Source organism: Mytilus edulis, chromosome 9 (genome assembly GCF_963676685.1).
Source record: "Mytilus edulis chromosome 9, xbMytEdul2.2, whole genome shotgun sequence".
NCBI classification, from domain to species: Eukaryota; Metazoa; Mollusca; class Bivalvia; order Mytilida; family Mytilidae; genus Mytilus; species Mytilus edulis.
The window spans coordinates 38885733-38994831 of record NC_092352.1 but is presented as its reverse complement, the minus strand read 5'-3'; the positions used below and the strand labels follow the sequence as shown (position 1 = coordinate 38994831).

General features: G+C 31.9%; 3 protein-coding genes and 1 long non-coding RNA gene across 4 annotated transcripts; 2 read left to right on the top strand and 2 right to left on the bottom strand.

Moving 5' to 3' along the window:
* Positions 1-1693: 1693 nt before the first annotated feature.
* LOC139490312 (uncharacterized) lies at positions 1694-38826 on the bottom strand. Its single transcript, XM_071277143.1, has 5 exons — positions 38712-38826; positions 6083-6132; positions 5428-5633; positions 2545-2685; positions 1694-2180 (listed from the first exon to the last, which is right to left on the bottom strand). The coding sequence occupies exons 1-5, from the start codon at positions 38786-38788 to the stop codon at positions 2034-2036; spliced, it is 621 nt and encodes a 206-aa protein (XP_071133244.1). The 5' UTR covers positions 38789-38826; the 3' UTR covers positions 1694-2033.
* Positions 38827-48444: 9618 nt separating this feature from the next.
* On the bottom strand, positions 48445-50734 carry LOC139488292 (uncharacterized). The gene is made up of 4 exons (XM_071273788.1): positions 50691-50734; positions 49624-49829; positions 49127-49267; positions 48445-48682 (listed from the first exon to the last, which is right to left on the bottom strand). Exons 1-4 carry the CDS (start codon positions 50722-50724, stop codon positions 48536-48538), a joined length of 528 nt encoding a protein of 175 aa, XP_071129889.1. The 5' UTR covers positions 50725-50734; the 3' UTR covers positions 48445-48535.
* A 7062-nt stretch (positions 50735-57796) lies between these two features.
* On the top strand, positions 57797-105735 carry LOC139488288 (putative ferric-chelate reductase 1). The gene is made up of 6 exons (XM_071273786.1): positions 57797-57902; positions 59724-59813; positions 93332-93514; positions 99616-99723; positions 100742-100892; positions 105086-105735. Exons 2-6 carry the CDS (start codon positions 59736-59738, stop codon positions 105238-105240), a joined length of 675 nt encoding a protein of 224 aa, XP_071129887.1. The 5' UTR covers positions 57797-57902; positions 59724-59735; the 3' UTR covers positions 105241-105735.
* LOC139488291 (uncharacterized) lies at positions 60533-66816 on the top strand. The gene is made up of 4 exons (XR_011655980.1): positions 60533-60715; positions 61393-61495; positions 63028-63178; positions 66150-66816. It is a non-coding gene; the product is annotated as an uncharacterized lncRNA (long non-coding RNA).
* Positions 105736-109099: the final 3364 nt, after the last annotated feature.

Genomic DNA, 109099 nt, shown 5'->3' with positions numbered 1-109099 from the left:
TCAATTTTAATACATTGTGACTTGAATTGAAAGTTGTCTCATTAGCATTCATACTGCACCTTCTTATGTATATAGTGATGAATGATAAATAAAGATCTTACTAAAAACGTTCAGACAAATGTGACCATTCTATTTGTGTCTCTTAATAATATATCTCCTATGTGTCTACGTATACATGCATAATTTACTAAATTTTATCATCGGTATAAGGACATCATTCGTAAATATAGCTCAACATGCAGTCTTCTTATACGTTCAGGTATTTCACATCCAATCTTTTATGAAAATATTCATTATAAAGCACAAAAATGTCAGTATTTACATCAGAAGCTAACAAAACCTTTCAATAGACTTATTAAGAAGGGATATAGTTACGATACTGTTGTCAGGTTATTAAAGATTGCATATTTTGGCGTAAATATTGATTCACTTGTGGGGTCTTTGCATCTGAACTAAACACATTTATTTAAAAACCAGTTGTTGGTATGACACGGGTTATGTTCTTCTCATATATGTTATGCTGGTATGATACTAAACCCCTTACGGAAAGGATTGTGCCTGTTATTAATATGATGAAGACATAATCTTTCAATCAGTTTAATTGAAGTCTAGAGCTGGCACGTCAGTTATGTATTATTGTCATTTTGTTCTTTTGTTACATCTTCGGACATCAGACTCGGACTTCTTTTGAACTGAATTTTAATATGCGTATTGTTATGCGTTTACTTTTCTACATTGGCTAGAGGTATAAGGGGAGGGTTGAGATCTCATAAACATGTTTAAGTCTTGTATTATTTCAAATTTTAGTTTCTTGTGTATAATTTGGAGTTTAGTATGGCGTTCATTATCACTGAACTAGTATAAATATTTGTTATCGGGCCAGCTGAAGAACGCCTCCGGGTGCACGAATTTCTCTCTTCATTGAAGACCTGTTGGTGTCTGTTCTATGGCTGGGTTGTTATCTCTTTGACACATTCCCCATTTCAATTCTGAATTTTATCACTGGTTCTCAAACATTCCTAATGTGGGTACAGAAAAGCACGTCGGATGCAACAAATTTATAAATTGTAATTTTCATTTAAGAGAAATCATGTTTTTATGATATACTTTTATCACATAAGCTATTTCGTTACCAATACACTCCAGATCAGATAATTAAAGTTCAATTTGATCTTTAAACAGATGAAGAATTTAAAGAGGGGTTTCTATGGACAAACTTGTATAGTTACGTAAGTCTCCAGGCATGATACCATAGTATTTATTTTGCAGAAAACATATACATGTTTGTAATTTTTGCAATCAAATGAAAAATTATATTTATAATTCATCATCTTAACAAGGAATGACAGCACGAATAACTGTTTATTTGGTGAAACTCAAATTATTAATTATTATTTTTATTGCATATATATTGTGTGTGGTTTGTATAGAATAATTACAAAAACATCGAAACAAGGTAATAAAACCAAGAACAAACAATCAGAAAAAAAATATTCTTGTAATCAATCAACTAATGAAATAGAATATATGTAACCTCTAACAATTTGTACCAAAAGATATAAAGACAATACTGATTCAGAAGTCAAATGATTATGTAAAGACGCATGAGTTTTATAAACGATGGTTTTTATTTATTTTAACATTTTGCTATTGGATTACACATCTATGTAACATGAATATTTATTTCCAGTTCAAGATTCTGTAGTTAGTTTTAAGTATCCTTCTTGAACCAAATACTGCTTATTCCCGAAACAACCTTTATGAAAATGCTTTCAAAAAAGTAATCATATTAAATGTTTGTCGCCAGGTTATATTACTTTGTCTTTATGATATAATTCATAAGATTTTTACGCGTCAATCAAAAATCTATCCATTATACCCTCACACTAAGCATTGTCCTTTTCTCATACAGCAATTAACAAGGAAACCAGTTCGGTTGAAGTTTCATTCATCAGTTTATTTTGTTTAAAGCTATACTTCATTTCCCGAATCATAAATGTTAATTGATATTTAGTGTCTATTTAGTGATATTTTCAACAACTTCTATGTTTTCTGCTACAGTGGTGACTTGGATTCAAATTTCCATGGTCTGTAAGTATAACACTAAATCGATGGTAATATGAACTTAATGACGAATACTCAGCCAACCTCGCACTAAATTCACAAGCCTGTTCCATGACCTACAAAAAAGGAAACTGTTGAAGAGGACTAAACGATATTTTAAAAAATAAAGATATGTAAGTCGTTTTTTTTTAGGAACATTACAAAAATTGTCCGTTTATGTAACACGTGGATACAAATATCTTTGTGGTGTTTTTTTGACTTGTTGTTGGTCTTATTTAGTTTAATATCTACACGAATATACATCAAATGTTTGTTTTGGAAATAACGATCATTTCCAAACTATACGAATACATCAACGTGGATACATATAGAAATATTGCAAATTAACGGTATGTCATTTTATTTGTTAATGTTGCAACTATTTGTTTTTATTTGCTATTAAAAAGAAAAAAATCAATGCTGCATCTATAAGTAACATACTTGAAATTTGCCATGTCCGCTGCATCTCAGGAATACCGCCGTATGATCTGTCCACCTGTTATGGTATGTACCATGTTCAAATGTTGCTATAGCAGTCCCCGCTGACACATGTCCTGTACCATGCTGACAGTATGCGGCCACCTTTTAATAAGTCAGATTAAATTGGTATTGTTATACAATGTTATATGCTGGTAGAGGAAATACTATTCGTTAACATCTATTAGGTTCAAGTATGAAGAAAGAAATGCGTGTAAAATTGAATTGTTTTGATGCTATATTCCTTTGATTACAGGACAACAAAGTGTATATATAAAAAAATGTGATCGGAAAGACAATACCATGATTATGACAAAGCTTTTAAAAAATATGAAAGCTTCAGAAAACAATGAATTTAATGAGGAGCATCACTGACCACACAAACTGAACACGAGTTGAATAGTTTCTTCAATATAATATTAATGATAAATACTTTTCTGTTTCAAAAATAAATATTTGATCGCTAGCATCTATAATACTTAACACCCCAAGGTTGACTGAGGTATAGAAATATGGTCACTTGGTCTTCTCCCGACCGGCAGTAAAACGCTTGCCGAAGTGGGGCGTCCGTTTGGCTGTGCGGGATGTATCAAGTTCGCAGTCACGTCCGATCAGAAGTGGGACGTTAAATCCGATGCCTCGTGTAAAGAGAGTGCCACGCTCTTTGCACGTTAAGAAACCTTGCAACAACTCTTTGAGGGGTCCGTAGGTGGCCTGTTGCAAGGCAAAATTTCTGTCTCTATCCAATATACCCTCATTTTCCAGTGGCAGTCAAAATTTCCCAGACCATCATTCTCTATTATAACAACCTACCTATTGTATTTATTGTTAACTTGTTCTCGTCCTGAATATGCATGAAATATTTGCCAATGGACGTTGAGCAACCAACAATCAATCAATATATACTACTTAAATAACGAGGTCCAATTTTTCAGCCGTCATCGGGTAAAAACGACAAATCAAAGAATTCAATTTTATATATAGCCAATATAGGACAATGGTGTTGATTAAAAATTACTCCAGACCCCTTTGTTTTCCACATTATTAATAATGCCAAAAATTAACAAGTTCCGGTTCGAATCCGATACCAATATCAATAGCATATTCACCTAGCTGTTATACCTCTTACATTATCTGTACGTTCCGCATCTGACATGCGCACCACCAAACGGTGTATTTCGGATTTTGCTATATACACGGGTTATAATAACAGGGTTGACACTTCTAAATTCAATCATTGTCAAATTGTTCCTTAATGTAGTTTTGTCGTAAAGTTTTGTTTTCAAACGACCCTCATTGTCAATTTCTAGATGTAATTCAAGATATGAGACAGACTGTATTTGTAGTATTATTTATCTCTAGTTCGATGGGATAGATTCGTTCCACAATGACATAGACACCAAATTTTGAATTATTTAGTGAAAGAACATCATCTTTATAGCGGAAAATAGAGTAAACGTATATCGCTAACTTCTAATCTTTCTTCCTAAGAAGTTCATGTATGAAGTCAGCCTCATAATAATAAAGAAACAAGTCGACAAGAAGAGGGGCATAATTTGTTCCCATAAGAATGGCAACAGTCTGTTGAAAAACACGTTCTCTGAACGTAACAAATATGTTGTCAATCAAGAAATCAAGCATCTTGATAATGTCAGTTTCAGAGAATTTTTTGTTTGAATCAGAGTGATCCTTTACACAGTAGGATTTATCCTTCCCTTAGACAAGATACTTGTATCTACGTTGGCCATTCTTTTTTATGAAAGAAAGAAATACAAACTTTTTCAATTAGTCCTTTAGTTTGGAATGTGGAATACTTGTGTAAAGTGTTGAAAAGTCAAATGTTTTAATACTGTTACAAGATGAAAGACAGTTAGATTGTATGTACTCTAAAAGATCTTTGGAATTTTTAAGTATCCACATCTGATTCACGCCACCTCTATAATAAGTAGTTTCACCATAACTTTGCAGCCCATCTTTGTTTGCTGATAAAATAGATGTTAATAAATGAAAAAGAGATTTCGTGGAGCACTTTGAAGACCCAGCAATATACCGTTATTTGTAAGGACACTTATGTAGTTTAGGTATCCAATACATTCATGACAGATTCAGTTCTTCATCTTTGGATGAAATTCCAAAGGAACATAGAACAGACCTATGATTATCCAGGACTTCCTCTTTGGTAAGTGTCGTGAGGGTATATGTTGAGTTTTTAAGTGAATTGTCAATACCTAATTCGTTTATCAAGCAGTAAATGTAATGAGTTTTACACACAAAAACGATGTTGTTTGGGGCTTTATCTGCAGGGACAACAACATATTTGTCATGGAGGTAGGATAAGTGGTCTGGACAATTGAGCCTTTAAAGATTGACGTAGCATGGGCATTGATAGACCCTTTCAGTTTCTTAATTCTGATTTGTATCAACGACCTCACTGCCTTAATCCATTCTGAAAGAGTGTCTACGTCTTCCTTCTCGCGCTTAGCCCATTGCTTGGCATAATCCTCCATTGAATCCATCAAAATTTTGAAGTTGTATTTCCAATTGATGGATTTTGGCTTACGATATTTCGGATATTTCTTAGGGAAGTGTTATCAACAATGTTGAGATCACCGGTAATAACGTGGCCAGCCAGATTATACGTGAATTTGGGAACGAACACAAGTGCAATCAGGAGGTTTAGACTTGAAGTCGTCAATATTGAGATCCTGCAAAAAAGAAGATAGATTTCTCCATTGAATATGAAGCTATTGCATTTGAAAGCCAAAAGTAGACACTGGACGAAAGAGTTGGTTAGAGGGTGTAAAAACTACCTGTTATATTTAATGCTAATCAAAACTCAATATTTACGTTATTTCCAGGAGACCACAATCCTGTATACGGAGCTCCACATGCGCATTTTACTAGTGCAACACACTGGCCTCCACAGGAAGAAGCAGAACAGTCGTATTTAGAGACTTCATCAAATCTGTGATGCACATCTCCATGCCATGCGGTGTACGTTTTTTTGTGGCAGACAACTGGTACTTTCGCGTCAGTTTCTATTGTTAAAAGAACTGCAAAAAATGTAGAACGTAGTGATTGAATATTTTGTTTATTAACCAGGATTTTTTTTCTATTTCATCATTAACAAATCACACTACAGAATTAATTGTTGTGTGCTCGTATCGTTCGAAAGGAATAAACAACCAATAGACAATGCCTGGCAAAAATGAAGTAACTAGCAAATCATTAAGTGAATAAAGCTCGTCCGGCGAAAATTAATAACACGCTATATGTCGATTTAGATAAGTACAATCCATTTTTCGCTGATCTTGTATACCTTATTGTTTATTTGCTAACTAAAGACTGCCTCCGGATGCAGAATTTTCTCGCTGTGTTGAAGACCCATTGGTTGACGTAAGCTTGGACTGTTATCTGCTCTTTGATCGGGTTGTTCTCTAAACACATTTCCCGTTTACATTCTCATCTCAATGTGTACATATTGTGTAAATCGTATACTTACCAACGCTACAGAATATGAATGCCAAATGCTGCATATTGGATGTAAATAAACTAGTTAAAGAAAAAAGAAAACAAAAAAGATTAATATACTGTGAAAGTATTTTGATTCGTAAGTATCAATTTTCGTGGATAGAGCAAAGTTACATGATCTAGGGTTATTAGATTCGTGGATTGTAGTTAACTACAAAAAACAAATCGGATAAAGATTCGTCTATGCTTACAAATTGTTTCGATTGAAGTAAATTGCAAAATAAACATTTGAATTGTTGCACACGCGTTATCAGAAGTGATGATATAATTAACTAGAGATCGAGTGATCAACATATTAAAGACCATCAAAGGTGTTGATTATGAAAATTAAAAGATGAAAAGTCGTAAAGTGTAGCTTTGTAAAATATTAAATGGATATAATCATACCTGCATTTGTAGTTCATAGTGCATTTCCCGATATTCGATGTATTATTTAGATTATATGGCATGCCTGTATCCATGTACTAAAACCTACATAGGGATCTTTCCATGTATTATATTTCGTTGGACACTTAAATTCGTGGATAAAGTCATTAACAAAAACCACGAAATTGGTTCACCATGAATAAAATTAATTTCACAGTAACATATTTTTCATTCTTAATTAAAAGGATAAACTATTTGAGAACATGCTTCTGTTGAAAAATATAGCTATATATCCTTTTAGACAAAGATACATACAAACGATATGTTTACATTATATTATGAAAGGTAACAATTTGAGTATGTTCTAAAAGACAAAAAGAAATGTTTTCAGTCAAGGGAAAGGTCAACATGGTAAAATATGAATAAAAACCAAACGTTCAACTTTTTGGAAAACATAAAAATGAATCCCGGCATTTTTTTATTCAAAACGTTTTACCAAATGTTGTGTATGTAGTGATAATTAAAATTCAAACATAGCGAATTTTTCTCGAAAGCTTGTTAAGACAAAAAAAAACTAAATATATTATATGTTTAACATTAACAAAAAAGTCTTAATTTTTAACCTGATGATGAAAATCTACTTAATATATATTAGTTTTTCAGAAATAATGTATATCATTCCTACCTCAATTATTTTCAAAATGATTTCAGATTAGACTGCAATATTCTATGATGTATCATATATGTATTTATAAGCTTTTCTTATCTCCCACAAGGAAGTTGGACAAAATGATTTAAGGATACGTGATGTTAATTGGGCTTTTCTTATCTTCTACAAGGAAATGGACAATCAATTCATACCTGTAACAATATCTGCTCTAGTTCTAGTTGGAAGTTTAACTATACCAAATTCGGGAAGAACTCAATGCCATTGTTAGAGTAACAAAAATACAGCGAGTTCTGAATTTGCACCGATTGTGCATAAAAAGCGAGGAAAACCTTTAAAAAATTTATGACACTAAACAATCTGTCTTTTTATCATTTATCTTTTTGCATGTCTTTCAACATTGCTAAATATTCTTAAATGTACAAAACAAAATCTCAATTATTCAAAAAGATGAAGTTTCAAGTTTACGTAAAGTTAAATTCAGAAGTCAACAAATTAGAATACTGGTAAGTCACAGATATCCATAACTTACCACCCTCCCCCAAAAAATTAAATAATAGGATTTTTAAACAAGTTTCACAACTATGGGATTATTAACTGAACTCATCCCCTTTGAGATGTCACTCTCATTTGACCATGGTTAATATTTCGCGTTATACATTATGGAACAGACACTTTTATACAGCTTCAAAATAATATTTTTTTAACCAAAAATACTTTTGATTTACATAATATTAAATTATTCTCAAAAGTAGGTGTCAAAGATAAATAGTAAATGATGTATACAATGTATTCTTTTTAAAAATATAGACTATTAAATTGAGTATGAAGAAGAAAATGCATACACGAATTTTATTCTTTTAAATAGATGTTATTGCCATTTGATAACAGTCAGTGATTTAGGATTACTTCAATATATTTCCCCTTATATTGCCAATTAGCAGTATTTTAAAAGTAATGTAAAAGAAGAATAAGCAAAATAAATTAATTTTAGTTACTTGACATTTTTTACGTTTCATAAAGTTTAAAGGAATATGAAAAGGCAAGTTTTGTGAAAGTGAGGAATACGTATTAGGTTATCTCCCCCTGGAAACAACAGCTTGATATGCCATGTATATTTTACTGGATATGACACGTTTTAATGCAAACTTATGTCTGATTCTTATAAATATAGGATATTTTAAAAAGAAATACATGAAACAGATTGGTTTGAAAATCTTAATAGTTAACGACGCCTACCTTTCAAATTAATAACAATATACGGAAAAACTAATACTTTAATATATCACTTTTGGGAGTTTTTATGTTTAAACTTAGATCTCATCTAAAGGATCGTTAATCGGTTTTTGTTACAAATGTTTTGAAACTGAATATGAATGGTTTACAGGGCTATTTTCATTTTCAAAATCTTGGCTAATATTCAATGCTCAAGGATGGAAAATATCTCTACATCGATGCAAATTATTTTTGAAATTTCAATTTTAGGAAAGTACACACATCTTTACAATTTCTTTTTTATAAACAATTTCTTTATAATAATTTTGATATTGATGGATAGAAGACTTTTAATAAGAAGTATAATCATCTACTCTTTCAAGTGTTCTGTTTTAGAACTCAAATTGAATTGTAATGTTAATGTAACCTATAAGAAAGACTGACTGAATACCTTTGAGCAGCAGGTAAGTCAAACATAGATAAACCACTTTATGTTAGAACATTTGAAATACTAATAAAGCAATTTGAATTAAGATATTAAGAAAAAGGGAAATCTCGCTTCTAATCCACGACATCTATTTGACAGCCCAAGAATGTTTTATTCTTTTTGTTCTGAATTTATTAGCAGATGAAACAGTGATGAACTCTCAGTTGATTGAGCTATTGGTTGATCAATACATTAGATAAGTACTGTAGCCACCTTTCACTAATAACATAGTTGTATTAATCAACATAGTAATTTTAAGTTCGTCAATATAATATATAGGGAGGTAATGAAATAACGTCTGCCTCTCGCCCATAAGCCAATAACTAGATACTTATCGACACATTTATCTTTTTAGCTCAGCTGGCCCGAAGGGCCAAGTGAGCTTTTCTCATCACCTGGCGTCCGTCGTCCGTCGTCCCTCGTCTGTCGTCGTTAACTTTTACAAAAAATCTTCTTCTCTGAGACTACTTAGCCAAATTTAACATTTAGAGCAGGTCTGACATGGAGTAAAATTGTTTATTAGGTCAAGATCTATCTGCCCTGCAATTTCCAGACATGTTAGACAACCCGTTGTTGGGTTCCTGCCCCCGAATTAGTAATTTTAAGGAAATTTTGCAGTTTTTGGTTATTATCTTGAATATTATTATAGAAAGAGATAAACTGTAAACAGCAATAATGTTCAGCAAAGTAAGATCTACAAATAAGTCAACATGATCAAAATTGTCAGTTGACCCCTGAAGGAGAAATTTTTAACCGTTTTTCTAAAATTCTAGTTATCTTTACAAAAATCTTCTTCTCTAAAACTACAAGGCCAATTTTAACCAAACTTGGCCACACTCATCATTGGGGTGTCTTGTTTAAAAACTGTGTCCAATGACCCTGCCAACCAATAAAGATGGCCGCCATGGCTAAAAATAGAACGTAGGGGTAAAATGTAGATTTTGGCTTATATCTCTGAACCGAAGCATTTAGAGCAAATCTGACAGGGTTAAATTGTTATCAGGTGAAGATCTATTGAACAACCTGTTGTTGGTTTGCGGGCCCCGAATTAGCAATTTTAAGGAAATTTTGCAGTTTTTGGTTATTATCCTGAATATTATTATAGATAGAGATAAACTGTAAACAGCAATAATGTTCAGCAAAGTAAGATCTACAAATAAGTCAACATAACCAAAATTGTCAAATGACCCCTTAAGGAGTTATTACCCTTTATAGTCAATTTTTAACTATTTTTCTAAAATTTTAGTAATCCTGTAACTGGCAACAATTATCATTGGGGTATCTTGTTTGAAAAATGTGGCCGATGACCCTGCCAACCGACCATGATGGCCGCCATGGCTAAAAATAGTACATAGGGGTAAAATGTAGATTTTGGCTTATATCTCTGAAACAAAAGCAATAAGAGCAAATCTGGTGGGAGTTAAATTGTTTATCAAGTCAAGATCTATCTGCCCTGAAATTTTCAGACAAACCGGACAACCTGTTGTTGGGTTGCTGCCCCCGAATTGGAACTAAGGAAATTCTGCCGTTTTTGGTTATTATCTTGTATTTTATTATAAATAAATAAATAAATAAATAAATAATCTTTATTTCAAGAGGATGATCCCATCAGTTAAAACTAATCCTCCTCAGAGTCCTCAAATAATAATAAAATTTAATGATCTAATAATTAAATTGATTTATTGCATTAAAATTACATTAAGTTGTTTATTGTGTTTTAAATGTACGTCAGTCCATTATTTACGTTTTGCCATTTAAAGAATTAAAACTATATATTTAAACATACGAAAGACTATGCTTTGAACGCCTCGTGGACTTTGGTCATATAAAAACACGTGCTCCCGCTAAATTTTCATTCCACGAGTATTTATCAACAAGATTGCACAACCCACCCTCCCTCCCTTTAATAAACAAAATTGCTGCTGTTTTTAGTTTATTTTTCAGATTACATGGTGAACAGGTCCAAATGTGTTGAATGTTCCTGTTAGATTGTCATGTATCATCAAAAGTGTCAGACGTTTCAATATTCATCGGAAGATCCAATGAAACCTGAATATTCAAGGAATTTGCAGGAATAATAATAAAAAAAGTGTCTATCGTCATGGCATTCCGTTCAATATGGAAAGTGCGTTGGATGTCATCATCAACGAGGGGGGGGCAAGGGGGGTCCCAATAACAGCAAAACATCAAATTGATTTGGCTCATAACAGATAACAAGGAATTAAAATGGACAAAAACAGATAACAGTAAATGAAATATTAAAACAATATGGTCTTTGACAAATCAGTATTTCTTATTACGGATATAATCCTTTGTAATGCATTCCATTTTCTATGACTATGTTTTTAGTATTAATTTATGTATCTAGAATGTGTTTAAATTACAACTCAATATATTATAATATTTTTTATACGCTCGTTAACGGTAAGTATTATGGTATACTGTTGTCCGTCTGTTCTCAACATGTCGGACATTAACTCAAAAACTTTTTAACCAATTTGCATTAAACTTTGGAAAATTGTTTATATCTATTGACATAAGCTCCTTTTTTTTTTTTTTTTTTTTTTTTTATAAATTTTAGATTTTAAGTTTCTGGGTAATGGGTTTTTATTCAATAAAATCGGTGTTTTCTGATAATATTTCAAAAATGCTTTCACAAAGCAAGGAATTTTGGTGAATTGTTTATATCTTTTAACATGAGGTCACTTTCAATTTTAATAAATTTTAGATTTTACGTTTCCGAGTTAACAGGTTTTATTAATTAAAAAGGGGGGATTTTCCAGTTTTCAGACATTAACACAAAAATATTGTTGTAAACTCCCTTTCGATTTTTATTAATTTTAGATTTTATGTTATTGAGTTCAGGGATTTTATTCATTAGAAAAGGGTGGTATTTTCTAGTTTTCAAAAATAACTCAAAAATCCTTTCAACAGTTCTCATGAAACGTTGGTGTATTGTTTATATATATTGACTGAAGCTCCCTTTGTTGCTAATAAAAAAAAATGACCTAAAAGAGTTTGAATATTCTGACTTTTTCTAAATGACTATCTAATGAGGTGTGTGAATTTTTCTTAATAAGACTATGAGGCAAAGTGGTATATAGGGTAGAAAAATCAAAAGCACCAATTATAAGCATGCAATTTATCAAGTACTTCGAACGAATTTTGACACTCCAAAAGCAATTTATTCTACTTTACCAAAGGCCTTATTTGAACATTTTGTTATCAGGTTTTTGATTGTACATGTACCAAATGTACTAGTTTTTATGGAAATATTCTTTATAAAGCACAAAGGTGTCAGTATTCACCTCAAAAACTAACAAAACCTTTGAATAGACTTATTAAGAAGGGATATAGTTACGATACTGTTGTCAGGTCATTAAAGATTGCATATTTTGGCGTTAATATTGATTCACTTATAGGGTCTTTGCATCGGAACTAAACACATTTATTCAAAAACCAGTTGTTGGCATGACACGGGTTATGTTCTTCTCATATATGTTATGATGGTATGATACTAAACACCTAACGGGAAGGATTGTGCCTGATGTTCATATGATGAAATCATAATCTTTTAGTCAGTTTAATTGAAGTCTGGAGCTGGCATGTCAGTTAACTGCTAGTAGTCTGTTGTTATTTATGTATTATTGTCATTTTGTTTATTTTCTTTGGTTACATCTTCTGACATCAGACTCGGACTTCTCTTGAACTGAATTTTAATGTGCGTATTGTTATGCGTTTACTTTTCTACATTGGCTAGAGGTATAGGGGGAGGGTTGAGATCTCACAAACATGTTTAACCCCGCCGCATTTTTGCGCCTGTCCCAAGTCAGGAGCCTCTGGCCTTTGTTAGTCTTGTATTATTTTAATTTTAGTTTCTTGTGTACAATTTGGAATTAGTATGGCGTTCATTATCACTGAACTAGTATATATTTGTTTAGGGGCCAGTTGAAGGACGCCTCCGGGTGCGGGAATTTCTCGCTACATTGAAGACCTGTTGGTGACCTTCCTGCTGTTGTTTTTTTCTATGGTCAGGTTGTTGTCTCTTGGGCACATTCCCCATTTCCATTCTCAATTTTAGTAAATAGAATACATAGTTTAGTAGGGAAACAATGGCTTGAAACGAAATAAATCTTTGTTTGTAATGAGTTGTGTGCAGCTTCGGACGCAAGTACATGGTTGGAACTTTCATTGTACAATGCATTTGGTTCTGCTTTGAATAGAATCACAGAGCTGAGTCTACGGTACCATATTATATAAAAGGTTAAGTGGTTGTTAGGACCTATAGTCCTTAATTGAGATCCTTGTCAGATATTCCTGGCCACTATGTTTTACTTTTTGTCATATAAAAAATTGTTTTAATTTAATATGTTCGTAGGGAAAACAAGGAACATTATTCTCATACAAAAAATTAAGATAATTCTAAATACACATTCAGAAAAAAAATGGAATTTATCACAAAGGATAATCATAAGATATACTTGAATTGTCCTGGACCTCACTTCTGTGATGGGTATATGTCAATGGAATCCTTCTCTGAATACGGGACAAACATATTAGTAGTGGTAGACCCCAATGTCCAATGATTTTCAATTTATACCGAATATTGACTATAAAAAAAATGCTAACATTCCAATTTTCAATAACAGTTAACAGAAAATACATTATCGCAATAACGGATAACAAAAAAACTAAAAGCCCAATAACAGCTAACAAAGAATAAGACAATAACAGCTAACAGCAAATATATTTTCAAAATAACAGATAACAAAGAATTAAATTGACCCATAACAGCATAACAGTTAAACCCCTTGCCCCCCCCTCATCAACATGATTCAACTGGCAGTGATTTATTCAAATATCGTTCATTAAGCTGTTATGGATCTGCCCAGCAGCTAGAAATTATTATGCATTTACTGTTGGTTTCCCTTCAGTGACCAATTGTCATCAAGTTTTAACTTGTTGGCCAGTTTGTTGATGTTGGTTGTTTGTTGGTTTATATTGTTGAATATTGTCAGGGCCGTAACTACGGTTCGAATTCAGGGGAGGCAGGGGTTTAGGGGCCGCCGATTGAGGAAGGGGGTTTGGGGCACAGCCCCCCCCCCCTCCCGGCCGATTATTTCTTCTCGGTAAAATGGCTAAAAATAACCCGTATTCCTTCGATTTCCTTACTTTTAGTAACATCAGTATTGCTTGAACCTGAAAGCAATTTTTATGCAAAAACAAGCTGTCTGAGCCTGAGATTGCTGTTCGGGGTAAACCAAGGCCTCGTCTTGATGACCTATAATTATTAACATTAAATACATTGTGACCGCCGATTTTTCTCTCTCAGTGAAATGACTTCGATTTCCTTACTTTAAGAAACACATCAGTTTTGCTGGATCCTGGAAGCAATTTTTATGAAAACAATTATTATCTGTATTTAAAGATAATTTTGTTAGAAATCAAACTGGTAAGTTTTAAAAAACATATAAATCAAGATCATATGGAACGCAAGATTTTTTTTTTATCGAGGACCTTGAATTTCAATATCGTTGTAAGCTGAACAGACATGTATATAACTACAACCAGGGACTTTCTATTCTAAGTATATACTTAGTATAGAAAGTCCCTGCTACAAAGAATGGGAGTGTTTAACTACTAAGGCATTGACCATAATGTTCTCGTACGATCGGGTGACGTTAAAAAAAAGGCAGTGGCTATTTGACCGGCACCGGCTAAATAGCAAATTTGCTATTTAGCCGGCACTGAATAAAACTGTTTATTGAATGATTGATGTGATTAATAGAGAATAAAAAGCTTAATAATATTTTCAAATCATTTTATCACAATCATGACAATATCGAGCATTAAAAATACAGCACATTAAATCTGCATCATGTGTGCATATGTAGATAGGGTTCTTTTTCTTCTCTTTATATACATGTACGCTCTTAATAGCTTCCCATACATCTTTTGACAATACTTTTTGATTAAACCAATGTTTTCAATTGAGGCAAAACAAGAGGCAGTTTAAAGTATGCTTCTTCTGTAGGCTTATACTCAAACTAAGAAAAGTTAATCACGAAAATTTGTTTGTCGCTGGAGCAGTGTCAGATCGTTGGGAGATTAACACAGTAAATTTAAGGACATCACATAGATTATTTGATGATACTGGTATATCAGAAACCCAGTCATCATATGTACACCAAAAAGAGTGAGGAAAATTTCTCAAAGCACAAAATACAGGGAGACACAAATTCTGTTACAGCAAATGGCTAAGTTCATCTGAAGCTTCTGGTGGCGCATATTACTGAACAGAGAGTTGGATGTTATTCAGAGCATTACAAATTTTGGAGTCCTGGGAAGAAGTGTATGGTTCTTGAAGTTATAGATTCTGATTCTGTGGAAAGTACAAGTTCAAGTGGCAATGAACATGAACAAACACACATACATGTTAATGAGGATATTGAAGACATCAATGATGATATAAATGTAACAGACAACACTGAGTGGCGGATCCAGAAATTTTCATAAGTGGGGGCCCACTGACTGACCTAAGAGGGGGCCCGCTCCAGTCATGCTTCAATAAGTCCCTATAAAAGCAACCAATTTTTTTCCCAAAAAGGGGGGGCCCGGGCCCCCTGGCCCCCCTCTAAATCCGCCTCTGGACAATAAAGAAAATGATACTGATAATGTTCATATATTCGAAAATTCATGAAAACAAGTTTTGCAAGTTTCGCAAAAAGAAAAACGAGATACCGCTCAACAAGAATAATACTAACTAAATTCCAGTTGTTGTGGATCGCGTGTTTCACATATATTACTTCAACCAAATATGAAGAAATGTGGAAGGCCAAAAGATTTGACCCAAACTGTCATTTGTTTTTATTTTTGATTGTACTGTAATTTTAATGCTTGATATTGTGATAAAATTATTTTAATTTATTATTAAGCTTTTTTATTCTCTACTAATCACATCAATGAACAGTTTTATTCAGTGCCGGCTAAATAGCAAATTTGCTATTTTGCCGGTGCCGGTCAAATAGCAAATTTGCTATTTAGCCGGTGCCGGTCAAATAGCCACTGCCTAAAAAAAACGATCCAACAGCTGATTCAGCCGATAACGAATTTCCGATATCATAAAAGATTCACAATACGAAGGGAACTTCCTCTGCTTAATTGAGCCCCTAAATGAATGTGAATAGTTAAAAAAATTATGCAAAATTGTCGAAAGCAAAGTTTCATATATATGTGTTCTCGTACGAATATATACTGAATAACAGACAGACGGCCACACGAAAAAATAAATAAAACTATACTGAAACCAAGGATTTGTATCCTTGGTATTATACAAATCCTTGCTGACACGGTTAACTTTCGATCAAAAATCCGGAAGATGATTCAGACAGATATATCACGTATCATGATAACACTGTTAAAACTAAACTTGTGTTGTTTATAATATAAATTCAAGTTATTCTGGTACATATTTCATTTTATTACTTACAAAAAAAAATGGTGTAGAAATTTCAGGGGAGGCAGTTGCCTCTCCTGCCTCATAGGTAGTTACGGCCCTGATTGTTGAATAAATGCCATGACAAATAATCAGCCAAATTTCAAATTTCAATTGTTTGTTTGTTGTTTATATTTTTCTGGCGAAAGAATTAAACAAAACAATTCTGCAGTTGTATATTCATTGCGCACATTGAATATGCAATAATAACATATTTAAAATAAGTACATAGAGTATTATAAAGTTATATTATACACAATATACAATTGTATTTAAATAATAATGAAAAAGCATATTAATTTGCACAATTGATGAACAATTTGTAACATTTTGTTTTAAAAGATACAAGTGTATTACTCATATTTATTTCATTTGGTAAATTATTCCATATTTGAGAACCTGAATATGTAAATGTTTTCTTTAAAAAATTAGTTTTTGGTTTTGGAAGATTTAATAGTTTTTCATCAGCTGAACGTAAGTTATAATTTTGATTATCAGTAAAATGAAAATTTTCTTGTAAATAGTTAGGAACCATACCATTTAATGATTTAAATACAAGTATTGCCTTTTGGTATTGAATGCGTTTTTCCACATTTAACCAGTGTAAACTATTAAACAATAAACTGGATTATGTCATTATGTCAGCTTCTACTATAACCCTAGCAGATTTCTTTAATAACTTATTAAGTTTATTTATTCCAATTTCACAACAGCTTCCCCATATATTGCAACAATAATCAAATAATGGCAGAATATAAGCATTAAAATAGATAATACGTATATGCATAGGTAAATATTTTCTTATCTTTTGTAATAAATTGATTTTGTTTGATATAGTACATGATATTTTATCTATCTGCTGATTCCAATTTAGGTTTTTGTCAATGTATAAACCAAGAAGTTTTTCACATTCTACATTTTCTATTTGTTCATTTGAAATATTGATATCTAAACTGTTTCCATTTGAACAAAGCATTTGTTTTGAACCAATAATTATTGATTTACACTTTTTGGCATTTAATTTCATACAATTTTGCGAACACCAGTTTTAATTACATGAATATCATTTTGAAGGTTAGAAGTTAACTGAAGTAAATTATTACCTTTACAATGTAATGGAGAATCATCTGCATATAAATCTATTAATGAATGTTCTATATTAAGTGGTAAATCATTGATATATAAAATAAATAACAGAGGGCCCAGGATAGAACCTTGTGGTACCCCAGTTTTTATGCATTTAGTATTAGACATGACGTTATTGACCTTAACTTGTTGGCTTCGTTAAAACAAGAATGACTTAAAACATTATAATATTCAATTTTTTTCAATAAAATTATATGATTAACAAGATCAAAAGTTTTCTTTAAATCTAAAAATATAACTCCGTTTATCTCTCCATTATCTATATTTGCTAACCATTCATCTACTGATTTAGTAAGTGCAGTAGTACACAAATGTTTAGGTCTGAAACCTGACTGTGTAGTATTAAGAAGGTCATTACTATTTAAAAATATATACAAACTATTAGCTATATGTCGTTCTATGATTTTTGAGAGACAAGGCAAAACTTATAGATAGAGATCAACTGTAAAAAGAACTAATGTTCAGCAAAGTAAGATTTACAAATTAGTCAGCATGACCAAGATTGTCAATTAACCCCTTTAGGAGTTATTTCCCTTTATAGTCAATTTTCATAAATTTTTGTAAATTTTTGTAAATTTTTGTAAATTTTTACAAAACATTTCCTACTGTAATTACTGGGCCAAGTTCATTATAGATAGAGATAATTGTAGGAACAAGAATGTTCAGTAAAGTAAGATCTACAAACACATCACCACCACCAAAACACAATTAGTCATGAATTTATCTGTGGCCATTGTTTAATATGCACATAGATCAAGGTGAGCGACAAACGCTCTTAAGAGCCTCTAGTTTTATACATTGCCTTTCTGCTTTATTATCGAATGAAGTCCTCGCATGGAGAGTGCCTGAAGAAAATCTTGCGTATATGTATATATATATATATATCGCATTTCTGCGTCCAATGCCAATTTCTGCATTTCTTCCAGTCTATGAAACTATATCTACAGAAGAGACTGTCAAATATATCATAGATAATAGTTATTTTTTATGTAAATTATTCAGGAATGAAATATTAGGTATACCAAGAAGCACTTCAAAGATATTCCTTTGAACAAGTACAAAATAATTAAGGTAATTATAACGGAAAAATTAATCGCATGTCAAGGAGAAAAGGGGAATAGGTTGTAATGTAAAAAATAACAGCTATAACAATGCAGGCTAAATATGAAAAAAATATATATGATTACATTTTTATAGAAGATATCTTCTTTATATATTTGGAGATCGACTTTTCCAACAAATTTTCAGCATTCCTATGGGAACACAATGTGTGCCTCTCCTAGCCGACATCTTATTTTCATATGAGTAGGAGTTCCTTCAGACAATTGTTAAACAAGTACATAAAAAACCAGATCATTCATTTTCATATTCAAATATATTGATGATATTTTTTCTATTGTCAATCCAAACTTTTCTTATTGGGTTCCATTAATATCTTCTCCTGAACTAGCAATTAAAGAAACAAAAGACACGACATTCTCCACATCATATTTAGACTTGTACATCGAATTGTCCATAAGCGATCATCTAAGTACCAGAAACCATGATAAACGAGACGATCTGACTATTAAAATTATCCATTTTCCTCACCGTAGTATCAATACACCAACTACATCTACATATGGGCTATTCATTTACTCAATTATTCGTTACGCAAAAGCTTGCAGCTGCTACTGAGACTTTATAAAATGTCAACAGTGTTTGAGATGAATCATGGCTATGTCAGAGCACGTCTCATTCTTTTTCTAAAAAGTTCATCGAATCAGATGATACCAAGACCATGTTGATTTTTATTCTGTATCAACTTCAAAAATAATACAGATAAGCCAGTTTGTTTTTCTTTGTAGACAAAGTGATTGTTTTTATAGTGTTTATGATTATAACTCAATGTTGACTGCTGTACACGTATTATGGTACATGTTTCCTTATTATATCTGTTCGGTTTCTTAACATATTGTTTTCAATATAATGGACTTGTATGCAATTTTCATACATATGAGGGGTTTAGATAGCCATAAAATAGGTTGAATCCACCATTTTCTACATATGAACATGCCTGTACCAAGTTAGGAATATGACTGTTGTTTTGCCTTCTTTTGGTGTGTTTGCGCTTTTCATAAGGGAATTTCCGTTTTTGTTTTTTTTCAGTAGTTTTGTTATTGATTCTTTTTTCAATTACTTTTGAAATTATTGGAATAAGAATAGATAAGAATCGTAGTTGTACTGATTTTTTTAATTGGCAATTGCATTTATTGCAATGTTGAAACTGACATCTATTTGATCTGGGTGAAGAGATCATCATGCTAAACCTATAAATAAAATTGATCTTATTCTTCTATGATAAATATCCTATAAGGTCTTAGTTTAATTATTTAGAAAAAAAACTGTTTAAAACAACGCTATATTTAAAAAAAAATAGTTAGAGGTTCTAAAGAGTCTTTTTCGCTCACCTACATCTTCAACAATGGCCACTTTTATTAAAGTTCACCGGAATTGCGTTATCAAAGAGGCACTACCCACGAGATATATAAAAAATATAATTTTTTTTTTTTTTTGTTCAATCATTAATAAAAGTGAAATAATGAAATAATAGTTTGTTTTTAGCAGCCAGTGTGGTTCTATTTTGCCAAAATAAGCTAAGAAACATTGATGATGAATTATTCACTTTCAAGTGTTGAGGTTTTTTTTTAAAGAAAATAATGTCAACATTGAAAATTAAACAAAGGTAAATCATTTGATTGACTGATTCGATCCACAAAACTATCATTCTTATATGGATAAAAACGACGATTAACAATTATTTTTAATCTATAATATGAATTGAAACAGATCTAGAAAAATCCAAATGCATGAGTTCGTTTCTATTTATATCTATATTTTAAGTCTTTATCGCTAATATGACCATCGGAGGTTAATTATATGGCGTCTAAACTAAAATAATAACAAAATGAAGCCACATATCATCAAGCCCATGCCCTGTAAATTGTTTATTTTAGACTTTTCATAATATTAATTAATGTTTTACATAGTTATAGATTAAATGTGAGAGTTTGAGTCGAATCAGTGAGCATGAATTTGACAGTAAGAGCCCATTTAAGAGGTTACGTACAATTTCAGTTGTACTAAGGTATTTTTAGATCTCATCTTACGGATCATTTTCTTAGTTTTCAAGATAATATGGAAAAATGTGTAAAAATGGTAAAAATAATTATTAAAAAACAATAACACCAATATCGAGTGGACTGATGGTTTCGACCTTATGACTTTTATGTAGATCTTGTCTTGCAGTTCGGTTTTGCTTTTTAAAGTTTCTATCCATCTTTTATACTTGAAAGATAAAATGCTAAAACGGCAAATTCGGAAAGATCGTCACTAAAGGTCAAAACTAAAATAACTTCTGCTGTCGTCTGAGTTTTTTGTTGATATTGTCATGCTGGTAAATTTTGTTAGATATTTTTTTATCTATCTTTTATCATTTCCAAGCTAATAGGCAAAAGTCCTAAAAAGATAAATCCTCATTAAAGCAAAATAATTCATTGAGGAATCGACTAACGATTTCAGCTATATTTACATAGTTGTAACTCTTGTGTTGCTGATTACTTTTGTTATTGTTTAAAAAGTTTTCATTTATTTATTACAATTTGGAGATAATGGGAAAAATAAAACAGGTAAAATTCGTCGTTTATAGGTAATAATTCCCATAAGAAGTAGTTTTACATGTTATATATTGAGAGAGACCCTAGGTAGATCTCAACATTCGGAACATGATTGTCCCGTCAAATTTTCTCTATCTTTATTGGTTTAACAGTGATAATAGCCAAACATAGATGTTTACCCTATGTTCCATTTTATCCATAGTGGCCATGTTGGTAGGCGGCATTGTCGGTCATATTTTTAAAACTAGATATTTTAATGAGAATATGATCAAGTTTGGTTCAAAATATCACAGTAGTTTCAGAGGACGGACGGACGAAGATGACGATAAACGTTGAGAAAAGCTCAAACTGGCAAGGTGAGCTAAAGGCAGTAAATAGTATTTATACGAAATGTAAATTTCCAACAAAGAAGAATGAATACCAATTCAAATAAATATGAGTTATTTAATACTTTATTGTTTTCATTAAGTGTAAAGGAATATAATACAGCAAGTTTTATCAAAGTGAGGAATATGCATTAGTTTATCTCCCCATAGATACTTATCAGTAACAACGTTTTGTTATGATTTACAGTCATGTATATTGTACTGGATATAACACGTTTTAATTCCAACTGATGTATATAAATATAGGCGATTTAAATAAGAAAAAACAAGTTTATACATTTTTATATTAATTCAGAAATAGCTACTCCTCTCACCTTTGCAATGACTATTTCCAATAACAATATATGCAGTATTCTTAACAACACTTTTAATGTAGCCATTCACTGGAATTATAATCTAATTGTTTTGTAATTATGATTTATCTTATAACCTTGAATTTTGCTAACCATGTTGGTTCAACCCTATTTTTTTCATCAGTTTGTTAAAAGCCTACCAATTGAACAAATTAATTCGATGAAACAAATTACAAGTGGGTCAGAATTTTTAATGGACTGCAATAGTAAGATAAAAACATATCACCATATTATAATAAAATTAATAAAAAATGTAATACACAGCTACTCTTGCATGTGTACTATTGTTTTGGTATAAATTTGAAGAGTTGAAAACGTACCTAAATAATTCATATCAATTTTATAAGTTGCACTTAAAGGTCAAGCTATATAAATATATAGAGATATGTGGTATGATTGCCAGTGTGACAACAATTTCATAAAAGATCTAAGGGCAATGATGTAAACAAATATTGTCAAGGACGCGATAAACTCAATAGTTTACAGGTTTGGTTGGGAAAAAGTACACAACTTAACCTGTTTTTTTTTTAATGTGTTATCAAATGCAAAGTTTTAATTTTAAAACTGATTCGACGATAGCCTTTTCTGAATTTGATTAATATACCATCGCGATCTGGTTTTTGACATAAAAATGTGGACATTCGCTGTGCAGATGAGACCTGCTGTAAGAATTAAACACAAATGGCTTTACTACCCTTGTATTTATATTTACTTAATTTTCTACTTTATTCAGAACGTGTATTATAGGTGTAACATTCTAAACAATAATAATAAAAACAAATATTGACATTCATAACCTAAGTTCTTTTCATTCACCAATTTTCAGAGTGTTCCTTTTAGTCCTTGACATGATTAAATGTCAACGCAATCTTCCGTTGTTTAACAACTAAGCTTTCGAACACATTGATCTATGAACCATCACAGGAACTTTAAATTAAAAAAAACATTGTCTGGTATGACACATAGATTTAAGAGTTATATGTATCAGGATTTAAAATGAAAAGAAACTATATTTTCAGAAAATAATAAGTTACACTTTATTGATCTTTTGCAAGTTTTCAATGACTGTTGCTAAACATGTTAAACCCGCCACACCACATTTATTTTATCCTCGTGTGCAGGACAGTAACCTGTAATCTATTAGTTGTTGTTAGTTGGTTTTGGCTTTATTTGATCGTTCATTGTTGTAATATGAATCGACTGTCAGTTTTCTCTCATCAAACTGCCTTACTTTTGCGTGGTTTGGTATTTATACGTTCTTGGTCTAAAAATACTTGGCTTTTAGCTTCCTTGGTAGAGATAAACCCATAAAAGCCGTTTTGACGTAAACGATTTATTAACTTTGATGAAAATTTCACCATTTTAATTGGTATTGTTTGACGAGTATGCATGCATAGCAGAAAATGCTTGTCCTACCCACGTACTATTACCAGCTATCAGTACTTTAAATGCAACCAGTAACATAGACCACTGCTGCACATTCCAAGTTCATCATATTGCAAGGCAATCAGACTGACAGACACAACTCTGTTGTAGAAGATAGAAAAAACTATTTGTCTTAATGGCAATCGAATTAAAGATTCTATTGTAGTTTCTGTCGTCATAGACGGTGACGGAACGTATCTAGTCTAAATCTGTTCCAATTATATTTAATCAATGTTATGTCTGTTTATAACTATGACTTAATATCGGTATATTTATATCCAACCACTCACTGCAATGTGATAAGGACTAATACAAAGTCGACTTGGGGTATATCTCTAGAATACCATTTTGTATATCATACATGTAATGTGAAATGTTTTGTTGATCTATTCTACACAACAAAATGTCTTCACACAGTAGCAGTTATATATATACACCTGAAACGTTTGATTTACCATATATATCGATACCTGATAGATTGAAGGAATTAGCAGAAGAACATCCTGACAGAGAGGCAATAATATGCTGGTCAATGGACGGACAAAGGAGATTGATAACATATTCAGAACTTTACACCAGATCTGAATTGTTTGCAAAAGGCTTAGCAACATTTGGATTTAAGAGAAATAGCGTTATTGCTGTGACCAATACCAACTCTACAGAATGGCTTATTTGCACCTTTGGGTCACAAATGGCAGGACTTATACCCTTACATTTCTCACTGGCTAATTTTAGTGCTCGAGATATTGTCAGTCTCTTAAACGGAATTGGTAGATGCACTGCAATAGTCATGGAGCCTTCAAACATTGAGGTCTGTAATGCATTTATTGAAACATTCAATAAAAGGACTGAATCCTTGATTAGTACTCAAGTCCCAACATTACGACACATATTCTTTATGAATTCTACCGATGAAAAGTTTATGACGACGCAAGAAATCTGCAACATCGGAAAAATATCAGGGTTACCTTTGCCTCAAATTTCCCCTGATGACATATGTGGCATTTTTCTTACTTCTGGTAGTACTGGGATGGCGAAAGCAGTTCCACATACACATTTAAAAATGATCCATGCTGGGTATGGCTGGGGTAAAAATCTTGAAATTCAGTCAGGGGAGAAGTTTTACAACAACATGCCATTTAGTTGGCAAGGTAGTTATCCATCAGTCTTTCTGGCAATGAAAGCTACACGTGTCACCGTTACTGACATAATGGCTATACAATCTCTCACTGCAATAACAGACTTTACAGTGCGTGTGTTGAAAGAGGAATACTGTACATCTGCTTTCTTTATTTCGCCAGTTATATCTGAATTGATAAAAAGAGAAACGCAGAATCTGGACATTTTCCCTCTGAGGGTTATTAGTACAGCAGGTCTTCCAGTGGACGCTCAGTGCGCCAATGTAATAGGAAAAGTTGCAAATAAATTCGGCGTGGTATACGGATGCACGGAGATTGGGATGATCTCTGAGTTATTGGTTGATAAAACTGAGGATTATGACAATTATTCATGCGGATACCCGGTTGGTGGCACAGAAATCAAAGTCGTCAATGATAATGGCAGTGTTGTTCCGTTAGGAATTGTAGGGGAAATATATATCCGTCAAAGAGACCGCTTCCTCGGTTTTTGGAATGCTAGGGAGAAAAATGACCTTTACTGTGGACAGACTGGTTGGTACAAATCAGATGATATCGGATTTATAAAGCAGGATCATACTCTTGTTGTTACTGGCCGGAAATCAGACGTTATGATTCTTGGAGGCGAATTGGTGTCACCTTCCTATCTTGAAGGTCTATTGAAAAAACACTTATGTATAGCTAATGCGTATATCTATCCTATGCGTGACGCCCAAATGTTTCAGCAAGCATGTGCCGCGATACTTGTTAGACAGGACAAATCTGTGAGAGAAGATGAATTGAAGGACTTTTTAATTAAACAGAAAGGGACAAATGGAGACAGTTTTTTGGCTAATCGGTTTATTCCTGAAGTATTCATGTTTTTCGAGTCATTTCCAAGTACACACAGTGGGAAATTAGATAGAAAACGATTAGGCGAAGAAATCAAAAGAAGAATAATGTCTACTCTTTGATTGGATTGTTAAATAATTACATTGATCAGATACGAAAATTTACGTAAACCAAAGTTATGTCAGATACTTCACAAAGAAAGACAATTAACATTCGAATTGAAATTGACCTATGTGGAAAAAATAGTTACGGTGTAATATTGATTTAATATTGAAACATATTATGCTGAGTATTACAACCTAGTACCTACATGGCTTAATTGTATACCTATACTTTTATTCTATAAAATAACATGAGCTCTATATTTACTTGTCTATAAGAATTCAGTGACCATTAAAGACAACTTACCTTGTTCCTACATTAATTTGGGGTGTCGTAAAAACGTTGATAGTTTAATATTTATGTTAGCTTAAATATAATTTAGACGTGGTTTATTCGTGTAAAGAAGCTCGTGTCTGCAAGTGCTACTCTTATTGGTTGTTCCTTATTTAGAAGAGATACACGTGGCAGAACTCATCTGTGTTATTCTGTATGGATAGAAGGACGCCATTTTATATTGTGAAGCAAATATTTTCTTTATACATGTATATTGATTTTTTGATAGAAACAGCATGCATGGGTTTTTGCCTTTTTAAGATGCGTAGAATTTACCGTCACAAATGTTGTAAGCTTGACTCTCTAACTAGCTTGTGCATATCTGATATTATTTTAAAGATTGATTATGCTATTCTGAGACTTAAATAATCTAAAACTGATCCATTCCGAAAGGGAATAGATATTAAACTTTTTAAAATAAATAACTCTATCTGCCCTTTTCTGGCTATAAAGAGATATTTAAGTATTAGGCATTCTGAATTTGTAATTGGATTTCAACTGATCCGCTTCAGGTAGAAGGGAAGCTTTAACAAGACAAATTTTTTTATTAAAAAATTGAAGAATATTTTATGACCCAAACTTGTATAATGGTCATTCTTTCATATCTGGTGCCGCAACTAGTGCGCGAAAAGCACGCGTAGAAGATCATATGAGCAAAGTACTTGGTCGATGGAAATCAGATAGTTATTGTAGATATATCAAGATTTCCCCAACTTCTATCAAATTTGCTCAACAAAGTTTAACTGAGTCGTAAATTTATTTTTACATTTGTATATACTCATTGTGTTATATAGGATTGTTTGCTTATGTATATTGATACACTTTATTTTTAGTTTACGCGGTTAATTTTGACTTGTCTTTGAAGCATGTTTATTATCGTTGATATATTGAAGGCTAAACCACCTGACACCATCCTTGGGGGCACTCAACTGATTCTTATCTGAGTTTTTGGACATTAATGAAATGTTATTGTCTGGATCTATAAACCAAATTTCATTTATTTCCCCAAGAATTCAGTTGTCTCATCACCACCGTCAGTTCAACTCGTTCGGCAGCCATGCTGCGCTGTCTAAAGCAGTAGGGATCCATGCGGTGCTTTCTCGGAACCATGCTGTGTTCCTTCGAACTGACGGGTGTGTCACTGCCTTTAAAGTTTGCTTTTCATGAATGCTAATAATTTTTTTACGCAGGGACCGGTCAAAATTTATACATAGCTGAGATAATTCCCAAGGGCCAAAAATAATTGTATGATCATAGACTTATGTAAATCTATTGAATAAAATTTGGTAGTCTGTATTCTCAATTTTATGTTTAGAAGTACTTGATTTTCCACTGGATGATGTTGACCACAAATCGCCAATGAGACATATGTATTACTCTCGCGGTCTTTATCAAAGATCTAAATATTTATTTGTTTTACAGTTTAACTCACACACAGATAATGTTCTCTACAGATGTCTATACTTTTGCGGTCAGTCAAAACTTTGACGTATCAATATTTAATTATTATTTCGATAGGCACGTGCATAATATGAAAGAGATATTCTGGACATTAAGCTGTTCTTCATCTAATTATAGAGTTTCAAATACACATGGAATCTTGGGTCATTTAAGGTCTTTGACCTCAAGGATTCCGGGATGACTTTCAGGAATAAATGTTAGCTCACATATAATTTAGGCTTGGTTTATTCGTGTAAATAAGCTCGTGTCTGCACGTGCTACTCTTATTGGTTGTTTCTTATTTAGAAGAGATACACTTGGCAGAACTCATCTTTGTTATTCTGTTTGAACAGAAGGACGCTATTTTATATTGTGAAGCACATATTTTCTTTAACCGCCGCCTTCCCCACCTCACACGCTTTCAATATATCAATGATGAGGGAATTATTTCAGCTACTGGACATTAATGAAATTTTATTGTCTGGATCTATAAACCAAATTTCATTTATTTCCCCAAGAATTCAGTATTCTCATCACCACCGTCAGTTCAACTCGTTCGGCAGCCATGCTGCGCTGTCTAAAGCAGTAGGGAGCCATGCTGTGTTCCTTCGGACTGACGGGTGTTTCACTGCCTTTAAAGTTTGCTTCTCATGAATGCTTATAAATTTTTATGGCAGGGACCGGTCAAAATTTATACATAGCTGAGATGATTCCCAAGGGCCAAAATAATTGTATAATCATTGACTTATGTAAATTTATTGAATAAAATATGGTAGTCAGTATTCTCAATTTTATGTTTAGAAGTACTTGATTTTCCACTGGATAATGTTGACCACAAATCGCCAATGAGACATATGTATTACTCTCGCGGTCTTTATCAAAGATCTAAATATTTATGTGTTTTACAGTTTGACTCACACACATATTATGTTCTCTACAGATGTCTATACTTTTGCGGTCAGTCAAAATTTTGACGTATCAATATTTAATTATTATTTCGATAGGCACGTGCATAGTATGAAAGAGATATTCTGGACATTAAGCTGTTCTTCATATTATTATAGAGTTTCAAATGTACATGGAATCTTGGGTCATTTAATGTCTTTGACCTCAAGGATTCCGGGATGACTGTCAGGAATAAATGTTAGCTCACATATAATTTAGGCTTGGTTTATTCGTGTAAATAAGCTCGTGTCTGCACGTGCTACTCTTATTGGTTGTTCTTTATGAAGAAGATATACACGTGGCAGAACTCATTTTTGTTATTCTGTTTGGATAGAAGGACGTTATTTTATATTGTGAAGCAAATATTTTCTTTAACCGCCGCCTACCCCACCTCACACGCTTTAAATATATCAATGATGAGGGAATTATTTCAGCTACTGGACATTAATGAAATTTTATTGTCTGGATCTATAAACAAAATTTCATTTATTCCCCCAAGAATTCTGTTGTCTCATCACCACCGTCAGTTCAACTCGTTCGGCCGCCATGTTGCGCTGTCTAAAGCAGTAGGGAGCCATGATGTGCTCCCTCGGAACCATGCTGTGTTCCTTCGAACTGACGGGTGTGTCATTGCCTTTAAAGTTTGCTCCTCATTAATGCTAACACATTTTTTAGGCAGGGACCGGTCAAAATTTATACATGGCTGAGATGATTCCCAAGGGCCAAAAATAATTGTATAATCATTGACTTAAGTAAATCTATTGACTAAAATTTGGTAGTCAGTATTCTCAATTTTATGTTTAGAAGTACTTGATTTTCCACTGGATGATGTTGACCACAAATCGCCAATGAGACATATTTATTACTCTCGCGGTCTTTATCAAAGATCTAAATATTTATTTGTTTTACAGTTTAACTCACACACAGATTATGTTCTCTACAGATGTCTATACTTTTGCGGTCAGTCAAAATTTTTACGTATCTCTATTTAATTATTATTTCGATAGGCACGTGCATGGTATGAAAGAGATATTCTGGACATTAACACGGCCGACACTCGGCTAACCGAGAGTTTGGTCGGTTAATCTATATTGAGTATGCGGCTATATCGGCGGTTGGTCTGTTAATCGGGTTGGTTATACGTCTGTTAAGAGTAAAACTCACAATTTAATGTTAAACTCTGTTAATTATATAGATTTTTGCCATATTATGAGAACCACATCAAAAAAAGAAAAGTGTCTGACAAAATGATATCTATCATAGAACATTTTCCACCAGTAAAAAAAAAATGCATAGCCTGCGCAGTTTTAAGTAAAACGAAAAGGCGTCTCTCAAGTATGTGGTTTTTATGCTTGTACGCATAGCAATATTTTAGATAAAAGGCTAAAAAACATTTTTATATATGATTTAAAGGACACAAAATAGTACTTTGGTTCTAAAAAAATAATTGTCATTGATAAATATTTCATAATTATTATATAAGTTGAGTAATACCACATTTTAATGAATATTAGGGGAATACAGTCTGTTGATGGGTTGGAAAATTTAAATCGTGTCAGTTAAGAGTTATTTAGCCACGACAATAGTCTTACTACCTTTAGTTCATATTTTCACATTGAAAAAAATGAGATGTACTTGTGACGAAAAAATTACAATACGGTGCAACAGTATCCTTATAGAAAGAGAACTTTAATTTTAATTTTAAGTCGGTATACGTTAGTTGCATGCCATAGGAACGCTTAGCAATCGTTCAAAGCGCGTTGCATAAGTTTGTAGTACGTCGAAATACAAAGGTAAAATTGAGAAAGGAAATGGGGAATGTTTCAAAGCGACAACAACCCGATCATAGAGCAGGCCAAGGCCACCAATGGGTCTTCAATGTAGAGAGAAACTCCCGCACCCGTAGGCGTCCTTCAGCTGGCCCCTTAAAAAATATGTATACTAGATCACACAAGACTAACAAAGGCCAGAGGCTCCTGACTTGGGACAGGCGCAAAATTGCGGCGGGGATAAACATGTTAATGAGATATCAACCCTCCCCCTATTCCTCTAGCCAATGAAGGAAAGTAAATACGCCGCTTGATGAACGCTACAATCCCAGGACATTTGTATGCAGCATAAAAAAACATACAACATACGCCAACATACGTTTCTAGTACGCCAAATACACGCTTAAAGCTCGTTTTGCACACGTTACAAATATGATTGACAGGTTAAATGCATCCAAAATTACTAGTGTATTGGCAGCGTAAATGATTTTGAACACGCCAGTGCTATACGCTGATGTGTGACGCCGGTATTAGTTGTGTTTCCTCAATGCTTTTCAACTTCGTATTTTATTTGGCCTTTTAAACATTTTTTTTCGTCACTGATGAGTTTTTCGTAGACGAAACGCGTGTCTGGCGTAAATATAAGGCGTAAATATAAAATTTCAATCCTGGTATCTATGAGGAGTTTATTTCCGGTATGTATTGTCTTTTGAAATTAATATTACTTTGATATTACACTTTTTGAAACCATTTCTATCAATTTTCAGATTCCATTGTCTAAACTTATGTTTCATTGTTCATGTGTTGTTTCCATATATTCTAGCCACTTATCTTGAGTCTATCCCTTTATTCAGATAACACCCCATATAGCAATTAAATTATGCTTGTAATGTCATTCATAACTCTTAACAGACCAATTAACAGACCGAGTTTTATACATCCGACCCATTAACAGACCACATTTTTATGCAAAATTGATTTATGTCACCAAAATACAGTTTTTCGTGTAGATTTTTTACATATTGATGTTAATATGGTAAACAAACATAATGCCTGTCTTTTTTCGATGTTCAAAATATTGCATGCAAGTAAACTCAACCAACTTGTCATTTTTGTGTACATTTTGTGTGTGTAAAATGTGTATAAATTTACTGATGAGTAACTCGCCTTTTCATTTTATAGATCGTTTATTGAAGCTAGAAAAAAAATAATTACACCACTGGATTCAGTACTCCAAATCGTTTTGTCAGACATGAATAGTTTTTATGATATAAATATAATTAAAAAGTTATACAATGAAACATACTGACCTTGCAATGATTTTCTCGATAACACCTGATTAACAGACTTTAGCCAACCCGATTAACAGACCAACCGCCGATATAGCCGCATACTCAATATAGATTAACCGACCAAACTCTCGGTTAGCCGAGTGTCGGCCGTGATTAAGCTGTTCTTCATCTTATTATAGAGTTTCAAATGCGCATTGAATCTTGGGTCATTTAAGGTCTTTCACCTCAAGGATTTCGGGATGATTGACAGGAATAAAAAAAAGATATAAGATAATATTTCTCTTGTCGAACACACTGTCATTGCCATTCAGTAGGACAGTAGGAAGTAAGGAACATAAATAGCCACCTTATGTTATAGCTCATGATTTGAAGTTAGGTCTAACTGTATATGTCATTTCAATTACGTTATAATTTACATTATCATCAAAGTAAAAACAAATTAAAAACAAACGACAAAGAAAGTAAAAGAATCGGCTTGATTTTTTGTTACTTAAGAACCTCGTATGAAGTATGTTACACAACTTTTGCTACCTAGTATTACAGTTTTTAATAAATCGGGATAGTTCTTTTAGATTTAAGGACATTCCAATCAATGTCTATGGAAATGTAGCAGAGTGATTTTTCATGCTCCTTAAACTATGTAATTTGCACTTTTGAAATCATTGATTTATATTAAAAATCTACTTATCAAATTCTTATTGAGTCTTTAGTTTAATTATTTCACTCTTGCAAAGTATTTTTTACTAAAGGATATGCGTTCCATTTCGACATACAGTATGATGGAGAAAAATCCCGTTTATTTGAGCAAAACAAACAACCATATTACTAATGATTACTAATCATAGTAACATGAACGGATGTAGTATGATTTTCAATGAGGCAAATACCAACCAGTAACCCTAAAAAAAACGTTGATATTATCATCTATAAATCACAGTGCGATCTTCTACAATGATCGAAACCCGTCATAGAAAGGTAGTTATCAGCCCAGTAGTATACCAGAACAGCAAATAGGAACAAACTCAAAAGACAATTGTAAAATAGACTTGAGAAAAAAAAGCACTAAAACGAAGAACATCGTGTTTTTTTAATGGGGAGAGGCCAGATGTTTTTGTTTTTTAAATTCTTCACAGTTTTGTCTATTGAATAATTATTTGAAATTATATATATTTTTTTAACAGATATCATTTATCAAATACATTTCAAATTGGATCATTTATTAAATGACATGCACATGCCATCGTGATGTACTGATAAAGAGTTGTTCAGTCCTTTTTTTAACCTCTAAAATATTTGTTTGTTTGTTTTATATTAAGCTTTATCGGTTATATCATATTTTTTTAATTTGAATAGTGATTGCAACTAATTTCCAGAAAGATATTACAGGCGAATTATAAATATTACAGGGCTATTTCACTACGGATGTAAAGGTGGCACGGTAGTATTTGCATTCCAGAATTTAGGTTGCTATTTTGTGTACCCTTCTTAGGTAAATGTATCTAAACAGTGTGATTGGACAAAAAATACAGTATCAACTGAACATTCTTTCCCAAACTGAGGGATGAATCAGGTGTAGAAAAATATGAAATAATTTTACATACAGATGAAAATGAATTTTTGAGAATTTTTTTAAATTTTGTATTCACTGCACCATAAAAGACATAAAAGTACTAGTGACCTTAGGTTTTTAAAAATAGCAAAAGAAAGTGAACGGTCATGATACATATTCAAATTCAATTCTGAATAGTAAAATGAAAGTACTTCAGTTAACTGTGAATGTAGATTTTTTTGCAGTGTTAGAAAGTGGTGAAATTCTAAAAAGGCTATCATTATCCCTTATGGGCCAGGAAATTCTACCGTGCCACCTATAATGACAATACAAAGATAATATTCACTTATAACCGAGAGTTCACAATCCCGTATACGGAGCTCCGCATGCACATATTACTAGTGCAACACAGTCGTACCTGTAATTCATTTAAAATATTCATGAAATTGTATCCATCAAGCCAAAATTTTTACGGAGAAATGATGAAACATAAAGTTAATCTAAATGAAGGGTTTTTAACATGTTAAACACGAAATTAAAAAAAAGGGCATTATATGTGACTCAATAACGCATAGTTAAATGTCACTATTGTCACAAGGTCCAAAAATGAGTTGGCATTAACTGTCTAAAACGTCATGCCAAATTATAAACAATTTATCATATCATAAAGATTGTGCTTTACCTAATGTTATAAATGTAATGGCACTAAGAATTAAAATATAGTGACTCCTTCCCAAAAGCTCCGGAAGAAAACATACAAACATTGACAAGTGTATTATATGACCAACATTCTACCTACCTACCTACCTAGTCCTTATTATGCCCGGGGGCACATAGGGCAAGGACTAGTTCTTTCCACTCATCTCTGTTCTGTGCTTTCTTTTCTATTACACCCCAGCTGATTCCATGTTCTTTCATTTCAGCTTCAACTGTTCTTCTCCAAGTTGTTTTGGGGCGTCCTTTCTTCCTTTTCCCCTCAGGTGTCCATCTTAGGGCTACTCTGGTCAAGTCCTCTGCTGGTCTTCTAAGAACATGGCCAATCCATCTCCATCTTTTCTGCTTCAATAAAGTCTCCATGTTGTTGGATCCTGTTGTTTCATGGAGGTCTTTGTTTGTGATTTTACGCGGCCAGAATATCCTTAATATCTTTCTAAGGCAACCGTTGTGAAAACTGGAGAGCTTGTTGATGTCTTTTTCTGTCATTCTCCAGCATTCCGTCCCATATAGTAGCACTGCTAGTACACAACTGTTATATAATCTAATTTTGGTGTTCTTACTGATGTTGCTTGTCTTCCAGATGTGTCTTAGTTTTAAAAATGCAGTTCTTGCTTTTCCTATTCTGGCTCTGATGTCTTTGTCTGCTCCTCCTTCAGATGTTACGATGCTGCCCAAGTAGGTGAAAGATGAAGTGCAATCTAGGGGTGTCCCATTTAAATCTATTAAAGGAGGCTCTGAGGTGTTAAGAGGCATGACTTCTGATTTCTTGATGTTGATATTTAATCCAATCAAACTTGCATTCTTTTGTAACTTAGTGGTTTTGTCTTGCATGTGTGTTTCTAGATGCGACAATAAGGCCAGATCATCTGCATAGTCCAGATCTTCTAGGTAGCTAAAAAGAGTCCACCTAATGCCTGTGTTGTTACTGTTACTGATGGTGGAATTCATTACCCAATCGACAACTATTATGAATAGAAGGGAAGACATAACACAGCCTTGTCTAACTCCAGATTTTACTAGAAAGCTGATGTCTGATGAAGTTCCCACAGTGCATCTGAATTCTGTATAGAACATTTCGATAAGTTGTACTATTTTTGCTGGTATTCCATAGCATCGTAAAATCTTCCATAAGCTTTCTCTGTGAATGCTGTCAAAGGCTTTTTCAAAGTCTATAAAGTTGATTATCAATTGTCTCTGCCATTCTGTGCACTGTTCAATGATGTTTCGTAGCACGAATATGTGATCACAACAACTCTTTCCTTTTCTAAAGCCTGCCTGTTCTTTTCTGAGTTTGTTGTCAATTGCTGTTTTAATTCTGTCTATTAGTATTTTGGTGACCAACATTAACCAGGTTTTTTTTAACATTATAAAAAATTAACTATATTTAACATCTTATTTCCTTTAAGTTCTCTAAGTAGTTTCAGATCTGACTTCAATATTCTTAGATGCTTCATATAGATAGGGAGATGTGGTATGATTGGTATGATTGCCAATTAAACAACTATCCATCAAAGTTCAACTGTGGATGTAAGCAACTAAAAACAACAGTATGAGCTTCAACTATGAGGGTAACTCAAACCGTATAGTGGGCTATAAAAGGTCCGACATGAAATATATGAAACAATTCAATTGAGAAAAAAACCGGCCTATTTTATTAAAAACGAAAACCAACAAAACAACGAAAAACAAATATGACAAACATGAACCAACGACAACTTCTGAACTACAGACTCCTAACATGGGACAGCTAGTACAAAGCCAATTACAACCAAAAAAAATCATGTACCTTAAACTCAAATATCAATCAATACTCACCAAACATCCAATGAGATATGTGTGAAAACGTCACGAACAGTCAAGGAAAATGTGACCTTGTGCAACGCAAAAATATCGACAAAATGTGGTACCGTTAAAATGCATATGTGTTTAACAATTATTTAATTTGCATTCAGAATATTTATAACGAAATGAATATTTATAACAATAAAACAATATTAAAAGATCTAATTTCAGTGTTGAATTTGTAATCGTTTAATTTATATATATTTAAAGTTTACCCAGATCATATAATTGACCGTGCTCGGAAATCAACAATGCTGTAAAATAAGAATGTTCTATATATATGATTTTAAGTTAAAAGCAAATATATGCACATGATTTTGTTTCTTTATACACAGTTTTGATTAAGAAGAAAAATCGTCAAGGTTACAAAATACATAAAATAACAGCATTACAAACTATCCTAATTTTATTTTCTTGTACGTGTCAATAGTTAAAACAATTTTGTTTTAAATATTACCTGTGGTCACATAAACGTCACATAGAATACATCAATTTTTGTTTCGTTGATCCATTCATGTAGCGCAGTGTTCATACTTTGTTTCTGGTATCCTGGTATGATGTCATAAATTCACGGAAGGTGTACATTGTTATTCTTCGGTTTATAAATTGTTATGTTCAATTATGTTATTAAATTTTGTTTTTTTTTCTGTCCTGAGTGTTTTTGTACTGTAGTCCTGAAACATAGTGTTGTAATTTTAACGGTAATTTTATGTTGCCGAATAATCGGGAGGTTTGGCTATAAAAAAAAATGCGTTCAACAACGATTTTCATTTCCTGTACAAGACACGAATAATGCAGTTGTTAACAAATGTGTATATTGTCGTTTGTTTGTAGTTCAGTGTTTCTGTTGTTCTGTTGTTTCCCCCTAATACTTAACGTGTTTCCCTCGGTTTTAGTTTGTAAACCGGATTCGTCTTCACGTAATTGATTTATGACTATTGAACAGCGGTAAACTACTGTTGTCTTTATCTATTCCGTTCGTTAAAAAGTTTCTTCAGCCACATACAAATTTGCGAGGAAAATACTTGTGTTTATAAAAGAATTTAGTATTAGTTTAAAGTGTGGAATCGAAATCCCTGACTTTAACAATTTACCAGTAAAATATAGATAACGCTCATTACATGTTATTGAATATTTCAATTAAACGGAATTTAGGTTAGTGTTTATCGAGTTTGGCTATAAACTGTAATTATAATCAGTACTGGAATAGAGGGGTGCAATGGTGGCCAGAGAGATAATTAGAACTCGTCGAAAAACGTTAATGCCGAACTATGCAAAGGTGTTGTCAAGGTTTTACTCACCTCCAGTAAGTACCGATATATCTAACATATTTTCATTTTTCATTCGAGAAAGAAAAAGGCTTTGTTTGAATTGCAGCAAATAAATTAGCAATCAGATTTATCAAACAACCATTTAATTGTATAGGAAAACTTTTGTTTGATAAGATTGTGTGGAAGTTTAATATTAAGAGTGAATGCATTAACTGTAATCCGAATCAAAAGAACGATCAAAAGCACTTAATTCATCTTCCACATCCAAAGAATTTTTCACACAACAAAAATATCCCCTATTTTCATATGTTTTATAGCAAAAAATATTGATAAGTTCTTTGATTTTAGATTAGGAAATCGTTAAAAGCACTGAACAATTAGTAATAGAACACATACTAGAGGTCGAGATTAAACGATATTTTATGTTTTTGTTTTGTGTAGTCTACATAATTGGGACCTTCAGATGTTCAGTAAATGAAGGCAACAGTGGTATAGCGCTGTTCGAAATTCATATATATCGATTGAGAGAAAAACACTAATCCGTTTTACAAACTGAAACTGAGGGAAAGAGCAGGACTCACTCTGAGCTGTGGTAGTCACATGATTATTTACTATGTATATGGAGCGTGCGACCTTTAATGTACTTGAATGCAACATATCATTCCTAAGGAATTCCGTGTATTGTTTACATCACACCAACCCCACATTGTTGGCTGCTTTGTCAGACGATACGAACACAAAACGTTTTACGAGTAATTGCATTGTGTTTTTAATTTTGGAAATGGCGTACTACTCACTCATGTAACATAATTTTGTATGAATTATTCGAAATACTAAAAAAAAATAAAAAAATGCAGGCATAGATTGCAACATTTTTTTTGGAATTTAGGGTTTTCAATACTTTTCAACATTGTAATTGTTTGGCTTTCTAACTATTTTTATCTGATCGTCACTCATGAGTCTTATATAGACGACGAAACGTGCGTCTGGCGTGTCAAATTATAAACCTTGTACCATTGATAACTATTTACACTTGTATTTTTTTCTAAATTACAAGTTTTACCGTTTTTCTAAATATACACTTTTTTAATTATAAAATGCTCACTATATAGCTTTAGTTACATGTAAATTAGTTTTCTTTCCTTGTGCTGACCTTTCAGAAAGCTCATAGTTACCTGTTTAAAATCTATCAGTAACTGCACAAATTTTTGTATTATCTTTTTTGTTAAAGGTTTATGACAGTCAACAAATTATGGTGATCTAAAAAATTCATATGAGTGATCATTAGATAGTTTTACTTGTATGTTAAGATCCAACTGGTTCATCAAAAATTGCTTCAACAACCAAATTTTACTCTAACTGGACACCATTTTCTATGTATATATGAAGAAATTAAAATACTAAAACAACAGAAAGCCATCAATGGGTTTTCAGTACAACGAGAAAATTCCACACCCGTAAGGCGGGCTTCAGCTGACCTTTAAAAAATGTTAACTAGTTCAGTCGAAATGGACCTCATTCTAAACTCCAGAACAGAAAAATTAACTCAAATTAAAAAAAAACTTTTAAGACAAACAGAGATCTGAGGCTCCTGATTTGTGATAGGTGCATATATGTGGCACTTTTAAACACGTTTAGTGAGATGTAAACTCTCCCCCTTTTATCTAGCCAATGTAGAATAAGTAAATACCCAGAAAATATGCCATCTTTAATAACCTTACACTAGTATCGTTACTATATCCCTTCTGAATGAGTCTGTTTAAATTTTTGGTTAGCTTTTAAGGTGAATGCCGACATTTAGCTTTGTAAGTGTATAAACCTAATGATTGAATTTGAAATACCTGAATGGATATCCAGTCTTCATGTTTGTTTACATTAACGAATTGAACAAATTTAGTAAAAGTTTTATCTAGTTTGTGATATCGAACACCCTGGTGTAGTATTTTTTTTCTCTCCTTAAATTCAAATACGTTGTTGCATATACGACCGATATATTTGTTACCGTGCGACCTCCTACAACGAACTGCATTGACAACCTTAATTAAAAAATATTTCTATATACATGTAATGGCAATAATAGAATGAAGAAGAATACATACTGTTATGTTATATTATCAATAACGATTCAATGGATTTTAACGAAAGAATATAAGATTAAGTTTCAAATCTATACTTACCATTGTGAAGCTGACATCCTTTTCTTAAACTTGCATACTATATCACGATCCCACGCATTATTATGAGAAACACACATACATTCATTAAAGTTATGTCTTCACTAAAAAAAAGTTATTTGTGCATAGGTAATTTCACTAAAAACAATTCGGTGTGTTTGTGTTTATACAGTAAAAAGATGCACTCGATTAAAATCCATTGATTCGCTTCAACAAGTTTCCTTTTGTTTCATGTCTTTATTCTTAAATTATTTGTTAGTATGAAATATATAGTAGATGTGTTAATTAATTAATGTGTATGTGTTTTGTTGTTTTGAAGAAGACGTTACTTAGTTGTAAAACTTGTGTCTAATCCATTTGTCATTTTGAACACTAGTAATTTTGGGGCCTTTTATAGCTTGTTGTTCGGTCCAAGGCTCCATGTTGAAGGCCGTACATTAACCTATAATGGTTTACTTTTTTAAAATTGTTATTTGGATGGAGAGTTGTCTCATTGGCACTCACAAAACATCTTCCTATATCTATTAAACTACAACGAACAAAACCCGCACATGATAGATAGCTAAAAATGTTCAGTGGTGTATCAGTCAAATGTATGCAAATGTAAACAACTCAATATTAGTTGGAAAATGAGCTTGACTCATCAGATAGGCACAAAGTACAAAAACAAAGAAACAGGAATATTTTCAAGACGGTATATTGCAACACGTTTTGGTTGTCTTTTATTAAAAAATTATGTAAGCGACCTCATAGTTTGGCCAATTACAATAACTTGTGCATTGAAATTAGTTTTTCCATGAATTTGAAAGATGTTTTTGGTAATCAAATATACAAAACAATAATGATAAAATATCAAATGACGTCCACATGACATCCTGGTTTGGTGATTAAGAGGAGCTAAGTCCCTTTTTAATCTCTTGCGTCTTTCTGGTGTTTACATGATATTTAGCTTTATCGGCTATCATATCTCGTTATTTGAATAACGATTACAACTAATTTCAATAAAAATATGAAAGGTGATTTCAATAAATCACAAATCAAATAGTCCATTTATATTAGATGACCATAAAATAATCAAATTTGCGGTATAAACGAGAGACCACATTCATGTACTAGTATACGGAGCTCCACAAGCGCAGTTTACTATTGCAGCAAACTAGTCTCCACAAAACGATGCTGGACGATCGAACTTAGAACTAAAATGAACATCTACTTGTCATTTGTTAAACGTTTTATGGCGCAAACAACTGATATTTTCGCGTCAGTTTTTTTTATTGTCAAGTGAACTGCAAAAGTCCATTTAAAAGTATTAACTCCGTATTAAATTTTAAAACTGAAAAATCTAAAGTTAGACTATATCAACAAACAAACGATTGATAAACAACTGTCATTTTACTATCAAGGCATTTCCCGAAGAAAATGGTGGGTTTAAGCCTGGTTAGATAGCAATTTTACCACACACACTTGTATGATAGCTGTTTACAGTTCATTTCTATTGACAAAATTGGGTGTGCAACACAAATAAATATATTTGACTTATAAAGTGATGTTAAATTAAATTAATTTGTTTTATCTCATTTTAAATAAGGCATAGGTCAAGAATTATTTGTGTGCACGTGTATCAAAGATGCAATGAATGCAGAATAGACCATGCATGGCTAATGCAAACACATGCATATCAGCAGTTATGATATGTCCAGTGTAAAGGTACAAGAAGATATACCATTTTTGATAAGTGCTATCATACCGATCGCTCTGAAGAACTAACAGAATTTTTTTTTTCGTTCCTAATTAGTTGAATGTCACAGTTGAATAAATCCCTCAACTCACTGGTGTCATTCGATATATCGAGATAATGATCTGAAAGAATACCTCATGTTGATCGAAAGCTTTTGTATAGGATCGAGAAGGCATTTGCAAGTCCAATAACTAATCTAATTGTTGTTGAATACAAAAAAAAACTAATTTAAATATTGTTCTTGCACGTGTGCACTGTACAGGAAGTTTTATTTAGCACTAATTGTATAGTTTTATTGTTGTCTTGATATTCAGCCAATTTGTATCAAGCGTTAGATTAGTTTTATTGATATCAAAGAAACGGAAGATTTTATACACACAGACGAAGAAGTATACTTAACAACAAAATTCTTTTAATTTACCTGTGTGTGATATGAAGCAGGTTTTTTCAAAGGTGATGATTTTTTTTAAATTGTTAAATATTTCACAGTGGTATCATACTTTAACTTTGTTAAAACCTGTCTATTCGCTTTTGACAGATATTCCTCGTTGGGGATAACCCTTGTGGATTTGTGGCATTTTCTTAACCCCACCTTTGCTTTTTAATGTCATTGTCATTTTTGACCTAAATTATTTATCCCTTATAATTTTTATTAACTATATATTTGCATTTAGGTATAGCAGATCAAATTTATTCGTTCATTGTGTGTTAATTTGCGATTTTTGATTGAGTTAAGCCTTTCAATTGATATTTTATAGTGCGCTTTTCTATGTTGTGATGCGATACTTTTGTTTCAGAAAAGGGAGAAGGTTTGGTACCATTAAAACGTTTAAACCCACTGCAAATGTTTGCACCTGTCCTAAGCCAGGAATCTGATGTACAGTAGTTGTCGTCTGTTTATGTAGTGCATACGTGTTTCTCGTTTCTCGTTTTTATATAGATTAGACCGTTGGTTTTCCCGTTTGAATGGTATTACACAAGTAATGTATGGGCCCTTTATAGCTTACTTTTCGGTGTGAGCCAAAGCTCCGTGTTGAAGGCCGTACCTTGACCTATAATGATTTACTTTTATAAATTGTTACATTGATGTAGAGTTGTCTCATTGGCACTCATATCACATCATCTTTCGTCCCTCTTTTCTATATCTATCTATAATCTCGATAATGAATTATACGGACAAATTCACAAAAATATAAAACTTTCTGTCAAAATAGGTCAACATTATGATCAGTATCTGAGAAAAATCAAGGTTTAAAAATACACCGTTTTATATAAGGCAGATTGCTCTTCGACATTGCAATTACATGAAATATGTAAACAAGCACTATTGTTTTCATAATTCGAGTGACTAAATTTTCTTCGTAAAATGTCATGCAATTCTATTAATTAAATAGTTCAAAAAGTTGTAAAAAGATACTTTGTCATGTTTGTGTTTGAAATTTTGTTAAAAATGAAATATTTACAATACATTGATTTTTCGGATCGTGAAAGATCTCATATCGCTTTTTGAAAATCGTAACAAATCTGATGCTACGAAAACGTTCAAATCATTATTTTATTATATGATAATTCATATTTTAATTGGTATAGGTAAAACAGGATTTGCATGACTCAATCCAATTCTCTTTTGTTTGTGAATAGGGATATAAGCGTTCAATGTCATTGTATCGGGTATAGCAATATTGGTTTATTTGTCCGTTCTTCATAAGTTTTTATTTCTTGTACAAATTTAAGATTTTCATTGAGAATGTAACTAAATCGACTAAGTTGCAGTTCAAGCTGAGCATCATGCACAATCAAGGTATGTTGATATTTCCCCCACTAAGTTGCATTGGCTACAATGAATTAAATGTATAGCTATTGTTAACACACTGCTACATGTATATTGGAACCTTTTAAGTTTATGTCAGTGCATCAACGAAATAAACAATAAATTGGTAAATATTGTCATTATATGAACACACTAACGACAATCCATGTAACGGAAAGTAACAGCCCTTACACACACAAAAAAGCGTAAACATGCATTTGTTGCAAGGGCGGATGTATATTTGTACAAAACATTACCGGAACATATATATACTTTTAATTTTCGACAATTAACGCTTCTAAATGTCCATTCATCTTGTAAATTGTATTATCTAGACACGTTTTTATGTACTATAATTTAAGGAAAAGTGTTTATAGTTAAAAGTGAGTTAAAAAAATGAAAGCATTTATTATGTTTGTTCTTTTTTAAATGATTACACGCATCAACTAGTTCAATTGGTAAAAAAAATAACGGTCTAGCGCGGGACTTTGTTTTTTATTGGTAGGAGATTTGCGCTTTTAATAATTGATATTTGCACTTAAATTTTAAGGACATTTGCGCTTTTAAAAAAGAAATGTAGGATATTTGCGATCTATGATAATTTGTGAAGGACATTTGCACTTTTCCAATAGGACATTTGCAGTTTATCAACATAACATAAACAAGAATGTGTCCCAAGTACACGGATGCCCACTCGCATTATCATTTTCTATATTCAGTGGACCGCCAAATTGGGGTAAACACTCTAATTTGGCATTAAAATTAGAAAGATCATATCACATGGAACATGTGTACTAAGTTTCAAGTTGATTAGACTTCAACTTCATCAAAAACTATCTTGACCAAAAACGTTAACCTGAAGCGGGACGAACGGACGGACGAACTAACGAACCTACAGACCAGAAACATAATACCCCTTTACTATCGTAGGTTGGGCATAACAACATTATTATAAATTAGAAAAACCAAAATATTATATTTAAAAGCATCAACCTTTCCCCTTCCTGCTTTTGTCAGATGAACACGACATCCCTCAAAGAGGTTGAATTGGAGTAAATATCTTATCACAATCATGACTTTTTCTGAGTGGGTGGTTTAAAAATGACATTTCGGTCATCACAAATCGAGACAAGCTTAGATAAACTATGGTTATACTATTCAGGCAACAAAAGGGATTTAAAAGGAATATAGTTTCAAATTTTAAGTCCACTAATCAGAAAGCTAATTGAAGAATTTCGATCATTTTTTTTAAACCGTTCCATCTATAGATTAAGGCAACAGTAGTATACCGCTGTTCAAAATTCCTTAATCGATTGACAAATAACAAAACACATTAACTATAAGAGGAAAACAACGAAACAGCAGAAAAGTTAATTGCAACAAAAAATAAACGACAATGCAACACACATAAAAAACGAACTATAGGATTACTACTACCATATTTCTGACTTGGTACAAGACATTTTAAGAAAATAACATATTATGATTTTATAAGGTTAAAATATTAAGCTATTGCTTTGAAAGTTCATCAGAAAGAATTGCAAAACATGGCTGTGTTTACCCAAAACCTTCTTAAAAAACAAAACGAAAAAGCACCTTTCGAATTTCTTTAGTTTAACTTTCCGATATATTGATGATGTCCTATCATTGAATAACCCATATTTCAGCCAATACTTACATCTCATATATCTCAGTGAACTTGAAATTAAGGATACTAATGATACTAGAAGGACTGTTTCATATCTTTATCTTTTCCTCAATATTGAAACAGATGGACGACTGCACACGAAAATATATGATAAACAGGACGATTTCAAATTTCCATTTATCAATTTCACATTTCTCAGCAGTAACATACCCTCTGCCCTTTCGTATGGGGTTAACATATCTCAATTGATACGTTATGCTCGTGCATGTTCACACTATACGAACTTCATATACAGGGATGTGCTCCTAACGCAGAAACTGCTCCAATAAAGTTATTAGGAGGACAGATTAAACATGACACTCCGTAAATTTTACGGATACCATCACGAATTGGTTGATCCATACAATGTGTCTTTGTCCAAACTAACTAAAGACATTTTTACCACGTGTTAGATTGTGGCTTGTCATTACGTCGTCTGATCTTTTAATGACAAACATGACTTATTCCCGATTGTGACTGTTTTGGTGAGTGTGAATTCGCATTGCTATAAGACATGTCACGGTACTTTTCTATTCAAAATTCATGTATTTAGTTTTGATGTTATATTTGTTATTCGCATCGGATTTTGTCAAATGTCTTATCATTTGTAGTTGTAAATCTTATTTATTTCTGTTGTATTCGTGTGTTATGGTAAAGATAATTAATCACCCAGTTCATTTATTAGATTTTAGTTTGGGTCAACTAATTTATACGATATATTTGGTTTACAGTTTGATTCAGAAGAAATACAGACATAGGTAGATAGTACAATTATTTATCTAATTACTACCACAATTTGATATAAATTAGTATTGTAATCTTCAATGTTATTAATAAATGTTATATCAGTATTACAAATTTAATCTTGAATTCTATACTAATTCAATCCTATTTTTGGGAATTTGTTTTTAAAATTCTAATGTGACGCTACTTTGTGCGTTGATGGCTTTGGCTAACTCGGCTGTGAATTTTTATGTGCTGGTTAATGTTGTTTTATGTGTCCGGTTTTTATTCTGTAGTTAGCCACCACTTCTTTTTATCATGTATATCTATTATAAGTCATTTTATAACAAATTTTTTTATTTGTATGAATTATTCCCAATGATAATGATATTCTTATGCCAGTCAATAAACCCTAGCCGTATTAGGCACAACTTTTTTGAACTTTTGGTCCTCAGTGCTGTTCAACTTTGTACTTGTTTTGGCTTCCGAACTTTTTTCATCTGAGAGGCACTGGATGAAGTCTTGTGTGGACAAAACGCGCGTTTTGCGTACTAAATTTAAACCTGGTATCTTTTGTTAGCTATTTTTCGTGTGTTCCTCTGTCCTATATGTTCTCCCATTTATTTGTATTGTAGTCCTGTCATGCAATGTTGTCATTTAAATGTTAGATTTAACATTGTCATAGAAGCGGGAGGTTTGACATGCCACAAAACCAGTTCAACTTATCATTATTTTCTTAAAATGTCCTGTACCAAGTCAGGAAAATGGCAATTGTTATATTATAGTTCGTTTCTTTGGTGTTACATCTTAATATTGTGTTTATGTTGTGTCGTAGTTCTCCTCTTATATTTGATGTGTTTCCCTCAGTTTAAGTTTGTAACTCAGATTTTCTCAATCGATTTATGAATTTCGAACAGCGGTATACTACTATTGCCTTGATTTACACTACGAAAGTTACTCTAGGAATAGACAAACCTCTGCACCTGATCAAGTTAAAAGGCACAGCAAGAACAAGATAAAATAAAATTTGAATGCATTCTACGTTTCCAAAAATTAAACACTTACTTAAGATTTAAGACTACTTTGTTTAATCCTGCAGAAGATAATACACTAAACAATCACCAAAGTTTAAGTTGATAACGTTCACTCATTTACACAGTTTAAATCACATATTGTTTTACAGATAATACTTATTGTCAATCTATCGTCCAGTTAATTTGAAAACACAATTCACAACAAAATATTTACAAAGAGGAACTACTCAAACATTATTTAAAAGTTAGTTTATTTTGACAACTTCTGTGATAAAGAAAAAAAGGTATCACAAAATCAAGATTTTTTTTTTTTTTTGAAACTTAATGAATTTTGAATTAAATTTAAGGAATTCCTGCCATGCATTATAACTTTCCCATGTCCACAAGTTTGTCATTACTGGAGTAAAACTTGTGGTGTAAAAATGGCCATATTACCTGAAAGGTTATGATGAACTGTAACATTACAGAATTACTTTATTTTATAATCTCAAAACAGATGTTATCTGGTACCGAACTTTACACACTTTTTATTTGTTATTTTTTTTCTCAAGATATAGTTATTCGTTTATCACTGTCTTTTGCATCTTTGCTGGCCAAGGGTTAAAATCCACTCCCCTCCTCTTAACCTTTGACGGATTCAGATACAATTTCGGAGACACAGAGTAATGATTTTCTTTGGTTACAGTCGCAACTCGCTGCCTCCAATCAAAAATCGCCTATAACATGATCATATGTAAATGTAGAAAGTGTTTGTAAACCATTATCACGCGCTTATTGTGCAACTAGCCTTAACATTCCTAAACATACGGCTATATTTAGTGACAATTTGAATGTTTTTGATCGACTAATAGAAGTTCCTATATATGTGTCTTGTACAAATGCATTAATGTCAACGTATATTTCGTTTCCGGCTTTTCCAAGTGTGTAAAATATAAATGCTACTGTGTTTTTACCTCCAAATTGAAGAGTAAAAGTAGTACCATTGGTCAAAAATAATATTTTCGGAATGGGCGTGACTTTAATAGATAGGTAGATGGATGGCGCAACATTGTTTTCACAAATGTTGGCTTAATCTGACAAGGGTGAGGAGGAGGAGAGTGGATCGTAACACTTGGCCAGCGAAGATGTGTCTTTTGAAGTAAGCAACTTCTTTCTTTCACAAAGTGCTTTAAAAATACTGTTCACATTTTTTTATCGATCTGTTTTTTAAGAGATATGTCAACTAACTTAGATCAATTAAACTTTTATCATTGTATCCTTATTATTTTTTTATTGTTCTTAGTAGTTTCCAAAACTGTTTGCTTTATTCACAATTCAAGTAAAATAAATATTTCAGTCCTATAACTATAAGACTGGCAAAGGGAGATAACTTGATATTTTTGCTATATTAATTGAATGACTAATTACAAAAGGTGTTCAGTTTGTCTACTTAAACATTTACTTTTCTTTTAAAATATATCTTTGTATACATTAATTGAAGGAGTTTATATAATTGTCAGAAATAAAGTTTTATTTCAAAGACCAAAGGTTGTGAATGTAATGAGACTCAGAAGATATAGGGAATCTGTTTAAAAAAAGCTTGACGAGAAAAATGACGTAGTATTAAAATTGAGAATGGAAATGAGGAATGAGTGAAAGAGACAACAACCCGACCATAGAACAGACACCAGCAGAAGGTCACCAATAGGTCTTCAATGAAGCGAGAAATTCCCGCACCCGGAGGCGTTCTTCAGCTGGCCCCTAAACAAATATATATACTAGTTAAGTGATGATGAACGCCATACATACCTCCAAATTATTCACAAGAAACTAAAATAAAAAAATAATACAAGACTAACAAAGGCCTGACGCTCCTGACTTGGGACAGGCGCAATAATGCGGTGGGTTATTTGACAAACATTAACCAAATGCTGTGAACTAAAAATATTTTCTAATAAGATTTTTGTCTTCTGATACTTTTATAATTCCAAAACCATAGAGTGGTAAACGTTAAGTTTCTCGTACAGTGGACCAAAAGTTTGGAATGCTCTTCTAAATACAATTAATTTTAAAAATCAGAATCATAATTTAAGCATTACTACAATTCTATGTACTTTTAATGTTACTATGATATTTGTACTGTAATGCCACATTATATATGGAGTTTTAACACATTAATTTATAATGTATTGGGAAACAAGTAATTACAATTTATATTTATCCCCTTCCACTTTGTTATAGCGAGTGCTGCCTTGTACCGGCATTAGCCTGCTCTTTTTCAAAATCTACAAGGATGTCATGTTCGTGGAAGAGATGTTGCTCTCTCTTAGCACGGGTCGGCCATTTATCATCCCCTCCGACGGACAATCATCGTTTCTCAAGACCATAATCGCCAATGGTGTCACGGAAGAGCCGAAAATTCAGTCCCTGAAATTTTATCCCCGAAACGGGGATCGAAAAAGGAACCTTTGTGTCTGCAGTCATATAATATTTGTCAATTTAATATGATTAGTATTTCATTTTTATTTAATTTGTTATTGAAATTGTGTTTCATTTAGGTTTTCATACTATTCTGGATATCAGTATTGTCATTTGTTCTCCAATATTAAAGTCAAAAGTATATAGTAATCATATATTTTAAATCAGTATGAAGAAACAGACAATTGGATGTCAATACTAACTTGGATTTAACCAGAAGTAGCTTTTAATCAATTATTTGGAAATGCAAAGTGGGAAGACCTTCAAATGTTCTCTGAACAATTAAATTTAATAATGTTTATAATTTTTAAGCATATTTAAAATCTCGAATTATCAATGTCAAACGGTAGTTAGTGCTGTCATGTTGTCTTTGATATTTCAACAACTTCTATATTTCCATGTGCAGTGATGACCGGGATATAAATTCCCCTGATCAGTTAGGATAACACTAAATCTATGGTAATATGAACTGTATGACGAATACTCAGCCAGTCTTGCACTGAACTCACAAGCCTGTTCCATAACCTGAAAAGTGGAAACTGTTTTAGAAGACTGAACAATATTTCATATTAAAGATAAGAAATACGGTCTTTGGACCTTTTCAAAATAATCTGTTTTGAAACAAGTGGTAATTTACAAGAACTGTGAATGTATGATAAACTTTCCTCTTTGTTGTGTTGTTGATACTTATTTTGGTAATTGTGTTTTTAGAATGTATCTACTTCCGGGTGCGGCATTTCTTGCTGTGTTGATGACCCGTTGATAATCTTGTGCAGTTTCTGCTCTTTGGTCGGGTGGTTGTCTCTTTGATACATTAACCGTTTCCTTTCTGTATATTGCAATATCATATCTTGTTGACTAAACAACGAGGGACGAAAGATACCAGAGGGACAGTCAAACTGATTAAACACATCTGGAGTTTCGTTTAAACTTTTTAAGTAAACTATTCTTCATTTTTAAGTTACATACTTGAAATTTTCCATTTCCACTGCATCGCAAGAATACCGCCGTATGATCTGTCCATCTGTTGTTGTATGTACCATGCTCAAATGTTGCTATAGCTGTCCCGTGGGCTACATATCCTGTACCATGCTGACAGTATGCGGCTACCTTTCATCATATAAAATTGGTATTTTTACACAATGTAATATGTTGATAGAAAGGGTTCTTTTTTTAATCAATTAAAATGTTCAAAGCCATACGATTTATTGGTGAAACGTAAAATCAAGGATGTAATCAAGGCTTTAAACAGTTACTATATACATCCTACGTAAAATGATAAAATAAAATGACACGCACATGTCTTCGTAGTCTGAATCAGAAATAAAGGGACATCAAGTCCTTTTCTTGACCACTAAATCCTTTTCCTGTGTGTTTGATAAAAAGCTTTGTTCGTTAGTTCATATGTTAATTTAAATAATCATCACAACTAATTTGCAAAAATGGCAATAAAACATTATATTTACGTTATAACCTGGAGACCACAACCCCGTATACGGAGCTCCACATGCGCATTTTACTAGTGCAACACATTGGCCTCCGCAAGAAGAAGAAGGACAGTCGTACTGAGACACTTCATCAAATCTGTGATGAACATCTACTTGCCATTCGTTGAACGTTTTTTTGGCGCAGACAACCGGTACTTTGGCATCAGTTTCAATTGTTAAAAGAACTGCAAAATACGTTTAAAAAAGTTTTGAAAAATACCGAACTCTAAGATAAATTCCAACAGGGGACGTCCACAAAAACTGGAAAAATCATAAGTTTGTCTATATCAACCAACGCATCGATTGGAATATTCCTGACTTGGTTCATAAATTTTCCAAACCACTTGATGGGTTAAACCTAGTTTTATAGCTAACTAACGCTGAAATGTATCATATTGTTTTTAATTGACACTATTGGGTGATCAAACCAAACAGTCATACATGGTAAATCAAATTTATAAAATTGATTAACATTAATTTTAGCAGCGATTTTTTTAATCAGTTATAAGCCACACGTAAAAAATATAACATTGTTTAGTTTGTGTGTGGATCATGTGAAGAGAATAAGATTATTCAGTATACAACACAAGACTGTGACTTTTTAATTCAAACTGTTTTGCAGAAAAAAAGTACAAAATGCTTGTCCAGAGTAAATGTCCCAGCAGTAAACAAATGCAACAGTAGTATACCTCTGTTCGAAAGTCATAATTCGATCGAGAAAAAAACCCAAATCCGGGTTACAAACTAAAACTGAGTGAAACACATCAAATATAAGAGGAAAACAACGAAACATCAGAAACATAGTGAGTTAGTAAGTAGATTATTTATTATAGTGACATGTGTGAACATAAACAGACTATACACATATAATATATGATCAATCTTAATACACCCGGACCAATGGACCTATAAGTCACCTGAAATGAAATGAAATAATTATAAAAGACTAAGCAGTACATACCATATTTGATTAGTGGAAACTTGCTAATCGTGTACATCAAGTAGCGGTATACTTCTGTTGCCTTTATTTATCAATGTAAACTTACCAACAACGCAGACTGTGAAAACCTTAAGCTGCATTTTTGCTCTAAATAAACATAAAAAAAGACGAAAAATACAATCACATACTTTTATTTTTCTAAAAAAGAACACAAGAGTCGAGTAAATGCATCAGTTGGAAAATATAGCTTTAGAGCATTTCAGAAGAAGATATATTATTTATTATGACTAGAGCTTATCTTTAGGGGGAAGTTACAACTGGATGTTGTCCTAAAAAGACATATGTGTCAAATGACAAAAGAGATTTGAACAGTCAAGACATCGGAAATTTTGGTTAGATAAGCTTGAAGACACATCGTATTACTTTTTTTTAAAGGGGGAGAAACACGAAATATTAAAATAAAAAGAAGGAGAAGAACTATAAATCATTCTTACCTAGAATATTATCAAAGTAGTTTCAGATCGGACTGCAATATTATAAGATGCATTGTACATGCATTTATAGGGTTTCTTATCTCCTTCAAGGAAATTGGACAAAATTATTGCAGAAATACGTGACATTAAATTGGGTTGTCTTATCTTCTACAAGGAAATGGACATATCTCATACCTTTCCAGTTCAAGCTGGTTTAAGTTCAAATAAATGAAAGTGAGAGAGAACATATGGCTAATGTAACCTTAATAGTATCCGAATACAAAATTTACAAACATGAATCATTTACATTTAAACATAAAACGCAAATAATTTTTTATAGGTTTTGTAAAAGACTAAACAATTTGCCGTTTTAATCTTTTTGACTATGCAAGCCTTTAACTTAGCTAAATGTCGTCAAAGATACACAGCAAAACGGCCACATTACGTATACAGTAGATGAAATCCCAAGAGAAAAAGTAGAAAGTAAAATTTACCGAATAGGACGTTGCATAAGACATTTACGAAAGTCAACAAATTGAAACGAGTAACAGACATCCATATAATATAAAAAAGATTTGGCATGATTGCAAATGAGACAACTCTCCACAAAAGACAAATTGTCACAGAAATTAACAGCTTTATGTCATCGTACGACCTTTAACAATGAGCAAACCCAAACCGCATAGCAAGCATGGACTTTTGGTAATGATAAATAAAAACATGTCACCAGTTAATCGATTTTTAAAGATATACAGTTAAGAATGGTACAACGTAGATTCTTCTCATTACACAATTTTTTTATCGTTTTGAGTCCGCTTAACATCCTTATTTCTACAATTCATTGAAAGTCAAACTGTTGTTAACATTACAGTAAATAAGGATACATTTCCAAATCAACACAAAATGGAAACTTTTGGATGTTTCTTAAATAAACAAAGGTAAATAAAAAAAAACAAACAATGAAAATAGGTGCACACTGGATAAACTCACGTAATATATGTAGATTATTTAAAAGTCATGTCTAGAAACATAAAAAGTTTAGTTAAATAAAAGTAGCATAGTCTACATAATGTCTTTTTGTCTTATATTAGCAATTGAGTTAATAATTTTAGTATTTTATTATTTAAACATAAATCTGATATTGTCATGCAATTAGTAGAGCATAACCTTTCATCATGCACAGACCTGTGTCCATGACAGGCAAGTGAAATGTGTAGAAATATAAGTACACGTCTTGTGACGGTTGGTGAAAATGAAGATAAGCTTGATACAATGGTACAATTAGCAATTTGGTAAATAATTTTTGGTAAACACAATATCTGATATTGTCATGCAATTACTAGACTATTCGATGTTGATGTGTTTTATCTTTTGTTCTGTAATTTTGGTGCATCGTCGCCAATGCTTGACTGTATTAGACTCTTTAAGTTGGTAAACGACAGCTGAATAGTGACGTTAAACATTTGTCGTTCTAATTCTAATTTACAAGTTATGTTCCTTTGGAATCAAATTAATAACAATCTTGAGGTTATCTCGGAATTAAAAACTGACTAGGTTTCATACTTGTTGTTTTTAGTCAATCAAAACTGATATTTAAGCAATCCCGAGACAAAATTGATATAAGATTCAGATATGAAGAGAATTGTACATGTTTCATGAAGAAATTCTAACTTGTGAGTAAGTGTTCATATAATTTACCGTCAACTCTAGATTTATTGTGTTCTATTCCTACCCTTATCAATTTTTGTTATTGTAAGCTAAAAATGTTGAAAATATAAAATGACAAAGATACAGAACTCCGAAGAAAATTCAAAACGGATATTCTTAAATGAAATTGCAAAATCAAAAACTTCAAACACAATAAACAAATGAATAATAACTGTCATATTCCGGAGTTGGTACAGGCATTTACTTATGTAGAAAATCGTTGATTAAACCTTGTTTTATAGCTGGCTAAACTTCTCACTTGTATGACGGTCTCTTACAATTCAAGCATACTTTTTTTTATTGAAATACAAGATGTTCTCCTAGAACTTTGCTGCGGTCCAAAGATGTAATTGTAGCAATGATTTAGAGAAGAAAAGAACTTAATGAGAACATAATTCGTTCAAAGGCTTATCTTCATATATAATCAAAGGTCATTAATTCTGCTAACGCTTTTAAAAAATCCTTTTATCAACCGATATCTACCACTCGCTTCTCATAACAGCACATTGTGCTGTGGCCATGGACGTGTGTGGTAAACAAAATTGCTATAGGCGTCCTCATTGATTAACCAATTGAAAAGACGCACTATTTGACAAAATATCTAAACACAGTCATCCAGTTACTGTTTATTACAATAACGAGTTGACAAGCGGTCAGCTTCAAGCAATTTTTGTGCAAGAACTTTTCAACCGTTTAACCAATGCTTGTCAAATTGTAAATGTTGTTACTGATGACATTATGCAGTCAATTCTTGGTAATATCCTTTTCATTTAGAATTATTAAAATATGTTATTTTTTTCTATTCTTCTCTTTCATGTTTGCTCTTTTGCTTTGTTTATAAAGTGTCTATATGCCATTATGATTTTCATTGTAAAAATAGGTTTTTTTATAGTGAAAAATATTGTAACACAATGTTGATTGCTGTACCTCAATTTTGACAATTTTACCTATTATATCCGTTTGTTTTGCTCACAAATGATTGTCAATAAAATGGAATTATATGCGATTGTCATACAATTCAGAGGTTTACATAGCTGTTTAACCAAGCCTAATCAACCATTTTCTTCACACTTAATGGCTATACCAAGGCTGGAATATGACTGTTTTTCCCATTTGTTTATGTGTTTGAGCTTTTGGTTTTTCAATTTGTAAATTTACGTTTTGAATTTGCTTGGATTTTTGTTTAACTTTTCAGATATTGATCATTTTTACTTGTTTCGTTCAGGAGTTATCGTCATAGAAAGATTGGGAAATGGCACTTTATGTATTTTCAGTTTAAATGTTGCCAAAATTAAGGTCGAGTTTGATACTGCTAATTTTCAATTTTACCCTAATGGTCTTTGAGATATCGGACTATGCATGTCATGTCATTTTCGTGCAATAACTGTTCAGCTAATTTGTTTTAATCGTAATATGTTGTTAACGATGCCAGAATGCAGTTAAAGATTGGTATTAACTATTTTTAGTTGTACTTTTCAAAACATATGCTTCTTGATAGATTAGAAAATAAGCACATAACGTGGTAGTCGAACAAGACTTAAAACGCCATAAATGAAAATGCATCAATTTCTGTCGTGTTAGATGTTCTCTAAATTTCAACAATGGTTCATTATAAAATACAGAAAACCGGTTTGTCTGTCCATTCAATTGCTCATTACTTGTTTAAGTTTAATATCTTGGTATCAAAAACTTAATCAGTAGAATGTTTCATGCTTCTCATAACGATGCTGTTTAATTTTTTATCACATTTTATTTATTCAAATACGTAGTAGTATGGTAAGTTACATCGTTCAGTGTGATTGTGCGTGTGTAATATACTGGTATGGTTTTTTGCCTGAAGTGCAACAAAAACAAAAGATAATTCAACATATACAGATATACAGAAACAAACTATAAGATAACAACTGCCATTTTCCAGGACATTTGAAGAAAAAATGGTGGGTTGAACCTGGTTTTGTGGCTAGCCAAACCACATATATTAAAATCTGCTATGAAGTGCTGATACAGCTCAAGTTACAGGATGTTATTTAAAGACAACATTATTCAATTGTTTCTCCTTTCTTCGTCTGATTTTCTCCCATTTTAAATCTGTATTAATTGTGTTGACAAGTTTTTCTCAGAGAGGATACATGAATGAGTCCAACACTACTAAAGAATTCGTTTGAAAGTTTATTCTCCGCAATATCATTTTAAAACTGTTCCTTCTGTTTATAGATTCAATTCGACATTAGAAACTTTCTCATCGTTCAATGATTAGAAAAGAAAAAGAAAAAAAAGATACACAGTATGTCGAAATTTATCAGTGATTAAGAAGTGGAGTATCAATTCCAAAATAACCGAGATACATCGACATTTTGGTGTCGTGATGCAAAGCATTCTAATTAAGCTATGAATAAAATTTAAGAACAAAATTTTCCAGTTGACGGATTACACATTTATCTAGTAGTTAGTTCATTTTTATAACATTGAATTAAAACATTTATTGTTGAAAATTGTTACTCAAGAACTTCAAAATACTTTATAGAAGTTGCTATCATAATCAACCAGACATAAGTTAATTAAAAGTAATTTCCACAGAATATGGAATGTTTAAAAAAGGGAGAGGAACGCACTTCATATGAATACCGATTTAACTACGCAGTGTTACGAATTTAAATAGCTATCAAATATGTATAAAATAATGACAACCTTTTGAAAAAACCTATGTACGGTTGATTGAACTACATGCACTCGATTGAGATGAAATAAATATTTCTACATAAATGCACTTTTGTATTATATTACGACATTCTTTACCGCAAAACAACATATCAAATTTCACTTCAAGCTCAGTTTCAAGATCAAAATTTGCACTTGGTAAAATTGCACGTAGTCAGTACAAAATGACCGACAATTGTATAAAAAGATAATGGATTTCCAAATACATAATTGGCGACCAATCCGGAAAAGACTTGAAGGTCAAGATGACAGTTTATCCATGTATCAGTAAAATATTTCGGTACACTTAGTTTTTATCAATTTATATATCATTGGTTATTTGAATAAAATAATACATGATAATTACGAAATTAGATATTCAATTTTATTCGCCCAAAAATGAAAGATTTAAAAGTTTCTGACAGAGAACCTAATTGTTGAGCTGAAAACCATACCAACATTGTTACACAGTGCCCTTTCTGAAATGAAGGAAAAGTGGTAGCAACATTTAACTTTAAGTCGGTTAGGTGTGACGGTTTAACATTACTAGTAAACAAAGATTATAATAATATTTTGTAATTTGCCATTTGATACGATATTTCTATCTGCAACAGTCGTAAACAAAAACACTCAAGTGTAATGAAAACATTCAGTGCATTTAATTTTGTGTGGAAAAAATAATGCGTTTCAAATTAAAAAAAAAATGCCGACAAACGCAGGAGAGGCTTTATTGTTCAAGTAATAGTTCATCAAGGTATCAGGAAAATATTTGTTACACTTCATTTTTATCATTTGATTTATTTCGTTGTTTTTTTGTTAAAAACAATGTATTTGCATTTTTTTTTTAATGTTTCTGATAATGAATTTGATTGAGCCAAATACCTCAACACCATAGTTACTTTTAATCGAGATGACCAAAATGAGTCGTCGGAATTTAACGGCATAACGTTCAAATTGATACCACTATAGTTTGTATAGAACCTGGATTTTAAACTATTTAACAGGAACCTTCTTTTATAATATTCAACATACAGAAGTGGATATCAAAGGTAGAATTAGAATACTTAAAGCCAACGAGTAAGGCAAATTATGAAAGGAATAGAGCCAGCCACCCCAATAAACGGCCCGGTAAACGTGTTTTTTAAAACTTTAATTATCAAAGTAAATATAAGGATATGCACTGTATGATATTTGAAAGTACATAAAGAAAAAAAATGCATCTCTGCTACATATTTATGTATTAGCCTAAAAAAGAAAAACATTTCATTTTCATGCACTTTCTTTGAAATGTTCAACTGTTTTTCACATATTTCATGATTTTATATGTGGCGCCATCCCTTGCTCATTGACAATTTAATTTAAAAGTAAAGAATATGGTATCAAAAAAATATTTCAGAAAAAAAAGGTCGGCGAAGGATGGTGCCACTGTTAATATTTCAGAAATATGTCATACATTTTGCAGAATTCAGCAAAAAATCAAAACTTTACGAAATGCATCTTCATTGTGACGTTACAAATACGTCTCTAATGACAAAATTAGTGAAACTCTGTTTGTTTCGAAACTATTGCACATTTTTCAAACAAAGCAGCGTTAATCTTCATATTACATTTGGATAAAATTATCTTAAATATGCATATTAATTTCCCGCTGGACGTTCAGCAACCATCCAAAATCAACTTCAAAGTACAGAGGTGGATATAAAAGAAAAAACTTTAAAATAACGAAATGAAGCCATTGGTGGAATGTGGGTTGTTGGTGGTGGATTAGGTCTAATGTACAGTGTGGTTCCCCCTCAAAAGTCCTTTTGCTGATTTATTATTGTATCACTAGATATATATGGCTGTAAATAAATGTATATGTATATCACGAAAGTCACTGTACAAAAACGTGTCGATCGCATTGCATTTCTATAATACTACATAAGAGCATATACTGGTGGAGGTTAATTCCAAGACTATCATGCAACCACGTGTAGTGTCAGTGTTTTGATACTGGTTTACTTAAATATGCACATTTTTTCTGGAGCTTTGATCGTCCTTTTCCAGTGGAGGAAAGTACCAGTGTTTGTTATATTAACATTATTCAAACATGTAAATGATGATTGTCGACCGTATCACATGGTAGTGTGGTATTTTTTAATATGATACTTTTATGATTTCAATATACTATAAGAACAAGCTTTCCAATAATATCAGATGCGCAAAATAATAGTATGGTATCATTTATGTCTTGCTGAAGGTGCTTTCCCTTTTCCGTAAGAACTGCTAAAAATAAATTAAAGGGAGTTGTTTGTCGTTTAAAGAATAAATGAACCGTAAAACCATCGCATTTAAACAAAACAGGACATTATGTCATCTTTCACTATCCTGTATTTTTTGGTGGGTTTATATTCATATTTATCTTGATTCATGAAAAGAATTTAGTTTATCAACTTTATAAGGTAAGTACTTTTTTAACAAAATCACATTTAGTTTACGGCTACGCGGGTGTGATGCTTTGCTGTGATTCAATATGTCAATACGTTTCGAAAATAACCCTGCCTATTTATATTTTGAAAACCATTTCACTACAAAAAATGTCGATATAGCCCTAACCCCCTTAAACACACATGAAGTTCACTAGTGTAAAGCTAAACGGCGTTACCATTTATAAGGCCTGACTGCAAATATAATCATTAGTTGTGATAAACTTTTTATTATAATGATTAAATAACGTTTTTTGTTAATATTTGATATTGTTTCAAACAGGGAAGTTACTAAGTCAATTAGTGTCTTTTTCGAGGTGATTACTCATATATATATAAATGAGTTAGCAAGCGTCTGCAAGGTCTGCGCCTTTTAACAACACTAATATGAGAGTAAATAGAAAAGGTTAAAGCTTCCATAAACATAGAAAGATTACTAGAAAAATTGTTTTAATGAAATAATCAACAATGCTTTTCAATATAAAAATGATAGCATGCGTTTTACATTTATTGCGTTCGGATACAATACGGCATATTATATCAATAGTACATAACAAGTCAACCATGCTACAAAGAGAATCAAGTGATTAGTATTGCTGGTGTTTCTTATTGGCAACATATTTGTTGAATTGTGTTAGAATTTTTCAACGAATTGTCGACATTCCCATCGGAACTTACTGTGCGCCTCTCCTTGTCGACCACTTTTTATTTTCGTATGAGTCAGAGTTCCTTCAGTCACTTGTCAAAACAAGAAGACCAAAGAAGTCAGGTCATTCAATTTCGAATAAAGATGTATTAGTGATATTCTTTTCATTCATAGTCCAAACATTTCTGATTGGGTTCCATTAATATACACCAGAACTAGAATTCAAAGAAACAACAGACACGACTTTTTTTTTGCTTTTTTTAGACTCATGCCTCGAATTTGACATAAGCGGTCATCTCAGTACCAAAATCTATGACAAACGAGACGATTTCAATTCTAAAAACACAATCCCCCCGCCCTTATACCAACTGCATCTGCATGATATACATTTCCAAACTAATTCGGTATTCAAGAACTTGCAGCTGCTACTCAGACTTTATAAAACGTCACCACGGTTATGCTAAAGAACGTCCCGGATATCCTTGTTCTAATATATATCATCAGAAGATACCAAGACCTTGTTAATACTTTTTCCGTATCAACTTCATTAATGATACATGATGATATTGAAATATAGATTCTAGGTACTTATGTTATTTGTCATCTTATTAACGTTTTATAGTGTTCTTTTATTTGATTTTGAAAAGTATTTACCTTTATTGCTTAGACCATTTCTTGGTAATATCCTGTTGACGTGGTCCGGTACTTATCTCACCATTGTGGTATTGTGCTATGTTCATTTTTGTATTCTTGTCTTCCATTTGTGCTTTTGTCTATCTGTTATTTTTCTTGTTTGTTTGGTTTTTGAAGTGATAACGATTTTTATTTTACTTTTTATAGAACCAAGAATTGACTCAAAAATACTACAAACAGCAAGTGCAATCGTTTATCTTTCAGTTAAAACAGACGAGACAAACGAAAACTTAAAACATTACAAAATGAACTGGAAGAGAACTGGTACTTTTCTAACGAATTAAATTAAGATCGATACAGTCACATACGATTCTTTCATATTTTGACAATTATTTATTAGCTGTTTAAAATATACTTTAGAAAAACAAGTAATTTAAAATTACATATTATTTATCTGACCGATTTTTGTTATAAACTATTAGTAATAACAATCTTTCAAGAAACCTTGTGTATTTCAGTTTGAAGCCATTATGACAGCAATCAAAACGTATCATGCTGTCCTTCCAATATGTATATTATATTTGCTGAATAATGTCAACCTTGTAAATGTAAGTATATTGTCAACATAGTTTGCGCTTTGCTACAATCTAGGCAAGTACAATATCTAATTAGATAAAACTTAATTCTACAAAATTACAGCAACTGTTGCTCGTATTCATTTGTTTTTAAGCTCAAAATGAGTGCTGAATATCTTATTAAATGCGATATGTTTTTGAGATATATAATCGTTTATTCTCTCTACCTAAAAAAATTTGACCTTTAAATTATGTATTCAATCGTTCGAAAGACGAAATCTAGATGATGTACCAAGTATAGACACAGCAAAAGTTTGTGACAGTAAACGTATCACAATTGTTATTCGGTTTAGACATTTAAAACTGTTTACAAAAGATTAACAAAATTAATTAAAAGGTCTATTTTGCGTATTCATCATTTCTTGATCTACATAAAATATTTCAGCAAAATTGTATAAATGTATTTCTTAAAGTTGAGATATTTTTTCGTATTTTTAAAACATGTTTCACATTGAAGAAAACTAATGATGTATTTTCGTATTTAGGTTAATATCGTTTCTATGGATTATCTTTTTTTATTGAATGATAAAAACATGCTTTCAATGCATATCTAAGTCAACAACTTATTGTAGTCTCACCACCATATGCAACACACATTATTTTAATTAATGCAACAGCACCTTAGACATCAATCAATTTATAAAAATATGACAAATGTTAAATGTTGTTTGTCTTTTGTGTCTTTTGTTTAGTGTTTTTCTGCAAACAGTGCTTGTGGTGGGACACATGGATGCTGGGGAGACTGTACAGGAAGCTGCTCCTACTTACTTATGTGGAAACCTGCAGTGTCTGGTGTAACTTTTACAATGAAAGTCGCATTATCATCAGATGACGATCAATGGGCAGGTTTCGGATTTTCGACATCTGCATCAATGGTAACATATATATTCAGGCAAAAGAAATTGGGTTTTGTCGTCTATATGATGGTATTTTTTCCCCAATTAGTTTGCTCCATGAAGCCGACATTATAGTGAAGTCGACATGACTTATGAGTACTTTTTATTCGGTAAAAGTGTTGGTGAAATATAAACCTCTATTTATCTTATTGTTTATAGATATTTCTTATGATTTTTTTTGAGAATTTGGATTACAACTTAATAGTTTTATTAGTGGTTTTTTATACTAGTAACAATTCTCAGTTGGAGCAGTTATTACCAGAACGTTTCCCACTGAAAAAAAAACTGGTTATGTGGTATCTTACTTGCTGAGACGTAATACTTATTGTTTCTTAATGAAAAGAGAGGATATGGCGTATTAATAATACACAAAAATGCTTCCCGAACATTGACAGAAAACTAAAAATGGGAACAATGCTTTTATTGCTGTTCTTCGGTCTCATTGTCAAAATAGGAAAAAAATATAAAAAAAATGTTTTTGCACCTTTTCCGCTGTTCTAGATACAAATTTAGCTGATAACTTGGGGTCGTTTACGCTTTTTTGTGTTATTTTTTTTGCAGAAGTTTCATTTCATATTTTGCCCTTTTTAAATGTTGACAAATAAGTCGTCCTCCAAAGTGCGTGTAATATAAAATGCAAATGTTATTGGTTGTAGCAAGATTCCAGTGTGACATCATGCCTTATGACAAATAACACCCTTTACTCCTGAGAATTCTTACAACATTGCAGGTGGAAGAGTAAACACTGTTGTAACAAATGTAAGTTACTTCACTAAATTATTCTATAATATTTAAAATTCAGATTTAAAAATGAAAGTTATAGGTAATGACGACAGCACAGTTACCAACCATAAAAGTTATTACTTGACAATATGTAAAATTAAAATGTGATATTCAAAGAATTCTCGAAAACGTTAATGTTATAATACAACATTAATATTAAATCAAGAAGTTATGAGATAAATATGGGCCGATCACCGACAAGATAGAAGAAAGACCGTAATGTGTTATGAAAAAATGAACTGTTCGCAAAACACATTTTCAATACAACTTTTATGAATTTTGGGTCCTCAATGCTCTTCAACTTTGTATTTGTTTGGGTATATAACTTTCTTTATCTGAACGTCACTGTGGAGTCTTATGTGGCGTATTAAATTTTAATCCTGGTAACTTTGATAACTAGTAAACATAGATTCTTGGAACCGATTTTTAACGACAAACGCAATACAATCTCTTAAACATTTGATTACAAAATCTATCATTTTTTTTTAACAAATGATGGTGAATATTGGAAATTCTGTATAAATAATAAGAAATTCGCAATATATGCATTTCGAACCTATTTTTTTTTCGTCAGCTGTACATGAGATTTTAGTCATTTGTATTTGAATACCAAATGTTCAATTTAAGTAAATAAAAATGTCTTTGAAACAGGTTTGTTATTCCGTCGGAAGCGTGCTGTAAATCAATAATGGTATTTATCCTATGGTAGTAACACAGGCAATTGTATCTAAAAAAATACTTATATCCTTTAAAATCACATATTATTATATTAAATTATATAAGTATTTTTTCAAATAAAAGTGTCTCCGTACTCTTTTCTGTTCTGGTAATTGTTACATCAACCAATGAAATTCATACATACACATTTTGGAAGATGTGTATCATTACGACATGTACGACAATACCTGCGATTCCAGAAAGGTCTCTTAAAACAGAGAGTAGAATTGAGCGTTGTAAAAGTGCCTGCATTTTAATCAGATTGTTATCTCTTGTCAATGGTATTTCAAACCAAATATTCGAAATCAGAATTTAAAAAAAAAACAGCAATAAAATAGATATAACACCCAAAACACTCCAAAACAAGCATCGGAACACAGGCGCAGCGTGGGGTATTCTTAAAACAAATTTTGCACCATTTTGTCAATTTATAATTGGTCAATATCAAAGTAAAATGCCTAAAAAATAACTGTCATTATATTGAGTGCGTCTTACATCTATGAATTTCTGTAAATCCGAAAAGGGCAAAACAAGAAGATTATGCTAAAACTACAGAATACGTGAGTCCAAGCAAATACATATAATTATGTAACTGTTTTATGTCAAACGATAAACTCATATGATAACTTTGGAAGACGAGGTTATTAAAGAATCATGGGAATAAATAAACACCATTATGATGATAATTCATGCTGCCATTTGTTCATTGAATAGTAAAATTTGAATGATGTAATACTGATATATCCAAAAAGATTTGTTTCAACGATGGCTTTGCGTCTGTCTTATTTCAGCCAACGAACGGTTTAACAGATACCTCGGCAAGTTACAACAACGGCATTCTGACGTGTTCGTTGACAAGAAGCAACACGAACTCTGACCCAAAGGTTTTTGATCTTACTCCTGACTACTATATACTGTTTGCGAGAGGGACAATCTCAGGAGGTACTTTACCATTTCTTAGTTTATATTTCGTTTTTTATATGATTTTTATTTATTTTTTGTAAAGGTCGTACGATGACTATAGCGTACATCTATGTTATGTATACTCTGCATGTCAAATTTCCTATTGTTCATATAAATTACCACATAGGTAAGAACTATTACAAATCTGAACTGAAATTTCAAATTTCAAATTTACATAATAAGTAATATTTCAGAACATATAACAAAGGCCATCGGAGTCAGAGTAATATCGAGCTACAATAAGAGAACAACAGATTGTCAGTTTACATTTATAAATCATTGAACAGGTTAAAAGCTTCAGACGAATTCGATCGTAATAACAAATGCTCAGAAAAAGAAAGCAGAAAATCATATATAGCTGTGGAAATTCTTCCTCGAAAAAAGAGGTCAGTTTCTTCTATGTATAATGATTTGGGACGAGAAATTAGAAGTAGGCTTTATGTCATTATTTTGGTTTTCTGCATGTATTAATTGATAGGTGGATTATTGTTTCTTTGTATATTTTGTAAACAATTAGTAGATTGATGGGTAGGTAAACGAGTGGATGATTATTTTATGATAGATGGAGATTGGCTGTTTAAATTCAAGCTAGCGTCCAATTAAATTAATAGAATAGATTTTGTTTTAGTGAACGATTGTTGTCTTAGATCATCTGATTTCACTCCCGGTTTTTAGTGGAGTTCGTGTTGTTTCTTATTTATAACTGTTGATGTAAATGTCTTTTGGTTTTATGAGTCTTTGTTTACTCCTTGGTTTTGATTGTTATTGTCTTAATTCGAAATTAAAAGATAATAATTATTTCGCACATGACAAAACAAATTGAAATCGAATGGAATAAAAGAAATGTGCTAAAAAAAAATTAAAAAAAATGAAACTGAAACAAATAAATGAAATGAGATGCATTTATAGATATTTGTAAAATTACCGAATGAAGTGTAATTTTGAAAAAAAAGTTATCTTTGTGAGATGTGACTATTCATGTTGTGAAATTTAAATACATGAGTGCTTAATTTATGTGTGATTGTGACAAATGCGTTGTTATGTTTGTGCTGTCTATTCTTTATCTTTATATATATGTGCTTGTAACCATGATTTCTGGGTAAGAAATCTGTTTGCCCTAAAAAAAAAAAACACGTCAGTTTTTGGCCATAGTTTTAAGAATATCTATTAATATTTGCAGTATTAGACTAATTCGTTGATACAATATTAATTTTCATTTAAAATAATACAACTGATAGCTCTTGAAAAAAATATATCCCAAACTCGAAATGAAAGCAGTCTTCATGTACCCAACTGAAAGGTTTCAAAGAATCTCCAAATTAACAATAATAATCATTTAGAAAAAAACAATGACCTAAATTTATTCTTTTAAGTATTATATTTTATTTTTTAAGTTTATAGTTGATTCTTGGTTGCTCAACGTCCTTCTGCATGCAAGTTTAGGACGATAACAATTGAACAATACATTCAACATTTGGGACTTGTAATAGGGGTCGACCCGGACGATGGGCGGTAACTTTATAATGTAAACCGGAAATAGTCACCAACTCCTGAAAGAGTTGTTGCAAACGTTTTAAAGTACAGGAAGCGTGAGATTATAAGATTTAAAGGCGTACCGATTCTGACCGGACTTTGCTTTTAATTCCCGTACAACAAACTAAGCCTTTTATATCCTTTCACTGAGTTTTCAACAAGAGCTAAACGTTGTATTTTTATCAATATCAATCTTCCAACGACAACAAAAGGATTATCTCATTTCAAGGAAACAGAGAAACATTTATTTATTCATTGTAAACAAAAAAGATGTAATATTACCTCGAAATTTTATTAGAAGACTTTACTTACGTGGACAAACATAATTACTTTTTATTTTACTACACTAAGCTTTACTAACTCTATTTTATTTATTCTAACAAATCTTTACCAGTATTTTTTCGGCAAATCAACATGTTGACATTAAAGGAATATACCACACAAATTAATAACTCTTAGATGACTTATCAGGCTTTAATTATATAGAAATAAGACGTGGTATGAGTATCAATGACACATCTCTCCACCCAAGTAAAAATTTATGAACTTAAACCATTATATGTTAAAATACGACCCTCAACATGGAGTCTTGGCCTACATCGATTAGCAAGCTATAAAGGGCACCAACAATGACCATTGAAAAACCATTCAAACTGGGAAACCAACGGTCCAATTTATATTAAAAAAAAAGGAGAAACGAGAAAGACATATGGACGTCATACACAAACGACAACCACTGAACATCAGGTTCCTGACTTATGACAGGTACAAACAAATACAGTGATCGTTTTACCTAGCGCTTTCACACTTACCTGATAAATTGGTTTAACAATACAAATTTATACACAAGTTAAAACATGAAAACCAAATTACCAAATAGTCAAAATAATAAACCACAGAAAAATACATCAAGCGAAAACCAGTATAATAAACATGTGAAGCTCTCTCACAGCCGAACAACCTATATTTGTAAAATACAAGGGAATCTTTCTTTTATTCCTTTAATACTGTCTCGTTCGGAGGTATAGAAAATATTAATTTAAGGTTGCTTGTGCTTCAAACCCAGGACCTTCCGCACATCACGTGAGAACACTATCACGAGACCACTGAGACAGATTTTTGTAAAAAGGGATTCGGTTTGGAATAAGGATATCTCCTTTTTCATGCTTTTTCGTTACCTGTCTATTGATGGCCAAGTTTTGTATTTGGATATTGTTGTCTTAGTGCTGGTAAGGTACTCGTGACAATTGTCTTGTAAAGCTGCTTGCAGGCATAGCTCTGAATAATTCTTAAATCAATAAATAAAACAAATTTACTAATCTTCATATATTTTACCTTGCCAAATAGTCTTTCTTTTCGACAAAAGGGCAAACTATACTGGAATATAACTTGTTTATCTTTTGTTTCTAAATTCCAGGAAACAAAGAACAGCATTCATTCACTGCCAAATCCAGTTCAGTTGTGGACTTTCAGTCGACAAAGGATCTTAGTGTAGGTTCAGCTTCAGATGTGGCGAAGATAAAACCTTTCAAATCAATATTGGTCATGTTAAGCGTCTCTGCAATTGTACTATTCTCCATGTAAAGGGTGCGTCTAAACACTGCTAAGGAGTCCTTAGTGCACTAAGGACTATACAATGCCACTAAGGACTAGAAGGACTGCTGTTATATGTATTATTTTTTACTTATTATGTTAGAGATTGGAATTTAATGCATAAATTTCCATTTTTATAGAAAAATAATCATAAATTAACTAGATATTCAACATTATTTAGACACGTGCCCGTTTTTCTTTGATGTGCCGAAAATCAATGAACCGTTTGACACGTGTCAAATTACATAACTGATTACACAGGAATCATGCTATTTGTTGTGTTTAATGGACAAGATTGGTAAAGTTGGATAATAATAAATGAATTGCTGTTGAAATATTATTAATGGGTTTTTTTTTCAGAATGAAGAAGTATTTTTTCAAGTGTATTTTGCAATTATTTCTTGAAAATAATAAATTTGTATCAATAGAGCAATATATCTAATGAAGGTTTTTTAATTTGATGTTCATATTAATAAATGACTGAATATATATTTCTTTTAAATATTTTAATTCACATTTATATAAACATACTTATATTATACAGTTATTAACATTACATTTCATAGCAACCCTGTTCGGGCAACCCTAGGTCTTTTTGTCTGACATGGTTTCTTGGCAAGTATTTGGGGGTAATGGCATGGTAAAGTCACTTAGAGTACTTGTCACAGTTTTTCTTTTTCTGCAGTCAATCTAGACTTGTCACTGTCTTTTATAAGTTTATGAAAAAGACGATCTTTTTGATCAGATGATTTTGTAAGCCAGCATTGATACAATAATTGATGGTGTTCATAGTATCCAAACAGCAGGTAATTGCCTTGGCTGTACAGTGCTTGTCTTATGTCGGCAAACTCCAGCTTGACTACTTCGTGGAGAATTTTCACAAGTTCTGGTATACTTTGGGGTTTTCAGTTAATCGCCTTTTTGAACACATGATTTATAGATTCACAATTGTTATTTGTCCATAAATCAACATGCTGAAGTTGATTACGAGGTTTCAATACATATTCGTACAATCGCTCTGAAAGTTTTTGAAAGTACGTGTCGAAGTTGTGGTGACAGACAGATATGTTTGCTGCTTTTTTTGAACTCGTCATGATCTTGGGCTGTGATAAGTCCAGTAGAACCTAAAATTTAATCTAATATTTCGTAGCGTTCTTTGTCGTTTGAACCAATTTTATTTTTCAGGTGGTCGGATACATTATCTTTAATGTGTTTTGTACATAAAAGCCTTGTTGCGTTTGGAAAAACGCTATCTAATGCTTTAGTCAGACCACCTTCGTCGTCACTACCAACACGTATCTCTTTACTGTTAATTGTTTCTTGCAAGCGTGCTTTAATGTGTGACAGGAAGTATGATAGGATAGAAATGATCCTTCCCAATGTAAAAACAATAAGCCGATGAAAATTGGATGACCACCAGTTTCCTTACGCACAACTTTATTGGTTTTATAGACAAAATTAGTTACAAATACTGACCCGAGGTTGAATGTTCTGTCGATGCTTAGGATTCCGCCTGATTTTATGAAATGTGCCATGTCAAGGAATTGTTCTTTTGTGTAACAAATAGCAGACGGTGGTTTATTGTTACCTTCTGTGTGAAAAACGTCCTCTACAAAATCGTCTTTGTTGACCATACCCATGACATGTACAACTTGATCGGCAATATTACCCATAGTTTATTTTTGTTGTTTTTTGTTGTATTTAGACAGAGTTTATTTCTTTTGCGTATGCTATGGTTCATTTTCAAAATTTATTATCATATGAAGAACACGTTTGAGCAATATATTTGTGGACAAAAACGAGTTCAATACGATAATAAATTTTTACTACATGCAACCAATATGAAAAAGATGTGGTATAATTGGCGATGAGACAACTCTTCACAAGAGACAAAATGATACAGAAATTAATAACCATAAGTCACCCTACGGCCTTCAACAGTGAATTAAGCACATATCACGTAGTGATTATTTAAAAAATTACTTATTTAATGCAAGCTACATGTAAACAGATGTATTAAGACAAAGTTTATTTCTTTTGCGTATGCTGTGGTTCATTTTCAAAATTTATTATCATATGAAGAACAAGTTTGAGCAATATATTTGTGGACAAAAACGAGTTCAATACGATAATAAATTTTTACTACATGCAACCAATATAAAAAAAAAAGATGTGGTATGATTGGCGATGAGACAACTATTCACAAGAGACAAAAGACACAGAAATTAATAACCATAAGTTACCCTACGGCCTTCAACAGTGAGTAAAGCACATACCACATAGTCGTCATTTCATAAATTATTTCATACAATATGTTAACCGAACAATTTTGTAATAAAAAAGAATACAAATTGGATTTCCTTCTCACAAACATGTTCTTCTTTAAGAAATACAGAATTAAAGAAATAGTATTTGAAAATATCTGTCGGTATTTTTCTTTTTTTTTCACATTATGCGGTAAAGGCATATTTTCAAGGCATTTGTACAAAGCATTCTCTTTTTTCTGTCAAAATTATATCTCTAGCTCTAAATTAACACATACTGGAAATTATTCGTAAATAATGTTCTAAACACTGCGGAACATTTTAAAAAACATTTATCTCTTGTATTGAACCACACTATTATTTTATTTATTATTATTCGTTTTACTGTTAAGTCTGTTTTTTGTTATATCTACTTTACGTGACTCTGCATTTATGTATGCCGTCATACTTTGAACGACAAAATTATGATATGTCTACCTGTGCGAATTTCAAACGCGCAATTTTACACCAGTACTGAAAACCTTCCATCCTTTACGTGTAGACTTTACGTGTCAGTATTCACCTCAGAAACTTACAAACCTTTGAATAGACTTATTAAGAAGGGATATAATTACGATACTGTTGTCAAGTCATTAAAGATTGCATATTTTGGCGTTAATATTGAGTCACTGATAAGGTCTTTGCATCGGAACTAAACACATTTATTCTAAAAACAGTTGTTGGCATGCCACGGGTTATGTTCTTCTCATATATGTTATGATGGTATGATACTAAACCCCTAACGGGAAGGATTGTGCCTGATGTTCATATGATGAAATCATAATCTTTCAGTCAGTTTAATTGAAGTCTGGAGCTGGCATGTCAGTTAACTGCTAGTAGTCTGTTGTTATTTATGTATTATTGTCATTTTGTTTATTTTCTTTGGTTACATCTTCTGACATCAGACTCGGACTTCTCTTGAACTGAATTTTAATGTGCGTATTGTTATGCGTTTACTTTTCTACATTGGTTAGAGGTATAGGGGGAGGGTTGAGATCTCACAAACATGTTTAACCCCGCCGCATTTTTGCGCCTGTCCCAAGTCAGGAGCCTCTGGCCTTTGTTAGTCTTGTATTATTTTAATTTTAGTTTCTTGTGTACATTTTGGAAATTAGTATGGCGTTCATTATCACTGGACTAGTATATATTTGTTTAGGGGCCAGCTGAAGGACGCCTCCGGGTGCGGGAATTTCTCGCTACATTGAAGACCTGTTGGTGACCCTCTACTGTTGTTTTCTATTTGGTCGGGTTGTTGTCTCTTTGACACATTCCCCGTTTCCATTCTCAATTTTATTTACATAGATAAATAAAATCGTATAAGATAAGCAAAATGAGGATGTTAAATTTTGATGTATGCCTTTTTGTGCTTCTTCGTTACATTTGTTGTGTTTATAGTGATTAAGATGATAACACAATGTTGACTGCTGTACACCTATTTTTGACATTTTTACTCTTTGAGTATGTTTGTTTTGTTCACGCATCGTTGACAATGTAATGGAATTTGATGCGACTGCCATACAAGTGAGAGGTTTAGCTAGCTATAAAACCAGGTTCAATCCACCATTTCTACATTAGAAAATGCCTGTACCAAGTCAGGAATATGACAGTTGTTATCCATTCGTTTAATGTGTTTGGACTTTCCTTTTTGAATTTTCCTTGGAGTTCAGTATTTCTGTGTTTTTACTTTTCATATATTTGAAATGAAACCTAATCGGACTAAAATTCGGTAAATGATTTTTTTAAACTTCTTTTACTTTTAGAAAAAAAACAAATGTCAAACAATTTCAAATAAATAAGTACCGTATGAAGCCTTTGTAAACTGATATCAAGTTGAAAACAAGTGGTTTTGACAATATGACAGTTTTTGTCCATTCGTTTTTGATGCGTTTTGTTATTTGATTTTGCCATGTGATTATGGACTTTCCCAATTGATCCTCCTCTAAGTTCAGTATTTTTGTGATTTTACTTTTTGATAAACCCCACGGACGCCACATGAATTTTTTTTCAATTCAATCGTTATTCGTACTATGAATTAAGCAGTAATAGAAAGTGGAAAAGTAAACATGATGATTTATAGTTTTTTAGACAAACATTGACCAATTCTTGAGCAGTTTCAGATTTTTCTCTAAAAAAAACCGGTTGATCGGGGTTTTATTTATTAATTTAGCAACATTAAAAAACATACATGGTCATATATCAATTAAAATCCAATGTTCACTCAGCACTAAAAGTTTATATATACATATAACAAAGTAAACGTCAGTATACTATTATACAGTACTTGTGGTGTAACACCACTAATTCGGGCCCGGCCAGAAAGCACATACCAGAAAGTAGTACATATTTAACGCAAAATAGTTCCTACGCATGAGTGTAACTTTCAAAATATGTAGGATATTTAGGTATTTTTGGCATCAAATGAAAGCTAAAGGACTGGTGATCATTGTAGAACACTTTTGGACTTTTAATTTTAAATATTAAAAAAACTGCACCAAATTTTAAAAAGAGGGTACATTTAGTCTGTTTGTCAGATCTGAAGTACCTGTTTTGGTACATCCGAAGTTCTGGGAACCAGTTCTTTCTTATATGCAAGGTAAGGTATGTTGATTTTTTCAGTAGAAGACACCATAAAGTGTTGCTTTGAAATGCAATGATTGCCACTTTATTTGAACTTAAAATGAATGAGGTGTGCCTGGTTGAAATGGAGGAATTTAACATAGAAAGTAATGGGACCATGAATTAGTGGTGTACTTCCTTGTAACACAGTTGACATATTTGTCAAAGCGGAAAACTTGTAGCCAACTAACTTAATGAAGTCTAACCTAGTAATCTCTTCTCTACCATACTTAGACTCAAAATACACTTTCTTAAATACCAGGGGCCCAGAAGTTCAAACAATTATTAAGGAATTATATAATCATAATAAAATACAAATCAAGAAAAAATACTATAATAAAATAAAGTCTTATACATCATTATTCTCATTTTTTACAGGTGAACTACAGGTAAAAATGCGGAAATGTAGTATCTATTTTTTTTTTCGGAAAAGAAATGCACGAAAATGCGGAAACGTTATACGCCCCTTAAATTAAAGAATCTGATTGTTGAATTAGTTGTTATATTATATGGCATGTGTCAATCGGTTCATTGATTTTCAATATATCAAAGAAAAACGGGCACGTGCCTAGATAATGTTGAATATCTTGTTTATATATGATTATTTTTCTATAAAATTTGAAATTTATGCATTAAATATCAATCTTTAACATAATATGTAAAAATAATACATATAACAGCACTCCTTCTAGTCCTTAGTGGCATTGTATAGTCCTTAGCAGTGTTTAGACGTACCGCCATGTAAATACTATCAACGAATAGAAGAACACTTCTGATTTACAGGGAAAATCATTTTTGCTTTTCAATATTACACCAATATCAACCAGGGACACCCATATAGTCACAAGTGCTCTGCTCGAAGAAATATATTTGTTGATTGTTTATATGGAGTGTGGTATCGAAAAGGCCGTATCATTTGTATTAATTATAAACATGTTTCTTAAGAAGGTGATTTCTTTTTTGTGGCATGACGTTATACAAATTTCGGGGTTGAATAAAGTTTTTGAAACCGTCACTGATATGATGACATGATATAAACTCATCACAGATAACAGGATTGAAATTTTATATTTACGTGAGACGCACGTTTTGTCTACAAAAGACTCATCAGTGACGCTCGAATCAACAAATGTTAAAAAGACCAAATTAAGTACGAAGTTGAAGAGAATTGAGTACCCAAACTTCCTAAAAGTTTTGCCAAATACAGCTAAGGTAATCTATTCCTGAGGTAGAAAAGCCGTAGTATTTCAAAAATTTAAAGTTTTGTTGACAGTTAATATATAATTATGAACATATCAATGATAACTCAAGTCAACACAGAAGTGCTGACTACTGGGCTGGTGATACCCTCGGGGAATTGAAACTCCACCAGCATTGGCATCTACCCAGTGGTTGTAAATAAACTTATCATATCAGACAGATTAGTGGTTTGATAGAGCTCTTGCAGCCGTTACTGCTATTGATATCATCATGGATGGCTGATACTCCACGGTTGCCATGGATTGTATTACACATACAATATACTTACATTTACTACTAGTTATATAATAGATAGTCGTAAACGTTAAAATCAACGTATTTACCGCGTTTTCTTTCTTTCATATTGATATATCATTTTTTTTTAATTTGAATTGAATATGTTGACCCTAGATTTTTGTTTTGTGTTCTTTTTATATGTATATAACATGTCATTAGTATACTCAGAATTGTAAACGAGTATTTTTAGATCTAACTAACAGGTTATACCATCTTGGATATTTTACAAAGTTTATTTTACAAAACCATTATCATGCTTTTCAAAATTTGTAAACATTGACGAAATATATAGAATCAATTAATTCCGTTATATATGTTCAAGAAATGAGAGGGAAATATAGATTTATAGATATTTATGTACAGGTTTTAAAATCTGTGATATCATAAGTACAAATAACTTCTGTACAAAGCATTACAACAATTTTATCATATTCAATACATTTTAAATGTATATGCCACTTCTTAATGTGATCCTGATGGGATTAAGTTGACATAACATTTATGTTTTCGTCATTTGAACAATATCCGAGTTTCAAATATTTTTTCAAAGATCGGTACATAACCATTTTGTGATTAAAGCTATAGATGTAATAAGCATCAACAATCTCGAAAAGTCGTTGTCAGCAGAAATGTTCTTATTTGAATTGGAATATGATTAAACAGAAACATATAAACATGACAGTTTTTTGTTTCTACTCAGGATTTCTTTCAACATTTGAGATGTCGATACACGCATGTGAAATCACTTTTTTTTAAATTATGGCAGTTGCAAGAATGTAAGACCGTCCGTAATAGTAAAATCGGTTGATGTTAATCTGCAAATGTTTATACATCAGTGTCAAAGAATAAGAAACTTTCATATCAGTTTCTAGATATACATATATCTAGTATGTGTTCAGTAAAACAATGATTATTTTTTAAAACATTTGGTTTGAATTTGCAGGAAGATTATTTGACCAATATTCATGTTTTTTTTTGTAGATTTTTGTGAAAAAAATTGAAAATATTCTTTGCATAAGTATGGTATAAATTTATGTGACAATTGTGTTTGGAAATATTTTTTTTTATCAAAGTTTATTGATTTTAGAAAACGGAACCTTTGATGAATATGTGTCTAATTAAAAAAAATTATTTGGTATGATTCTAAAACAAGATTTAATTAGGATCATTTGGTAACATTTGGCCCTATAGTTTCAGTGGAGAAATTTCTTTAAGAGTTTTTGTCTACGGACGACGATGACGTATGCCTAGTAATAACAATAGCTGGCATGGCCTTTTAGCTCAGCTGAATTAAAACATACAGCTCTTCATACTTTGCAGTGCAACAACTGCAAGCAACTGAGGATAAATGATGTATGAACCTATTAGAATATGTTTTCGACCTCAGCTTTTTCCTGAACCAATTTTATCTTAGTTTTATGATTTTTCTTTCTGATTTGTTACAAAGGCTTCAAATCCGATTTCAACTACGGAAGATACGGTTTGCTGACGCGCGGAATCATGTCTTTGCAATCAGTTTGACTGATTTAGTTTAAACATATTTTATTTACTGAAAGTAAAATGGATTGGACACAAGTAAGCCATACTTATTAAGTCCGCTCCGAATAGCAATGAATTACAATACAATATTAATATGAGCATGCAAAAATAAAAAAATATACAATACTTTATGAGTCTATCAATTGAAAAAGGTGAAACAGAAATAACGTAAAAATTGGTAATGATGATGATAACGATGATGACGTAGATGTACCATCTACATAAAAAGAAATCTCTCAGACCTTTTAATAAATTCGAATACATGTTTAAACATATTCACGTTTTTCTCGTACGAGAGGTTCGGATTACCAGATGTTAGTAACTTAACATTCAGTATAAGGTCATCAGGAACAGTCTCAATGTTGCATCCACAAAAGCAAGATGGATCAGCAATTATATTGACCCTAAACTAGTCATAGTTCAAGAAAGATGAGAAGCATCTGCATTGTGTTAGTATCATATTTAGTTTCCTTGGTCCATATAGATAGTGCTTAGGTACATCTTTATTTGTGGAATTGATTTGAAAAGGAACAAATCGATATGATTCCATAGTCTAATAGTTGATGGAATAAAATATTATTTAGTAAGAGATGGTTGATCAAGATCTAGTGTGCATTATTTTGCCAGATATATAGTGTTCATACAAAATACAGCTTTTCTATTGATACTATGTCATTTGATGGTCAAACTTATAGATAAAAAATAAACTGACAAATCCATGGCTAACAAAGAAAAAAAACCAAACAAATAATAATACGTAAGACACAACATAGAAAACTAAGCAAAACTAAAGACAAAGCAACACGAACCCCACCAAAAACTTGGGATGATCTCAAGTGCTCCGGAATAGTAAGCAGATCCTGCTTCACGTGTAAATATCAGACCAATCGTGCAAGTTCATGATGGGAAATCAAGTTCGTTAAACCACCTTACCAACGATCTAATTGGATTGATGAGTCAATGTTCTGTGAGAGTGCCTTAGACTTTGAAGGTAAATTATTCAGATGAAAAGCACACGGTATTATGTTTTCCATAAAATCGGTGGCCGAGTGGTCTAAGTAGTTACTACTGTAATCACTAGCCAGTCAACACTGAGGTTGTGAGTTCGAACCCCGCTCCAACGAGTGCACTCGACTCCAATATTAATTGCCTAAGATTGTCAATTTTCCTATCGAAGGTCGGTGGTTTTCTCCGGACACTTCGGCTTCCTTCACCAATATAAACTTACCACCGCAAAATAGCCTAAATGCGGTGCTTAAAAGTGGCGTTTAAACACCTAAAATAAAAATCACGGTATTATTTGACGCCTGTAGTTATTCTGCGGTCAACTGTTTTAAGTTGTTGTCTGCATCATCTGACCATCAACAGCATTGCTCTTGCTTCTTGTAAAATTTAGCATTTATTTCTTTACTGTGGAATTTATATAATTATATATAATTATGTATTAATTCAAATGAGGCAGACTTAATATAGTTGCATAACTTGATACCCTAAAGACACATACATGTAAGCTGTGACGACCCAAACACAAACGCACACTTAATACCCATGCACACTTACACAAGAAAAGAACACCATAACCACCACCTTGTTCCAGAAAATTTAACTTATGTAATATAATTAGGTGAGAAATAACAATTGGACCTATATAAAGCATTTGAACTTTTATGAAAAAGCCTATATATGGAAACCAAAGTATATCATCTACTCATTAGATAAAATGTTATCAATTAACATTTATTTTACATTATTCACACAAAGAGGGGCAAGCAAACAATTTTTAATTTGAGCTTAATTAACATTAAAAGCATTGTCCATTAAATGCATGTTAATTTATTCAATTATAAGGACTTAGTTACCCAAATCCAGTACTTGTATTTGATATTATGAATTGTGATGACTATATATAGACATGCTACAATAGATGGGTCTTTTTCATTGGCACACGGAATAGTCATATGATTTTTCCACGTTCTTTGCTGGTCATGCACCTGCCAAGTATATGCATATTTTCCTATTACAACATACGTTTAACGTTGCTCATCTGAAATAAGGCAGTCACCAGATGAATGCTATAGTTGTTACACAAATTTATTTTCTGCATAAATGATCTTGAATATTTGCCAATGTTAGCTCAACAAAAGTGCACACGCTGTAATGACTCGCACTCTTTACTAACCGTTGATATTATATTGATACTCCAAAATATAAAGCGTTACTACAACTATCACATAAAACTTTTATGTTCTAAGAAAATTAGGTGAAGGTCATATAAACCAAACAAGAAATACATGTACACCTTACAATCATTCAATTCGCTGTATATAGCTATATATAGTTGACATATTGCTTATAGTGTCTAAGACAATAAACAATGAAAATGAGGTCAAAGTCAAATAAAAACTGCAAGACTGAAATGTACATCATAAAATATTTTCATACACCAAATATAGTTGACCATGAAAATGAGGTCAAGGTCAAAGGACACCTGCCATCTTTACATGTACACCTTACAATCATTCCATACACCGAATATTGTAGACCTATTGTATATGTTCCAGACCGTATGAGGTTTTGGACCGTACGCGTACGGTCTGGACCGTATGCGTACTTTTTCAAAATACGCATACGGTCGGACCGTACGCGTACGGTCTGACTAATATTAAGAAGTTGGTCAAGTTTATTTGATACAAATGTATATGGTAGATCAACATAACTTATATCTGAAATTAATATAAAAAGTTCAATAGTAATTGAAATAAAAACTTTTCATATTATAACTATTTAAAAAAATCACGCTTATTCAATCTGTTAATCTCCTGTATTTAGCATGTAAGTAATTCATTAATAGCAGCCCAGTATGCTCATTGGAATTGAATTCATCGGAAGTAAACATAGAGTGGGAGAACAATAGTTTTAGAATATTTAGGAACTTTACAAAAAAATGCATATGAAAAGGAACATGCATGATCAAAACATGTTAATGTAAAAAAAATATGACGTTCTCTGTGGAAACCAGTGTCACCTTGAGTAACAAAATAGAATTATCGGATAAACAAATATTTAATTTCAATTGTTCGCTTATTCACTTCATCCATCTAACTGTAATTATAACAATTTGTATAACGAAAAATAAAGATTTTGTTAAATGTTTGTTTGAATTTAACCCATATGATCCCAAAACAAGTATGGTCAGCTGGACCGTACGCGTATGGTCCGACCGTACGAGTATATGTATACGGTCCGGACCGTACGCGTACGGTCCAAATACTCGTATGGACTGGAACATATACAGTATAAGAAAACATACCAAAACACAAAACTTAACTATAACCACTGAACCATGAAAATTAGGTCAAGGTCGAATGATATCGCCAGTTGGACATGTACAGTTTACAGTCCTTCCATACACCGAAGATACTCGACCTTTATTTTTTCGTTGTTAAAGTTTGTGATCAGCTTGTTGCCATCAAAACAGTGCAATTTTGTGTGTGTTATACATCTAATTTATTCGCAAAAAGAGATTCCCTAAATAAATTAAGCCTGGATCATTCACTGTTCACTTGTGAATGTAGTATAATTGTCAATTAGACAATTTCTTTAAAAGAAACAAAAAGTCATAGAAGTTAGCAACTAAAGGTCACTCTACAACCTTCAACAATAAGTAAAACCTATACTGCGTAGTAAACTAGGAAATGCCACAAAATAGCAAATGTAAAACAATACAAACGAGAAAGCTAACGACCTCAATCATGTTCAAAACAATGAATTAAAAACAAATATGTGTTCATAAAGCAATTTAAAACACATAAGTTTAAGCAGTTGCAAAATGAGGCAGAACACGCACTAAACGATATTTACTGTCTGTAGGTTCATTATTGGCATGAGCTACTTCTTTCTGTAGGAGCAAGATCATTCAACTGCTGATAAATCAACCACCCCTTTTTTTGACTAAATTTAATTTGCCCCTTTTGCCTATTACTCAAGTTTTCAGAGCTTATAAATGATCAAGTGGTTTTCGTTTGTTGCTGTGTGTCAAAATTGTTTTTCATTCATCATTTTGAAAATGAATTAGGCCGTTAGTTTTTTCTTTTAAATTGTTTTGACTTTTTTTCAGTTCCGACCGTACAGGATCCTCAGGGGTAGTCAAGGTCAATACACCCTTAACCCCTTTTCATCACATATGTCATTTGGTGCCTTTTATAGCTTACTATGCTGAATTGGTTTTAATCATTAGTGAAGGTTTTATGGTGTCCTATAGTTATTAATTTCTGAATCATTTGGTCGCCTGTGGAGAGTTTTCTCATAGGCAATCATAACACATCTTCTTAATATTTCATATTAGTTTTACGCTTGATTAAGGTGCAAATATTCTAGCATTTCATTGGTCAAATTTCTCTTTGGTCTATAATTAACTTCCCGAGTTCTCTTGTTAACATTGCATTAAAGTTCAAATCAAACAAATTTTCAAATCATCCATTGTTTTATGTTTCATATTAACTCCGGAATTACGGAAATAATTGTTAAATAGTTGATTTATGGGATATATATCAGCCATGTACTCAAGATTTCGGAACAAGTCATAAGTCATCATACAGACTCTAACAATTTTCAAAATTAAGAACTCCTGAATGGTTAGATAAAAAGATACTATATGAACAAAATATGAAAAAATGTAAAAGAAAAAAGTTAAAGATAATTACATAAACCAAAAGAAATTAAGGAAATCTCAAAAGTTAAAAAAAAAAATGAAGAATTACGATACGTTTTTATTCATCATTGTAATTCATTTTATTTTTAAGTTGATCAGGTCCATAAGGGTCAGTTTCCTACTTGGCTTGGACAAGATATCTAGTTATCTAGTGGAAGCATGCTCGCCTCGAGTTCTGGGATATTGTTGTTTCTATCTCTGACCGGATGAACTCAAAGTTGGTATTTGCTGATGATTCGCAAAGCACACTGCATTTATGAATAAGAGCTATAACTGGTCGACCCGGAGTGACAAGGTAGGTTAACATGTCTTCCTGCTAACAATTACTATGTTTTTAACCTTGATGTATTATTTTTTTGCCAATAAATTTCCATGCCTTTGCATAGAAAACTTTTTCTTTACAGGTTAAATAAGAAGAACAGAAATATAAACGTGTACCTTGTTAACACGTTCTTTTGAAATTATAATGGTTTATCAACTTTTTGTCCAGACACTTAAGCTTGTGACATTTGATAAAGTCTTAGTAGAAGCTGCGTGCTCTAACACACCAAGTGAGTTGGGAAATGGATATCTAATATGCAGGTGAAGTTGGTATATTGCTGCTAGGTATGGGGAGATTGATAAATTCTAAATTATGATCGTCTCGTTTGTCATAGATTTTGATACTTAGATACCCGCTTATGTCAAATTCGAGGTATGATTCTAAAAATGTGGCGGAGGAAGCCGTGTCTGTTGGTTTTTTATTTTCTGAATATATATTAATGGAACCCAATCAGAAAAATTTGAATCTATTTATGAAAAGAACATCATCAATATATCTAAATGTGAAGTAAAATGATCTGGCTTGTTTGATTGCACAGTTCGTTTCATATGAATGCCGACAACTGGTTAAAATGTTCTACCTCTTGATTCAACAAATATGATTTCAATGAGAAACTCCGGCATATTGATCACTTGTTCCTCGTTGTAGCATGTTTGAACTTTTTGTTCAATATTTAAAAATGCCGTATGGTATCCAAAAGCAATTAATTAATAGCGTATGCTACCATTTTTCAATCTAAAAGCATTGTTTATTATTTCTTTAAGATGATTTTTGGGATGATGGAATAAAGAATAGAAATTCAAAGATTTTGATAGAATCAATTCTAGAGAAAGTTTGAGATTTAAAATTATCCAGAAACTCTTTGGGAATGTTTAAGATTCCACTTATGGTAATGAAACTTCTGAAGACTTCCTTTTACAGCTGATATGAATGTGTCTAGCTAATGGACAATTCCGTTGTGAACAAGTATATGAATCGATGACGCATCGTTGTGTGCACACAATTTTGTGAGGCTTATGTATCTAATTAAAACATGAAAAGTCAGCAGATTTGCTATATAATGTTCATTAAGAAATCAAAATTCGCCAAAATGTCATCCCTGTCGAATAATATGTCATTGTCGATCATTGTATGTAGAATTATCTGAGTGCTTATTGATTCTAAATTCTTTCACAAGACACTAGTGGCAGTACGATTAACATACAAACCACAATATTATCGGAAGATTTGTGAAGTGCAAATATTGCTCTAGCTGCATTAGTTTATTAAGAGATAGCATTATTTATTTGCATCTTATTTCTTTCCTTTTTCTTTCTTTTTTTATCTGTCGTTTGTGTTGGTATTTATTATGATCACGGGTACATAAATGTATCCAAAAGTATTTAAGAAATAATTTGAATGATTTGTTATCCCAGTCTAATTTTAAAATTGATCCATCTATTCAATAGATTTAAATAGACATTTAAAACTTTCACGTCATCTAATAACAGAAAAGGTCGAAAACAAGACACATAGTATTTTGAAACATGTCACTGATTAAGAAATAAAGTATGAATTACAAATTATACATGGGGAAATAACCGAGATACATGGAAATAATTTTAATTAACTTATGAATAAGGATAATGAATAAAATAGTCTCGGTGACCGATTTCACATTTACCAAGTCGTTAGTTCATTTGAATTACTTTGAATTAATAGATTTATTGATGAAAATGGTAACCTTAGTACTACTAAATGCTTTATAGAATTTGCTATCAGTATTGAACAGAATAAGCTAATTTAAAGAAGCTAATTTATTTCCACTGAACAAAGAAGTTTTAAAAAAAGGGAGTGGAACACATTTAAAATGTGTTTCGATTTATCTACATGTTGTGTCGAATTATAACAACATTTGGAATAGCGTGTGTAAGGTTGGTTGCACTATATGCCATTGTTTGATATGCCATAAATATTTATAAATAAATGTATTTCGAAATTGTTTATCACCTTTTATTTCTTTATCTACATTTCAAATGGAACTGAATCTTCTTTGGTGTCGTTTTCAGTTTGTATGTAAACTGAGTATGTACACCCTATTATTACATTGGTTACAAAGAAGTACATTGATTTCCCAGTGAAATAAAAACATATAATTTCAAATGTTAAATAAACGTGGTAATTTCACATGTTAAATAAACGTGGTAATTTCACATGTTAAATAAACGTGGTTATTTCACTCCTCTGACGTCATACAATAATAGCCGTTGTCATGACGTCCGATTAAAACAAATTGGAATGCTTAGAAAAAGACATAGATTTATGCAAGCTTTTCATCATTGCTGTATCTCTTTCAATTAAAAGATCGAAGATTAAACAGTGTAATGTTTTTCTTCAATGGGTCCAAAATGTAACGGTCATTATGTCGTGACGTCATAAATCGAATGTTATTGTTTGGCATTTACGTCACAGATGTCGAGCTGTCGTATTTTCTGGCATATGAAATGCAACCTTGAAAAACGCTCGGCAGCAAAAGGGTTAATTTCAGAAAAAAACCATTTAGTAAAAGGTTAATCCCTTTACAGATTAACACGTAAAGACCAGATTGTCAATTGAACAAAAAATATGCTGTTCGACATATCATGGTTTAGTTAGGCAAAAAAGGTACGGGTTTGAGAACAAGTAAAACGCTTTATTTCATGTTTTGCCTCCAGGCTGCCTGGAATATGTGTTGGTTGTAGCTGTTTGTCCATGATTACATGCCATTTTTACGGAGTAGTTGGTTGTGGTGGTAGATGTTGTCTGCTGTTCTATATGGCATTTTTTTCAAGATTCTTCTTTTCAATGTATAATTTGATAATAAATATGGATGTAAATATTCAGTTCGCTGGTTAGGAATGATGCTTAAACATACTTGTGTAATGCTGATTGGTCTGTTAGGACCAAATTTTGATCCGTTAATCCGAGGACTTTCGTTTTTTTGTATATATTAATCATCTTTAAATTTATTATCATGCGTTTCTGATTTAGATTCGATTATTCTTTAGATTAAAATTATTTATGCAATACTTTTTGAATTAAAACAGTACTGCTTCTATATCAATTATGTATTAAAAACGGATGATAACTGTATTATATTATTGTTATTAAAAATAATGGTAGTCATATTGGTTTGTCATATGTTTAATATTTGAAAATTGAATCACCATCTTGTGTGAATACTTTTAAAACCAACCAGAAACCTGTTTGGTCTAGACATACCTCGGTCCGATCAATGTTCCATTTCAATATAGACAGAACTATATATATTATCATTTTTTGAGACAACATAAAGGGCTTAATATAATTGAAAGTAGAAATTATATGAAACTCGTCAATAATAAGAGAGAGAGATAGAGCGCGCTAACATTAAAAGTATATGTTTTACCGATATAACTTAAGATTACTAACACTGTAATTATGTGTCTCCTTTTTTGACAGTATCTCTCTTTTCTATGGGATATGGTAAAATGTAAGTGATTCCAACATATGTGTTGCACATTTATAAAGTGTTCATTTTATTTGCATTGACATCTAAATATTGACCTATAGAAAAAAGAATAATAAACAAAACTGTCCCGGGGATTTATTCAACTTTAATACTAAATCATCAATTTCCATGCTTTTACTTTTAATACATTTGATCATGAATATGTTTACTCCTGTATAATAAAATGCTTTTTATGATTCAATTAGTATCGACATAAAAAATAACCTAATTTAAAGAAATTATTATTTACGGAAGGGTATTTAAGAAGGTTATGTGAATTTTTTCCACTCAACTATCAGGTGTGACGGATTTAAATTACTACATGAAGTACACAAAGGTTATAAAAATATTTTGAAATAGCGTGTTAAAGTAATTTAACCTTAGATAGGGACTCATTTGTATTGATTTCACATTTTCCCTATTTAAATTCATATCAATTTTTTTTATAAATATTTCAAAATACTAATAATATAGTTTTGTATGTCACAGTTGTAAACAAAAGCAAATAAATTTAGTACATTTGTGTGAGAGAAAAAATATTGCGTTTTAAATAAATAGAATGGAGACAAATCCAGAAAAGGATTTCTGATCCAAGTTATTGTTCATCAATGTATCAAAATTAGTTAGTTTTTAACGTTCAAAAAGATACCATACTATTTTCTATAGTAATTTGATGTACTATCAAATCTATAATGGTACCTTTTGAAATACTTAAAACTCACACCGCAATACATTTAAAAAAAATACAGAAGTGGATATCAAAGCTACAAATAAAAATACTAAAAGACAACGGGTAACTTAAACTATAAAATATAACATTGACGGAAAAGTTTACTTGAAGATCGTCTCCTTTTTATCTCTGTTCCGTTCACTTTCAATGATTATGGAAATGTAGGAAGATTAGACCAAACAAAAATATACTATATTTTTTTTTTTTTTTTGTTGGTGTCGTTCAGATTTAGTATCGAAAAATCCGACACCGAGAAACTATAGCAACCACCAAGACGAATAACAACAAATGCTTAAATAGATAATTTGAATTAATAAACAATTTTAAATTTTGAAACATTAAAATATATATCGTACACGAAAACTCGCTTGTGTGCCTTGTCGGAAGGCGTAAGGGAGAAAGTAGACTTTTGTAAAAGTAACAAAGTAAGTATGAATTCCATATCCCGCTTCTAGCTTTTTTTCACAAATTTTGTCAGAGTAGTATACGAATTTAAACTTTACTTGGGGATAATTCCGAAATACATTCAAATGCATTTTGCATGAAATTTGTAAGTGTTTATTTCATTTGCATTGGCATTTTGAATAAACTATTAATTTGAAATAAGAAACGAATTTGCCACAGTGACTGATTCGACATTCATACGAAGACATCTATATAATTGTTTTTAATTTAATAAAAAATGAGAATGGAAATGGTATTTTTCATGCTGCACGAAATTTATGAAGTCTTTATTTCATTTGCCTTGGGATTTTGATTTAACTACAACAACAATTATAAACGAAGTTCCCACGATTAACAGGTTCAATATTCATAGACACAGGCATTTATTTGTTAACTCTTTTTTTAATCAGATAATAGGTTTTAGCACAACTAATTTAATAAGGTATTAAGGCCACACCAATTTGATTCCTTGTTCGACGGACCCGCCCGCACCTATTTTTTTCAAAACAGAATTTTTTTATTTTTTTTATATTCCCGCTTCCCGCATCCGGAAATGTAATCATGTCCATTTCCCGCACCGTTTTTTTGTAAACATTATAAAAAGATATCAACATTTGTTTTTAAAATCACAGTCTAACCTGTATATATAACGATTTTAAACATAAAAGCACCCCAGCACACTTTGTAAATATCTGTGAGAATATTTGTTTCAGCATGAAACCTACTTATCCAAAGCGGGAGTGCTCCGATCAAGGATTTGTATCTCCGATATAAATCTATATCAGTGGAAATACCGGAGTAAAGAACAAAAAGTTGGTTACTTTCCCCCTTACTTATATTCCATATCAAAACATGTACGTTGTTAGAATAAAGTACAAAGAACTTCTGAAGGATTTGCCTTCAACTGCAATTATATTGTATGCTGGCGAAACAAAACTATCCATAGCCTCTGCATGTTTATGCACCTGTCCTGATTGATTGAGGGGCCTGTCGTTCAGCAGTTATCGTTTGGTAATTATGTTGTTCATTGGTATTTTCCCGTTTGGATATACATGGATATATAAATTAGATCGTTGGTTTTCCTGTTCGAATTGTGTACGCTAATAATTTTGGGTCCTTTATAGCTTGCTGTTTGGTCTGTATCAAAGCCCTGTGTAAAAGGCCGTACTTTGACCTGTGTTTGTTATTTATATCAGGTTTAAAACAACCCTCCCTCAGACAACATGGACAAGGGGTCATTTTACTGATGTAGAAAAGAAAATAGAAATACCAAGGATTTGTATAGTTCTTCTATACAAAACCTTTGAAAACTTAGAATTTTGTACTCAAAAAGAGGAGAGTTACATCATATTTTAAACAACTTTTTCTAAACATTGCTAAAAGAGGGGTCCACTTATTTTGAATAATATTAAACTGTTTAAGTAAATGTGTTAACATGGTTAAAGTCCAGGAATATTACAAAATTCTTGGACATGTTTTGAGCATTTAATACCAGATAGATATATAGTTCTTTGAGAAAATATGAGCCCTTTTGTACAAACAAATATATTATAACTTATATTGATCCCTCATAAAACATGTAAAAGGGATATTTATAACATTAAGGGGTTGTCCCCAAACTGATTATGACTTGGATGGAGAATTGTCTCATTGTCAGTCACACATGCATGTCATACATAGACCAGATTTAATTATTTCTTGGTGAACAGGGAAAAAATACTTCAAATTAAAGAAATGTCAAAGTACAAGTGATAAATCAAGCTTTAATATTGTCAAAACCTACTATTTTAGGTTTACAAAAAAAAATTATAATCGCTCGCCTCTACTTTTCAAGCTTCGCCTCAAAAATTTGCAAATTAAATATTTTTTTATTTAAATTTTCAAATCGCTCGCTCGCCCCAAATTTTGAAGTCCAAAAATCCGTAGAACAAGAAATTAAATTGGTGTGGCCTAAAGAAGGAATCGATGAACAAAAGCACTTCCAGAGTTAATCTACAGAACTATCAAATGTGGCGGATTTAAATATCTTGTAAACAAAGATTATAATAATGTTTTTAAATAGGCGTGTAAAGTTGGTAATATTTAATATATGCACTAATGGAATAGCGGCAAATTCAGAAGTGGCTTAATTAAAAGTTTATGAATATCTGGGTTTTTTTTGTTTTTTTTTGTTTTTTTTTTTATTAAATATGATTTTTGGCAATTGATATTTCATTGGTTCTTTCAAATTAAAAACAAAGTTTCATTTGCAAAAAATAAAATGGTTTTTTTTTCAGCCAATTTGATTCAGCTGAACATAACCTCCATCGTTACATAGTGACTTTTCTCAAGATGCATAAAAACGTGGTGGTATAATATAAGTATAAGATATTTAAAAATATACTAGAGGTTTAATAGTACATGGATTTTGATATACTTTACTTCCACTTTGTAATATCATATTCACATACAGTAGAGAATATGAAAGTTAAAAATTTGAATATTGAAATTCAACGGATAAAATAAATTATAATATGTTACCATTGATAGAGAGTCTTGGATGAAGATCGTCTACTTTGTTTTACCCATGGTCATTTTACTTTCAATGATAATGGAAATAAACAAAAAGTTAATAACTTTCCTTTTTTCAATTTTTGGGTTTAATGTTTATAAATCTAAACTGGATTTTGATAGTGTCTTTTGAATTTGTATAAGCAACTTCTTGTTATTGAGAACCTATAGTCAAGAAGATGACAACCAATTTTTAATCAAATCTATTAGTTTGATTTCACATTTACATATTCTTCATTTATACATCTACATAATATCGATTTTTTAAATTTAGTTGACATAATAAACAGTTTCAAATTTGAATAATTAATGATTTGTACAAAAAATCGCTTTTCGCCATTGTCAAAATGCGCAGAGAAGAAATGATGCCTTACTGAAGTAGTAAAATTTAAAAGTTTAGTTTAATTTCCTTATCCTGCTTCCAGTTTCTTTTCACAAATTTGATCAAAGAGATATTAGAATAAGTAATCTTTTTTTGGGGGGATATCAACAAAATACATCGAAATGGTATTTTTTACGTTGCACAAAATTTATAAAATGTTTTTTTTAATTGCATTGACATTTTATATAAACAATAAGTAAGAATAACGAACAAAATTGTAACGGTAATTTCGACATTTATAAATTGTTATCTATATAATTGTTTTTACTTTGAATACTTGTGATAATACAAATGGTTACTACAGTTCAACAAAATGCTTTCTATGATTTTGATGTGTATCGACCACAAAAATAACATAATTTGCTGAAACTTATGAGAACGGAAAAGTGTATTAACAAACGGATTTGGGGGACAACTACATTGTTAGTATACCTAACTAGCTGGTGCGACGGATTTAAATAACTGGTAAACAAAGATTATAATGATTTTGAAATAGGTTGTTTAATATAAATTGCTGAACTATATATGGGCACTCAATTGTAATGACACCAACACATTTCCATTCGAATGAATTTCGAAATGTTTATACATACTTCCACATTCTTTAACAACAAACCACTAAATTTGTAAAAAAAGATTAAGTTCTTTTGTGTAAAATAGAAGATAGTGCATTTCAAACAATTCAAACAGCTACAAAACAACAAAAGAATTCAAGGTCTATTAAGTAGTTCATCAATTTATCAGTCTATTAAGTAGTTCATCATTTTATCAGTAAAAAGATTTGTTTTATCTTGGTTTTTTTTATTAATTGGTTTTTTTTATCTTCTTTTAAATTACACTTTTTACGTTTCATTTATAAGGAAATAATAGATATTTCAAAATGTTTTGATATTGATTTTGATTAAGCTAAAAGGAGAACTCTATCAACTCTTTCTATAAGAATAAAAGAGGTGGCATAATTGAAATGATTGCGAAATAGTATTCAAAATGCATAAATGTATATAATAAATACAAATACGATCCGGGTAAATCATCGATCCTTTAAATAAATCTTTTCTAAAAGGTTACACATTCAACACTATAATCATACATTTGAATATTGTTTTTTATTGATATAAACATTTTGTAATCAGTAAGTTAAGAGCAAACTAAATACCATTGCTACACAAATTCACACATACATGACTCTACAACCTGCCGATACCTAAATCTTTGCATTGCTAAGGTATGGAAGGGTCGGCGCCTTCAAGCATGCTTACCCCGCCACATTCTTTCAATGGCTGTTCCGATTCAGGAGCATGTTATTCAGTTGTTTGTTCATTCTTTGTATATTAGTCAGACTGTAAGTTTTTGTCCAATGAACTGTTTTTCATTTGTCACTTCGGTGTATTTTAATGCTGACTATGCAATAGGGATTTAACTCATTGTTGAAGGCGGTAACGTAACTTCTTTGTCATTTCGTTTCTGGTGCAGAATTATCTCATTATCAATAATGCCATATCTTCTTATTTCTATATTCACCTCGATCTTGCACGAATACAGAAGTGGATTCAAAACTTAAAAAATCTAAAATAAAGAAATAAAACCACTGTAGGAAAGACTGGATTGAGAAGATCTTTGCCATTTTATCCAGATATGCTAATTTTTCTTTCACTAATAAATGAAATCTAGAAAAACAATAGAAAAATAACTATCTTTTTTGGAGGGGGATTTTAGTGGGAAAAAATATTAAACTTGATCCTTTTTGTGTCGGTTTGAGATTGATATTTTTTTGTTTCATGCGATATTTGTTCCGGTTCATATCCATCATATCCTGCTTGCCTTTAGAAAAATTATTTTGCTGAAACCATTGAATGATTTAGCCATTAACAATAAAAAGATGATTTTTTTTTTCAGATAAATACGTAAAACCGAATTGACCATCAAATTTTAATGTGAGTTTTAGGTAAACAAGACGGTTTACCTTAGGACAGTTTGTTACGATAAGACAAAATTTAGACCTGTTGATCTGATCTTATTCATTTTGTATATTAAATTTACATAATGAAAATTCGCATTTTATATATTTAAAATATTAACCTGTTAAACGTCTAGCATAAACAAAGAAAATTATTTCAGAAACTATTTCATTCGTGCAATAGAAAATAGTTAAGATCACATAATTCGTAACAAAGTCATACAATGCTTAAGGTGCAATAATGTGTTTTTTCATAAGGGAAAGGATATTTTAAAACTATGTATATCAATATCAATATAAAATGATTGAAAAAATAATCTACGATTAATCTTACAGGGCGATGGATCATGTAATATGATTCTGTACTCTACAAAATATAACATAGAACAAGTCAAAAAGGGTACAACATCAATCAATATCAATATATATGGTATGTCATATATATGTAGATAAAACACTATATATTGTTTTTATTATTGAAGTGTTTAGCCAGATCTGGAACCTTGATTTACCTATACATAACTACCAGTCTTTGTTAGATTTATAATATTTAAATATAGGTTAATGATGATTATCGACCGTATCACATGGATGTTTTGAATTTTTAATATTATAAACATAGATAATCAGAACAAACTGTTTAATACTAACACATGCGCAAGCTAATATAATGGAATCATTTATTTTTTTTGCTGAAGTCGATCAATCTTTTCCGTAAGAACTATTAATAGTTTTGCCAAATATAAATAAATGGGAGTTTGTTTTTTTGTCGTTTAAAAAATCAATGAACTGAAAACCATGGTATTTAAGAAAATAGGAAATTGATCAAACGACCAGTCACCTGTATCGCTTGGTGAGCTCGTACATGCATCCTTTATTTTTTTTAAGAATTAACGTTAACAAATTAAGGTAAGTCACTTATTAACAACCACCATTGAATTTAAGGCAATGCGGAGACGAGGCTTTGACGTGATAAAATGAGTCAATACGTTTTGCAAAAATCCCTGCCTAATGTAGAAAATAATTTCACTTTAAAAAATGTTTCAATTGCTCCTTTCCTCACAAAGCTAGTTTACATCATTTGTATGAAATGTTATAATAGTTATCAAAGGTACCAGGATTATAAGTTAGTACGCCAGACGCGCGTTTCGTCTACATAAGACTCATCAGTGAAGCTCATATCAAAATATTTATAAAGCCAAACAAGTACAAAGTTGATCATATATAATTAAATCATTTTTGAATCAAAGATATGCTACAACGTGTTGGTTTCAGAAATAATATATATATAAACTGGTCGAAAACTGCAATTTTTTTCAGTCAATTTTAAAGCGATGCAGTAACACAAGCTTATGTTACATTAATCATCAGTCAAACTCTGACATTGTTAAAAAAAGACTTGGTACAGACATTTAGGTAAATTATACAACACCAGTGTGCAAAACACAGTGATGTCCAATAAAGCAGTTAACAAAAACAAAAAAAATAATAAATCAAATTTTCAAAATGTTCCAAGAAATGTTTGCCGAGATAGTTTTTGGTCCAATTTTATAATTGTTATCGAAAGAAAGGACTGGCTATGTTTGTATGCTTTAATAACTTGGTAGCGATAAACCGCATATAGCAGAACTGCAATACATGAATCATGAGATTTTGATCAAAAGATACCAAAGGGACATTCAAACTCAAAGATGAAAAAAAAACTGATAATACCATGGCAAACGAAAAAAAACCGTAACAGTTAAATAAACACTACATAGAATAGTACAGCTTACGCCAACATCAACCCCATAAACACTGGGGTTGATCTAAGGTGGTCTGAAAAGGGATAGCAGATCCTGCTCCCGTATGGTACCCGCCCTTATAACATTTTTAAAAAATACGACTTATGAATGTTGAAACTCTAGGGTTTTACAAAACGCGCGTCTGGCGAACCAAATTATAAGCCTGGTGTCGTTTATTCATTTTTATTACCGATGTTTTCTTGAACTGACCCATCTGTCTTGTGCATCTCGTAGAGAAAAATGGTTACCTTTCTGAAAGCAGTCCTATTTTTTAAAGGGATTTGTGATGCAGTTTTGGGGTTTGATGTGTTGCATCTATCCTGTTTTATTTTTCTAGGTCTTTTTATATTCTTGTCAGGAAAAAGCGTTTTTCATTTTAGTCTCTTATATATTTGGTCATTATTGAGGAAGGATACTTTAGAATGGTCCTGGCTTACTTTAATGATGTCTAAGGGTTAGAAACATATATTACCGATTTGCTATTGTATGATATTTTATTATCGGACATATCTCACCAAATGATTTGTAAAAGAGTAATACGATGACTGCCCGTTGTGGAGCAGGAATTGCTTTTCCTTCCCAGGTACTTCCGATCAACCGGGTTCGGGTTACCTTATCTTGAGTTTCAAAATGGTACTATACTTGTCTGTTTGTCAACTTCATTTCTGTGCATATGTAATGTATATCCTCTATGACCTTGCAGTGTCTTTTCCTCTTTCTACTTTGTATGAACAACAGTTCTCCAATTGTTTGACAAATATTGGATAAAAATTATTTTTTCAATTGTTAGGAACTTTAGCCTACATTGTTTAATTCAATGATGGATTCTACCATTGATTGGAATTTCTTTAAGACTTGTATACATACTTGGGTTTTATTTATAAACTGATTGAAATCTACGGCAGAAAAATCGAGTGATTTAAAAATGCGTATGATTGATCTGACCGACTATTTTTATTAACTAGTGACAATTACGTTATTTGAATGAAAACTTGTTTATTTTAGATAGAAGTCATTATGACAGCAATCAAACTGAATCATGGTGTCCTTGTAATATGTATATTATGTTTGCTCATTACTGTCAATCTTGTAAATGTAAGTATATTGTCAATTATAGTTTACACTTTGTTTGAATATAGGTTATTTAGTTTTTAAAACCTTTAGTCCATAAAAAGAAAAAAAAACTGTTGATCGCATTCACTAGTGTTGTAGCTCAAGGTGAGTGGTATACATGTAGTATCTTATTAGATGCGATATGGGTTTTTTTTAACAAAGAAACAGAAAAAAAAACAAATTTTAATTAATTATCTAATTAAAGTTTTTAAATATTTTCGTCATCAGTTGAAATGCTTATTAATTATCACTGACCGTATTTTTTAGTCGTTCGCATGTTTAAGTAGGGGGCATAATTACAAATTAATTGAAGATTTATCGCCGAGCGTAGCGAGGTTACGCATTCTATATACAAAAAATGTATAAATCGGATAAACATGTTATTTAAAAAAAAATTGCAATCAAATGGACTAGCTTACGCTCTCTTTGCCCCCTTGGCTCCAGTATTGGTTCAGACTAATAACTATCAGCATGCATGTTATATGGTATATGCTTTCACGAAAACTTTCTACAGAAGAAATCGAGATGTATCATAGACGGAGGAAGTATGTCGAAACTAAAATTCTTTTTTTTTAATTTAGTTATAACATTTTTGAAAAATACTTAAATATTGTTTGACGACACAGACATATCAAAACAATGAATGTTTACGGTAACACATCACAATTGTTTATCGATTTACACTTAAAACAAGTTTACTAAAGTTTTTGAAAGTAGCTAAACGTCTTTTTGTCATTTCTTCATCTACATAAGAAATTTTAGTAATGTCGTATAGATAAATTGAACAAAAAAATGGATGTTCTTTCGTATTTGAATTAAATCATGTTGACGATTTCAGTTTCATGACTCTCTGTAGGTTTTTTTGGGGGGTTATTCCTTAATTTTTAGTAGGGTTGATACATAATACCAATGCATCAAATGTGATACAGTTTGGTTTTCTAATTCAAAAAAGCGTTTTGAATAAAAAAAGAATGATTGCCGAGAAATGGAAAATATCGTATTGCACGATATTTAAAGGTAGACTCTGTTTCTCTAATGAATTTTAGCATAATGTCCTTTTTTGCAGTGATTAAAAAATTGTTCTTTTTTTCTACGTCATCGTGCGTGGTCGCCTTTTTTCGAGACATCACAATAGGAAATTTAGAGGAAAGAAAGAAATTCTGACATCATAATTACATTTAAATCAATGAGAAACAAACTTTTTTTCGGTTTAGGACAACATAGATTCACGTTGATTTCGATAACATTTTTGATTGTATTTTGTATACATATATAAGAGAGGAAAAAACGAACCTTTAGTTACATTATTCTTCGGAAAGTTTCGATGGAATATCTTCTAGAAATCATAACAAAAAATAATTTCAATGCAGATTCAGATTCAGATTCAATATTTTAATAAAGTCTTGCCATATACACCAAACATATTTTTAATGCAACAGTACGTCATGCAATTAATACCTTTTTTCAGACAAATCACAATTGTTTAATGTTGTTTGTCTCGTTATATGTAGGGTTTTTCTAAAGACAGTACTTGTGGCGGGACACATGGATGCTGGGGAGACTGTGATGGAGGTTGCTCCTTCTTACTGACGTGGATGTCTTCCGGTTCCGGTGTTAATTTCAAGATGAAAGCCTCATTATCGACTAATGCTGATCAATGGGCAGGTTTTGGAATATCAACATCAGCATCAATGGTAATATATAATACTTATTATTTTATGAAATACTACTAGGCAAAAGAAGGTTTGTTGTCGTCTATATGCTTATTGTATTTTCCCTCACTATTTTGCTATAGGAAGTTCAAATTTGGGGTTTATTAACGATAAGTATGATTTATTCTGAGCATCAGTACCACTTGCCATTGGGCTATGTTTTCAGGCAACTAGTTTGTGTAAAGTTTTGAATCTTCGGCATTTTTTACGTACAGCAGTGGATGAGGGCTAAAATCAAAACTTTACATTACAGATTTGTAATTCATTGAGCCTTAAACTTCTATAAAGTACTGTTTGGTATCAAATCGCCATTTACTGACAGGATTTTCTCCTCTGAAATGCGTTTTTTTTTAAATAATTTTAACACAATATTTCTAAAGAATATGTTGAAGTATTCTATTGTTTTTGGGGGCAATATGTTATTAACTGTGCGATGTATTTTGGAAGAAAATTATTTAAATTTATGATTTACAAGTCGAATAAGTGAGTCAAACTATACCAAAGCATTCATAAACTTGAAATGCACTAAAAAATAGTGGTTAGTTCTGGCATTTTGCATGATTCGTAGCCAGACTGCTACAAAATTATAAAAGAGACAAAATTCCTCAAAATATAATAAAAATATATAATAAAAACACTGTTTCTAAAGTGCATGCTTATGGTCATGTTGAAAACACCTTTATTTAAATGATCCTAACATTATTATATATCTAAAAATAATAATGACACAGCACGTGTCTATAAATAAAACAGATCTATTTTATTTTTTGAAATTTACCTATGATAATAAAACATCACTAAAAATCCAAAGTGTACCATATCAATCATAATTAACTTTTCAGTTGTGACGTTGATCCATACATCTGACGCGCAGTTTATATAATGTCCTGGTGAGGTGTCGTAAATTCATGGAAGGTGTCCGTTGTTGTTCTACAGTTTACGTGTTATACTGTACTATTTTATTAATTATTTATATTTCTCTGTGCTGAGTGTTCCTGCGTTTATGTCTAATGTATTTCTGTCTCGTAGAGCTGTCCTTTAGCGGTATTTTCAACATTGCTATAAAAACGGGCGGGCGAATTGGCTTGCAATAAAACTAAGTTCAATCCACCAGTTTTTCTTACAATGTCCTGTACAAAGTCATGAATAAGAGTTAGACAGTTGTTATCAGACAGTCTTTTTCTATGTAGATTGACGTTTTCTTTTGTTGAAGTTCAGTCTTTCTGTTTTTATTCCTTTTATAATTGATGTGTTTCCATAGGTTTTAGTTTGTTACACTGATTTGTTTTTGCTTAATCGAACTATGACTTTCGAACAGCGGAATAGGTGAGTCGGTGTTATGTATATACCGGAATTAGGTTGGTTTTTTGTGTACCCAGCTTAAGTCAATGTATCTGAACAGTGGGATTGGACAAACAAAACAGTATTAACTGTAAATACTTTCCCAAGCTGTGGGATGTGTCAGGAGTAGAAAATATATATACTACCGTGCAACCCATACTACTGATGCCTTTAATCATCTACTACACTTTCAACATTTAAACAAGTATTCTAGTGGTGCAGTGGAAATCTGAACCAACCCACAGCAGGAAGAATGCGTGTTTGAACCTCTTAGCCTGAGGTGAAAAAAAATTCCTACATTAAATGTATTTTAACTCAACTTCACTTTCAATTTCAAAAAGTGTCCCCAATACATGCAAATATTCCGTTTTAAATTTTTCTCGGAGTTCAGTATTTTTGTGATTTTACTTTTTAAGAGAATTAGAGTTTGTTTTAAAATAATTTTTATACCTATTTATACCCTCTTCCCTCATTTTTCAATTGCTACAATCCGATATGGACCACAACACCAAGTTATAATTGATAATTTATTGGATTTCACTTGAAAAGGCAAAATGTTTGCTGTTGGAATGACTTGATTTAGCCAGACAACTGTGTCAGAAATAAGATTTGGATGAAAAAAACATATGCTAAAATCTGTTTTGTTGAATGTATAGACTACCTTAGCTGTATTTGGCAAAACTTTTAGGAATTTGGTCTTCAATGCTCTTCAACTTCGTACTTTATTTGGCTTTTTTTTTTTTTTTTTTTTTTTAACTTTTTGGGATTCGAGCGTCACTGATGAGTCTTTTGTAGACAAAACGCGCGTCTGGCGTATATACAAAATTTAGTCCTGGTATCTATGATGAGTTTATTTACGAGCTTCAACCTTTCGATTTATATGGCACGTAATTCCTCTTATTTAAATAATGGCAACTTTTGTTTCTCTCACACTTGGATTTTGACTTTTAAACACCAAAACTATACCCTATTAGCGGATAAAAATTGCCCATACAAGGTTTAGAGTTCTGAAAGAATTTTGTATTTTTTCACATTTTCCCGTAAGTCACGTAAATTTTGGAAAGATACCATGTGAATTAAGAAGACAAAATTGCTTAATATTTTTTTTTTTTTTTTTTTGGTTATATTCAATATTATTTTTTTATATTGATCCGAAATGACCTTTGTATGAACGTTGGAGCGAATGCAATATTATTCGATTGAATTAGGATAGTGTCTGCTCCATATGTTTAGGCCTTATTTGGCGGAAATTGAAAGGGTTAATTGTTCCCTTAACTCAGATTTCATTAGAATTCCCACAGTTAAGTGACATTCTTCAGTAGTATGCATTGAATTACCAAGGCTTTACTTACTAGTAACTAGTGAAATCTTTTATCGGAGCCTCTCTCTTATTACTGTTTGGTATGTGCTACCTCATCGCATATGCTTATCCGTACAAAAGTTTGTTCGATTATCAACACTGATTTAAGAATGCGTAACAAGAATAAATGTCCAAAGTGTAAGGAATGACAATTTGGGCATTTTTTATCATATTTTAATCATTTTGTGAGAATGAGTGCATGGGAAGATATTTTGTAATGCATTTTCAACATGCAAAGTATACTTTATTCATATTTTAAACTTTGTTTCAAAATTAATTGCCTATTTGAAGGTTTGGAGTGAAGTTCTAATTTTTATATCGTTAAATTCATTATTATTAAGTTTTTTTTAAACCATCCATGCAATTTACTTCATTTCTTTGTTTATATTTTCATCTCAGTAAAAAATGGTTAATCTCAAGCTTTTAAAAAGTAATAATCTGAAGGAAACATTAAATAACAAAATAGTTTTACTATTAAGCAGTATTTCTATTAGTTAATATAATAAAAGAAGATGGGGTATGATTGCCAATGAGACAACTCTCCACAATAGACCAAAATGACACAGAACTTAACAACTATAGGTCACCGTACGGCCTTCAACAATAAGCAAAGCCCATACCGCATTGTCAGCTATAAAAAAAACGAAATGACAATGTAAAACAATTCAAACGAGAAAACTAACGGCCTTAATAATTAGGTATAGAAAGATGTGGTTTGGGTGCCAATGAGACAACTCTCTATCCCAATAATAATTTATGAAAGTAAACAATTACAGGTCAAGGTACGGCCTTCAACACAGAGCCTTGGCTCACACCGAACAACAAGCTATGAAGGGCCCCAAAATAACAAGTGTTAAACCATTCAAACGGGAAAACCAACGGTCTAATCTGTATGTAAAAAAGGAGAAACGAGAAACATGTATACATTACATAAACAAACGACAACTACTGCACATCAGATTACTAAAAATAATACATAGGGAGCATATTTGTTAACTGTAACAATAAAGGAACAATATTTGTTTTTTTTTCCTTTTCAATCAATTAATATGATTTAAGATATTTTTTCTCAAGATTTTACGAAGTAATAAATGCCTAACATGACTAAAATCTGCAAAAAATGATTTTTGAAAAAAAATATCAATTATCAAAAAATATTTCGAGAAGGACTTGCATGACCCATACCAAAATACTCTGTCAACAACAACATCAATTTCCCTTTTAGATACAACTTTTAATTTTCTATAGAAACTACACTGTATTTTATTGAACACATCCCTCCCTCTTTTTCCACAAGAAAATAACAATTTTGCGTGCATACAGATTTACATGACCTCCTTCATACTAATTTGATGCCAGGTAAAGCGGGGTTCACACATTGCCGATTATTGCTCCCGTTTGAGATCAGACAGCGATACGACACGAAAAGTGAAAAAATCGGATAACTATCGTCCTATCATTGTCTGAACGCAGTCGTTTACGTTCGTAACAGATTCCTGCGGGTCGAGAAGGGTTGGAATAGTTCGGCAAAGCACCCCAACAGTTAGGTGCGTCCTGTAACATTCGGGGAAACTCAGCCGAATTTGTCTAGTCGGATTACAATCGTGCCTATGTCGTGTCAAATTCTGCTGTATCGGATCAAAATCCTAACAATGTTCTGTATATTCTGGACGGTGTCCTGTGGAACGGGAATGATATGGAGAAATTTTCATTGCTGTTTTTCTGCCGATTGAGTCCAGATTGCATCCAGATCTTTTCGATTGCGAACCGTTTTTGCCGAAACCGTTCCGGAATAGTCCCGTTGTTAATACGAAATTCGTCAATGATACCCACGTCAGAGTCCCGACAATTACAGAATACAATACGACTGGGACCAGACAAAGCCGTTTGCAATGCGATAGAGCGGACCGTGATAGGATTACGTTCCGACAGTACCTGATCATCCCGAGTATGTCGACAGTTTTCGAACGGATAACTTCCGTCAGCGTCGGTTCACTATCTGGTTACTGTCCGATCTCTGTCGGATTGCATTCGGTAGAATCGGGACGCAGTCGTGACAGACTCGACCGAATTTAACCAGGCGATAGATACAAATTAAATTAGAAGCGGATTGAGAACGGGATTATCGTGATAAATTCGCTTGGAAACGGTTGAACATCGACGCTTCCTGAACAATATCTGATTGTTGTCGTGATCAAATTATTTGTTTTACAAATTTTAATTAAAGTTTGAATTAACATCCAAAATTCACAGGGTCTTGATCAGACCTTTGACAAATTTTAATCAGGAATGGTCCTGTCAAGGACGGCAGTAAAAATCGTGAACCTAAGCTTAATGTAAAACATTGTATATCTGAACAACATAATGCTCAAGCATGTGCGTAAAAATGAATTTAAAGACAAATAATGGTATAATAGTATGAATTTCATTCGAGTTCGAATAGTGAATTTTCGGAATACACATTTAATAGTGAGCTTGAAAGAAAGGGGTATGATGTATTTATACAGCTACCCAATGTTATCTCTTATATTGTGAATGATACGAGTTTTTTTAGAAAAACTTTCATGTTCGTTCTATAAAGAAACAAAATGTTATACTGAAATTATTATTTACTTATTATTTGGCAGATTGTACCTCCTTTTTGAGCAAAACATCTATTTCGATTTTTTTTATAATTTAAGGTACCTCCATAATATAAGGCGTTGTCTAAGTTTATGCATAGGACTACAGTGTTGTGGGCGTAACTTAACCAATTAAAATTTTACTAAGGAAATATCAAGTTTAAGAAGTTTCATGCATACTATTTAGGGAAAAGGGAGAACTATCATTAACTGGAGTGTTTACTAAAGAAAACCTTAACTTAAGTAGCTTTATGCATACGTACTCCGTGTATTTATTCAAGTTTAACTTGTGTGGAAAAAAAATAAGACTTCACAGATATAATAATATACAGTGATTACTCATAAGTTCCCACCAAAATACTGGTTATATGGTATCTTACGTCAAGAGACATTATATATAGTGTTTCTTACTCTAACTAATGATGTGGTGTATCAATCAAACACAAAATTGCTACACCCACATGGAAAGAAAAAACAAAAGAAAAGGAGCAGCGCTTTTATTGATAGTCTTCGTCTTACAGTCATAATGACTTGAAAATAATAAAATAAAACAACATTTTGCATTTATTTGCTTATCAATATTGCATCTTTTTCTAGCTGCTTTTAAAAAAAATCTGAACTTTTTCTTATCAAATTTGTTTAAACCTTCAATGGTGTCTGTTTTTCTGAAGTAAATTTTATTTCATATTTTTCTTTGTTTTAGCAAATACTTCATTTCTCGAAGTGCATATATAATATAATGTTATTATTATTGGTTGTAGCAAAATGCCAGTGTAACATCATGCCTTATGACAAGTAGCGGTGCTTCGTTTAATCCAGAGAATTCTTATAATGCTGCATCAGGAAATACAAATTCGGTTGTATCAAGTGTAAGTTTCACAACAGAATAGTTCTATCGAATTCATAATCTTACCAAAAAAAGTTTACAAGGAGTAGTGGATTCGAAAAAGATGGTTCACTTGCAACAAACGTCACTCGCTAAAAAATTTATCGATAACGAATCCACCACTTCTTATAAATTCTCTAAAACATAACATAATTTAAAGAAGTTTAGAGATAACAATAGATGTATCGACACGATAGGGGATACAAGTGATGAGAAAAACAAATTCCATATGTTTCAGTATACATACATAAAATTGAGAATGAAAATGGGGAATATGTCAAAGAGACAACAATCCGACAAAAGAGCAGTTTCTGACATGACATATTTTGCAACATAAACTGCTGGTAAAGTCAAATTCATCCAACGGATTGTTAAAGAAAAATAGAAGACATACCTAGTTATTAATGTATGATTCGAACACACCGCAATTATCGCTCAACAGTTAATAATCGATTTCGGCAAAGCTTTATCAATAACAATATGCGTATTTCAAAAAAAAAATGTCATTGGTCCTTCAAACTATATATATTTGCAATCCAAAGTATCAATTTCAAAGTAAATAAAAATATTGGTACTTGGTTTGTGATCTTGACGTGTTCATCAATTGTTTGAAATCTCTAGTAGTATTACAATATAACAATATAGAAAATGAAATTATTATTATTTTGTGTTAGTCTTATATTCAAATACATATATGAACTTCTATTACTCGTAAGATGGGACCTGAAATGGCAAAAACAAGAAGATACTGCTTCAAACCATACACTAGAGCAAGATCAAACGGGAAAAAACTTAATAAACATGCTAATTGTTTTTATAAAACGATTAAAATATGCTTATTTTGGTTTCATAAAAGAAATATAGGAACATATACACCATCAAGAAAAGATAGCTCCTGTCGTCATTTGTTCATTGAATACTGTAATTTTAATACATGTAATGTTAGACTGATATTTCTTTTAAAAAATGTCAACGATGGCTTTGTGTTCGTCTTATTTCAGCCACTAAATGGTTTAACAGCTACCGGAGCAACTTATGCCGACAACATTCTGACATGTGAGTTGTCAAGAACCAACACGAACTCTGACGCTGAGGTTTTTGATCTTACTACTGACTACTATATACTGTTTGCAAAAGGGACACTCTCAGGAGGTACATTACAATTTCTTCGTTTCTATAAGTAAAATACTATGGGTTTTGCTCATTGTTAGACTAAAAGACCGTTCGGTGACCTATAATTGCTTACATTTACGTAATTTGGTCTCTGCTATATAGTTGTCTAACGCGCTTGATCCATATCATTTCCAGTACCATAAATACTCTTTAACTATAATCTGAATACTGACGTCATTTCAACCTTTTTATTGGTTAACTGGATCCCTGCTTTTTTAACTGATAAAGTTATTGTGACTGCTTGACATTTCTCAAACACCCGTCTTTATTGTTATGTACATAAAAGAAGGACGAAAGATACCAAAGAGACAGTCAAACTCATAAATCTAAAACAAACTGACAACGCCATGGCTAAAAATGAAAAAGACAAACAGACAAACAATAGTACACATGACACAACATAAAAAACTAAAGAATAAACAACACGAACCCCACCAAAAAACTAGGGGTGATCTTAGGTGCTCCGGAAGGGTTAGCAGATCCTGCTCCACATGTGGCGTCCTGTTGCTTATGTGATTCTACCCTGCCTTCAGAAATATGTAGAATCAAGTATTGCAACAACTGTGTTACGATATTGCCACTCATCTGATATTTAAAGCGCGCGGTTTGTCCAGCTTTTTAAATAGGTTAATTTAACTGTTGAGTGTTAAATTAATCGTTCTACACGAGTTACAGTGGTGGAACCTGTTTCTCTGATTTTTATCATTCCTTTTCAAAAATTTGCAAACAGTTGTGTTCTTTATATTTGACGCCATTAGACATGGTCGCCTTTTTTCATGACGTTTCATAGAAATTTCAAAAGGCCATCGTACGTCAGAATTATCTCGAATAAGAATAAGAGAAATGACAGATCATCAGTTTACAGTATGGTAAATCACTGAATGGTAATTCAGAAAACGAAAATGATGTAACTGTCAAATGCTATGAAAAAAGAAATTAGCTAGTTTATAGCTTCGTAAATTCTTCTTTAAAAACGTTTTATTCCATATACTGATGATTTAATACTATAAAATTAAAAGAGGTCGTTGTCATTATAATGGATTTGCTGCATGTACTTATTCAAAGGGGGCAGGACCTTTTTTGTGACATCGGGATCAGGTGCTTTTAAGCTCGGGATTTCGGGATTGACCCTTTCGGAATCCGGGATTTCTTTTTTCGAGTTTCGAAATGTCGAGATTTATTTATTTTTAAATTCGGAACCTCGGGATTTCATGTTTTTAAGCCCGGGATTTTGGGATCAGGACATTTTCAACCCCTCCTCTTCAAAGGTGGCATATTGGTTTTTTTTTCAAACAATGAGTAGGTTGTTTATTAAATGAATGGATGTTTTTTTCAAGATAGATGGAGACTGGCTCTTTAACATCCAAGAAGGGGTCATTTGATTAATATTAAAGACGATAATGCGTCAATTTAAAGAGAATAAGAGAAATGACATATCATCTGTTTACAATAAAGTAAATCACAAAAAGCTGATTCAGAAGGCGAAAATGATGATAACGTCAAATGCTATAATAAAAAAAAGAAATTAGTTAGTTCCCGTATTATTTGTAGCTTAGTAAATTCTTCTTAAAAAAGAACTTTTATTCCATATTATTACAAGTTGGGACAAGATATTCTAAGGAGGATCTATGTCATTACTTTGTTTTTTTGCATTGTCTAATTCAAAGGTGGAATATTGGTACTTTATTTATAAACCACAAGCCGCGCGCTTTAAGGATTTTCTTATCCCTGGCATAGATTACCTTAGCCTATTTGGCACAACTGTACGGAATTTTGGGTCCTCAATGCTCTTCAACTTTGTTCTTGTTTGGCTTTATAAATATTTTGATATGAGCGTCAATGATGAGTCTCATGAAGACGAAACGGGCGTCTGGCGTACTAAATTATAATACTGATACCTTTGATAACTATTTACACCAGCCCAGTATTCAACACTTCGGTGTTGACATGAATATAAATAATGTGGTAATTTTTATAAATTTTGCTATTTTCAAAACTTTAGATTTTTCGATAAACTAAGGATTTTCCTAACCCAGGCATAGATTACCTTAGCTGTATTTGGCACAACTTTTTGGAATTTTGGATCCTCAATGCTCGTTAACTTTGTTCTTGTTTGGCTTTATAAATATTTTGATATGAGCGTTACTGGTGAGTCTTATGTAGACGAAACGCGCGTCTGGCGTACTAAAATATAATACTGGTACCTTTGATAACTATTTACACCACTGGGTCGATGCCACTGCTGATGTACGTTTCGTCCCCGAGGGTATCACCGGCCCAGTAGTCAATGCAACACTTCGATGTTGACATGAATATCAATGATGTGGTAATTTTTATAAATTTTGCTATTTTCAAAACTTTAGATTTTTCGATAAACTAAGGATTTTCTTATCCCAAGCATAGATTACCTTAGCCGTATATGGCACGACTTTTTGAATTTTGGGTCCTCAATCCTTTTCAACTTTGATCTTGTTTGGCTTTATTAATATTTTGATATGAGCGTCACTGATGAGTCTCATGTTGACGAAACGCACGTCTGGCGTACTAAAATATAATCCTGGTGCCTTTGATAACTATTTACACCACTTGCTCGATGCCACTGCTGGTGGACGTTTTGTCTCCGAGGGTATCACCAGCCTAGTATTCAATACTTCGGTGTTAACATGAATATCAATAATGCGATCATTTTTATAAATTTTGCTGTTTTCAAAATTTTAGATTTTTCGATAAACTAAGGATTTTCTTATTCCAAGCATAAATTACCTTAGCCGTATTTTGCACAACTTTTTGGAATTTTGGATCGTCAATGCTCTTTAACTTTGTTCTTGTTTGGCTTTATAAATATTTTGATATAAGCGTCACTGATGAGTCTTATGTAGACGAAACGCGTGTCTGGCGTACTAAATTATAATACTGGTACCTTTGATAACTATTTACACCACTGGGTCGATGCCACTGGTAGTGGACGTTTTGTCCAAAAGGTTATCCCTATCCCGGTAGTCAACACTTCGGTGTTGACATGAATATCAATAATGTGGTCATTTTTATAAATGTTGCTGTTTTCAAAACTTTTGATTTTTCGATAAACTAAGGATTTTCTTATCCCAGGCATAGATTACCTTAGCCGTATTTTACACAACTTTTTGGAATTTTGGGTCCTCAATGCTCTTCAACTTTGTTCTTTTTGGGCTTTAGAAATATTTTGATATGAGCGTCACTGATGAGTCTTATGTAGACGAAACGCGCGTCTGGCGTACTAAATTTTAATCCTGGTACCTTTGATAACTATTCACACTACTTGGTTGATGCCACTGCTGGTGGACGTTTTGTCCCAGAGGGTATCACCAGTCCAGTATACAACACTTCGGTGTTGACATGAATATCAATAATGTGGTCATTTCTATTAATTTTGCTGTTTTCAAAACTTAAAATTTTTCGATAAATTTAGGATTTTCTTATCCCAGGCATAGATTACCTTAGCCGTATTTGGCACAACTTTTTGGAATTTTGGGTCCTCAATGTTCTTCAACTTTGTTCTTGTTTGGCTTTATAAATATTTTGATAGGATCGTCATTGATGAGTCTTATGTAGACGAAACGCGCGTCTGGCGTACTGCATTATACTCCTGGTACCTTTGATAACTATTTTAATGGATGTATGGATGTTTTTTTCATAATGTTAAAGATTGACTGTTAAACATTCAAGCAGCGGTAAATTAAATTGATAGGGAAGACGATTATTCTTCAGTTCGAGAAGAATATGAACCCTGCTTTAAACTAGAGTGACAAGATCAGCCGTTTTTTACATACTAGCAAACAAAATAACAGTCCGCCTTCCCAGACACATTATTCTGATATTGGTCAACCAATTAGGCGTTGTTCTTATTTCATTTATAATGTCGCGTGCTTAACGGGAAAGTTTTCAAGTTCATTTATATGTTTTACCTTTCTGGGTGTTGAACCCATGCCTTTTGCACTCTTACCGAAGATCCATAACGGAACCACAATATTGGTTTGATATTTTGACATTTTTGTCTTAGTTCTGATGATGTACTCGTTAAAACGAATTCCCTAAGCCTTACACTTCAATTTTCCCCTGCTCAGTTATATTCTTTCTACTCTACACAAGGTCATAAATCAATGTTAATTTGATTCTTTTTTTTTGAATTTCAGGAACCAAAAATCAGCATACATTTACTGACAAAACAGCTGTATTGGTGAGCTTTCAGGCGACACAGGATCTCGCTGGGGGTGTGGCGATAATAAAACCTTTCACATCAATATTGATCATGTTAAGCGTCTCTCAAATTGTACTGTTTTCCATGTAAATACTATCAAAAATAGAAGTACGTCTGATTGATAACGAATATCATTTAGCTTTTTAATATTACGCCCGCATCAACATGAGACACCAATACAACCCCATTAACTCTGCTCAAGGAATCTTATTGGTTGCTGGTCGATACATGTACAGTATGCGATATTGAAAAAAGCCATATCATATTTACTTTATAATGATTCTCAATGCTCTTCAACTTTGTACTTTGTTTGGCATTTTTTAATTCGAGTGTCTTTTGTAGATGAAACGCGGGTTTAGCGTAAAAATAAAATTTTAATCCTGGTATCTATGCTGAGTTTATTCATCACCATAGATAGAGGAAATTTGTTCTCTCAAAATGATTACATATGAAGGCTATGCTATGCCGTGTCTAATATTGATGACATGACGTCCGTAACAGTTGATCTATCTATTTAATTGGTTAATGTGAATCAGAGTCAACATTAAAAAGCACTTATTAGCAACGATGAAATATTCAATTTAGTTTTTTTGTTATACATAGATCATGTATTTGGGTTTTGGTTTTTTTAACTAATTTGTATTTCTAATTTTAAAATTCTTACTTGCATGTGTGATTTTATTCATTTATTTATTCATTTTTAATTGCCATTTATCTTGCTAATTAAGCGGGAAAATCTAAAAACAAATCCCTGAATGCATTTCTTTCTAACCCAAATGGTACAAACTGTTCAGCAAGCACACGTTTAAATCATTTTGTTTATATTATACTTCACGTTAAAATGCCATATTTTGATTGGTTAATACGAGGGTGTTAATCTACTCTATCACATGACTGAGCGGGTGACAAATTTTTTGTATGTTACCATCTCGTCCAGACCAATCAAAGTCGATAATTTAAAGAACAATGAATAAAATAGAACTATACACTCGCTAAAAATATGTCTACAGTTTGTCGTTCGTCGTTTATTCGTACAATCTCTGCATTTCCTTCTTATTTTACCATTAAATCAATTATCTATTCACATTTGTCCCACTAATAAAAAGATTTATTCTGACAAAAGAGAAAGAGGTATAATCCTGATTGTCATAACTCAAAATAATGTCAACAATTACTCAAATTTAGGTATATTAGGTATATATATGCCTGCCTTACATTTAGTGCTTATATTTTACATTCATCTCATGAAGACGAAGAATTGACAATAAAAATTGTTAATGGACAGAAGTCCTGTGTGTTTTAAAAATCTTCTTCAGAAGCTATTTTCCCGCGTAATTAATTTGTTTACATTTTTGACAGTTCAAACAGGGTCACTCACTGTTTTAACAATGCATTTGTTTCTACTTTAATAACGTTAACAACATTTTGGTTAGAAAGAAATTCACTCCCTGTTAAGCAGCTATGTCTCTACGGCGGAGTTTTCATCAATACTAACAAATCATTAGACATAAATTGTTTTCAGGCTTTGCAATAATATTTTTTTTTTTGTATATTATATTAAGATATATTATTATATAGTAACAGAAATAAAAACTATGAACAAATATGCATATTATATATTATTATACACTTTATGTTGTTCTTTGAGGGTTCTATATTAGAATTTGATTTTTAACTAATAAAATAGTTTTTTAAAAAACTAATATTTCTTATGTTGTTATTTTGTTGGGTTTTTTTTTTCTTTTCCCCAGTGATTCTTAATTATAAGATAAATTAATGTTTTTCGGTAGAAAAGGGTCATTTAACTTAAATATGCTGTTAAAAAATGATACGGCGAATGCATATTTAAGAACATGTATAGATAAATGTGAATTCGATATCTGAATAAGATATGTAAATAAGAAAGAAAAGTACCCTTTGTGTGCGAATACTATAAATGTAACACATATCAATGACAACAACCAGTTAAATTGTAATTAGAAAATAGCATTGTGTTGTTGTTAAAAAAAGATTTACAACCTTGAACGATAATTCAAATATATCTTGATCTCGCACCTAACTGAGTGTTGTATAAAATAACTTATTATTAATACATTGTTATGCGTTTACTTTTCTTCATTGGCTAGAGATATAGGGGAGGGTTGAGATCTCATAAACATGTTTAACCCTGCCGCATTTTTGCGCCTGTCCCAAGTCAGGAGCCTCTGACCTTTGTCTTGTATAATTTTTAATCTTAGTTTCTTGTGTACAATTTGGAGTTTAGTAATGCGTTCATTATCACTGAACTAGTATATATATTTGTTTAGGGGCCAGCTGAAGGACGTCTCCAGATGTGGGAGTTTCTCGCTGCATTGAAGACCTGTTGGTGGCTTTCTGCTGTTGTTTATTCTATAGTCGGGTTGTTGTCTCTTTGACACGTTCCCCATTTCTATCTCAATTTTATTTAATGAAGAAACATTTTATTTTTCGACAAGAATACTTTTTGATGTGTTCAAAACCGTTGTAATGACAATAATGTTAGGGAATCGGTTACATGTATGCCGAGCTGGATTTTTAACGTGCCAATCCACAATATAAAGGTCCACAGGACGATATACCACCTACCTTGACACATTATTCTCACTCCGATCCAACCATTCTTTTCTCTACTACTTAATGCCGTGTGCTTGGCAGAGAACCCGAAAATTCGAATCCATAAGATCCTGCATAGCCAAAATTTATTAAAACTGACTCTTCAGATTTTAACGACACAATATAATTTTGATTGTTGATAGATACATGTATAACAAATGCCATCTTTTTTTCAGTAATTAGTACATGTATAAGTATGCAAAGCTGGATAACTCTAGGTCCACAACATATTGTTTAAATTACATAAATAGAAAAAAAATGGATATCTATTCTTAGTTATTTTACCCTTCTTATTTCAAATAAAGAATACAGAAAATCATTGAATTTAGATAAATCATCGTTGGACATTGTCTTGATTAATAGGAAATCGTTTTGTAATTTTCTCGAGTTATGAAACTTGTTATAAAAATGTTGTTGGTAAATATTTGAATTTTCTAAATATTATTGTATAGAAGGTATGTTTATAAAAATCAGCTTCGTCTCTAACCGTTCTAATTGAGCAATTTTATTATATTCTATCTTGCCGAGGAATTGCAAGCACTATTCATCAGATTTTTCATAACTACCTCTCTCGATTCCGATGATGTGGTTACAAATCTACATGGAGCTCTCCGTTTGTGTCGGTTTTATTGTTCCAACCATTCATCTTTTGTGGTGAGTTGGGATTATTTTATTTAATACATCTGTTTATTATAAATGTTTTGAAGAAAAACAAATTGTCTGTGGAGAAGAGTAAAAAATAATAGTGTATGAACATTGAAAAAAGGGGTGTTAACCAAACATTAAGTTTAAAAATCTGTTTCTTGTTTTTGTATTTGTTTAGCTGTTTTGGGGGAGCTTCCTCTGATACAAAAAGTCAATTTCGTTCTTATACTTACAAAACATTGTAAAATTGGTGGATTTGCAATTATGTTTGATTCTAACATTTATTGACTCAGCTTCCCGCTCAGCTTCCCGCTCAGCTTTAGTATGCAAAAAACTAATCAGTGACGCTCGAATCAAAACGTTAAAAAGGCAAAAAAAGTACAAAGTTGCATTGAGGACCAAAACTTAAGGAAGAATTTAAGGAAAAAACATTATCAATTTGAGATTAGCGATTTTTAAAGTATTTAATCAGTAATATTCAGATAATAAAATAGATAAGTGCATTATCATTTATTTCGACTTATAGGTATATTTCAAGGAGTCAAAGTTGTATGCACAAAATTGCCAAAATCTGTGACATAGCTCATTTACTGTAACAAGACATTGTAAGAGATACAGCTATACAAGACTGATTCAAATTTAAACAATTAGACGCGTGTTCTTTATAATTCCA

Bases quoted from the DNA above. Each gene is read 5' to 3' on its own strand.
- LOC139490312 (XM_071277143.1), bottom strand. From the start codon at position 38,788: ATGTGTGTTTCTCATAATAATGCGTGGGATCGTGATATAGTATGCAAG. The intron at 6,133-38,711 runs GTAAGTATAGAT...TTCTTTAACTAG, and splicing joins AGGATGTCAGCTTCACAATG to TTTATTTACATCCAATATGC. The intron at 2,181-2,544 runs GTATGTTACTTA...CCTTTTTTGTAG, and splicing joins GCGGACATGGCAAATTTCAA to GTCATGGAACAGGCTTGTGA.
- LOC139488288 (XM_071273786.1), top strand. From the start codon at position 59,736: ATGACAGCAATCAAAACGTATCATGCTGTCCTTCCAATATGTATATTA. The intron at 59,814-93,331 runs GTAAGTATATTG...CGTTATATGTAG, and splicing joins ATAATGTCAACCTTGTAAAT to GGTTTTTCTAAAGACAGTAC. The intron at 99,724-100,741 runs GTAAGTTTCACA...GTCTTATTTCAG, and splicing joins CAAATTCGGTTGTATCAAGT to CCACTAAATGGTTTAACAGC.
- LOC139488292 (XM_071273788.1), bottom strand. From the start codon at position 50,724: ATGCAGCTTAAGGTTTTCACAGTCTGCGTTGTTG. The intron at 49,830-50,690 runs GTAAGTTTACAT...CGTATTTTGCAG, and splicing joins TTTCACAGTCTGCGTTGTTG to TTCTTTTAACAATTGAAACT. The intron at 48,683-49,126 runs GTATGTAACTTA...TCCACTTTTCAG, and splicing joins GTGGAAATGGAAAATTTCAA to GTTATGGAACAGGCTTGTGA.